This window comes from Ochotona princeps, chromosome 7, assembly GCF_030435755.1.
Source record: "Ochotona princeps isolate mOchPri1 chromosome 7, mOchPri1.hap1, whole genome shotgun sequence".
In the NCBI taxonomy this organism is placed as follows: Eukaryota; Metazoa; Chordata; class Mammalia; order Lagomorpha; family Ochotonidae; genus Ochotona; species Ochotona princeps.
Window position 1 is genome coordinate 56890738 of NC_080838.1, and position 144179 is coordinate 57034916.

The following is a 144179-nucleotide window of genomic DNA, read 5'->3' on the forward strand; positions in this document are numbered from 1 at the left end:
TTGATATTTGAAACCTGTAGTACTTTACTATTAAAGATGAACACATTTGATTTTAACTGATTTTCTCTTACCAAAATTTTCCTACCAAATCTTTTGTCAATTGACTACTGGAACCTTAATTTTATGAAATTATTGTAATTTCAGTTTATTAGTGATATTTTTGTTCCCAAAATAAATATCATCAAATGCAGGAAATAATTCTCAAAATGACTTGTAATGACAAAAAGGAAGAAGAGATCATTGTTGGTTCAAATATTAAAGGATGCCACCTAGTGGGAAAATTTGCTTTGACTTATCTCTGCAGATTAAAGGTTCCCAAATTTTAGCATCCCAAACTGCTACTTGCATAATCAAGTTCCTCTTCTGCCTGGTGACTGGGGACGGGCTGTGTGTGCATGTGTTAGTCCATGAATTACGTTTTGGTGATACCCTTATTGGAAACTATGAAAATTCCGTTCCAGTTCATTGTCAATTTAACAACCCAGAGGTACATTGTGTTTTCCGTTTTCCTCAGATTTTCACCATGTTTACCAACTTTGTTTCTGATAGCGTTCTTTAAATGTGGGCTAACCATTTCATTTGTATTGTTGGATTTAATTTGCTCAGAACTAAAACATAGACACTATCACTATCCCCTTTCGCAGGTGAGAAGATTGAGAAGAGTTAACTTCCCCAAAGTCACATAGTTAATGTTGTCATTGAGCCTGGAACCTATCAAGCAGTTATGGTATGTGTACCCAAGCCTTGGTGACAGGGTGACAGCAGAAGTCATAGACACTTGCATAGCAAAACAGGACTGACATTTGTCTGTAAGACCAATTTCAGCCCTGCAATCTATACTGTCACCTCCTATTAGTCTAGTATAGAACATGAAGGAATGAGTCATACTCCTTAGCCAAGCAGGCTGATTAGGAGGATATTTTGCAATGATACTTTGCAACCTAATAGGCACATAGTTTGAACTATTCCAGTCACACATTCAGTGTTCCTTACATGTTAGTTGTTGATTTCCGGTGTTATAAATTCAAGAATGTCTTCAACTCTTTGCTGGTTTTTTTTTCTTCCCCCAAATACAAAGTAATCTGCCTGAAAGCTTCTACCTGGAACTAATTTATTTAGAAGTGTTAGAAAATCCAGTTGATAGGGATCAATCAAGCAGGGTAAGGCTAAGAAAATTCGCATAAAACCTGGGTGCCTGATCCTACCCCACCAAGCCAACCCAGTATCTGCAGAAGTGAAAACCTACTTCACTCTGCCTGTAACATAACCTGTAGTTCACCTTCTCCCCTAGGGCCAAAGGATCAGGTAACTTCAAATAAAAAATTAATTCTTGCTACTTCTCTACCAGGAAATAGAGTGTAAGTAAGGTAGAAAGATGCCTAACAACCACTCCATTCTCTAGTTCATTAGGAACTCTGATGTCCTGAATGGGAAAGATTTCTCTGTGGCAGAGGGAGGGCTTGGCAACCAGGGGCTTTCATTATCTCTTAGTGATTCACCTGCCCAGAGAAGTCTCCTGTTCTTTTAAACAGGATGAACAAACAATACAAACACTTTTACCTTGCTGAGGAGGAGAAAACTGAAAGCACAAGTTTGTATTTGTACCTGCATATCCCTCACGGTCTCTTCTATTCCCCGGAAATGGAAGATATGAGATGATTTTTTTTTTTAAAGTCAATATCCAGAAAAACAATAGGGAAAAAAATCCATGAAGTTGGGAAGAACAGATGAAACGAAAATAACAGTTGGTAACATTAATTTGTACACTTTTTAAAATGCCGTTTACATGATACTATCACATGTAATTTCTACCTTGAGGGGAATTCACAAAAGAGTTAGAATTATTAATCTTGCCCATACAAAAGGAAATTGATCAGCTTAGCTACCAGCATGAAATATCCAGGTAGCAAACTGTGCACATGGAACCGAGCTGTGGGTGCCAGGAGACCGAGTTGCCATCCATCGCACTATCAGGACACACTTCACTTCTTTGGAGAGCTATAGGAGGTCAAACTGCGATCAAAAAGGCTAACCAGCATTTGCCTGACCACAGTTAGGTTCCTTGTGACCATCAACATCACTTACAGAAGTAGGCTTTATATTTTTAAGAAACTGAGTTCACCACAATTGCATCACCCAGAGTAGCTCAAAAGTCTTTCGTTCTGACTCATTTTTATTTCAAAGCCCTGAAACTTCCAAAGCCCCTGATGCTTTCAAAGTTGTTTTCCCTCACATTCCAAGCCAGAGATGTAATCCGTGGCCTCCCTGAACTAGTCCAAACCATACCACAAAGTGACACCTGCCCACAGATGACTCAGGAGGTGGTCAATTTTAGAGGTCAGGCCTCCATACCAGGAGGAACCTTTCATACCATAAAAAGCTATCTACATAACAGCCTGCTTCCAAGTCGTGCAAGCACACGCTTATACCTCTCTCTCTGTGTAACCACAAAATGTCCCCTCTTGCATGGTCCTTCCCCACCCAGATCAGATGTACCTGCTTCCTGGTGCTTGAGGAGAACACGACTCCCTGGGATCTCCTTTGCTGCCAATAGCAGTTCCTCTGCATGAATCCTCCGCAGGTGGAGCTTCTGATTTCCAGTCCAAGAGGTGAACCCACTTTGCATGAAGTAGCAACTGGTCCCAGTATATGAAACTGAATGTCTTGGAGGGTGAGGGTCCTGAGTATTTGTTTTCAGGTTTTTTAAAAATTAATTAATTGGTGAATTTTCCACTCTGTCAATCCTCCAATGCCAATAGACAGAATTGGGTCAGGTTGAAGCCTAGAGCCTGGAGCTCTCTCCTACTGTCCATGTGCGTGGCCAGGACTCAAATACTTGTGCTACAATCTCCTGCCTTTCAGGGTATGCATTAGCAGGAAACTCGAATTAGAAAATGGGGAGGGTCTTAAGCCGGAACCCTCAAACTCCAGCCCTCCCCCTGTTGTGGGCTAAGGAGTTGGTTAGCACTCGCTAAGCTGAGCACTACAGGCAATGGGCTTGGGGCTGAAAGCACCTGGTCTAATGGAACTCAGCTGTATCCAATATTGACAGTGTGGGCTAAAGGGTAAACAAGAACTAGGTGAGAGGTCAAGAGTGGAGGCAATAAAAGCAGGCCTCGAGAGAGGCCGGAGGGAGACATTTCCACCATCTCTGGTCTCCATGTCGGTGCCTCATCCCCAGATCCTTCGCCGTGCCCACGTTACTGACCCAGCCGGCCACAACAAATGGTGCCATTTTAAAAATTGGAATGGCAGATCAGATTTTACAGAGCGGAGAGACAGAAAGAAAGATCTTCCATCTAGTGAGCTGATCCAAAGCCAGGAGCTTCTTCCGGGTCTCCCACATGGGTAAAGGGTCCCAAGGCTTTGGACCATCCTCTACTGCTTTCCCACGCTGCAAGCTGGATGGGAAGTGGAACAGCCCAGACAAGAACTGGCACCCATATGGAATCCTGGCGTTAGAAGACAGGGTGGGACTAGCCAATGGAGCCATTGTGGCAGGCCCAGGCTTTCTATTTTTCTTAATAATAAAGGGGGGGGGGGAGAGAAAGAGAGAGGGTTCAGGAGAACCAAACAGGTCACAGAAGTCATGTAAAGTGAAAGATTTGCATGCAATCAATAAACTGTTGACACACCCAACGTGAATGTGTCTGAAACCTCAGATTCAGATAAAGTCCCAGTTTAAAAGCGTGTAACCCTGGGAACTCACCACTAGCTTCCTTGGAGAGAACACAACCTTTCTGAAGCACACTTCCTAGGCCCAGCACCATATGCCTCGAGAACCAGGTGGCGCTCCAGAGTGGACCCGGAACCAAAGCGCCGGCCTCCGCGGGTTCCGCGGGCAGCATTTGCTCGCGCGCCGGAGGCGGGAGCCTGGTCGCCGGGGCCTGAGGCCCGAGGACTCGCCGAGTCACACCATGCTGAGCGCGACTCGGGGCAGGCTGGCTTCCGCGCTGTGGGCGTCCCGGCTCACCCGCAGGTGCCTGCACGCGACACGGCCGCGGTCCTCGGCGGGTCAGGGCGGGAGGACCGGGCAGCCGCCCAGCGCCTTCGACCCGGCGCTGCTGGACTTCCTGGTGTGTCCGCTGTCCAAGAAGCCGCTGAGGTGAGGGTCGCCGCCGCGGGAGACCGTGCGGGTCAGCCCGCGTTCTCTGCTGCCATTTTCTGCCCCCGAGTCCCGCACCTGCCAGGTCGGGGTGGCCGGCCCCGCAGGCGGATCGCGGGCGGGCCAGCACGGCTTGGCTGGGGACCAGGCCTGGACGCAGGTCCCCTGGACAAGGTCGAGGCGATGGAAAGTATGGTGAAAGGGCCGCGGACCGCCGCCTGCCAGTCCTAGCCCTGGGTGTGCGGGCTGCCCACCGCACTAGCCGTGGGCCAGCTGGTGTTTGCAAAGCCTGCTTATTCTTTAACCGTTTGGGGCAACAGCTTTACGGCTCCTGAATGTTAGGACGGAATATTAACGGCAACATGTGACAGAGTAAACCCTGCAGTCAGTGCGGCTGGGGGCGTTGGTGCAGCGCTGAGGCCCCAGCCCATATTGGAAGTTCTGGTTTAATGAGTGCCAAGTTCAAGTTCTGTCTACCCGGATTCCTACTTCCTGCTAACGTGCTAACTTGGGAGGACAAAGATGAAGGAGAGCCGGACGGAGCTCGGCTCCTGGCTTCAGCCCTGCCTAGTTCTGGTGGGTGGGACGTCCAAGCAGTGACTGGCATTAAAAAAAAAAAAAAAAATTAAAGTCATAACTTGAGAGTAAAGTAAAAAGTGAATTGACTAAAAAGGGCACAACTATAGGGGTCTAAGAATTTTCTAAGAGAGATGCTTGAATTGGCTGTTGCTGCTCAGGATTGCTCTGGGATGAATGCTTTTTTTAAAAAAAAGTTTTATTTTATTTTTTTTTATTACAAAGTCAGGTATACTGAGAGGAGGAGAGACAGAGAGGAAGTGGAGCTGCCAGGATTAGAACCAGCAGCCATATGGGATCAAGGCGAAGACTTTAGCCACTAGGCCACACTGCCGAGCCCGGGATGAATGCTTTTCTAAGAATTGGGTAATTCATGTTACTTACTGAGCACCAAGCTCTCCCAGATCCCACTTTTCACAGTTCATCTTGTTCTCTTTCCTCCCTCAGATATGAAGCATCAACGAATGAATTGATTAATGAAGAATTGGGAATAGCTTATCCAATCATTGATGGGATTCCTAACATGATTCCACAGGCAGCAAGGATGACACATCAAAATAAGAAGCCAGGAGAAACAAAGCAGCAGTAGAAGAACATTTTTATAAACCACAGTGGCCACATGCTCTTGAATAGTACATCCCTTTTAAAACCTGGTGGCAGGTAGTCAGTGGGAGGAGAGAATGTTCCTTTCTCTTCCTACGCTCACCGTCCTCATCCCGCTGATTTCTCTGGCCGGACTTTTCTACTCGGCCTCAGTGGAGGAAGACTTTCCGCAGGGCTGCACCAGCACAAGCAGCCTCTGCTTCTACAGCCTGCTCCTGCCCATCACCATCCCGGTGTACGTATTCTTCCACCTTTGGACCTGGATGGGGATTAAACTCTTCAGGCACAACTAGGGCCACCAGAGCCATGCTGCATTCTGGGTGCTCGTCTCTCAAAGTTCAGCTAGGTGCAGATGCTGGAGACCCATTTTCTCGGCAGCCAAGCTGCCTCTCCCTTCTCAGGATGGAGCCTGCCAGAGACTGAAGCTGCAGAAGCTGCTTCTGTGGTCCTAGAGCTGAGGGGCCTAACTGGGTGTCAGAAGGAGCATCACCTCGTCATCATCTCCTGATCGGTTCTCCCTGCATTTATCTGAAAGTCATTTGCAATTTTGTTTGTTTAGCTTCAGGGTTGCTGGGAAAGTCATGTGGTAGGCATGACTGAAATAATCCCAAAGGACCTGTGTTGGTTATAGAGAAAGGTATTTGAACTAAAACTGTGTAATAAACTGGAAATTTCATGTACTGAACAAAAATTCTGAGCTTGTAAATTTCTTTGGTACCAAATGCTTATATAATTACTAATAAAATAAGATGATAATTTACCATTAAACAGTTTGCAGGATTTCTTAAGGGAGAGAAAATGAACATTCTCTAAATATTTACTGTCCTCAGAGGCACTTAATACACCAAAAAGACTTATTTTCTGCAAAAGTAGGCAGGGGTGGAGTAGGAGCTCTTGGCAAATAGCTGATTGTGTCTTGTTGAGTGTAGATCCATGTTTTGAGCCACATTTTTTTCCCTAAAGATTTATTTATTTTACTTGAAAGAGTTACAGAGAGGGAGAGAGATCTTCGATTAGCTGGTTTACTCCTCAAATGGCTGCAATGGCCAGAGTTAGGCTGAACCAAAGCCAGGAGACTCCTCTGAGTTACCCAAGTGAGTGCAAGGGCCCAAAGGTCTCTGACCATGCTCCACTGCTTTTCCAGGCCACTAGCAGGGAGCTGGGCCAGAAGTGGAGCAGTCAGGACTCAAACCGGCACTCATGGGGATGCCAGCGCCACAGGTGGAAGACAAGCTTACTGAGATTACATTGACTTTTTTTCTGTCATAGAAGGTATTACTGAAATATTTATGCTATAGTTCTGAAATACTGTACCATGTTCAATTATTTTGGAAGTTCTGGAATATCAGGATCTGTGAATATTAAATGCTATTACCTTGGGAATGCTAACAGACTTCCCTAAGCTAACCTAAAATAAATATTAATTGATTCCTGTTAGAATCTTAAGAGTTATTTGGGAGAGGTTTTAGACAGCAATTCTAACTCATTAAAAGGAAATGTGATATTAATACATTTCTGTGGAATTATAACTATCATTGGGTTTGTAATATGTAATAATAGCATAGAAAGTATAAAAGATATATAAAAGAAATGTTTCAGTACCTCACTGGCACACTTATGAACATGCAGTTTTAGATCTCGTAGGTCCTGCTGAGAATATAAAATGCTGAAACTTCTTCGGGAAACAGCTGACAATCCCTGAAAGATTAAAATAGAGTTACCACGTGACACCACAATTGCACCTCTAGGTATATACACCCAAGAGAACTGAAAACACACGTACACAAAAACTGAGATGCGAACATTCACAGAAGCATCAGCCATAGCAGCAAAAAAATGTTGATGGAAAGTGGGAACAATACAGATGTTTGTTCACTGATGTGAATTAGATAAAATGTTATATGAACACCAATGAAATGTGGCAAAAAAAAAGGAAAGGAGGGAGTGTTTATATATGCTGAATACAGATGAAATTTGGTGTTAGGCAAAGAAAGAAGCTGGCTTTCAAAGATTATGTATTGTTTGACTTCATTTACATAGAATGTCCATGATAAGCAAATTTAACAGAATTGATAGCACATCAGTGGCTACCCAGGGCATGAGAATAGTTACGGCTGAAAGGTACAGAGTTCTGGGTGATGTGAATACTCTAAAACTGATTGTAGTGATGATCGTGTAATTCTGTGCATATACTAACACCTGTCCAGTTGTACAATGTGCTTGGCTGAGTGACAGTAACCTCCCCCTCCTGTGGGACACATATTCCAAAACCCCTGGTGGATGCCTGAAACCATGGAGGGGACCTGCAACCGGATAGATCAGGTCTGACTGTGTCGTAGGAGCTTGGTTCCCAGGGTGGCAATGAGGTGGAGCTATGGAGAAATGGGGCCCCTTGTGAAGTCACTGGGGGCACTGCCCTTGGAAGAAATGGAAGTGGCTCTCATGGCACCCTGGTTAGACCTGAGAAGGCTGTTAGGAAAGAGACCCTTCCCCTTCTCTGACTCTGGCAATGTCACTCTACTTGCTTCACAATCCATGCCACTGTGATGCTATCTGAGCTGCGCCAATGCTTATGCAGTGCTCTCCAACCTCAGAAACAGGCTTAGTTGGTATGATGGCTCAATGGCTAAATCCTCACCTTGCCAGTGTCAGGATCCCATCTATGTGCCAGTTTGTGTACCGGCTGCTCCACTTCCCATCCAGCTCACTGCTTGTGGCCTGGGAAAGCAGTAGAGGATGACCCAAAACCTTGGGGCACTGCACCTGTGTGGGAGACCCAGAATAAGCTCCTGGCTTTGGAATGGCTCAACTCTGGCAGTTGTGGCCACTTTGGGAGTGAACCAGCAGATGGAAGATGGTTTTTCTTAAACAAACAAAAAGCCTGGTAGTGTATAAGTCCCTTTCCTTTACACATTTCCAGCATTAGGTATTTAGGTGTCACAACAGAAAACTAAGATTGTACTAATGCCCTACATACACTGTTTTTTTCTACACATACTTTGATGAAGTTTAATGACTATGCCTAAGTCATAGTCAGAGATAAGCAACAGGAATAAAAAAAGATGATAAAATATATTATAATGAGAGTTATATGAGCATAATCTATCTTGAAAGAGTCAAGACAAATACATTTTTGGTCTGAATTGACTGTGAGTGACTGAAACAGCAGATAGTAAAACCAAGAATAGAGGAAGGCTACTGTATATGCATGTGAATTACAACTCACTAAAGCTGCTCCCCAAACCCAACCCAACTGCAACAAAGGCAATATGGGATGGTCCAGGCTAAGTTTAAAGTGCTGCTGAAAGAGGAGTGCTGGTCTTAACCCTATCTACCCCAGGGCGCTGCTTCTGTTAGTGACCCATTTCATGGGAATTCTGAAACAGGTTCCCAGCATTTATCTCTCAGATTTTTCACTAGAAAATCATCCAGAATTCCTATCTGTTCACTGGTATTCTGCCTTTCCAGCTTCCTCCTACAGAGCTCATGCTACATGCCACACCACTGACCCCAGCCCCCTCCAGCAACTACGTTTATAACCCACCATGATGAACTTTCTTCCTACCAAGTGGAACTCCTTCTGATGCCTCAGTAATCACTTCATCGGTGTCAGGGTCCTGCTTGCTTCCGTACAGTCTTACAGGATCACCTTCCTAAGTGTCCTCCACGGCATCACCCACAGGGATCGCTCGCACCAGCTCTTTGATAAGACTGTTCCAGAAGGGGTCTGTTACGCTCAGTTCTGCAGAGGGCTGCTTCAAGAGACTCCTCTAAACTTCAGACCCTGCATCTCCAAGATAAAAGAAATGATGAGCTACCTGCAGAACCTGAGGGAGGTTTTGTTTGCTTGTTTGTTAATGGTGTAGTTTCCAAGAATTTATTCCATCATACTTTCAGGAGGCTCTAAACACCTGAGTTTTCAAGGAGGACCCCAAATTATTCTAGAGTTTGATTATATTTTGAGAATGCAGTTTTATCCCTCATTGTGTGTCAGATTACCTTAATCAAACTAAACTGTAAGTCATACACTTGAACAATCTTTCTATTAACAGGTATCCAAGTGGTTTTTTTTAAATTTATTTTATTTTATTTTAATTGAAGTCAGATATACAGAGAGGAGGAGAGACAGAAAGATCTTCCATTTGCTGATTCACTCCCTAAGTGACTGCAATGGCCAGAGCTGTGTTGATCCGAAGCCATAAACCAGAAGCTTCTTCCGGGTTTCTCACGTGGGCACAGGGTCCCAAGGCTTTGGGCCATCCTCGACTACTTTCCCAGGCCACAAGCAGGGAGTTGGATGGGAAGTGGGGCTGCCGGGACAAGAACTGGTGCCCATATGGGTTCCTGGCACGTGCAAGGCGAGAACTTTCGCTACTAGGCTACTGTGCCGGGCCTATTTATATTTATATTTATATTTATATTTATATTCTTACATGTATTGTATATATATAATATATATACTCCTATATGTATATACTCTCATACACACACACATATATATAATTGCATTCATAAAGATGAGTATGTTAAGCCAAAAACACAACCAGGAGGAACATGAGCAGCAAATCCAATTACAAAGAAAGTTATTCCTCAGAATTCACATGTTGTATTGTATAAACCCATCCATCCTTTAGCTCCCTTTTTGTCATCTCTCTATACCACTAGATGGTACTTTTTACTTACATTGTTGTCATTGCTAATCCCTGTGTAGCACGGAGAAATTTCTCCATGTTCCCAAACACAACCTAGCATGTCGCTGTCCAGGTGAGAGTTTAACAGCTGTAGAAAATATGAAATTGGCTAGCACAGCCCAGAGCCATGTGGCCCGTCACTAGCATGTGCAGTGCAGAAGCCTTTCCTAGTACCCATCTCAGGGAATGCTCCCTTTGAAGGCCACTGTTGTTCTCTCTTCAGGCCACTAGATGGCAATTTGCACTAACATATGGGACACAGGCAGCCACCAGCTCAGAATCACAAACTAAGGACTGCTCTTAGGAAATGCTGAATGTGTTAGCCATATGCCCATCTGTTTAGCATCAGAATCCTTATCAACACTGTACACAGAGCATCAGGGAGGTAAGGCTGGGGCTGCACAGGGGGCATATCTCATTAGGTCTTGTTACTGGGTTCATCTGCCCAGAACAACAACAAAAAACACAAAACAATAACAAAACCCCAGAAACCCTCCAAACCATGTACACAATTACCAAAATACTACCTGATTGGTGCAACAGGTTCTCATATTTGCAATCTGGTAGCCATTGTGACATGTAGAGGCAGAGAGTCCTGGAAGCATGGCTTGCGTGAACAAGAAAATGAAGTTAAAATATGTGTACTTTAAAAAAAATACTGTTTTTATTTGAAAGGCAGAACTATAGAGTGAAAGAGAGACATAAAGAGGTCTTTCATCCACTAGTTCACTCCTCATGCAGCTGCAATGGCTGGAGCTGAGCTAATTGAAGTCGGGAGTCCAGAGTTTCTTCTGGTCCCTCACATGGGTACAGCGGCCCAAGGCCTTGAGGCATCTTCCACTGGTTTCCCAGGCCATTAACAGAAAGTTGGATCTGGAGTGGAACAACCGGACACAAACCAGTGCCCACATGGAATGCCAGCACCGTAGGCATAGGATTAGCTTACTACTCCAGCCCCTGAATTTAAGATGTCTTTAAGAAGCTACCTATTAGACACCAACGTTGTAGACTCATTCATAGGTGCCATAAAAACTTCCTCTCTTTAAAAATTCTCTGAAGAACTTTGAAGTCTTGCCCTGGGGGGTGGCGGGGGGCAGGTTAGCAGATGGGGTAGGAGCAGGGGATTCCAGCCTCTCACAGTGATATCGGACAGTATTAGTCAGATGCGAGGCTACTGTGGTAATGGAAGAGAAGATAAAAGCTTGGACTAAGGCATGGGCAGTGTGATAGAGAGCAATCAAGAAACAGAATCATCAGGAGTTGATTGATCATGAAAGAAGAGACAGATGAAGAAGAGAGAAGAATAGAAGATGGCTCTACTTGGAGTTGCTGAAGTACTCCTCCAAGCTGTGGAATACAGACAAAAACATATTGAGAGTAAGGAGCACGTATGTGTGGACAGAAAAACGGCTCTGGTTCAGGTGAATATACCAGTTGTTGTGGGTTGGATTATAAACCCAAGTCGCACCTGTATGACATGGTAACTAAGTCCTGTGATTACTAAGGAAGTCGTGTAGATACACAGGACAGAAATCTAGCATTTTAATTTGGGAGTGTAAAAAAAGGATAAATAGAAATGGAAAAGAAGAGAACATTTTAGCAGTTCAAGACAGTTTGAAGGGAAGAAGCAGAAGTAGTCAATAGTTGAAAACTCAGGAGAGTTTTTTCTTAAGATGGAAATACAAAAATTTCCATCAAAATTTACAACAAAAATGTCATCAGTGGCTTTTAGCAGAGCAGTGGAGTGGGAACAATGAGGGGGCCGGAGGGCAGAACACAGGGTTAAGGAAGGAAGAAAGCAGGAGGTAGGGACAGCAACTGAAGACTTTTATAGAAAAATATAGGAACAAGGGAAAGGACAATGCAAAGGACTCTACATCAACATAAAAAAATTTTGGGGGGGAGCCTGGTGCGGTGGCCTAGCGGCTAAAGTCCTCGCCTTGAACACGCCGGGATCCCATAGGGACCCCGGTTCTAATCCCGATGGCTGCATTTCCCATCCAGCTCCATGCTTGTGGCCTGGGAAAGCAGTTGAGGACGGCCTAAAGCCTTGCGACCCTGCACCCGCATGGGAGACCTGGAGGAAGTTCCTGGCTCCTGGCTTCGGATCGGCACAGCACTGCCCATTATGGTCACTTGGGGAGTGAATCATCAGATGGAAGATCTTCCTGTCTCTCCTCCTCTCTGTATATCTGACTTTGTAATAATAAATAAATAAATCTTAAAAAAAATTTTTGGCATAGAGGCTGGCATTGTGGCATAGTGGTTAAGATGCTGCCTGTAATGCTGGCATCCCATAAAAGCACCAGGTTGAGTCCCAGATGCTCCACTTTTGATCCAGCTTCCTGCTAATGTGCAGCAGCAGATGGCCCATGTGCCTGGGCCCTTGCACTCACATGGGAAACCTAGAAAAAGTTTCTGTCTGCTGGCTTTAGATCTGCCCAGTTCCAGCCATTGCAGCCATCTGGGGAGTGAAGATCTCTGTCTCTTTCTGTAATTCTGCCTTTCAAAAAAAAGATAATAAGTGTAAAAAATACAGTATATAAAAATATTCAAAATTTAAATAAGCATAAAATATTCTATTATATGAGGTTCTCCAAAAAGCTTATGCAAAATGGAATTAAGAGATAAATACATTTTTATATGAAAATGTTTTCAAAGATTCATTAACTTGAGAGTTGGTGAAAGAGAGAGATCGTGCATCCACTGCTTTGTTCCACATATGGGCAGAAATATGGGTTATGTAAGAGCCTGTGGAGAAGCAATGGAGGTTGAGAAGACACAGGGAAGACCAGCGAAATGACCAGGCAAGATGCAGGAGGAGGCAGAATCAGAAGAATCAGAAGAATCAGAAGAAAATGGAGCACAAAGTAAATGGAGCACAAAGACACTGGGAGCAAAAAGCAAAGGATGGCAGAAGCAGTTTGTAGATCGTGATCACGCAGGAAATCCCAGAGATGGACCTTACTCGGTTACCAAGGTAGAATTTATGGGTGAACATCACACCAGGTTTAGGAAGTCTGTTTGAAAGAACTACAGAAACAGGGAAAGACAGAGAATGATCTTTCATCCTCCAGTTCACTCCTTATACAGTTGCAACCACCAGGGTTGGGTCAGGCTGAATCCAGGCATGTGGAACTTAATCCTGGTTTCCACAAGGGTACTGAAGCCCAGCTACATGGACCATGTTTTTCTGCTTTCCTGGGCTCATTAGCATGGGGCTGGATTGGAAGTGGAGCAGCAAGGATTCCAACTGGTTCCCATATGAGATACAGGTGCTGTAGGCGGCAGCTTTGCTTGCAATACCAGGATGCTCCCTGCCCTCCCTCTCCCAACACCAGAAGTTTATTGTTCTCGCTAATGTAATAATCATGATTCTGAACACCTTTTAAAAATACAATAGTGGGTAGGCATTTGGCACAGTGGCTAAGTTACCATTTTGGATGCCCAAATCCCCTTGGAGTACCTGGTTCAAGCCCCTACTACTTCACTTTGGATCCAGCTTCCTGCAATTGTGCACCTTTGTGGGCAGCAGAAAATGGCTCATGTCTCTGCAAACCATATGGGAGACTTAGGTTGAATTCTGAGCTCCTGGCTTTGGCATGGCTCAGCCCTGCTTGTTGTAGACATTCAAGCAGTAAACCAGTGGATGTAAGATCTGTTTCTGTCACTCTGTCCTCCGTCTTTTGAATAAAAGGAAAACAAATTTTTAGTAGAAATATACATATTATATATGTATGTGTGTGTGTGTGTGTGTGTGTGTGTGTGTGTGTAAGCCTGTGTTCCCTCATTATCCTGGAGGCTGGTGATTTAAGCCTTCCAGAAGACAATGCCTTTCTCAGAATTGCTCTAGCTCCCATTTCGGCACAGCCTTTGGTATCGACAAGCATCAGATGCTCTCATATCCTGATAGCTTCAGGGGCGTCAGGATCTCTGATCTCACAGACCAGAGCCAGTGGGTGTGTGCCCTAGCCTCAACATATACATTTCCAGTGGTATTTCTCTATGGGCCTGTGTCCACCCACCCATGCCCGGAGCCCTGCCCACTCCCCCAGGGAGGGCCTGGAGCCCAGGTGTGGTAGTTCAGAAACTCACCTGTCAGTACAAGTCACTTGGAAAGCTGCTTAAAATGCAGATTCTTGGCCTGGGCCCCACAGGAGACATTGTGGTCTTCTTGCAAGGCCAGAGCATCTTTGTCTCCTGGACCACTGTGCTTTCATTGACATGTTCAGGATCTGCACCTGCTCCTGTTGTTCATGACACAATGGCCAGAGTGCCCAAGAGGCTGTGCAGGTAGTGGAATCTGTCAGCCATTGTATAGACAAAACTTGATTTGTGTAAGATGTCTCATGGAGGGTGGCTCACAGAAGGCACGGTGGGAAACAATTAGACTCTGGTCAAGCCTGCCCATGTTCTCAGCTCCGATTCCTTACTGGATGGTATACTTCTTAATGTAGGCAACATGTGTTTCACAGTCTCCACTTGAGGATTCCAGATCTTTCATATAGCACTACCATCTGTCACAGGTTCGCAGTAACCAGGCCACCAGTCGGACACCTTATTCATCCTCCTGCTCATCCCTCTCAAGGACCACTTGGTTTACCTGATACTGCAGAGGCATAGCCTGCTGCCTTGGCCACCTCCAAGATGAAAAGGATCATCATGGGTGTAATGTCACGTACTCCACCTTGGCCACTGGAATTCTGGAAACTAAAAGACAGGACCTGGTCAATGAGAAAAGCATTGGCAATGTGATGTACCACATGGCAGATCTGCTTGTCTGGTGGCAGGTGCCACAGTCCATGCTGTTCAGAGTCAGAGAGATGTTTGCTCGCATAGGAAGTGTTGGGTATGCCTACATGACCACCTCCAAGACCACGCAGAGCGTTGTCATGAGCCTCTTCTTTTTCCCTGGTGTTGGCTCCTTTGTGGCCTCAGGGATATTGGCTTGTGTGTTCATCAGGGCCAATGGGTAGATAATGCAGATTATCTGATGCAGTCACAAGAACTTTAGCAGCACCAATCACTGCCACTTGAACCATTATTTCTTCCTGCTGGATGCTATCCAGGGGTCAACCCTCCTGATCTTATAATTTCTGAGCAGTTTGACAGCCAGTGAGCCAGAGCCAATAATGTGACTGCCAGTGCCAGGGACTGACTTGGCTGGGACCCCCACAATGGCCAACTGGACTGGCTGGGGTGTCAGTTACAGTATGGAGGGTGCCTTGAGTGCAGACAAGTGTAGTTCCAAGTTGCTGTCAATGACCAACATCCTAAGAGTCACATGAAGAAAAAAAAAAGCAGAGAAAGCAACTGCATGAATGGTGTCAAGAGAGCAGAGATTTTTCTTGATAGAAGATAGGAGCCAAGGTGTTAAAAAGGGTAGAAGAACCTGTGCTCCATGTTGTATAAGCAGAAACTTTGCTATAAGAATCAACAGAAGACAGAGACAGGGGTGTATGGGGGATGGGGGAGAGGGAAGGGAGAGAGGAAGACAATGTCATTGTGTTCTTAGGATTGTGTTTAATTAAAATAAGAATGTCTATAACAAACACTGTCAGTGATGAGACTATTGATACTATATAATTCACATGTTTGGTATAAAATACTTTACTGTAATTGTTGTTTTAAACTAATACATTTGTATTCTGTAATATAGCACAAACAGAAGTATCAAAGAGTAGATATCTATTGAAAAAATACAAGAACACATCCAAGCAAAGGAAAGCATTTGCTCAATGCTGTGGAATGGCTTTGTTTTAATAACTGGGCTCCTGGATTCTTAGCAATCTACTGTCTTCTATCACAGTTTCAATACAGTGTTCTGCTGTTTTTTTTTTTTTTAAGATTTTTTTTATTGCAAAGTCAGATATACAGAGAGGAGGAGAGACAGAGAAGAAGATCTTCTGTCCGATGACTCACTCCCAAAGCAGCCTCAATGGCTGGTCCTGTGCTGATCCGAAGTCAGGAACTTCCTCCAGGTCTCCCATGCGGGTGCAGGGTCGCAAGGCTTTGGGCCATCCTGGACTGCTTTCCCAGGCCATAAGCAGGGAGCTGGATGGGAAATGCAGCCATCAGGATTAGAACCGGGGTCCCTATGGGATCCCGGCGTGTTCAAGGCAAGGACTTTAGCCGCTAGGCCACGCCGCTGGGCCCACTATGATAACCTTTTCTGTAATAATTTATTTTATTTTTGATGTTTACATAGTTGAGAGTGATGCATATCCATGAAGACAACCAATTAGGGTGGTAAGGGTCAAGGAATGGGGGATAGTGGATGATAATTGCTTCTAATCTTCCTTTCTATTCTTCCTGTATCTGTGGGAAGCAGGGAGAGAAGAGCAGAAGTCTGCTCCCAGCAGCCTAACCACACTGGTACCCAAGGATGTAGGATGGATACTAGATGTCAACCTGGGATTCCCAATGTGGAACATGTTCCGAGAGTACTGTTTTAAGTGGTTTTGATTGATGATGTTCATTTTGTTGCTCCAAGGTTGAGGAGAATCCTCCAAAGTCAACTGGATGACACAGTACACCTCACAGTCCAAACTTGCCCAGATACCTGCTGTCAAAGCTCGGCCAAGAGTGTTGTCCATTTTGTTCTGCCCTCCATGGTATCACCTTTCTTCTGCGGGTCTCAACAATCTGTCATGTCCCCTATGTGCATCTGGGAATGCTGTCTGCTGCACAGGCTTCAGCAACTGAGGAGGCCCAGTTCTGACACATGCACTCCAGTCAGACCACACATCCTGTGAGTTTCTCCATGGTTGGCATTGAGTCCAGCAGTCCAGTTGGGAGGGTCTCCAAAGAAACCTTGCCTGAGGTGACCCCAGATCTGACTCCTGTGTGTGGAAGTCAGTTCAGGGTTTGGCTCAGTCTGTCCCTTACATTAGCCTACACATACAATGGTGGTTAGTATCACTTGGTCAGTTCTGTACCCAGCCCCATCTCTTACATAAACCAATGGATTCTGTGGCCCAGCCCAACCTTGCCCACCACACACTTGGCATTCATGCACACCAGTGGAACTGCAGACTAGTTGGTGTGATCCTCAATAATCTCCACTAGGCCTACCTCCAGCCCTGGTTCCTATTCATGCCAGTATGTGCAACTGACTGGTCTGGTCTGTCTTGCATCCCATTCAGCTTTCATCAATGGATGCTGCAGCATAGCTCAACCCAACCAACCCCATTATCCTATCCAGCCATTGGGTTCTACTGCCTGTCCAGCCAGGCCTGTCCTCAGTCCTGGTTCTCATGTTCACTGGTGGGAGCTTTCACTGATCAGAGGAGTGCAAGGTTTCTCTACTATGCCCACCCTGAGCCCTGCATCTCTCTTTCCAGGTTGTACTATGGTCCAGCCTGACAGGACTTGCCCACAGACCCAGCATTTGCCCAATCAGCTGTGGCAAAGCCCAATCAGCCTGCATTTACTCTGGCTTATGCATGCACTAGAGGATGCCTGGCAGTTCCCGCCTAACCCAGCTCACAGGCAGGCCAACAAGTATTGTAGCCCCAGACTGAGCCACCCAAAGCCCCAGCTCTCATACTCATCAGTGGGAGCAGTGGCCCAGCAGGGGAGCCCCTGCAGCTCCCCTGTTGGACTCACCTTCCCCTCAGGGTCTTGTCAGTGCTGGTAGTTGCTGCATCCCAGTCTGGCATGGCCCACCTCACCTTGGCATTCAACATTCAGGTGCTGCAACCTGGCGTGGCCTGGTCTGCCCCCAGTTTCAGCTCATGCTGGCACAGACTAGCACAGCCCAGCCAGCCTCCAGTCCCAGTCCTAATGTAAACTAGCTAATGCTGCGGCCCAATCCAACCTGTCCTGCACCCTGTTGTGGTTCTCACATCTGCCAGCGGGTGCTATGAACTGGTCCAGCCAGACTCGTCCCCAGACTGAATGGACATGTAATAGCAGTGGGTGCTATAACCTGGTATGGTCTGGGCTGTTCCCAGCCCAGTTCTTGTGCTCATCAGCAAGGACTATTCTGTCCTTACAGGGGATTTCCCCAAGCTCCTCTATCAGGTCACCTCCCAGGTACAGATCTTGTGCACACTGGTACACACTCGGCTCAGACTGAACAGTGGCATTATTCTAGCTCTGTTGGGTGTTACAGTCCAGCCCTGGCTCGCCCACCCCCAGACCATGTGTGGTGCAGCAGGTACCAAGACCTAACCCAGCTCATCTTACCCAGCTCTCATTAACACCAGCAAATGCTAGACCCTACCCAACTTTGGCACACCACAGACCCAGTGCACACCCATGCCAAGGGATACTGCAACCATATTCAGCCCAAACTGTCACCCCCATTCAGGCTTTCACGCTCACGAGTGGGAGCTGAAACCCAGTCAAGGCACCCTCTTAAATTTCTGACCAGGTCCACTCCCAACCACAGATCTTGTGCATGCCAGTGGTTGTTCCAATCCAGCCTGGCATGGCTTAACCCTTTGCCATTGGATGCTGCAGCCTAGGCTTGCCCAACCTGTCCCTATCCCAGCTGTTACATAAACTGTAAGTGTGACAGCCTAACACAGCATGGCCTGCACCCCAACCTGCTTCCTGTGCATGCCAGTGTGTTGTGGCTTGGCCTGACCCTGCCAGGTCTCCCATCCTCCACTCTGAGTCAAACCACACACTGGTTGACAAGTGGGGTAGCGTTCCCTGGCCTGGCCTGGCCCACACCCAGCCCTGACTCATGTGCTCACTAGCTTGAGCTACAGCCCACCAGGAGAGTTCCCTAAGTTCCCAAACCAGCCCCACTTCAAGACCCGGATTTTACATGTGTCAGTGGGTGCCAAGCATAGCACCTGGCATAGTCCACCCCACACATACCTTCCAGTGTCAGCCTTCGTTGTGTGCTGGTGGATGTTGCTGCCCAGCCTGCCTGCACACCCAATTCTTGGGTGGATCTGTAATTACTGCAGCCTGAACCAGCCGTTTTTCCCCAACCCATTCCCATGAATGTTGGGGGGGGTTCCTTGGTCATGCCTAGTTTGGCCCATCACCACCCTCAGCTGTGACACAAACCAAGCAGCATCGCAGTCCCACAGGGGTGAGCCCACATATGCTCAACAGAATCTGCCACCAGACCTGGTTCTCTTGCATGCTGGTTAGTATCTTGTCCCAGCCTAATGTGACCCCTCTTCTGTTTTGACACCCACTTGTGGGTACTGTGGTCTTACCCTGTCATGCAGGCCCTCTGGCCCTACTTTAGTGTGCTCCAGTCCGTGGTGATCAGTGGTTGTTAATGCTAACTAGCCCAGCTTAGGTTTCCCATGTGGTGGGTGCATCAGCCTGATCCAGAAAGGTCCTTCAGTCTCCCTTCTCCAAACCATTTGGTCTCAGCCCCCTCAACTACTTGAAAGTACAGTGGTCTTGTTGGTGGAAATTCCCCAGAATTCATTCATCACCTGCAACATACTCCCTCAGTGATTCTCCTTCCAACACAACCCCACACCCTTTTCTCTAAGCGATCCAGTCTCTGCGCCTGGGAATGCATGGGTTCCCCAGTCAGGCCTTCCTGTGTAGTAGCCTGGAGCTCTGCTGGCCCACCAGGAACCCAAGCTCATGCATGGGTCCTCAGGCACATATGATGGCCTGGAGCCATGCATGTGAGTTCCCAGGCCAAGTCCACCAGCACATCACACCAACATAGGGCCTTTCCCTCCCTCTTCTCCACCTGGCCTCAGGACCCAAATATGTGCATGAGACCCCAGGTCCCGGAGCCTGTAGAAGCAAGCTGCCAGTGGCTCCGTGGGCAAAATGAAACCCTACTAATTTCTGTGATAGCTCAGTGTTAAGAGATTTCTTTAGGTATTTCAACAGAAATATCTAATTTAGGGAAACATGCTTACACAATCTTTGGAACAGCTATGCACAAAGACATTAAGAAGGCTGTCACAGAATTAAAGGTTCAACATTACCTCAGATGCCAGAAGCTGTTGTTTCCACTGCTAGCACCGCCACCAGTCACAGCTACAGAAAACCCACATGTTGCCTGCACTCACATCTGCTGCCTCTTCAGCTGTCCTCAGCCCACCTCCATAGTCATCTTCTAGCCCACTCCAAGTATTTTGCCAACACAATGAATGCCGTCCTGTTGAAACAATCTAATCCACATACCGATTAAGGGGATCATAGTTTTTCTCTCCTCTAACCTCTAACAAAAAGGTGAAGGTTAGAATACCCTCCAAAAATGTAGCTCAAAAGTGATTTTGAGACAATTTTCACTGTTCCTATTCTTCACCTGAATCAATTCTTCGGAAATTGTCATACTGACATACATAGATAAAATGATTTACTCTACAAACATATCAAAGTGCCTTTGAGTTGAGAATGTTCTTACACTCATGACCAGCAGCTAAGCTTAAAGGCCCATCATGACTTTTCACAGAGGACACCATTGTTCCTGCTGGCTATAGCAGCAGTCTTGCAGTGCAGATCATTCATAAAATCTACCCTTGCCCTTCAACATGACCTTATGTTCTTTGCTCTAGTGGGTTTCTCGAACCTTCAGCTTTTGGCCTTCTGTCACCTTCAGTTCCTCCTTCCCATTATACTTCATTTAAAAAAAAAAAAAGATTTCTATTTGAAAGGCAGAACTATAAAGAGGAAGAGAATATCTTTATTTTTTAAGACTTATTTTTATTGGAACGGAAGATTTAGAGAAAGAAGGAGAGACACAAAAACCTGTTCACTGCTTTATTCCTCCAGATGACTGCAATGACTGGAGCTGAGCACAAATGAAACCAGGAGCCAAGAGCTTCTTCCGGGTCTCTCACATGGGCACAAGGACCCAATACTTTGAGCCATTGTCTGCTGTTTTCCGAGGCCATAAGCAAGGAGTTGGATCAGAACTAGAGCACCTGGGATATGAACTGGTGACCATTGAGGTAGAGGATTAGTCAATTGTGTCAAAGTGCCAGGCCCATGATAAAATATCTTCCATCTGCTGTTTCACCCCCAAATGGTCACAGTAGTCTTAGCTGGGCTGGTTTAAAGCCAGTTGGTGCAGAGGCTGGAGAGCTTGGGACATCCTACATTGATTGCTTTCTCAGGCTACCAGCAGAGAGCTAGATCAAAAGAGCAGCCGGGACTGAAACCCATGCCCAAATGGGATGCTGGTGTCACAGGCGGAAGATTGCTGGTCCCTGTATTTCCACTTTAGTTCACTGTATTTGTATCAGTAAGAAATGTACTTGATTATAACAGACTTTCCTATAGGAACATAAAAACTGTTTTCCCTCCTATGGTAAGATGTTCAGATGCAGCCAGTGTCTTAGAATGAACTTAAAAATTTTGGAGACAAAGTACTTGACTTCTTGGACTTTTCCTAATGGGTCTGAAGACACACATGCTTAAGTTTTGGCTCTCAAGCCTGTATCCCAGGAAAAGAGAATGCAGAGAGCAGTGGTGTCTGCCCAAGGCCAGGGTCTCACTTTCAGAAGGTTCTTCCAGAGACGTTCATAAACCATTACCATCCATCCCTTCCATAAAGGAGGGTTGAAAAAATGTTTTAAATGAGGTACAATGCTACTCCCACCATTTATGGATATATACCTCAAGATCAGAAGCAGATATTAAGCAATTTTAAAAAATTATAACCAAGCTGAGGATTCTCCTTCAGGCCACATCAAATAGGTGTGTTAGAGAGCCTCACTGGTTTCATACTGTCTCACACGCAATAACAGCAATTCCAAATGAATTAGTACAGAGGCATCTGTTCGATTCTGCAATTTGAACTTTATTTAGAATAATATTTCCTCTACGAGGTAAAGATAGCAGTACAGTATCAGCCAAACCCTCTGTTGTTGCTGATGGCAAACTGCAGCGCTTCCTCCACTCGTTCCATGGTGGAGTACTTAGGGAGGTAGAGAAAACAGAAAGATGTCTGCGCTTGCATGGGGTCTTTCTCATTCAAATGTTCAGGACAGAGAAATGTTATTTGCACGTTCTTCAAATTTTTTATTTGTGTTCTATCAGTTCCTGTAAGAAACACTAACAAGAAGAAATATCTTTAATAGCAAGCAAAATCTGCCTATCAAAAAAACTTCACTGGATGGTTACTCTAGTTTTAATTATAATTTCATATAACATAAGATTCAATTATAAATTTATGTTTAATATTGTAAATGGAATTTGTACTTTGGAAATAACCACATGAAAATTGCATAAAATTGAACTGTTAAATTTGTATTCACTCTGACAATGAAAACTTTTAACATTGAAAAAAATCCACCAAAACACAAAAAAGTCTCTGAGAGTGAAGGTAGAGTTCTACATCAGTGTAGCGGGGATTGTATGAAGATACAATTGCCGCAGAGCTGCTGCCTGTGCCAGCAGTCTGCGTGGGAATGTGATGGATACCCTGGATAAACGGCACATGTGCCAGGACCCCTAGAGGATGACAAAAGCTCTGGAAAGGTACCAAACCCAATACATACCATGTTTTTTAAGTTTTTAAAAAATTTATATGAAAGGCAGTTACCGACTGAGACAAGAAAGAGAGAGAGAGAGAGAGAGAGAGAGAGAGAGAGAGAGAGAGAGAAACTCAGACTTCCATTGATCAGTTCAAACCCAAATGGCCAAACAGCTGGACGTGGCCAGGTCAAAGCCAGGTGCCAAGAGTTTCTTCTGGTTCCCAAACATGGGTGTCTGGGCCCAAACATAACAGGGAGTGGGACTGGAAGTGAACTACTGGGTCTTGAACTGGTGCCCATATGGAATGCTGGCACTATAGGCGGCAGTTTAAACTGAAGCATTGGACCCTGCGTTTTTTTCTTATACACACATATTTATGACATACTTTTATCTTTTCATTTAAAGGAAGCAACTTAAAAGGTGAAAGAAAGAGAAAGAGAGGGAGTCAGAGTGCATTTCCATCCCTTAGTTTATTCCCTAAAATGGTCACAACAGCCAGGTACGGGTTAGGTTAAGCCAAGAGCTAGGACTCCATCTTGGACTTCCACATGGGTGTCAGTGCCCAAAATACTTGTGACATTTTTTGCTGCCCTCTCACATGCGTTAGCAGGGAACCTGGACAAAGTGATGTCACACTCCAAGTGAGACAGAGCAGAAGAGTGAAAGTTTGTATCATTCAGAATGGCATGCAGTTTCAAACTGATGAATCGTTTAGTTTCTAGAATTTTCCATGTAATACACATATAACAACTGCGTGAGCTAAGCCAGGTCAAAGCCAAGAATTAGGAATCTGCCCCAGGTCTCCCAAGTGGGTGGCACAAACACAACTTGGGCCATTATCTGTTGCCTCCCAGGCATATGAGCAGGAAACTAGACTGGATGTGGAGCTGAGGGAGTTGAACCGACATTCTGCCATGGGATGAGGGTTTCTGAAGTGGTAGCTTCCACACACACAAAAAGAAGAAAATACTAAAAGGAATAAGCAAGGGTGAAGTCACAGGGGAAGATCACCTTTATGAACTTTCATGACACGCAGATGGACTAGCAGTGGCTTAGTGTAATTTGTTTCACATGGCACCTTTCACAAACGAGATGCTTATGCTGTAAAAAAAGATGCACATGTAAAGATCCACCCTTTGTTCTAAGACTTACCAAGGAATTTCTTCTTTTCTTCTGGAGATAATTTGTGTAAAGCCTCCCAAAACATCACAATGGTGGGGTGTGAACTGCTGTACCCTTGTTCATAACGTGCATTCTACAGAAAACACAAAAAGAAAAGTCACTCATGGAACGGTGGGGGGAGGGAAACTGAACTGATTCAACTTAGCCTTTATGAGGTACCTTTTCAAATGTTTCCCAGTCAAAGTCTGTATTTCCAACGATGGCATCCTTCAGTTCTCCAGGACGAAAACACTGAATAATCTCCTTGTTGCACACTTTATAAAATCCCCTCTGAAATTCATTATATACTTCCTTTACAGAGATGTTGAAGATGTAATTGACACACTTAGAAATATAATCACTCCTTTAATGAAACAGAAAATTATTGCCACTTGATGACAGAACCTGATCAAAATTAACACATTAAAACAGAGTGCTTACTATGTGCAATGACTATGATTATCACTTTATGTTACCTGCTTTATATAACAACTATATGAAGACAACTTGTATTTTTTTAAAAAGACATCCACTCAAAAGTCAGAGAAAGTACATGTGTGAGAGAGACAGGAAGAGGGAGAGAGAGAGAGATCTCCTATCTGTTCATTCATTCCATACAAACACCCACAACAGACAGGGATACTCAGGCCAAAGGCAAGAGCCAGAAACTGCACCCACATCTCCTACATGGGTGGCAGGAATCCAGTACTTGGGCCATCATTTCCTGCCTCCCAGGTGCATTAGCAGGACACTGAATCAGAAGCATGAAGTAGATATAGATTTGAACTTCACACTCCCATATGGGATCTGGGTTTCCCAAATAGTGGCTTAACCTGATCGTATCACAACACTTATCCTGAAGACTTGATATTATAAAACAGAGAGTGAAGTGACTGTCTAAGACGACAGGGTTAGGAAAATCAACTGACAACAGCAAAAGTAAATACTAAAAACAACGTTAAAAATTATTAATCTTTGGAGAGATAATGGAGTTTGGGAGATCACACAAAATCCATATTATATTCATGAATTTTCTGCATTTGTCACAAGGAACAACAAATACTTATAGCTAACCAAAAAGCAAAGAGGGATTTCTACATCTGCACCTCATGGTAGAAAAATATTCTGAGAGGCACTAGAAAAGCCAAACAAAACAAAATACCTCTGGCTCCAGTATCTCAGACACAGGTGAAGACTCAAGAGGCCAACACTGCAGAGAAGGGAAGCTCACTAGGGGAGCCCAATTTGCTTGCTTGTGAGGTTCTGGTTAATTATTATAAAAATGGCAAAAAACAGAGAGGATTACAGAAAGCTTTCATCAACTGGTTCACTTCCCAAATGGCCCCAAAAGTCTAGTATGGGCCAGACACAAGTCAGGGTACAGGAACTCTGTCTGGGTCTCCTATGTGAGAGGCAGGGATCAAAATAGTTGGGCCATAGGCCAGGTTCATTAGCACGGGGCTGGATCAGAAGCAGAGCTGGTGGGACCTAAACTGGCACTCTGTGCTGCCTCAGTCTGATGTACCACAATGCCTTTCCCAAGACTTAATATTTAAAGGCATCAACTATCTTCAAATTGATACAGAAATTCAATTCAATCACGATTCAAATTCAACCATGCCAGCATGGTTTTCTGTTTCTGTTTTTTTTTTTTTTTTTTTTTTTTTTTTTTGAAACCGGGAAGCTGATAGCAAAATTTATGTGGAAATGAAAAGAAATCAAGGTCAAGATAATCTAAAAGAACAAGGCTGGAAGACTTAACTAAATTTCAAAATGATTGTACCTATACATTGCGATACATGGAACAAATAGCCTGATGAAATATATATAAAGCACTGTAAGAAAGAATATGATTTCAGTAAAAAAAGAAATGGTGGGAAACCATCAGGAAGGGTTGAGGTACCTTGAATAAACGATGCTGGATCAGCTCAAGAACTTTGATCTTACATCGTACTAAGAAGTAAATTAAAGGTGCATTTTAGATCTAACTGTGACATGTAACCCAGTAACTTCTAGAAAATAAGAGAATAAATTCACAAGTTCGGGGTATGGAAGGATTTTCAAAACAGGACACAGAAAACACTGAGAACTAGGGAAAATACTGATAAAGTGGGCTATGACATAATCAAAAATTTTAGCTCATCATGGGGAAAAAGACAAGCTACAAGAGAAGGTATCTGCAGTATACTTGTAATATTAAAAAATCACTTGTACCTAGAACTACAAACCAGTAAGAAAAAGAATTGAAACAAAAGAAGATATCCAAATGGCCAATAAGCATAAAAAGTTGCTCGGTATTCATCATCACAGAGGCATAAATTAAAGCTATAACAAATTGCTCCTATAACAATCACTACAATGCCTGATTTTAAAGAGTAACAATCCTGAGGACACAGGGCAATTAGGATCTCACTCCCTGCTGAGGTGAGTCTGCTTCCAGTTTCCAAATCCCACTATTTGCCAACAGCTTTCAGATTCTACTCCTCCCTTCATCCCCACATCTGCACACTACAGGATAAAGAGTCGAAGTTTGCTCTCTGTTTTGGCAGCACTGGGGAAGTCTAAATGGCAAGTTTTAGACTGCAGGAAAACTCATCCTCAGCCTAAGCTTAAAGCTCCTGCCTCTTCCTTCAAACAGAATAGCTTGGTTTCCTGTCTGGCTTTCTCCAGTAAGCTTCCTTTGCATGAATAATACTTTCATACTCCCTGGTATATGTATGGTATCATCAGTATTAATACACAGCCTTATTTTAGAGTGAAATGACTGATTTTGTCATGAATAAAACAATCGCAAGACAACTAACAATTCTCCCAGTTACATACCAATGGAAATGCACACACATCAGCAATAACAACAAAAATATGTAAGAGAATGTGCACAGGAACACCATAATAAAACTGATAAAAATACATTTAACGGTTAGAAATGTTCCATCTTAGGCCTGGTTGGTAAAGTACACAGGTATGTTAATTTACTTTAATAAAATTCACTGGGCTGTACCCTTAGGATATGTGCAATTTTCTGCATGTATATTATACGTCAATACAAAGATTATTTTAGGAAAAAACCCAATATTATTTTTAAAAATCTGTTACAGGGCAAATCTCTGCATATTTCTTTTGTACTTTGATCAACAATCAGGAGGTCATCCTAGGCTCCTGAACTGTTTTTTTTTTCTTTCTTTTTAAAAAAGTTTTATTTATTTTTATTGGAAAGACATATATATCGAGAAGGAGGTACAGAGAAAGAGCTTTTGTTGGCTGATTCACTCCTGAAACAGCCGCAATGGCTGGAGCTAAGGCAATCTGAAGCCAAGAGCCAGGAACTTCCTCTCGGTCTCCCACATGAGGTGCAGGGTCCCAAGGCTTTGAGCCATCCTCTACTGCTTTCCCAGGCCACAAGCAGGGAGCTGAATGGAAAGTGGAGCAGCTGGGACACAAACAGTGCCCATATTGGTTCCTGGCGCATGCAAGATGAGGATTTTAGTTACTAGGCTATCATGCCAGACCATGAACTCTATGGTTTTAAATGCATCCAATAGGTGTTGGGAAGATGAAATAATACAGGAAGTTCTTTGACAAACAGTTCTAACGTGTCTGTTATGAACCAAACACTGCTGTAGTTAACTCTACACAGGAGATAAAAGAGGTGAAGAATGCAGTGCCAGGTTCTTACAGCTTACATTACCGGAGGTAACGAAAATAGGCAAGTGCTATCCACCAAGTTCAAAGAATTTTTATTATGAAGAAAGCTACGGATGAACTTTAAATGTTTATGAATCAAAATAAACTTATTTTTAAATTCTATTTTTCATTAATTTTTCTAAATCCTAAAGGTATGTAATGTGTTGTATGGAAAAGAAAAGTAAAGCGGAGTAAGTGGATAGAGGGGGTAGACAATTTAGACAGGAGGGAAAAGGAGGGCCTAGGAGCCATCTGATAAATTCTATGATGTCTATGTTTCCACATATATATACCACATATATATACCAATTTCTGGAACTCAGTTGGGGGAAAAAGGTGCATATATAAACCAAACATATCATTTTATACCTACTTGTTAGTCTGGTTGACAATTATACAACTTCCATTAGGAATCAAGTCTACGTCATTGCTGTCCCAATGTATCTGTAACCACAATTGAACTCAGGTTTACATGCAAAATAACTGAACAATCTTTTATCCACAAAAACTTTTCCTAAAGAACTTAAGACATCTTTTTCACAAAATCTTTCAAGAAATGTGTAAAAATTACTGTCCTGTCACGCATGGTAAAAAGTAAATTTTTTGCAAATCTTGAACTATTCTAACTGATCATATTAAACAAACTAGAAAATTGCCCCATAATAATATTCACTTTACACAGTACTGACCCAGTGTGGTTATATTTGTAAATAGCCAAATTCCTCCTTGTTTTCATATTCTCTTTGTCACTTGACTTTGCAATGCTGCCCATCAAAAGGGGAAGGAGTCTGTCTCTTCAGCCCAAGAACCTGGGTGTGGCCACATGGACTGCTTTGGCCAATGGCATCTGGTACAAGTACCAGCCTATGTTCTGGAACTTCCCCCTCTCTTCCTACTCCTTGTGAGAGCACCTTTGTGAAGAAGCCACAGCTAGCCTGGTGGTGACTGGAGTTCCCACTAACATCCTATAAACCAACTGGCTCATCAACCACTAAGCATATAATGTGCACGGGAGGCCATTGTAGATCATGTGGCCCAGGAACCTACACAACTGTGTTTGATGCTTGCAGTTACTACATTTGGAGTTGGTTGTTGCAGGAAACCTATTTTTCTGCCAAGGGCTAGGTAGATATTTATAATATCATTCACGGGTCATGCAGTATTAGCAAATTAAAAATTAGCTTGTCATACATTTATGGAATTTCAAATTCTGCCTGTAATTGCCGTGCTACAGCCAGAGTAAATGATTTCATAGGACTTCAATGGCCATGGGCAGGATGTTCCCCATCACAGGGCTGATGTACCAGCTCATAAAAAGCTGAGCAGAAAACCTTTTCTACTAGTTCAGAAGTGTGTTGTTTCATTTTACCCTGTTTTAAGTAAAGGGTTAGCTGGACTAAAATGCATCTTCTATCTGTTTATTGTTACTCACATTAAAATGGATATAAAATATTTCTTCAAAGTCACTGCTTTCATTATCCAGAAGGAACTGCAAACTCCTGAAAAACAGATATTTTCATTTTTTAGGAGGCTAATAATTAATTAACAGATACATCACCTAAAATAAATCTTAACTGCACAGGTAGCTATTCTGCAAGCAAACTCAGGCAGAGTTCACAGAGACCTCAACTCAAGAGTGAGATTTAGGATACCTATTTGATTTACCCTGGTTTCCATCAGAAAATGAATGGGGCAGGCTTCAGTAGTTCAGACAACTGTTATGACACCCACACCTCCCACATCAGATTACTTGGATTGGATTATTATTCCAGCTTCCTGCCACTGCAGAAGCAGTGGCAATGGCTCAAGTAACTGGCTTCCTTCCACTCAGGCTGGAGACCTGGACTGACCTCCCAGATTCCTGAGCCCCATTAGGGAGCTGTTGCAGGTACTTGCACAGAGAACCAGTTAGGGACTCTGTCTTCTGAACTCTATATTTCCAACAATGAAAAGGGACTGACGGCATATTTACTGACACTGGCGTTACATTTATTGAAAATTGTTAACTTTATTTATAAAACAAACAGGTGACTTATTAAATAGCAGGTATCCCATGGGAAATTTGAGGAATGGTTGGGTCACTGGACATTTTCTATACCTCTTGCCCCAATCCATGCTATCAAGCTCCAGAAAGATCTGAAATTTAACAACCTTGTTTTAAGGCATCTATGAGAATAGAAGTTTTATCAAATACACAGTAGCCACTTTTTATTTTCCTTTTCTGTCCTAAGACACTTTACACTCTTTAAAGCAGTATCACATTGTATTGTTTGATCCTTCATGCATTTGTTCATTCAATAAACATAAGCAACTCCTAATGTAGCAGGTATAGAGGACACGAATTTGCGATTAATACATTACAAATGACGAACCCTCACAGTGGTAGGCAATATACGCTGATCCATGTCTTACCTACAGTACAGTCAGATGTGCAGCCTGAAAGCTGCAAATGCTACTATAGGTACAGACTGTAAGAACTTGGTTAACACTTTGCATAGAGATATATGTCACTGGCAAAGGACTTTGGGAGAAGATGAAATCTAAGTGGAATTTTTGCCAACTGACATACAATGCTATACTGTGATATAACAGATCATGTTTATACATTTTTTGGGGAGGGAAATAAAATGCTCTCCAGTTGCAACCCTGTGAAATTAATTGAGCTACATGTTTCCAAAACACAACGCTGGGAAACGGGTTTAAAAGAAGGAGGGTGGGGCCCGGCACGATAGCCTTGCACGCACTGGGATCCCATATGGGTGCTGGTTCTAATCCCAGCAGCCCTGCTTCCCATCCAGCTCCCTGCTTGTGGCCTGGGAAAGCAGTTGAGGACGGCCCAAAGCTTTGGGACCCTGCAGCCGTGTGGGAGATCCGGAAGAGCTCCTGGGTCCTGGCTTCGGATTGGCTCAGCTCCAGCCATTGCGGTCACTTGGGGAGTGAAACATCGGACGGAAGATCTTCCTCTCTGTCTCTCCTCTCTGTATATCCGCCTTTCCAATAAAAATAAATAAATCTCAAAAAAAAAAAAAAAAAAAAAGAAGGAGGGTGCCACTTAAGTAAAAAACAAAATAGGAGGTGGGCCTGGTGCAATGGCTCAATTGATTAATTCCCCTTCAAGTGCTGGGATTCTGTATGAGTGCAGGTTCATGTCACAGTTGCTCCACTTCCCATCCAGCTCCCTGCTTGTGGCCTGGGAAAGCAGCAGAACACGGCCCAAAGCCTTGGGACCCTACACTCATATAGGAGAACCAGAGGAAGCTCCTGGCTCTTGGCTTCAGCTCATTTCCAGCCACTGTGGCCACTTGTGAATAAGCAGCTGGAAGAGCTTTTGGTCTCTCCTTCTCTCTGAAAATCTTTCAGATAGATAGATAAATAAATAAATAAATAAATAAATAAATAAATAAAATGCAAGGCAAACATTTAAATTTTAAGGATTGAGAATAATCTGTTACTCAATATCCAACTCTGTGCAGACACACCAGGGCTGGGGCCCTGCACCCATGGCTTTGCTGAGCACAGCCCACATCCCAGCTCTCACTGGTTGCAGCTACATGCCTGTGACTAAGGCTAGAGCTGCACCCTGGGTTCTTATGAGCAGCTCTCTCCTTTGGCAGCTCTCTCCCTGGTCCCCAAAGGCTCTACATCGCAGTTTTTAACATCTAGGTGAGAGCAGCCGGGCCCCAAGTTCATTTACTCTGCACACCAGCAGAGATGGCACTACCTGCATGCTGCTAAAGTCGGGGGGTGGGGGGAGTCCAGGCCCACTCCCAGGGTGTCCAAGGAGGATGGCAACAGAGCATGCTCCTCAGAAGCAGAAAAGAGGCAGCACTGAACATCAGTGGTGCCATTTCACAGGGGTCCAAGGCTCTTGTGACATAAAGCCCTCCCCTAGGCACTGGCACTTGACTTGTGAGAGGAGGAGCAGTCCCAGTCTCTGAAAGGCCTCTGAGGTCGCCCATCCAGCGTCCTGATAAACAGCACCAGATCCCAGCTGTCCTGTCTCTATCGCAGGCTGCTTGGCTGCACTCTGAGTTTTGGTATGAATACTGTGTTTCATTCTTCCCAGCAAGGTCAGGCTGAGAACTGCCCCAAACCTTTAAACTGACTTTCCATCTTGATGATAAGTTCAATCCCGAAATGACTGCAGTGGCTGCAGATGACCACGCTGAAGACAACAGGACAGAAGTCCATCTGGGCGTCTGTATGGGTGGCAGGGGTCTAAGGACTTGGGATATCTTCTGCTGCCTTCCCAGCCACACTATCAGGGATCTGGACTGGAAGAAGGACAGCTACAACTCACACTGGGCTTACTGGCATGCTTGCACCATGATGGGCAGCTGTTTACCCCGCAGTGTCACATAACCAGCCTTAAACTTATCCTGCGATACCATGTTTATACTTTCTGAAACATGCTTGTATAACGTGTGCTCTAGTCATGACTCATGACTATTTCCACACAGAAAAAAAAGTTCATAGCTTAATATAAGTATTCAGGACTAGTCACGGGAACAATCAACTCTTCTTTGAGTGTGAGAAAATGAAATCATTATTCAGTGATTTTTGTCAAGTTGAAAATGGCTTAAATTACTTAAAATATTACTACTGAATGTGAACATACTATTAGAGTGTTTGCTTTTAGTATTTCCACAAAATATAACTTGTAATCCTAAAAAGGCTACTATATTTACTTACTTTCCTAAAACAGGACTGAGTTCCTTCAAGTCTTCCAATGATGGATTTTGGCCCAGAAGTTTCTTAAACAGTGCTAGTGGGAAAGGGAGGTTGGCGACATTGCAATTGAAGAGAGAGAGTCCACAGAGCATTCCAAAGAAGTAGTACCTCTTTTCCTCAAACTTAGGCTGGAAATGGGAAAACAGAGTAGAGCTTTTTGAATTTTTATCAGAACAAACACTAGTAACACTTTCCTCCCTCTTCACAAAATCAAATCTCAAATTAAAACCAGTGAAGTCCATGAGGATTTAGACTCTACATTAGTCATTAACCCAATGTGAAACTCAGCCTTGTTTAGTTATTAAAGGTATGATAGGCATACAAATGGATTAGTCTCAGTAATCCTTAAAACTTCGATTTTCACAATCTTTTCCCATGACCTAAGTTCATCGGGAAACTAAACTGAAACAAAAATATATTGCAGAGACAGGAAGAGTTCATTTTTGTCTCTATTTTCTAAACGAACGGTCTAAGAGTACACTGCTTGAGTTCTGTGTGGGCAAAGAAGGCAACCCAAGCAAAGAGGGCCCATCTTGGAGAAAAATCACCAGTTTGTCCAATTCAAAGATCAATTCTACGATTGTTAGTGAGCTCCTCTCTCCTTCTAAGAAGATGCTCTAAACCCAATTTTCCATGGTGTCTAATCAGCTTTATTTTCTGTCATAAAAATGGCTCCAGTGAAATGCAAAGAACTCACCTTGACAGGAAACCACATGCAGGAAGCCTCTTCAGGGTAGGTGAATAGCCCATAGTCTGGCTGGGTCATCTCTTCAAACAGACAGTAGAAAAACTCTGTCATGACTCCTCTAAAGCCAAACCCAATCTCTCCAGTAAAGGAAACCTGAGTAAACAGCAAACAAGGCCTCATTCCGGGGCTCCAAGTGGCCAAGTATTCACTAATTACCAACCCTGGTGGGTACTAACTGGTGACCCAAGTATTTTGTCACTAAGGGATGTGTTTTCCTTGTATTAGTACTCCAGCAATGAGTAGTAAGCCTTCAAGCAGTTAAGTATCTTTTTCGTGTTTATTCAACAGTGAGGTATTACAACCTGACTGAACTGTTTGACCTCAAAGCCTGTCTGAAGTCTAACTGCACTGACCACAATTGGAATCACTATTATATTTACCAGGTTCATTCATTATAATGAAAATAAACAAAAGGAAATAAAAATATTAGGACGTTCCTCAAATACGAAAAAGCTGAGTATGCATCAAGTATTGTTGCTGTGGCTAGTCTGACTCCTGTACAGACAGCACCAGCTCCTTTCACTCTGGCAGCAAACTTGTGAGAGCGCATACCAAGTTTCAAACCTATGTGCCCACTCCTCCTGAGATTCTCTTCCAAGAAGAACAAGTTGTGAATCCCCACTTCTGGGGGTGTTTTCCTACTGCACCTTCCTGATTCCTTAACTTACTCCACACTCCTGACTCAGTCCCCTTTTTCTTGGTACTCTTTTCTCCTTTGCTTTCTCTTACAAAATATGCCTCAGGCTTGTATTTCTGCCTTTTCTGTTTCCTGCATTCCAACCTGGCACTCATAACCCCACTCCTTATTTTTTCCCTGGATATTCCATCCCTTATAAGCATTCAGCCCTTCAACTCATTGTATTCTCCCTCCTGGTTGACAGATGCTCATTTCACAGCCTTCCAACACTTAAATCTGCACGTTTCACCAGCACCCCCAAAAGCTATTCTTACCAGCTTCTTCTTTGGATGATGCCTCCTACATTCCCCAGATAAGCAAGTTTTAAACCTCAGGGAAATATTTCACATCTTTCTGTTAAACCCATTGTCAAATTCATATGCTTCTCCTTCCTGTGGTAAGATACCTGATCTTGCAAAACCTCAGCTTTCCCACAAGATTATCAGCAAGAAGAAATGTGACATAAGGCCTCATGCAGTCATGTAAATGGGAAATGCTCTATGAGTCAGACTTCAGTTTTTAAAAAATGAATAGATTTAGAGCTAAAGTAACAGTGAATGGCTTGGAGAGCACACGTTGCAGTCATATAGTGAATTAATTAGGTATAAAATAACGTGTGTGCAAAAAATGTGGAAATGCTAATTATAATTTCATATTCCAGTGAAACCATACTCTTCAAATAGTATTTGGTGCTTGACTACAGTCAGTCTTATTCTGAAGTAGAAAGTTTAGTGCCTGACGTTTGGGCCCCAGTTCTGGCTTGGATAGTCCATGGTTGTTTCCTAAGGCTAAGTTACCCAATAGTTCTGTGTCTTACCTAATATGTAACATAAGAGAAAAACAGAACCTACCACATACCATCACTGAAAGAGTTACATAAGTGTAAAACACAAAGCAGTCGATAAATCTACTAGTCAATACAATCCTATAATAAATACCTGTCAGGTAAGACAAGTCATATGGCAACTATATAAAAAACTTAGAAATGCCCAGAGCAGTTTAATCTACAATTAACCACCAGAACAGAACAATCTCCACCAGAACAACTGTGTAGTCAATAAACTGAATACCCTTTCTTCTGCAAAGCAACCAGAGTTCCTGCATGACAGCAAAAGCAGCCTTGATTGCTCTCTGATGCCAAGCCTGACTTGCTGACCCACACAAGATGGTGACTAACCATGCTAAGGAAAATCTTAGAAGGGACTGGACCTGCTCCTTGAGTAGGGCAGGAGAATCGCCACTGACTCTAGGGCTCCTTAGTTCAAATCCGCTGACGGCCTATAACATCAAACTCCAGGTGACCAGGGACAGAGCAGGCCTTGAGCCTAACCTGCATTCCACATGCCTGAATTCAATCTCTAGGTCCAGATCCTGAGGCTAGTTTTCTGCCAAGCAGTCCCTGGCAGGCAATGGTGCTGGTGGAAGTAACTGGGCTCCTGTCAGCCAAACGAGAAACCTGGACTGCATTCCTAGTTCCAGACTCTGCTCTGGCCCTAACAAGCTCAGGCCATTTGGGAAGTGTGGAAGTGAGGATACACATGGGAGCTCCCAGGATCTCTCAAATAAAATTACTTTTTGGTTTAGAATTAAAACATTTTATTTTGGTGCAACATAATTTTTAAATCCATGTGTTGTTTTTCAATAGTAGTAGTAGTATTTTACAAAGTGGTCTCATAGGCTCTGGGGATTTTTATTTATTTATTTATTTGAAAGTTAGAGCTACACAAAGAGAGGGAGGCACAAGAGAAATTTCAATCCACTGGTTCTTCCCAGATCCAGGAGCCTCGCCTAGGCCTCCCAAGAGGGTGGCAGGGCCCAAGCACTTGGGCCATCTTCTGCTGCTTTCCCCAAGCCTATGCAGAGCCAGATTGGAACTGAAAAGCCAGGACCTGAAACTGATGCCTACATAAGTTGCCTTGTGGACAGTGGCTTTATCCATTATACCGCAATGCTGGCCCCCTATGTTATTATTATTATTTTTTTTTTTAGGAAAAAAAGCTAGTTAGGAAATTAGGGAAACTCCTGAGCAGACGCCTCTGGGACAGAGAGAGATGACTTCCTTTCCATGAAACTCTGCTACGTTTTTTTAAGATTTCTTTTTATTGGAAAAGCTGATTTTTATAGAGGAGAGACTGAGAAAAAGATCTTCCATTTGCTATTTTACTCCCTACATGCTTGTAATGGCTAAAGCCGAGCCAATCTGATGCCAGAAGCCAAGAGCTTCTTTTGGGTCTCCCAAGTGGATGGATGGTTCCAAGGCTATGGGCCATCCTGTACTGCTTTCCCACAAGCAGGCATAAGCATTAGAAGTGGAGCAGCCTGGATAAGAGCCATCGCCCATGTGGAATTTTGACACTTGCAGGGGGAGGATTAGCCAATTGAGCCATTGTGACAGGCCCTCTACTGTCACATTTTTTTTTCTTCCTCAGCAGTGAAACAGGAAATGAGACATATACTTTACCCACAACTCCCTCCTTAAGTCTTCATTCTCAAACTGAGTGAGCTGATTCAAAACATCCTCAATCAAGTGATTCCTTCTGACGGTTAGGTTAAAGGTGGGCACGAAAGCCAGCTCCGACTCCTCCCCTTCCATAAAGCCCGCCAACCGTATGCACGCTTGGATTCTCTTTTCCTAAAAAACAGAAATGTGTCCCTTATTTCTCAGTTTTTGCTTCCCAGTAGAAACCTGGTAGATCAGAGTGATCCAGCTCCATTTCTAAGAACATGTCACACAAGGGCAGACTCTTAGGAGTGACTGTCTTGTTGGCACTGACTATGAGCACAGGCCGAGAGGCGGGACCTATGGACTGGAACATAGTGTATGGCTGCCTGGATGGGCAGCAAAGGATTCCCAGATCCCTGTCTCAGAAACAACCATGCCTCAGTAAGCAAACACAATTATCATCAACAGCTTAAGACACAGATTAAAATCCTCAGGTTTTCTTTGTTAACTATTTTGTAGGTGCATTTAGAATTATAAATGCATCTTCTATTTTGTTTTGGACTGGTGAGTGCACTATGTGAACTATGTACTTTAGGGATATGCATATGGATATTACGCACAGGAAAACACTAATCTGCATGTATCAAAGTGGTGAGCTCAGACAACACTTTGGTACTTCTGCATAAAGACTATTCCAAATGCTTCTCCTCATCAATATGTTTAACCCTAATAAATATCAATGAGATAGGGATTATCAGATATAGCTTCCTAGACATTTTTCAGTTGTCCCATGTTAAGATCAAAACCACTTGCCAGACACACTGAATCCCTGAGCTGGTCATAGTAGTGACAGGGACTCGAGGTCCCTGGAAAGGAAAGAAAAAATACATTATGTATAGAGTAACCTGATGTTGTTAAATCTGAAGAATGGACCTCACTGAGTACTCTGTATACTTCTACACAAAATAGTCTACTCCATCGTCAGTTCCCTGACTGGTTCATGAAGCATACCTCAGTAGCTAACACTTTTAGTTCCCTGAGTGGCTGTTATTCAGGCCTCCTGATTAGTTGTTATCTCTGCCCTGTTATTGGTTGCTACTGACATCTCTTTGACTGATTTAATCTGTACTTACTTCTCAGATAGGGGGCTCACACAGGCTGGAGCAACTCCGTGTACTAAACAGGCAACATAGGTGAGCTCCTCTGGGAATTGCTTTCTTGGAGTTTTCCTGACTACTGTGACAGGGGGTTTCTTGCTTTCAATAAACTTTGCTTACTGTTTGTATCGGTGTGGAAAATTCTCTGACATGAGGCAAGAACTGAAATCACCTTTATTGTGTTGCAACAGCAGTACACTGAAGAGGGCGACATTTAATTATGGCACCACCACAGAGCACCAGACATTGACTGTGGTCCTAACTTCAAGAATCCTCTGTCACCTTTATCCACTATGCTCTATCTTTTCATTTGACGGCACCTGCATAAATAACGGCCTTGTCCTAATCAAGTCTGAGTTTATTATTCCTCCCTAGTTACACTACTCAGAAGTTGGGAGGCTGCTGTTGACAAACCTCAAGCACTAATCCTAGTTTTCAGCCTGCTGCCCGAGCTCCAGCCTGCACAACTCCAGCCCACTACGCCTCCAGTCTCACCAACAGTACCAACCCCCACAGGGACATCCACTTGGCCCACACTAAAGTCTAAATTCATAAATTCCATAATCACTGGTTTCCCAAGTGGACAGCTCCCTTATCACCCCCAAATGCTGCATGTGTACAAAGGTACTTATCATTCATGCTAATGAATGTAAGAGTTATACATACCTGAATTTTCAAAAGTGAGTCTGCATACAGTAGTTTAATTTTTGTTAAAGTATTAAAGAGAAATGAAAAGTTGCTGAATGAGACAGGATTCTGTTCCTCTGCTGAAGCTTCCTAAAAATGGAAATGACAACTCTAATAAATTAAAAGGCAGAGAAATCTTACATCTTACCTCACAGCCTTAAATCCCCGGTAGTTTAAGCACTTAGTACTTCCAGATAAAGCAATCTAAAATGCTGGTCAGCAATACTAGTAATATAACATATGTTTAGTAAGTATAAGGTATATAAACCCATATAAACAAGGCTTCTGCTACCCCAGGCCCGTTTCCTGGTGCTGTGTCCTCTGCTGCTGGATCCGGGCAAGCTACACTGCCTCCTAGTGTCACCAGGGGTGCATGAGAGTTCATGTTCATCTGAGCTGTCTCAGTGTTACCAGTCTTTCTCTGATGACAGTGTGCACAGAACTCTGCCCTTTGCTTTTCATGCATTTCTTACATTCCCTTAGCACTCTCCATGAGCTGCTTTCCTGGTTGATCCCTGGCTAACAATCACATTTTGCCAGAACTCTGACTACAAAATCACACACGTTTAAGGAGTCTTGCTTTTCCCACATGCCCTATTTCTGTTAAGCAATTCTGAACAGTGCAAGGATTTTCAGATACCCGTATTAATTCCTGAACTATCTATTTCTCTAGGTAAATGCAATGTTTACCATGTCTGCTTTCCTGCAGTGCTGTCTATAGGCTTCTCCATAAAAGTTGAGCCAGTCCAAGAGTTCATCCACCACAAACTCTTCTTCAGGCACTTGGCACGTAGTCTGATTTACCTAAAGCAAAACAGGACTTGTGATAAAGTTTCATATTTAAAGAAAATTTTGTTCAATGGCTATTAGATTATCAGAGCAAGCAGTATATTGAACACTTTTTAAATGACCAGAATAAAATCCTATACAATGCCTCCATCACTCAAACCCCAAATTTTCATGGATGTAAACAGTATCTAAAATTTCATAAGAGAGACTGATGATACAATGATAAACGTCTGACATTTTCGATTCACATGAAAACTTCAAGGAATGCCCTGTGTTGTCTATGTAGTAAGAGAGAGAAAAATATTAGCATGTGTTAGGATTGATAGGAAAAATCATTACAGAAAATTCAACAGGTAAATCACCAACTATGACCTGAGAATTTGGTGAAACTGTTGGATAAACAACTCAGTATTTCAAAACCAACACATGGGCCTAGCAGGATGGTTCAGTAGCTAAATCCTTGCCTTGCATGGTCTAGGATCCCATGTGGGTGCCAGTTTGTGTCCTGGCTGCCCCACTTTCCATTCAGCTCCCTACTTGTGGCCTAGGAAAGCAGTAGAGGACAGCCCTAAGCCTTGGGACCTTGCATCCGCATAGGGCACCCCGAGGAGGTTCCTAACTTTTAGCTTCGGATCGGCTCAGCTACGGTCACTGTGGCCACTTGGGGAGTAAATCAATGGAGATAAGATCTTTCTCTCTGTAAATTTTCCCTTCCAATAAAAATAAAATAAATCTTTAAAAAAATCTTTTTCTTTTTGTAAAGACTTTATTTTACTGGAGTGGCCAGGGTAAAGCCAGGATCCAGGATCTTCCTCCAGGGAAGATCTTCCTTTCCATGTGAATGCAGTGTCCCAAGGACTTGGGCTGTCCTTTGGTATTTTCCCATGCCATAATCAGAGCCCTAAACACAAAGTGGAGCAACAGGGGCAAGAACCAGCGCCCATATGGGATGCTGGCACCATAGGGCAGAGGATTAGCATTCTGTCCAAGGTGCAAGCCTTCAATAACATGATTTTTAAAATACCATTTACAATAACCTAAAAATGTGAAATATCTTGGGATAAGTCTGACTAAATTTATATAAGACTTCTACAGTAAAGTAACAAAACCTTGTGAAAACCTAACAAATGGAGACACAGTCATTTTAAATTCACAACTGTCAAGATGTCAGTTCCCCCAAAAGTGAAATTCAGATTCAATGCAATTCCAATCAAACTCCTTGTGTGCATGTGTCTGTGAGTGCATATATGTGTAACTTGAAAAACATTCTGGTATTTATTGAGACAAGCCAAATGCCCAAATCAGCCAGGACACATTTAAAAAGCAAGATGTATACTTTTCTTCCCAGACAAAACAATAAACCTAGAGCTGCCCATGAGACCAGTGCACAGAAGACAGTCCACAAATAGCTCTAGCCACTGGAACCTGACTTAGGAGATTCACACTGCCTATGGTGAGGAAATGCAGTGTGTCAGTTATTGGTACAAGGGTCACTTCTTCACATGAAAGATAAATTTCTCATTAGATTAAATACCAGCTTGTGAAATAAAAGCTTAAATTTTCCACCAGCACTACAACTTACTTCACAGTCATAGCTGTGGCTCTCCTCCACAACGTCCTTCCCTTTGTCCCAGGACCCTGTCACTAGCAGAACAAAGAACCCTATAAGACTAGCCTCTGAACACTCAAGATCCCGAGCTTCCTTAGCAAATTCTCCAGCTTCCATAATTTGGTAGCACTTCATATTGAAAACACTTGTAGAATTTCAAATCAGACACAGAATAGCAGAAATTCCCATCATCTTCCAGAGGGGACTATATCTGTCCCAGCCACTTTGGAAGAGAGACCGGCACACAACAAGGAACACACACACACATAGCCTCAACCTAAAATTACAGAACTGGGTCTCAAAACCAAAACCCGAGGACCAGCCATGTTGTATGGTGGGTTGGGTCACCTTGCAACATCAACATCAAATGTGAAGAGTGCTGATTTGCATCCTGGCTGCTCTGCTTTCAATACAGCTCCCTGTTCAGGCTCTGGGGAAGGTAGCAGAAGATGGCTCAATTGCCTGGGCTCCTAGCACTCACATGGGGGAGCCAGAGGGCGTCCCAGGCGCCTGGCCTTGGATTGGCCCAGACCTGGCTGTTACAAATATTCAAGAAGTCAACCAGCAGACATATTTGTGTCTCTCACACTCCGTTTTTTTAATCAAGCAGAAAACCATCTGTGATACTGGCACCCCATACTGGTGCCAACTTGTGTCACGTCTGATCCACTTTCAGGCCAGCTCACTACTGATGGCCTGAGAAAAGCAGTGGAAGACATACAATGTTTGAGCCCTTGTATCCACATGGGAGACCTAGATAAAGCTCCTGGCTCTTGGCTTTGGCATGGCTGGCCACTGTAGCCATTTGAGAAGTGAACCAGCAGATGAAAAGTCTCTATCTCTCCCTCTCTGTAACTCTTTTCAAACTAGCAAATAAAATGATAACGTAAACTTCTGTAGTTTCTCTAAGTCTACCGTCAGAAATTGAGGGATGTTTATTGCCAAATACCAAGATGCAGAGGTTGCTGGATGCACTCTTACCCTGTGCAGCTTTTTCAGCACCTCCAGAAGAACTTTGACCTGATGGTTACTCTCAGTACTCTCAGTCCAGTAACGCAGGCGAGAGGCAACGGCGCTTCTGACCATCTGCACTACCCGGCTGAAAGCAGCTTCTGGCAGAGTTGTCCAATACTCCTCTGGGAAAGATCATAAGATAAATTTAACTTTGCACTTTAGTCTTGGAATATTAAAGGTAAAAAATGGTTAATATTTCCCCCATGCACTACAGCACACTGCAATATTTATCACTAATGCAAAACACATAATAACCCTTTCAGTGAATAAATACAATTGTAATAAAAAGTTTAGATTTTAACCACCTGTAAAAATTCCTTGTCAGTAACAGAACCAGCTGTGACCTAATTCATCGGTGGAAATCAGACAAAATCAAATTTATCCACATTCCTTCCCTGAATAAAACAGTATAATGTGTTAAAAATTATGTTAAGATTGCTTGTGATTGTATAATTCAGTTTTTAACTTTTAAAAAAAAGATGCATTTATTTATTTGAAATGCAGAGTGATACAGACAGAAAAGGAAGAAGAAAAGGAGTTGGGAAGAGAGATCTTCTACCCGCTGGTTTACTCTGCAAGTGACCACAATGGCCAAGGCTGGGCTGCACCGAGGTCAGGAGCCTGAAACTCCATCCAGGTCTCCCACGTGGGTAGCAGGAATTCAAGCACAGTGGTCATCATCCACTGCTTCTCAGGTGCATTAACAGGGTGCTAGAAGGATATGCAGCAGCCAGAACCTGGACCTGCATTCACATGGGATTCCAATGCTGCAGGGAGTGGCTTAACCTGTTGCTACAACAAGGGCCCTAGGTTTTTAACTCTTTTTAAAAGAAAGTAACTTTCATCATTAAAAAGAAAAAAAATCTAACTGGGGGTAAACACTAAACCAAGCAGGAAAGATCCACATATTGGAATGCCTGGATTGGATTCCAGACTCCAGCTCATGACTCTAACTTTCTGCTAAGGCAGACCCTGGGAGGCATCAGTGATGGTCAGTAACCGGGCTCCTGCCACCTACAAGGGAGACTTGGACTGCTATCCTAGCTCTTGGCTCTGCTCCCATTTTGCCTCACATATTTTGAGAGTAAACTAGTGGATGGAGACTTTCTCTGCTTCTCAAATGAGTAATAATTTAAAGAAACTTTAGGGTAGCATTACATCCTTTACAAAGTTGTCTAGATTTCATAAAACAAAAAATGGACTTCCCTGGGTTTAATAAAATATTAATGTTAAAAATCCCATCAAAATCTATTCATATCCTTATAATTTGTAGCAGACTGTAAATATAGAGGAAAAAATAATCTGGATGTGGGATAACCTATAACATATTTACCTGAATACTTTAAAAAAAGAAGGGGGTGGGGTGGAGCATTTAAACCCTGGTGGCTAAATGATCACCCTCTCAGAATGCGTGGGCTTAATTCCTGGCCCTAGTTTGTAACTGTTTCCCATCAGTGTAGACCCTGAAAGCTATGGCTCAGATAAACGGGTTCCTGCCACCCATTTGGGAGGTGTGGTTTTGCCACTGTGGGGATTTGAGGAATGCATCAATGTACAATTTTTCACTGCTTCTCAAATTAAAAATAAGTCCTTTTAATTTGTAAAAATATGTATTTTAGAAAAAGTAGAGAAATTAGAATACGGTTTCAACATTAGATTATGGACTTCTGACTAATCTTAAATATGGAATATGCTATATTCTAAGGTGAGAGACCAAACACTATGAGTGGAATGTTATGTCCTTAACTCACTTTCAAGTAATTCATAAGAGTGAAACAAAATTCACACATAAAGAAAGCATGAAAAGTCTATTCATGGTGTAAAGAGAACATGGATAATTGTACTGTTCTTTCAACTTCTGTGTGAAACTTTTCATAATAAGAAACTGGAGACAAAGGATCTCATGGCCAACATTCTGAGAACTCTAAATAACATACTAGAATAATGTAATTTACATTATCACAGTAAATATCACAGCATCTCTGGAGCAGGCTAAAATTGCAAGTATAATAGAATACATTCATACTTATATCAACATTACTGTAACTCTGCTAGATGCACCTTTCCATTGATTAGATGGGTACAATCCTTCCAAATGTGAATCCTCAACCTTACCTAGAACCATTGATGACTGGTCACTCAATTTATAAATAGCATCTGCAAATGGAATCACCAGGCTCTCCCAGTTGTTACAAGCATGCATCACAGGGCATTCTGGGAGAATTAAGAAAATTTCTAGGGCTTCTTTGTGTGGAGAATGAACTGGAAGGTTCTTGAGCAAATTATCGCGGAGACAGGTGATAATCTGTGGTGAGGAAGGATCAGAGACAGGCATTTGAAATTCAGCTGGAAATGGGTGCAACAAGGCACAGAACCAAGTGTTTCATCCTACTACGAAATCAGAAGCACCATTTTTTCAAAAAACCCATGGTGACATCTCATCTGACCTCTTAAATACTGGAGATGTAGACATGTGATAATTCAGTTCCACTGTTAAGACCGAGAAGGAATCCATGTGCAAGAATCACACTGGATGACAGATACAGAATAGGCAGTCCTCTTCATTAAATAAATGCTATACTCTATCCTCCAGGCCATATTAGCACCACATTTTTTATACCAATAATATGTCACAACCCCTCAAAAGCCAAAAAAAGTAAAAACAAAAAAAAACAAAACAAAAAAAACCAACCAAAAAAGCAATAACCCCAGTAACAACACAATGTGGTTTCCTGAGATCCTCTCATAGAGGGCCACCTGTTTCCACACCAAATTGTCATTTCTAGTCCTTCTAATCTTGTAGTTTCCCAATCCATAAACAAGTATTCAGGTAAAGTTCCAACTGAATTCTGAATTTTGGTAATGCCTGTTCAGATATCAGTAACCAATGTGTTTAAAAATCCACTATGAAGATAAGCTGGTATTTATAGAGTACTTAGTATTTACCAGATAATGCGCTAGATGATTTACAGGTATTGCAAATGTTATTAACAATCTAATTTTGGGAAAATCAAGATGGCGGAATAGGGTAAGGACACATTTAAACAGACGGAAAAACATTTAATCAGGATGAAGCAGAGAGGACATATTCCAGGAAATAGGAAAGGACAGAACAGCAGAGGGGTACCTGGAGATTGACAGACACAGGAAAGCAGCGGACACAACGGTGTGGTGGTGCAGTGACTGATACTCCAGCAGCATTCAGCGAACAATGATCTGAACTCCACCAGCAACCAGGTGGGAAGGGACTTTCACTGGGAGCTTGGGAGGTAAACCCGGACAAAGAACTGTTTGTCCTGCTGGTCTGTTTGATTTGACCCAGAGCAGAGATAGAGCAGATCCCAGAGGGGCAGTGCTAGAACAGGGTGGATTTCACAGCCCAGTCAGCCCCCTAGAGCTGAATTGGGCCCCATTTTGCGTAAGGAGGCAAAGGCAAGGGAAAGGACTGAGCATATGTTGAGCTGGGAGTGAACTTATTTCTGACTCAGTGAACTGTAGCGACGTGACACTCTACAGGTTCCACCCAAGACAGGTCTGGGTAGCCCTCAGACCTGATGACCAGCAGATCAAGAACTATAGTAGTGGTCTGTCAGGCGCCATTTTGCACACTGTGGCAATAGCTTTAGGACTGCAGGGGATAACAATGAACTATGCATGTGCTGATCTCGTAATAACCCACTGAATTCAGTGAATTGCACTGGTCCCACAGGAAAATAATACCAACTGTGGCATCGTACGGGTCAAAATAGGTCTGTGTGGCACCCAGACCTAACGTCCAACAGGTTCCGAAAAGATCAGTGCCACCAACAACCTAACTATATAGGACACCTGGTGTCTCTCTAATCCTGGGACCTGCTCCAACCGGGAGTGGGAGAAAGGTTGTAGAGACAACGGTGCAGCCTCAGCACGGTATCACAGGAGGAGGAGAATGGTGAGCCAAGAGCTGGGGCTATGGAGACCACAGTGGAAATCTGACATAAGAACCCAGACCTGGAACTCGCTGGACGTTGTGGCACAAGTGGCTGCAAGCAGAAAGTTGTGTACCAACGGCAATAAGTAAAACTGCGTTGTAGACCTGTGGGTGACACAGCTTAGAAACCTGCCCCAAGGAGAAGACTCTGCTAACCAGAAGTGCAATGATCAAGAGCAAAAGAAGAGACAAACACACAATGAATAATACTGAACACTCCCCTGCAAAGGAGCAAAACCCTACGCCAACCTCAGAGTTAACTGAGGAAGACATCGAGAAAATGGGGCATACAGAATTCATAAAACTCATTTTAAAGCTTCTGATCAAAAATGAGAAACACAACAGTTCAAAGAATTTAAAGAAGCAATAAAGCAAATCAAAGCTGATATATCAGAAATGAAGAACACAGTAGAGCAAATTAAAAGTACAACGGAGAATCTCCAAACTAGAATGAAGCAAGCAGAAGAAAGAATCTCAGAATTGGAAGATATTTTCTGTCATCGGGGGAAGCAAACAAAAAGCTGGAAGCAGAGCTGGATCAGGCCAAAAAAAGTATTTAAGAATTGAAAGACACTATTAAGAGGCCAAATATAAGAGTTATGGGAGTCCCAGAAGGTGCAGAAAGAGAAGTTGAGTTTACAGATATATTTAATGAAATAATAAAGGAAAATTTCCCTAATCTGGAGAAAGAATTGGCAAACAAGATCCAGGAGGGGCACAGAACTCCCAACAGGCTTGATCAAAAGCGATCTTCACCAAGACACATGATCATCAAGTTCTCTTCAATTGAACATAAAGAAAAGATCCTTAATGTACACGTGAAAAAAGTCAATTGACATATAAAGGAATGCCAAATTAAGCTCACAGGAGATCTCTCACAGGAAACTCTACAGGCAAAAAGAGAATGGACTGACATATTCCAGATTCTAAAAGAAAAAAATTGTCGACCTAGGATAACATATCCAGCAAAGCTTTCTTTTGTCTTTGAAAATGAAATAAAATTCTTCCACAGTAAAGAAAAGTTCAAAGAATTTGCCTCTTCCAAACCTGCCCTACAAATGATACTTCAAGATGTTCTCGACAGAGAAGAGGAATAGCACCTACCAAAACCAAAGGCAAACGGGAAGAACATCCCAGTAAAATGACAACAGAAGACTAAACCAATGAACAACCCATTCCTAAAATGACGGGACCAAAGTACCATCCAAAGTACATATTCAACTCTAATGTAAATAGCTTAAGCTCAATCAAACGTCATAGAGGAGTAGACTGGATTAAAAATAAAACCCATCTATTTATTGTGTAGAAGAGACACACTTCACCAACAAAAATCAGCAAAAACTTTATCACATGGGTTTTGTTGTTTTCTGTTAGTTTCATCTCTTCAAAACATTTTCTACTGATTAAATGATTCAATGACTCGTAGATCATGCAGTGGCATCATTTTCTTCAAAAAGGTTCTTGCTTTTCATTTCTTCAGCTATATGTTAGTTGTTTAACAGCATGTTATTTAACTTCATGGTCTTGTTAATTTCTTTTTTCTCCCTAATGTTGATTTTGTTTTGTGGCTTTTCACTTAAGGGGACGTATAATAGCTGTGTAATGGAGACTGTCATTTCTAGTAACATGTCATCTAACTTCATGGCATTGTAAATTTCTATTTTTCTATTGTTGATTTTGTATTATGACTTCATTTGAGGAGATGTACAGTAGCTGTGAAATGGAGACTAACATATCCAGATGTGAAGATATAATGTAGTATGCATTTCTACTTCCAGACAAAGATGGACTTACAATGAAACTGCTTACTATATCTTGACAATAGGATGCTGGACTCTCTGCAATTGTCCAGGCCCACAATGATGGACATATGACTGTGTATGAAGAACTATATGTTAGTAATGATATAGAGGAACTAGGCAGGGGGGGGGGAGGAAATTGGAGAGGGGATAAGGGAAATGCCAGGAGCCTGTGGAACTGTATCATAAAATGATAATAATAATAAAATGTAAAATAAATAAATAAAAGACATCTTAGAAAGGGAAAAAAAAATCTAATTTTATAGATAAAAATCTGATCTTCTGAGAAATTAACTTGCTCAGGGTCACACAACTAACTGGTGATCTCTTCTGGATGACTATTAAATCATGACGCCAGCCTCCTCCCATGAGGTTCTTTCCAGAGTTACCCACCACCCTGACAACACTACTTAGTAAACACCACGGGCCACATCCTGAACCCCACCCCAGTCACTACAAACCCCTCATCAAGAGAGCTGTTCTCCCTGTACTTTCCTGGCCCCAGGGAATGTCCCTCCACTGCTGGCAGCTGGTGGACTTCAGTTGGCTGTTTCATTGCCCTAATGGCAACAATTCATGTAAGGCCACTTGCTGTGCACTCGGTGCATGCCAAGCTCAACATGAAGGGACACAGTGGGGGCTGAAACACACAGGTCTTTTCACTTACACCTGCACATCTGTGTCTGCACCCAAATAATTCATGAATTTCCGAAGGACAGGGGGCACAACTGTCACCTCTAGTCCTCATTTCAGGACCCACAAGGCACGTGCTGAAATGTTTGCCAAATAAATGAACAAGTACGGAGTACACACCATGGACTCAGGAGAGAAACAGCACAGGTCTGACCATGCAAAGCAGCAGAGGGGAAGCAAGGAAGGAGTGCCCCGTGGCTCCATCGGCTGTACACCATGGACTGTTTTTCTGATCCAACTAAGGTATAATTAACCAACAGCAGGGCCTGTAGTGATGAACTGATTCTTGCCCTTCCCTTCACAGATTTCAAAATGGCTGTCTATTTCGGGTGACCACCCCATGGCTGTATTCACAACAGCAATGAATGTGAGTTTTACACAGAGCTAAACTCCTCAATGGAGGGATTTTAAAGGAAAATAAGCAGGAACAAATGTTGATGGGAGAGTACACAGCACAGGTCATTGCCTAGCATTCCTCAATGTTCCAAAATGTGTCACAAACACATCAGTAGGGAGCAACTTTGTTCTGGGACCCTTCAATTGGCTACAACTCTGCCAGAGTTAGCAGAATTTCCCTCTCCCTTAAAGAGAAAAATGCATGAGAGAGAGAGAGAGAGAGAGAGAGAGAATACTGGAGTGAATATAAAGAATGCTGACTGTAGCAGAGCAACCCTGCAGGCTAAGAAGCCAAGAAGAGGAGGAGAGAGGGTAAGAGTACAGGAGAGGAACAGGGGGTGAAACAGATGACGGGGGAGCACGGTGCAAGAAGAGGGAAGATGAAAGAAGGAACCAAAGAGAAAAGAACTACAAGAAGAACTCAGCCAAGTACTGCCATCCCTAGACAAGCCAGCACATGAGAACAGGGAAGTTTTAACTAGTAAAGGCTGAGTCAAGAAGGCTGAAGTGATAAAGAAGGTATCTTGGGGGTATCTGCAAGTGTGGAAAACCTAAAGACTAACAAATAATTAAAACAGGAAGGAACAGTCCCATAAAGAATATTCTAAACCCAGAGCAGAGAAAGATGCCTGACAGAACAGAGAGGAAAAATGCAGTTTGTCCTAGCTGAAGGGAATGCTCACATCCTCATTTTTTAATTATATTTAACCACACATGAAGTGTTCTTATTTCAGATCCATAACCATCTCCCAAAGCTCTAAGTTGAATATATATCCCCCTCCAGAAATACATATGCATATTAGTGTGTTTTTATGTACAGACCTACTACTTGGACATTTGCAACCAGTGTTATCACTATACCAATTTTTTCACTCTAATCTGGCATACCCTTGAACGTTATGTTTAACCTAACCTAGTTACAACAGTCTCAAATTCCCTTAAAACAAAATATTTCTTCTGAAATTTTGGTTCTTGTAAGAAACATTCTGGTGTATTTTCTTCTTCAAATAGCAATCTGAGGGCTACCACCGTGTTAGTGATCCAGTCCTTTTGGGTTAGCTCCTTAAAGGCACTTCTTGCTATATTTAAGTCCAAGTGAACAGACGTGGGTTCTACAGCTAGTCTGTAAAATAGAGAGAAATAAAATGGGTAAGTAAACTCAAAAAGACACTTGAAAGTGAAGTACCTAACTGTATTATCTACCTAGATACAACTTTTTTTCTAGTGCCAGCCCCATTTCAATAAAAGTGCCTTGCTCCAACTTTCTAAGTCTGGGCCAGCCCCAGCTATTGTAGGTAGCTGGGAAATGAGCTAGTGGTCAGAAGATCTCTGGATGGCTGGCTGGCTGTCCATTTTAGAGTTAAAAACTTTAAAAATTAGTTGTGATAGTTCGTTTGACTACAAATACAGCCGAAGATGGAGGAGGAAACATACAGTTATATCTTAAGATGTCAAAAACTATGCAGGCTGCACCAACTACAACACCGTAATATTTTTATTCAGATTTTTTAAATCTAAAATGGACAATCATTAAGTATCTATTTTCCTGCAGAGAAAACATTCACAGAAAAATTATAAAAGTTTATTTTGTTTCTGAAAGAATATGACTGTTTCTTTCAGTTACATAAACTAAAAAAGTGGAGACCAAAAAAGGACTTCAGAATGGTAAATTCTTAGCTCTTCAACAGAGAATTATTAGTGATACAGGTAAGTATCTTCACGCATGAATGACATTTATGCTGAGATTAATACATTCACTGTATATCTTTATAAAATAATACTACTTAAAAATAGGAAGAAATGCTTTAAGGAAATATACAAATATTTAAGTAGGATGAAATCAGCTTTTAGCTAATAAAAATGTTAACAACTGTGTTACTTAGCATTAACCGAGTAACTAAATTGTGCTGCGGGAGCAAGCCTTTGTTCAGCCCAGCAGTTAAGATGCCCTTACCCCACACCAGTGAGCCTGGGTCCACCTCTGGCTCCGACTCCTGACTCCAGCTTTCTGCTACAGCAGACCCTGGGAGGCAGCAAAAATGGCTCAAGTTACTGGGTACCTTCTACCCATACGGAGACCCAGGCTAGCTCCCACCTCTCGACCCACTGAAGCTAGTTCGTGGTCATCTAAGAAGTGAATTGGTCCATGGGAGGTATTTCCTCTCCTCCTCTCAAACAAAAGCGTTAAAAACTAACAGACAGCACAGTGGCACATTAGGTTGCTCTGCCTCAAGTGCCAGCATCCCATATGGGAAGCGGGTTAAGCCCTGGCTGTCCAACTTCCAATCCAGCTCCGTGCTAATGGCCTGGGAAAGCAGCAAAGGATGGTTCAAGGCCTTGGGCCCCTACACCCATGTAGGAGATGTGGAAGAAGCTCTTGAAGCCCAGTTTTGGAATGGCCCAATTCTGACCGTTGCTGTCATTTGGGGAGTGAACCAGCAGATGAAAGACCTCTGTCTCCTCTTTCAAGTAAAATGAATAAACCTTTTAAAAAATAATAAAAATGACCTTGCCATGGACTGCCTTTGCTATTAAAACGATGTTGCAGAAATATTTGAATATAAGATACTGACAAAATAGAAAATAGCGTAAACAACACTTAAAACAATAAGATCATTCTTTGGTAAAAGAATGCAGAGAAAAACAATACATACTCAAGTGGTTTACTGGGGTCATATCATTTTTGTTTCGTTTATGTCTGTAGCTTTGACAGAAATTTTCTACGGAAATTACATATTTGCTTTTGTTAAAATACTAATTTCAAAAAGATTAAGCACTTATTCTGCCCTCGAAATTTTTGTTGCACTCTTTCATAGTATGTGCCATAGACTTTATTATGTATTTTACCTTTGTCTTAAAAAACTTCCAGTCAGGCAAGCAGAAGATGTAAATATCTCTCGAATTTCCCTACATTAGGAATAAGACAGTGGTTAAACCTACTCATATACTTTAACTCTTTACAGCATGAGATATGATAATAAAACACGTTAAACTTGCCCTCAAAATTGTGCCTTCTGTTTCTTTGCACTAGCTTCTCATCTAAGGTTGCTATATTTGTCAAATTACTAAATTCTAGTGTCAAACCTGAGAAGTAAAAAGACATATGCTGAGAGAAGCCTCAGTGAAATAGGAAAATTCTTGGTCTAGGATATTTTCTTGAACAATCAAAATGTTTTCATGCCACCAACAGTCCCATGCCTTATTTATTTCTGTTCCACTGAAGTAGAAACAAAAATAAATTATCAGAAATTAAATGGGGGATATGTTCAGCTTTATAACTGCATATTACACACGCAACTGTTTTGTACAACTGTTTTTCCAAGTTAGAGGTCCCTTGTACACATCTGGGAGACCTGGATGAAGTTGCTGGCTCCAAGTTTCAGATCACTCTAGCTCTAGCCATTATTGCCATGTGGGGAGTGAACCAGTGACTGAAAGTGCATTCTCTATCTCTCTGTTAATCACTGTCTCTATAAATCAGCTGTTCAAATAAAAAAATTTTTAAAGAAAATTTGTCTGAAGGATGTTGCTTGTATGAACAGATTATTTATATAGGGTAGAAACCACATGGCTTAAAGTACAGATGATCCAAAAAAAAAAAAAAAGTAGGGATGGTCCACCTGTTCGACTGTCAACAGGAAGGACACAAACATGCTGCTCCAGGTCAAACAGGACTGGGAGATGCTGCAGACCACGATTTACCTACACATACTAAAGGCGAAGGGAAGTCTGGCAGTCAAGAACACTGTCCTCATGGAGTCTGCATACCAGCTGTGACAGATAAATTTCACATGTCAACACGGCTGGGCCACAGTACCCCACATTTGGCCTAACACTAGTAAAGGTGTTTTTGTGCAGCTCTTCTTTCAGACTTAACAATGAGAACAGTAGAGGCTGAATCAGGCATACAACCCTCTATTCAGGGTTGACTGGGCCACATCCAACCAGTTGAAGGCCTTATGGGGAAAAAGTCAGTTGCCCAAGAAATGCTACTGTGCATGTAAGCACTCTTCCACCCTGCTGGCCAGTCCTGCACACTTCAGACTTGCCAACAACCACATCCCTGGAACCAAGGCATTAGAATAAACAATGTCTCCATCAACTGATCTTTTAATTGATTGGCAGGCAGAAACATACACTTCCTGTTCATTTTCTTTCTCTAAAAAATCTTAACAATGGGTGAACATTTGGACACAAAAATCTCCCAGCTCTGTTCTGTGCAGAATTAGTTTCTGGAAACATTTAAGCACTGTCAGACAAGTGGGATTCACGTACCTTTTTGTATTCTGCCACTGCTTAGTCCCCACATCAGCAATCCATCTCTTTATTGTACTTTCATTCACTGTAGGAATTTTCCTTCTCAAATTAACATAGGAATTCTACGAACAAACACAAAGTAAAAAACAGTATTTTAGACACATAAAAATGGATATCCAGTCAGAAAAGGTATCCTTCAAAAGCAAATCACAGACATTACCAATTAAAAGCCGAATTTGGGCCGGCGCCGTGGCCCAAAGGCCAAAGTCCTCACCTTGGATGCGCCGGGATACCATGTGGGAGCTGGTTCTGGTCCCAGCTGCTCTTCTTCCCATTCAGTTCCCTGCTTGTGGCCTGGGAAGGCAGTCGAGGATGGCCCGAAGCCTTGGGACCCTGCACCCATGTGGGAGACCCGGATGAGCTCCTGGCTCCTGCATAGTGGCGCAGCGCCGGCCTTTGCAGTCATTTGGGGAGTGAATCATTGGATGGAGGATCTTCCTGTCTGTCTCTCCTCCTCTCTGTGTGTCTGACTTTGCAATAAAAATAGGGTAAGTCTTAAAAAAAAAAGCTGAATTTATCACCATGAGATATTATCTACAAGATGTGCCAAGAAATTTTTCAAACTGAAGAGATGCTGATAAGTAAAAAAGGAAATACCAGAAGGTACGGATCTCACTGAGCAGAGAGCTGAGAAGTAAACTCACACATCAGCTGCCAAATGATATTTGACAAAAGTGCTAAGAACACACTCTGGAGAAACGATAGTCTCCTCAATAACTGGTGGTGGCAGCAAATTTTGATATTCACATGTCAAGCAATGAAACAGGGCCCCTATCTTTACATATATATATATATATATATAAAGTTCAAAATGGATTAAAGACCAAAATGTGTAGAAACAAAGGGGAAGCACTTCAGGCTACTGCACTGGACAAGAAAACTACAGTAAGACTAAAGCATAAGAAACAAAACCAAAAATAGGCACCTGGGACTTCATCAAACTAAAAAGGTTTAGCTCAGGAAAGAAACCAAATAAACATAACCAGACAACCCAGACAATGGAGGAAAATATTCACAAACTACACAGCAATTGTTAATAACCAGGCTACTTAAGAAATTTAACTCATTAGTACAGGAACAAAGAACCCAATTAACAAATGGCCAATAGATCTCTACAGACCAGCAGGTACACGAAAAGCCACTCAAAATCACCCATCATCAGGGACTTCTAGTTCAAGGCCACAGTGAGCATGGATGCGCTCCAGTTGTTAACCAAGTGAGTCATACATTCACCAGGAACAAGTCTACTGATTCTGGAGTGAAATACGTAGTTTTGATAATAAAGGGTTAATAATGCCTAGTTAATCCAAAAAAGTCAGGCTGGTGACCTGATTTTGGAATTGGATTCTAGAATCCTTTCGCCTAACATTTAAAATGCTGGTTTTGCGTTGGCTTGATGCCCTCCAATTCCTAACTCCTGCAGATTGCATTTGCAAACCTGGGAGGAGAAAGGAAGTCTGGGGAGACTCCTGCCACCCTGTGCGAGACCTGACTGAATTCTTCACTCCTGGGTTTGGTACAGCCCAGTCCCCATCCTTGTGTGCATTTGGGGAGGTAAACCAGTACACAGAAACTCTCCTTCTCTCTCAAATATGACAATATCATATTACAGAAAATCCAGATATCTAGATTTACCTTTTTGTCCATCCAGAGCAAAATGCTTTGATTCCCTCCAGCAATCATTATTAATTCCTTTTCTGAGGTTCTACTTTCTGAAAGAGAAGAATGAAAGTTTAGAAAGCCATTTGGCACAAGCACACACTCTGTTTAAACTTCAAGATCCTCTTAAACAGCCATTTCATATTTTTTAGAACAAACAGATTCAGCAAATTTCCCACCAATAAAACACAACCATATATACTTCATTGTGAAGTTTACATGGAAAACACAGGTGGCTGATAAAGTTGACATGTGACATCAGCTTAATTCACATAGTTAACATCAATGCCTGCATAGAAAGTACACATACTTAACTGGCTAACTCTTGTTTAGTTTAATTTGGCCTCCATCACTAAAAATCGTTAATAAAAAGATTTATTCCATGACTATTGGCCATAAAAATGTAAACGAGTACTTCAAATCCATGTAACTTGTGATAAGAACTTAAAGAATAATATATGAACTGCTTAAGGAAATGATTTCTACTGTTGCTTTCTCCAGAAGTGAAACAATTGTTAGGGTCACTACAATGCTTTCAGAAACATTCAATGAAAACACCCCACTGCACTTTCACAGCAGTATTTGAAGGCCTCCAGGCTGAGGTTTCATGGGGCACAGCCAAGGGGCTGGCACTGTAGCACACTAAGTCAGCTTGTTTCCTGTGATGGAGGCATCACTTATAGGTGCCGGCTTGGGTCCTAGCTGCTCCTCTTCTGCCCCAAGTTACTTGGGCTGCTGCAAACACACGGGAGACCTAGCAGAAGCTCCTGGCTCTTGGCTTATGCCTGGCCCAGTGCTGGCCATTGTAGCCATGTGGGGAGTGAGCCAGCAGATGAAAGATTTTTCTCTCTGCTGTTCCTTCTCCCTTTCTGTAACGGTGCCTTTAAAACAAATAAATCAATCTTTAAACTACATCCCTGTCTCTCTGGCTCGACTGCATATCCCAAAACTGGAACAAAGATAGGTAAGAAAACACAGTAAGTGCTGAATAGTTACAGGGCCTGATATGCGTCAGCTGCCCTTCATTCTAAGAATTTTACACACCACGGACCAGTCTTATCCACAGAAAACCAGTCACCATGGAATTACTGAATTCCCTGCAAACTGCAATCAAAGCTGTTCGTGCTTCTGAACCCACAGTCTATTTTGTTGCCATTCAAACACACAATAATTCTGTTCTGAAGGAGTAACACCGAACTAATGGTTACTTTGACTTGAGAGGCTATCTCCAATCTTTTACACTGTTTACAGGATGTTTAGACAAGCTCCCTTCAGTCATCAAGGCTTTCCTCTACAGATTACATGTAATTGCTTTCTCTAACAAGGTGTTATGTCAAATCCTTTGTGCCTATGAAAATTACCAAATTTGAGTTCTCCATTGGGTGACAATTTCATGGGGCGTGGTATCAGCTGATTCTGTGTCCCACGGCTTCCCAGTTGTCCTTCTTTTCCAGAACCAAAGGAAAAGACCTTTCCCAAACCAGCAGCATAGGCAAGTGTGTGCCATCTATGAAATACAAGCACATGTAGTCGTTTACTAATTATCTTTGGTGGGGAAAGTAGATGGGAACGCCCAGTAAGAATGAACCTTGTGATCCAGCTCTCATCTATAGGCTGCTTACCATCTGGAAAACCAAGATGCCACTGTGTGGCTGCAAGATTTTCGAACCCCCCTCCCTTCCCCAAGTCTACTGCAGATCCCGAAGACACACCTTAACAGTGTCCCATCTGTTGAGAGCAAACACCTCCACTTGGCTCCCACTGCTTTCTCAAACGTCACCTCCTCTTGACTGTCATGAAGTCAGTCCATCACTCACTTCCCCTCTCCTTCTGCACTGGTGTGCAGCAGGGAAACTTGCCTTGTCCAAACAGAAGTCTGGCCTTTAGCCCCAGGAACTGGATAGTTACTGCCAAACCCTTGGAATTTCCCAAGTGCCATAGGAGCTCTTGACAACTCACCTCCCACATACTATCTGGGTCACTCTCTTCCCAACAAGCTCAGTCACCAATCGGGGTTTTAGTTCATTCCGCTTTGAGTTGTGACCAAGTTGTCCACATTTTCCAGCACCAAAAGTAAATAGCTTCCCATCCTAAGGAGAGGGAACTTCATGTCAGATGCTGAAGAAATCCAAATCCAGGGACCGACATGATGGCTCAGCTGGCTAATCCTCAAAAAGTGCCAGCATCCCCTATGGGTGCCAGTTTGTGGCCCACTGCTCCACCATCCATCTCCCTGCTTATGGCCTGTGAAGGCAATGGAGGATGGCCCAAGTTATTGGGCCCCTAAACCCACGTGAGAGACCTGAAGAAGCTCCTGATTTCGGACTGGCTCAGCTCCAGCCGTTGAGGCCATTTAGGGAGTGAACCAGTGGAGGCAAGAACTTTCTATTTCTCCTTCTCCCTGTAAATCTGCCTTTCCAATAAAAATAAATAAATCTTAAAAGAAAAAGAAATCCAATCCAAGGCTCTGTGTCAGCTACTAACAGTTTCAAGCAAGAGCCAAGTGTAGAACTCCGACTGCCAGGGGTCAGCACTCCGTGGGTAAGGGATGGCCTTTCTCTCCCGGGAAGCACAAACTGCCCGCCCATACCAGGTGTTCTCACAGAAGCAGGGTCACACAGAGCTAAGAATACACCCACCTGTGTGAGCAGGGCAGTGTGGGAACCTCCACAAGCCACAAACTCAATTTTCTGGTTGTCCAGTGCTTCAATGAGGCAAGGGGAATCTTCATCTATACAAGGGAAAAAACAGCTGCAGTGACAGTTCTGTCTCAGGGAGACTTGAAAAGCTCAAGGACTTCAGGCCCAACTTGTAGGCCAAAAGGCGGGCATGTGGTGGCAACCAAGCGGGTCACATTGAGGGGCATCCCCTGTGAAAATCCTAGGCTGTTTCACAGAGCCTGGGCTTCTCTTTCCAACCTGGCCTGACATTACATTAAATGCACCTCCCCTGCTATACCCAATTCCAGCTGGAATGAGAGCTAATCAACACAGTTTCTTTCCTTTTAAACACCACAGTATCCTTTCTTCACACTTATTTTTTATGATTACTTTCCAGTCCAAGCCCTTTCACTTTTCCCTCCTCAGAATATTTTTCTAACACTGAGTTACGGGTTATCCCGCGTAATCAACATGGGTCCATGTCAAGGAGACATGCAGGGTTGGGTCAGTGACCCAGGGTGACACAGACTGAGTTATCACAGCTGGAGAAAAGCAGCAGAGGGGGCTGTACCTATGAACCCTTGTATACTGCCTGGGGCCATGAGAAATGCTGCTATCTGCTCTGAGGTGGTGGAGTTCAATAATGGGAACCACAAGTCAATGTGTGTTACAGATAAACTAACACTTTGGAGAAAAGGATCAGGATAGGTGAGATTTCTAAGTAAGAATGGTTTATGCTCCTTTTGTAAGAACAAAATTACAACAATATGCTTTAAATGCAAAGACACTTGGAGGTCACCTCATCCAAACTTGTCACTTTACAAAACAAGAAACTATGGTATAGGAACAATTTAAGAGACTGGCAGGGGCCTGAAGTTATTTAACTGCGAAATGTGAAATGGGAGCCAACATTCTGACATAACAAGCTGAACTGCTACTTGTGATACTAGCATTCCATACTGGAGACCTGGTTCAAGTTCCAGTTGCTTCACTTCAGATAAAGCTCCTTGTTAGTGCAGGTAGGAAGACAGTGTATGCTAGCCGGAAAGCCTGGGCCCCTGCCACCCACATGGGAAATCTAGATGGAATTCCTGGCCCCTGGCTTCAGCTTGACCCAGACCTGGCTGGGGAGTGAACCAACAGAAGCAAAATATCTCTATCCATCTCTGCTACTCTGTCTTCCAATTAAATCAACCTTAAAAACAAACAAAGAAAACCAAAAACCAAAACAAAACAAAAAACCAGAAAGTGGGTGTCAGCAGCCAGGTATTGTGATGCTTTCCCACCTTCTGCACTGTCTTGAAACAGGTCTCACCCAACAACATCCACACTGCCCTAGGCCCTGGACCAACTGCTCCGAGCACAGACATGATCAGGAACAGCAGTGACTATCCAGGGAAGACGGAACCATTTTTCCCTTTGACAAGGAGGTCTATTATTAAATCATTTCTTATTGAACAAACATATTTGCTGAGAAATCAAATTTAAAAACATGTTCCATACTCTGAGTGTGGCCCAGGCCTAGTTGCCCCATATCATTTTTTCCCCAGGAGTAGGTAATTCCGGCCATGGATAAGGCCATGCTGTGGGCTTCTCCCGCAGAGATCTGAAGCAGGGGGACTCCAGAAAGGTGCTCCACAATCTGTGGGACAGGGACCGAGGGACACATCTCTCCGATTCCGAGCTGGCCATGCAAGTTCTGTCCCCAGGCAAAAAGCTCCCCACCTTGACATAAAGAAAGAAAATACTGCATTAGTCACTGTAAACGGCAACAGACATTACCCAGGGCATGCTGCACTAGACCCAGCAGAATGCTACAGCATCTCACAAGCTCGTCAACGACACTCTCGGATCCCACTTATTTTGTTTGTTTGGCTCAAAAAATACACAGAATCTGTGCTGTAGCTACAAGTTTTTATTTTCTGATCTTTCACCTCAAGAAGTAGAACAAAGCTACTTAAACATTTCAAAGTCAGGAAATTCTCACCTTACGAAATCCACAGCAGAGTCTATGCAAAACAGAAACTTCTTGAAAAACAAAACCTAAAAGTATATGCCTGAAGATCCCAACTAAACACCTTACAATTCACTTGGGGGAATTGAACTTTCTGACATTTAAATGTTATCATGATATGGTAAGTATGGCAAATGTAGAAAACCTAGTATTTATCTTTTTCCCTCTTTCCAATAAACTTGAGGTTAACAGTAAAATAAATTCACTTGGGGGGCAGCTATTGTGGGTCCCTGTCACCCTCAAGAAAGACCTGAATTGAATTCCTGGTCCCCAGCTTAGGTGAGCCTCATCCCTAGAGGCTGCCAGGAAGTGTCCCAGCTGCTAAGAGGTCTCTGTTGCTGTTTTTTCAAAATAAAAACAAAAAAATACAAAAACCATTAAAGCACAATTGGGAGATTTTGAGCTACTACCATAGGAGTGAGAAGTATGCTAGGCAAAAGGGGAAATGTTCTGTGAAAGCGCTGGCAGAGGCCTGGACCAAACAGAAGAACTGCTTTAATATTCCAGGGAAATCTGTTTATCTCCTATTTGCAAGATAAAAACATGGAATGAAACACAGAAATGATGGTTTTGGAAAACTAAAGATTTCACAGATCCAAAAACTTTCTCCCTCATTTTGTGTCACCTATGAACTGTGTGCTCTGACCACATCAAATTCCATACAGTATTTCTATCCAGTTACAAGTGAAGTACATATATTCCTACTGTTCTACACATGTATATGCTTACCACATTTTAAAGGCAATTAATATAGCAGAAAAGTACCTTTTGACAGTGCAAGAGAATGATAATCTCCACATGTGATCTGAATTATAATTTTTTCTTGTAAAATACCTTGAAACCTGATAAAACAAAATATATTTTATCTCAATCACCATAATGAAAGCCACAATACAGATGCCAGAATCACTAACTGCATTTAATTAGGAATGGACCTCAAGAAAAAGCTTCAAGTGTGTTGTTCACCTTCAATGCATCTAGAAGTATAAAAATACTGCAATACTCTGAATAACGAGCATAACATAATTGTAATAAGATGCCTCTGAAATATTCTTACACAATTTCACAGTACAGGAATAAATACAAGGCTAAAATAAGCTCTAACTCACATGCTCTACAGGGTAAAAAAAAGTCTTACAAACGGTTCCATGACAATGCATTTTCTTTTCTAGGTTGAAATTTTTCATTTCTGGAACTTCACTCTTCAGGATCACTGTGAGGAACAAGCAAGTTATTGATGTGCAAGTCTAATTTGGAGCTCGGAGGATCACTGAAGGATTTTTTTCAAACGCCAAAATAACACACATGATACCTTCCCTAAGGGACACAATGGTTTGTGGCACACTGTTGGACTTCACTGGTCAGTTCTAAATTCAGCATTAGCAAAGATGCTAACTGTACTGTATTAACCGTGAGGCAAGAACCAAACAGAGTAGCATTTTCCTACAAAAGTTACTCCTATTCTTTGTGTGAAATCACAACCATTTTTAAGCAGAGAAAAAGTAATTCCCTACCTTGCATGTTCTATGCTGTAGTTGTACTCAAATGGCTTTCCATCTGAGGATAGAATCAGCAGGTGCTCAGCGCCTTGGTCCATGGAATGGATCTTCATTTTTCTTCCTAACTTAATGCACTCTGTGGAGCAAATCCAACCAGGAACCATTATCCATTTACTGATCACCCCCTATTATTAGTGGCTTTGTTAGAACACTAGATACCATCTACAAGCAGACAACCTTTGACTTAACACAAACTTCCCTTCTAAGAAATTCAAACATGCAAAGCAAACAGGGAATGACATTTGTCTTGCCAATAAATATTCTTTTTACATTTGAAAGGCACAGATTCATACTTTGATATAAAGGCAACACTCTTGAAATAACCAGATACACATCTATTTTTGGCTTCTGTTTAGTGAGTTTAGTGAGTTTTTGGCTTCTGTTTAGTGAGTTAAGAAATGAAAGGTCTATAGGATCTCCAAAGGTAAGTGAGGCTTTAGGACAACTAATCATTTCAAAACACACTGGATATATCTGAGACACCTTCTCTCCAAACACAAACCAAACAAACAAAAAACAGCAACAAACATCTTCCAACTGCTCCCTACAGAAGCCAAAGGCTATCTTCTTAACAGGAAATATTGTGCTTAGGGATGCTGTTCAAAGAACTGTTGTTGGCATTAGTGCCTATTTAACCCTTCCTACAAATTAAGAAGGGGAAACAAAAACAGCCTGGTAATGCTAAATGGTCACACAAACTGATGCTTTTTGAAATACTATTTCATAGCGGTTGCAAATATGAGTAACTCGAGAAATGATATTGGGACACCTAGCTAGCACCTTGGGAAAAACAAATCTAAATCCACTCGTCTCCTTAAACCGGAGTGAGCTCCAGACACGCCCCAAATCCCAAGTTCAAAAAATAAAACCTTTAAATTATCATAGAAGATCTCTCCCTCTCTCTCTGCCTCTCTTTTTAGATGACTTTTTAAAAGGATATTACTGTCTTTACAAATTAACATGAAGAAAAAGTCACGGAGTGTAGATGGTTTAACCTAACAACAGCAACAACAAAACCCAACACTCCTGAAAGTAAAAATTTGATAGACTACATAAAGAAGGCTTAAATTACGCACAACAAAAAATTACACCCATGAAAGGCAAGTTGAGAGAAAAAATGACAACACACACGACGGGCAAGGGCAATTGTTATTCTACATTCAAATACCTCTTCCAAACACGGAAAAGATGAACCGCTCACACTTTACAAAGCTAAGCAGAACGAAGAACAGGCAGTTTACCACACAGTCCAAAGAGCCACCAGAAAAGTGCAAAGACCTCCGACTTCACTCCAGTTAAACGCCAACCATGAAATACCCACTTCTGTGCCCCTCAGGCAACATTACAAAGATGTATGAATGTACCGTGGACTCCCCTTCGTAAAATCCTCCCCGCAGATCCTAAGTGCATGCCGAGATTCGCTTCTGGAAAGTGAACCCCAAGGCCAACCAAGCTGGGAGGAAGGGACAAGAACCAGAGTAGCCCACTCAACTCGGGACACCGTCGGGGGAGGGGGGATGCCACACCTCGCCCACCGGAGAACCCCGTGCGGGCCGGACCAGGACGCTGACAAAGGGGCGCTCAGGTGCATGGCCTCGCGAAATTACCCGAGCCCGGAGCTCCCCAGCCCATGGGGACCACCGCCCGGGCCCCGCTCCCCGAGAGCCCCCCGGGGCTCCTCTGCCTGTGTGGACCAACGCTAGGAACCTCGCGTCCAGCTCGTCCAGGTCCACGCCCCGAGTGGCCCTCGGAGCTCTCCCCTGCCGCTGCGGACTGCCGCCCTGCCAGTGGGACCACCGCCCGGTCCCCGGTGCCGAGTCCAGGGCTAGCGCCCTGAGGAGCCGTCGGCGCTCTCCCCTGCCCGTGGGGACCACCGCCCGGGCCCCGCTGCCCGCCGAGTCCAGGGTTATCTCCCTGAGGAGCCGTCGGGTTCTCCCCTGCCCGCGGGGACCACCGCCCGGGCCCCGGTGCCCGGCCGCGTCCAGCGCCCGCGCGGACCCCACCCCGCTCGCCTCACGGGGGCCCTACTCACTGGGCTTCCTGGCGCCGTCGCTGTCCGCAGGCAACGGGTGGACCTCGACGCCGGTCCCGCCGCGCTCCAGCACCGCCAGGCGCCCCAGCCTGCAGCACACCTGGCGCGTCGTCTCCAGCCTCCGGAGCAGCGCGCTGCGGAGGCCCACGGAGCCAGGGAAGAGCCAGAGCGGCCAACCCGACGACTCTTTGAAGCGGGACTCGGCGGGTCGGGCCGGACCAGGCGACGAGCGCCCGCGGCCCCGCGACTTTCTCGAAGGCTTCGGCTCCATGGCCGCCGGGACTAGAGGCGACGAGAAAACGTCCGACGCCCTGAAGCGCTGCGTGGCGAAACCCGAGCGCGCCAAGCGCGGCGGCGTCGAGGAACCGCAGTTTGCGCTCCTCCGCCCCTGCACACCACGCCGGGGCTCCCCGCGTGCCGCTCGAGGGGCGGGGCCGGCGGGTCCCCTGACAAGCGAAACTGGGGGGGGAGGGAAGACACAGAAAGGTCTCGGGGAGGGAAAGAGAGTCTCGGAGGATGAGGGAGCGACGTGGAGGGCGGTCCGGCGAGCCGCGGAGGAGGCCGCGGGTGGCCGGCGAAACTGGCGGTCGCTGGCGGCGTTTTGAGGAAAAGCGGCGTTTCCGCTAGGTGGCGCGCGGACGCGGGGCGACGGCGGGAGATTTCTAGGGAACCCCGGGATGGGAACTTGGAATCCGACGTGTGCGTGCGCAGCGTTCCGTGGCGGGCTGGAGACTCGGGCCACGGAGAAAGTGAGGAGATCCCGCAGGGTCCTCCCCTGCGACCCCGCTGCCTCCGCCGCACGCCCGCCTGAGTGCCCGAGAGACGGTGCTGCTCAGCGCCGTCCTCGTACCTCGGCCTTTTCTAGAATTTCTACCTCCATAGCCTCCTTCCCCGCCCTCCACACACACCTTAGCATAGAGCTTTGAGGTTTTTCTGCCGATGTTCCCTGTTAGTGTTCCATTGTATGCATCCGCCACAGTTGATTGCTCTTTTCACCAGTTTGTGGGCGTTGTTTGTCCTCTCCGGAGGCTTTTGGCTACCAAGAATAAAGCTGCTGTGAAAATTAATTCCTGTGTCCTGGACAAGAGAATGTTTTTGTTTGCCCATGGAAGTGGAATTGCTGGGTCTGGGAGAAGTGCGTCAGTACCTTTATCGGAAACTGCCAAGCGTTTCCAAAGTGCTGTTCCTCCTTGCATTCCCTCCAGTCAGGTAGAAGAGTTTGGGTCACTCACTGTTTTTCTGAGCACGGTTGCCTTTGTCTGGCTTTTTTTTTTTTTTTTTTTTTAGTTTATCGATTCTAGTAGTGGTATTATTTAGATTTTAACTTATTCTTTTTATGACTAATGATGTTTAGAATTTTTGTAAAATGTGCATATTGGCAGTATCTCGACGAGTGTCTGGTTGGTATCGGCCTGTTAATTTGATGGCTTGACTTACTATGTAGTGGTTTATTACCTGTTTTAGGGTTATTTGTTCTATATCATGTCCTTTATTAGAGATATGATTTTTTCTGAAGATCACAGACTTGTACATTTATTTTGAACGTCAGAGTTACAGAGAGAGGGGAAGAGACAGTCTTCCATGTGCTTTTTCAGTCCGCAGGTGGCTGGACTGTCAGGCAGCAGCCAGGAGCCAGGAGCTTCTTTCAGCTCTCCCATGTGGGTGCGCGGCCCAGGTACTAAGGCCATCTTCTGCTGCTTTCCCAGGGACATTAGCAGGGAGCTGGATTAGAAGTGGAGCAGCCAGGGCACAATTTGGTGTCTATACGGGGTTGTCAGAGTCCCAGGCAGCAGTGTTGCCTGCTATGCCACAACATGGGCCCTTAGATATTAAAAGTCTGTGGCTTGCTTTTTCATCTTACGTGCCTTTGGAGAACCAGAAGTTTTAGTTTTGCTACAGTGAATGCATTTTTGCGTGTGTGTGAAGCTCTTGCCTTTATGTCTTAGCCCTATTTTAAAATCTTCCCTGAAGATGAGGTTACACAATTTTTTTTGTTTAGAAATTTCATAGTTTTAGGACTTTGTTGTGTTTCAATTGAATTATTCTTCCTAGTGTGAGGTAGGTGTAGAGGTTCATATTTTCTTCCCTGTTGGATTTCCGGTGGTTCCTGGTTGCTTTTATTCATTGAATTGCCTTGGTGCCTGTCAAAATTCAGTTGCATACACGCTTGGATTTCTTTATGGATTTTTGCTTCTGTCCATTTATTTATGTCTATTTTTTACCTGAATACCACACTGTTTTATCTCATGTAGATTCAAAGCCAGTCCCCAAAATCAGTTCCTGCAGTTATTCTAACATTTTTTTAAACAGTATTGCTTGGGTTATTCTTGATCCTTTGCATCTGTTTGTATATGTTTGGATCATTTCTTGATTTCCACAAAAAGGACTGCTGATATTTTGTTTGAGATTGCATTCAATTAGGTCAGCTTAAGAAGAAATTACTTTTTGTCCATGAGCATGGTATATTAATTTAAAGCTTATTTAGTTTCTTCCAGCACTGTAAGTTTCTTCCCCTGTAAGAATGGGACCTGGGGCAGGCATTTGGAGCAGCAGTTTGTGTGTTGCTTGGGGTTTCTGCAGCAGAGTGCCCACTTGTGCATGCCCTGGGAAGCAGCACATCTCCGTGTGGGAGATCTGGATTGAGCTGGAATCATTGTCTCAACCTGGTGCACCTCTGGCTTTTATGGGCACTAAGAGGTGAACCAGTAGATGGAATCAGTCGATCAATATGTCTCCTCCTTTGGCTAACCGAGACCTCAACCTGGCCTGTGCACTTGGCATGAAGCAAGAGCAGTGGGCTGCACTACCAGCCTGTCTTTCTCTGTCCTTGGATGAGTTGTGCTGGAACTTCCTTGATAAGCAACTCTAAGAAGTCAAATGCAACCTACAGCCTATTTGCCAGCCACACGTAGTGAATGTAATGTGAGGTATAGCTTCCAGCCTGAATGTGACCTGTGTGTGGAATGTGACCTGTGACTTGGTCGGAGGATCAAGAGAGATCGACATACCTCTTAGCCAGTTCCAGTGTCATTGTTGGGTAGGAGGACTGTGTGGGACCGCCCTTCAGCCTTCCCCTTTTCTAGTCTATATAAGATATGCTTGCTTAACAATAAACAGATATACTTAATTAGACTGTCCTAGTGGTTCTTGCAGCCAAAGAACACTGTCACCATACCCCGTTGGTGGTCTCAGGGGCCTGTCCACAGGAAAAACCCCTGAGATTCCTTAACTTTAGTATGATGCATCCATTTCATTTTTGTTTTAAAAAGTAACAGTGGATGAAAGATCATAACCCAAAAGTCATGCCCCAAGATTTATGGATTACATGTCCCTTTATAAAATTCCACTAGAATAAATGCTGCCCTTTATTTCATTTATTGTGGGAACCAGACAGATCCAAAACAACTCTGAAGATTTACAGGGGGCATCCCTTCTCCCAGCCACCTCAGACCCAGCATCCCTGCTGCTTTCCCTCTGCATTCTGCCTCTGGTCGGTAGCAACTGCCCTCTTTCCACATCAGTGCCCCCATGTGGACTTCACATTCTAGTCTTCCATCTCCCAGAGGATCACTAACACAGGGGCAGGGGGCTGGGATCAGAACTCACAGCTTCTTTTGGATGGTTAAAAAATAAGCAGATGATCAAAGAGCCATTTCATGCAGCCCACGATTTATTGCCACACAGTTCAATGATAGATTTTTTTTTCAATGCTTAAGGAAGGGAGAATTATAAGAGCAAATTCACAGGGGAGACATTTGATGGAAGAGGTACACTAACCACAGACAGAGCAAGGGATGGTTACCCAGGATGGAAGCAAGCCTCTGTGGTACTATTAAAATTAGAGGGGTCCCTTTCTTCAAGAAAGACTGGCTTGGTCACCCAGTGGAGATCAGGGCTGGCTGGAAAGACCGGAACCTACAGCCTAGGCTCTCAGTGCAGCTGTCTGAGTATTTTGGTGTCCAGCAGTTGAAGGCAATGGCTTACACAGTCTTGTCTGAGAAGGCACAATAGGACATACTCACTGGCAGGAGCGTTACACTCCCAAGCTCTTATCACAGGAAAATACTTTACTCACATAGCTAATCATGTGATGTATTAAAGCTGTATGTACTGTTAACATAAAAAGTGGTCCACAAAGTCAGTTGCAATTTCCCACTGTATTTACATCTCTCCATTAGTTCACTCCATTCGGCACAGGGACATAGTTCGTCCTCCTCAACATCTCCGTTTTGGGGAGTAAGCCAACATATGGAAGATCTTTCTATCTTTTAATTTTTTTCAGATTCCAGTTTACTTTTCAGTTTCACTGTTCATGAGCTATATATTTTTTAAAATGTCAGATTTTACTAATCAGTTTTTTTTGTGATATTTATTCTTCAGGAAGTAATTTAGTAAAATGAAGGGTTGTGTGTATAGCAAATGTTGTTTTGCATAACCTTGCTTCATGAAAACTAGTCTGGATTCACCACATTGTTTCTCCCCATTTTTGAATCCTAATGAAAGCCATCCAACCCTTGTGCTGAATAGATAGCAGAAAACAGAATCCCAGGGAGAGAAGGCTTGGACATCTGAGGGGCCCTGGCGGAGGTGACTGCAGTGTGATCTCAGTTGTTTGTCGCGGCTAGCTGAGCCGGCATAGTAGGCATGGCGAATGTCCGAGCGAAAAGCACCGACACACACGGAGACCAGGATGATGTTACAAGTGCTGGGAGCCGTCTCTCTCCGAGCCGTCCTCCACAAGCCTCTTTATTACCATATTATCTCCTCTTTCCCCCAAGCCCATCAACAGGACAACAGGACGCCAATGAGTCTGCAAAGGCTAGGTGCTACTGCCTTAGGCCTGATTCCTGAGTGCTCAGCTCAAGGAGTGTGAATCAGCTCCACAGCCCACAACAGTTGTTGATGAACCCATGGCGGTACTTGATGGCGACTTGGAGTGCCTCCTCCATCCTCTCCATTGTCTTGTATTTAGGGAGGATCAGCATGCTCCGACATGTCACTGCTCTCAGGTTGTCTGTTTCACTCAGAGTTTCAGAATAGCAGAATACTATCCCCATTTTCTGTAGGTCCTTTACGTGAAATCTATCACATGCTGTAAGGAAAACTAGAAAGGACAAATTTTGATTAAGAAATTCCCATGAAAAGAGAAAAACTGACACCAAAAAGGAAGACGTGAAGGACTGTATCCTAGAAGTGTTTTGCGAGTGTTGTATTGAGAGACAACTAGCTACAGAGGCTATGCAGAGCATAGAAAACTCATGGTAGACAGTCTGGCCTCCATGAGGTCATTGTCTAGCTGGGAGAAAATTATATACATCAAAAAATAGTAGTAAGGTGCACAGAAGCTTAATTTAGGTTCAGCTGGGAAGTGTGAAGGTCAGAGTTTAATGGAGGGATAGATCCTGGAGGCAGGAAGAGAGACACCAGGCTGGGGTGGTCGGGCGGATGACACAAGGAAAGGGGCTGGGGAGTTTGGAAGGTACTGGGAAAATCCCAAGAAAAAGTCAGAGGTGGGAAGCGGTGCATGGACTCCACAGACACACAGGCAATGCTGGGCTGAAACAAGAGTTTTCTATCAAGATAGATCAGAAAGGTTGAGTTTGTAGAGAAGTTGGAATTGCCCTCCAATAAGCAATGAAAATAGCAAAAAGAAAGATGTGTATGTCAATCAGGAAAAGGAGTTGAGGAGAGAGAATGAATCGAACAAAGTCTGTCCAGAGAAACTGTAGGGTTCCCACCAACAGCAACCTCGGGGTCACAGAGCTTAGCTGTCCACACGTGGATAAACCTCGTAACTGCCCCTATCCTTTTTGCTTCATTTCTCCAAAAGGAAGAAAAATAACAGTACCATCTTACGGGGCTGCTATTAGGGCAATCGGATATAACAGAAATAAACTGAGCAGTGCACTGGCTGACACACAATAAGCACACAATAAATGCCATTGCTATTATTATCATCATTGGTGGTCACTGTTATTATTGTTTCTAAAAGGGCATATGAATACAAAATAGGGTCACTTTACAACATCTTCATTTCATAGGAATCGGACAATAAAATGGTTACAGCAATATAAGACAGAAGACTGAAGAACCAGCTGAAGTAAGGAAAGAACATAATCTAAAAGGCAGAGGTGGGATTAGAGCCTCTAGAAAAGTTAGTAAAATCTGGAATAACTTGTGGTGCAAAGGGCTAAACTGCAGCTTGGGGAGGCCACATCTCACAGCAGGGAGCCCAGCTCTGGTCCCAGCTATTCTATTTCTTATCCTGATTTCCTGCTAGTGTGCTTGGGATGAAGGATGTGACGTCTGTGTGCACCAACCACTGCCACCCACATGGGAGACCCAGGTGGAGGTCTAGGCTCTTGACGCAGACTAGGTGTTTATCTCTTTCTCTTTCTCCCTGTCTGTGTGATATCACTCTCTGTTTTGCTCTGCCTTTCAAATAAATAAAAATAAATGGTGGTGTTTTTTGTTTCTTGTTGTTGCTTTTTTTTTTTTTTAAAAAAAAGGTAGTGCCCCCAGAAAAGGTGGGGGGGAGGATAGGCTTGTAACAGAATACTGGGTTTAAAGGCAGGGATCCTGGCATCTAATCCTTGCGCTATCGTTTATACCTACCATTAAGAAGAAATTCACTGAAATCAAGTTATTTAACTGTGTGTTAGATATACAAGTGCCTCAATACTTACAGAGGAATTTTTTCTTTTCATCCAATGTCAGTTTGTGGAATGCCTTCCAAAACATCACTATGGTGTGATGTGATTTGTGGTATCCATCAAAATACAGCGAATTCTTGAGAGAAAAAATAAAAAAAACTTTTTTTTGGTGGGAGGACGGAAGGGGAAAGGAATATTTAGAAATTGTTTAGAAAAATTGAGGACACTTTATTTACCCCCTACCTCTTCAAATTGTTCCCAGTCATAATCAGGATTTCCAGTCATTGCCATCATGAGTTCTTCAGGGTGGAATTTCTCGATGAGCTCCCTGTCACAGACTTTATAAAATCCTAGCTGAAATTTCTCATACACTTCCTTTACAGAGACATTGAAGACATAGTCGACACATCGAGAGACATAATCTTTCCTTTTGGAGAAAGAAAAAATTGCCTATCACATACTTAACCAGCGACTACAATAGTTTCTACCTTGTTCTTTTCTGTTGAGAAAGAAAACAGAATCACATCCACACAGCACACAAGCCTGCACCAAAGAACACAAGAGCCTGGCCCAGGGCCCGGTGCAATAGCCTAACAGCTAAAGTCCCTGCCTCACAAGTGCCAAGATCCCATATGGGCGCTGTTTCTAATCTTGGCAGCCCTGCTTCCCAACCAGTTCCATGCTTGTGGCCTGGGAAAGCAGTCGAGGATGGCCCGACGCCTTGGGACCCTGCACCTGTGTGGGAGACCTGGAAGAGGCTCCTGGCTCCTGGCTTCAGATTGGCCAGCTCCAGCTGTTGCGGCAGCTTGGGAAGTGAATTAACGGATGGAGGATGCCCCTGGATGTACAATGGTGATTATAACTTCATAAACTTATCTCATATTGAAAACGTGCATGACGTGGTGAGCATGCCAGCCCAGCCACACAGCACTCTGTAGGCTGCAGGGTGCAGGGTCTTTCTCCTGGTGACTGTGGGGGCAGACGAGCAGCTGTGGCTGTTGTGGCTGCTGCTGCCCAGTGTAACAAGAAAGGATTCTACTATCAAGCACAAGCCCCGGGAAAGGCCAAAGAAGCAGAGTGCAGGTCACACGTGGCTTTCATCCCATTGAAAAGTCAAAAAATTAGGCCAGCCACACCCCAGGTCAAAAATTATGTTTGTCATTCTCCTGCTTAAAATCTTGCACAGGCTTCGTGTTGTCTGGAGGGCAAATTGCAAACCTCCTGGGCTGGAATCAAAAAGCAATCCAGGGCTTGGAGTACTGACCTAGCAGCTAAAGTCCTCTCCTTGAATATGCTGGGATCCCATTTGGGTGCCAGTTCTAATCCCGGAGGCCCTGCTTCCCATCCAGCTCCCTGCTTGTGGCCTGGGAAAACAGCTGAGCATGGCCCAAAGCCTTGGGATCCTGCACCGTGTGGGAGATCTGGAAGAGGCTCCAGGTTCCTGGCTTCAGACTGGCTCAGCTTCAGCCATTACGGCCGCTTGGGGAGTGAATCATTGGACTGTATATCTTCCTCTCTGTCTCTCCTCCTCTCTGTATCTGACTTTGCAATAAAAATAAATAAATCTTTAAAAAAAAAAGGAATCCAACATATGACTCCTGGGAGTCTTTTTCCACTACTGTTTTCATTTTGGCCCCACAGCCTTCCGCTCAGCTGCTCTGCCATTTCTCTTTTATAAGCAGCCATGGGGCACAGTGCTCCCTCTTCACCTGGCAACTTGAGATACTCCTCAGTAAGAACATGATAATCTCAGGATTGGTCCTCCTGTCTCTGTCCCTCACTCAGTAAGGTTTGCACATGGTTTAAAAGGCTCCCCAAACAAGGAAAGCTTAGAATCAGACAGGATACGGTCAGCGGGGCTTCACTCATACCTCACTAGGTGGGACACAAAGATTAGTTACTCCTCACTGGGGTACTGAGGATTTCTCTGCACACCCCTCCTAAAAATGTTCTGCACCTAAACTGTTGACACATGTCTTGTTAGAGTTATAAGCCAGTTCAGACCACTCGAAAAACAACCAGGCTCAGCAAAATCATGCTTCAACCCTATAAACTGCTAAATACTGAAATGAAAACAGACACGAGACAGCTGAATAGTAATCTATATGTGGTTAAGAACCTGCATTTTTTAAACATATTGGTTACTCAATACCATGTCAATTAATTTCATAATGTTGTAAACTGTTGCTGATGTTATGTTGGGGGCTTTTAATTGATCAGGTTGATACTCTGCCGGCTCTACCTTCAGACCAGAGATGGTCTCCCCAAGAAACAGATGAACTTATCTGGACAAGAAGATGCTGGACTTTATGCTTGGTAAATACTCCCAATGAAAGAATCTCAACTGAATTTGAACTGTGGTAATGTAACAAGGTGGAGGAATCCACCATTGGGGGAGGTTTTGGGGAGGGGTGGGGGAAATCCTAGTGCCTATAAAACTGTGTCACATAATGCAATGTAATTAATAAAATAAAGAAAAAAAATTTTTATTTGAAAGGCAGAGTTGCAGAGAAAAGGAGGGACACAAAGAGATCTTCCATAAAAAAAATGGCTCCCCAAGACTTCATGTGTGGAAAATTAATCCTCATTGAGAGATAATTGTGGCCACTTTGGAGACAACCAGCAGATGGAAGATCCTTCTCTATGTCTCTACTCTGTAAAATCTGACTTTCCAATAAAAATAAATAAATCTTTTTTAGAAAAAGACTTACTTATTGGTTTGGTTCAGAGGTATGGAGATCCCATTTGGAATTAAGTCAACATCATTTTGGTCCCAGTGTATCTGTAAGCAGAATATATTCAGTTACCAAATGTGAAGATCAGCCACCCATAATATCACTATTGCCAGTATATTTTTCCCTGTTGAATTTAAAATAACTGGATATCTGATATTTTTATTTCTCAATCTTTAACATACACAGGACAATTAAAAACCCACCCTAGTACATGTTATATGTAGCTTTCATGCACAAAATCATTGGTTGTTTACAGTAGTGGATTAATAATTTTACTTTCAACTTTGAGGATACATGTACAAATTGCCCAACAAGGAGCGGGAGTGGGAGGGAGGAAATTCTTGCAGTACAGTGGAAAATATCTTTAAAAATGGGATCATGTGACCGGGATTGTGTTACAGCAGGGAAAGCTGCCACCTGCGATGCTGGCATTCTGTATGAGCACTGGTTTGTGTCCCATCTGCTCCACTTCTAATCCAGCTCCCTATGAATGCCTGAGAAAGCAGGAGAAGATGGTCCAATGCTTATACTCCTGCCACCCATGTGGGAGATCCAGATGAAGCTTTTGGATTTGACCTGCCCCAGCACTGGCCTTTGCCACATTCTGGAGATTGAATCAGCAAATGGAAGAGCTTTCTCTGTTTCTCCACTCCCCCCAACTCTGACTTTCTATTTTGACCATTTTTTTTAAAGGTGGTATTTCTTCTTTAACATACTTTAATAAAAGTATTCTTTAAAACCCAATTTAAAACGAACTATAATCTGGATTTTGTTAGTACTTACAGAAAAATACATGTTGAGTTCTTCGATGTCATCAGCTTCGCAGTTTAGAATGCGTTGCAAACTCCTAATGAAAATGTCAGTTTAAAAGTTATATTTGTTGGGCCTGGCGGCGTGGCCTAGCGGCTAAAGTCCTCACAGCAGCTCCACTTCCCATCCAGCTCCCTGCTTGTGGCCTGGGAAAGCAGTTCGAGGACGGCCCAAAGCTTTGGGACCCTGCACCCGTGTGGGAGACCCGGAAGAGGTTCCGGGTTCCCGGCTTCGGATCGGCGTGCACCGGCCCGTTGCAGCTCACTTGGGGAGTGAATCATCGGATGGAAGATCTTCCTGTCTCTCCTCCTCTCTCTGTATATCTGACTTTTCAATAAAAATAAATAAATCTTTAAAAAAAAGTTATATTTGTTGATCTTATTAAATTTCCAGGTCATACATTTTCAGTGGAAAAAATATAAAAATGTCCCCAGTGCAAGTGGTCTTTTCTCTACGTTTCACTCCATTGTAGGAGTAAGCATCTCTACTTATGACATGTACCGTGGCTACCCCAGACACTACTATCCTTGAGAAAAACACATGAAGGAGCTCATTTCTCTAGACTAGGGATTCTTAGTCAGGGGTACTGTCAGAATTAGAAGGTAAAGACCCTAAATACCCAGGCTAAACATCCAACACAGAATTAAACAGTCCTACATGTCACTATAGCCAAGGCTGGGAGAGGGAGGGCCTGCTCTTGTGTGCACATGTGACCAGTTTATGTTTGCAGTGATAACAGAAACCTTTTCCCAAACTGCCTGTCAATATTATAAGGCAAGCTTAATAGCTACTTAACAGTTATCAATCTGTAAGCAGGAAAACACTACCTTTACTTTCAGTTTCTCAATTACCAATAAAGTTATACATATTTTTGTTTTGTTGTGGTTGCTTCAAAAAGTTCATGGAAATTAAAAAGATGTTTATTTTGATGCAAAAAAATCTTGAAATCCATGCACATGGGGGATCATCATAAAGTTTATGGGAGGGGTAGGCATTGGGCAGCAGTTTAAAGGCTGACTGCTGCATTTCCCACACAGTTTCCTGTTAACATGCTTGGGAAGGCATAAGATGGCTCAAGTACTTGAGCACCTGCCACTGATGCAGGGGAGGATGGATACATCTCTGGCTCCAGGAGCACGTGACTCCTGGCTGTGGCCTGGCCCAGGCCTTCCTGTTATGGCCATTTGGGAAGGGAACCAATGTATCAGGCATCTCTCTCCTTCCCTACCCCCATTCTCTGTCACACACATTGCCTTTATACATATATATTAGATTCATGGAAAATTCACATCATATTTTCATTTTATTTTTCCATGAAATTTTTATATCAACTGGCATGTGTATGTGTGCTGAAATATACATTTTGTGTTATACAAAGTAATTCTTTTCTGGGTACAGTTAATAGCCTGGGTTGTAGCTGTGTTTATGACACTAAATAATTAGAGGAGCACTTTGCTCTTCTCCATTTTGAATTACATTCAGTTACCAGTCATGGTAAGATTAAAATTCACCAAATGAGTGTGCAGTATGGAGACTGAAGGCCTTATCTGTGTGTCTAGTGTGACATTATTTATGCCTAAACAATGGGGACTTACTAGGCACAGTCTTGAGAAAGCAATCGTATTTACTCACTTCCCCCAGACAGGACTGAGATCTTTTAAATCTTCCAATGTCGGCTTCTGGTTCAGAAGTTTCTTGTACAACGCCAGTGGGAAGGGAAGGTTAGCAATGTTAGAATGGAAGAGGGCCAGTCCACAGAGTAGTCCAAAGAGGAAGTAGTCCTTCTTAGGTCGAGGCTGGAACGGGAGGCATTACAAATGATCAACAAATGGAGGGTAGAGAAAAAAAAAACGTTGGTTCCTTTTTGTAAAAGTCAAAGTAGAAACAAAATAGGTGTTAAATAAAATTGGAGGTTTTTTTTCATAAATTTGGATATAATTTAAATCCCTTCCATAATGGTCAATAGAAATGAATGTTTCAGAATATTAAATAAATGAATTTATTGTCACTCACAGTCTATATGGAGTATAAACAGTGTGTTCGGATAACCTAACAAAGCTTTCACGGTTTAATTTTATAGTCTTTGCCTTCAGATTCATCTAGAAAAATGACACTGGGAGAGGAAGGGTACACTTTCTCAGGACTTGCAATGGCTATCAGGCCTGTCAGACCAGTGTCCATCAGCACTGTCCCCTCCCGTCATGCAGTCCATAGCCTGGGTGTGCTCAAAGGAAGGCAGGTGACTGATGCTGCCACCATACAGGTGCAGGGGAAGAAGTCCTGAAGTCCTGACAAAATGGGCTTTGTAGTCCTGGAGGAGAGAAGACCCCACCTCTCTCTGCCCAAGCTGTCACTGGAGCCCAGGAAGGAGAGGTCACAAGCCTGCAAATGCCAAGATTTTAATTTCAGTGCCAGCCTTGCTCTTTGTTAGCAGGTACATGACCTTGGGTCACTCAAAATACATTCTATGTCTGAATCTACTTTCCTCATTTATTTCTAAAACAGTAGTTAGTTGTAAGAAAAAGTAATATGAATTATTTTTATTTAATTTTTTTTATTGGACAAAAGTACACTAATCTCCAAATTCTCTCCCTTCATCTCATTGATCTCTTTTCCCATAATCTGTGCTGGCTGATTTTGCACCTTCACTAACCCACGTAGAAGTTAATTCAGGTTTTTCTGTTTAATATTTTGGTCTCTGTTTTCTATCTGGTAATAAAGCAAGGTTTAAGGATAAGGACTTAGGGGGTTGGCATTGTGGCACTGCATGTTAAGCTGCCACTTCCAATGCTGGCATACCGTATCAGTGCCAGATCAAGTGTCAGCTGCCCTACTTCTGATCAAGCTCCCTGTTAATGCACTTGGGAAAGCAGCAGAACATGGCCCAAGTCCCAGGGTCCTGGTACTCAAGTGGGAGACCTAGATGGAGTTCCAGAATCCTGGATTTGGCCTGGCCCAGCCCCAGCCCTGGTGGCTATTTGGGGACAGATGGAAGGTCCCTCTCACTGTTTTTTCAGTCACTCTGCCTTTTGAGTAATCCTAGTAATCCTACGAAGAAAGAAGAGGAGGAGGAGATGGAGAATATTGGCGTCAGACCTGAACTGATATCATAGCTCAGTTACTTGGTAAATATATCCTTGGACAATGCTTTTCTCTTTCTGGGACTCAAATTTTTAATTTGTAAAATATGTGTATAAACCATATACAGCATAATGTAAGACCCCATTTTCCATTTTTTTCTTTTTTTTCTATTTTTTAAATTTATGTTTTATATCATTTTATGACACAGTTTCATAGGCTCTGGTATTCCCTCAAGCCTTCCCCAAACCCTCCCCCATATTGCATTTCTCCATATTGTTACAGTAGTACAGTTCATAACCAGTCATGATTTCTTCATTGCAGGCATGGACCATGCGGGGAGTCCAGCATCTTATTGTTCAGATAAAATCAACAGTTTCATTGGGAGACCATCCTTGGTCTGAAAGTAGAGCTGGCAGAATATCATCCCCTCCAATGAGATGTCACTTCACAACTTCAACAATAAGAGGAAACATTGAAATTAACAATATCATGAAGTTAATTAACATGGTATTGAGTGACCAACATGTTAGAAAATGCAAGTTCTTAACCATATCCTGTAACTACTTCCTTGACATCTCAACTTTAGTATATACACAACAAGCTACTATAAACCCTTTTTTCTTTTCCCAAGCTAACATGTTTTTGAGTTTAACCTAAATCAGAGTGGCACAGAAACAGTGAAAGGATCAACATTAACATTCATCATGGGGCCTGGCACGGTGGCCTGTTGGCTAAAGTCCTCGCCTTGAATTTGTTGGGATCCCATATAGGTGCCGGTTCTAATCCTGGCAGCTTCACTTCCCATTCAGCTCCATGCTTGTGGCCTGGGAAAGCAATGGAGGACGGCCCAAAGCCTTGGGACCCTGCACCCGTGTGGGAGACCTGGAGGAAGTTCCTGGCTCCTGGCTCCGGATCGGCACAGCACTGACTGTTGCTCTCACTTGGGGAGTTAATCATCGGACGGAAGATCTTCTCTATCTCTCCTCCTCTCTGTATATCCGACTTTGTAATAAAAATAAATAAATATTTAAAAAACAACAAGAACAACCAAAAACCCATCATGTATAACAGCTGAGTACAAGCTTAACATCAAAGTTTCTATGCAGTTACATCTTGTTTAGCATTAACAGTCATAAATTGATAAAGTTTTTTGGGGAGAATTTTAAGCCACAATTTAAACTTTGCAGCCCATAATCGCTAAGCCTGTACTTACTGGTCAGGCTCCCTATTTACTTCTCCTGGACTTTACTAGGTAGGATGTAGAGTTAAATTTTCCCTTACTCACTCGGTTGTTGGGGGATTTCCCTGCTCAACTGCCTACAATTTTTCTTTTTTTGTTTTTAAGATTTATTTATTTTTATTACAAAGTCAGATATACAGAGAGGAGAGACAGAGAGGAAGATCTGCCGTCTGATGATTCACTCCCTAAGTGACTGCAGCAGCAGGTACTGCGCTGATCCGATGCCAGGAACCTGGAATCTCTTCCAGGTCTCCCATGCGGGTGCAGGGTCCCAAAGCTTTGGGTCATCCTCGACTGCCTTCCCAGGCTACAAGCAGGGAGCTGGATGGGAAGTGGAGCTGCTGGGATTAGAACCGGCGCCCATGTGGGATCCCGGTGTTCCAGGCGAGGACTTTAGCCGCTAGGCCTCCATGCCAGGCCTCTAAAATTTTTCTATTCTTCAATTGTTAAAATGCAAAGTTCTGTAAAATTGTGCTTAATCATTTTCTATTTTTTTAAAAAGATTTATTTGAAAAGCTGAGTTACAGAAAAAGAAAGGGAGAGTAAAAAGGTCTTTTGCCTGCTGGCTCACTCCCTAAAAACGGCTACACCAGCCTGGGCTGGGACAGCCGAAGTCAGGAAACAGGTCTCCCACATGGGTGGCAGGGATCCAGCTATTTGAACCATGTTCTACTACTTTTCCCAAGGCATTAGCCTGGAGCTGTATCAAAAGTAGAACAGTTGGGACTCAAATCGGTGTCTACATGCTTTGCTGATATTATAGGCAGCAGCTCAAACTGACATGTCACAATGCTGGCCCTCTTTTTAAGGTTTATTTATTTTTTTAATAATTGTTTTTTTTTTTTTGAAATGCAGACTGACATAAATGTCTCCTGTTTACTGCTTCACTTCCCCAAATGCCTACAATAGCAAGAGCTAGGTCAGGCCGGGTGAGAGAGAGAAAAAGGGAGAGGGAGAGCGATTGTCTGTCTGTTCCTTCATTCCCCAGATCGCTGCAGCAGTCAGCACTGGGCCAGGCCAAACCAGAGCCAGGAGCTTGTTTTGGTTTTCCTCATGGAGAGCAGGGGCCTAAATACTTGAGCTGGCTTCCACTGTTTTTCCCAAGCCATCAGCAGAGAGCAAGATGGAAAGAGAAGCATCATGTAAAGTAGAGCAGCTGGGACTTGAAATGGTACTCCTATAGGATACTAGCGTCACAGCAGCAGCTTTAGCCACTATGCCACAATACCAACCCCCCACTCATCTTTTGGGAGCTCATTTATTCTCCAAAAGCTACAAGCACCTTCAGTATACTTTTACAGCTTTTCATTTTAGTTTTTGTCTTCTCTGTCTTTTCTGGATTTCAAACTCCTGCCATGTCATTTGGAAGAACAACTTGAAAGCTGACGAAGTGGATCATTAAATGGGAGCTCAATGTGTGATTCCTTTTACAACTACTAGCCCCTATGTTTCTAACTCAAAAATAAAAGACAAATTTTATTGTCATTGCTACTCTGTTTTTGTTTTCCTTTAGGAAAATGTTTACACTTTGAGGAATGCGATGGCTAATTGTAGATGTCAACTTCACTAGACAGGAATACCTCAAAGCCTGAAAAGTGTTCCTTGGGGGAACTGTCTGTGAGGGTGTTTTCTCACTGAGACCAGCATGGGAGTCTTAAGTGGACAACGTGAGAAGATCTGGCCTAAACATAAGCAGGCACCAGCACAAATAAAGAAAGCAGCTAGTCTGTTCTGAGGGCTGGGACCTGCCCAGTTCCTGTCTCAGATGTAAGACCCCTCAGCTTGCTAGCCTGTGGCCTCCAGGACTTTGTCCCACAGTCTCCCTGGCTGGCACTCAGGCATTTGTAGTGAGAGTTATTCCCCTAGCTCCCCTGATTCTGAGACCCCCTAAACATGCACAGAGCCAGGCTATCAACATCTGGGGAGGGTCTCCAGCGTGCAGACCATGTGTTGTGGGACTTGTTCACTCCCATAATCCCTTGTGTACTCCTCAATGCCATAAATCATTCCAAGCTGTTCTCTGACCTGTCAGATCTGAATCTGCTAACCTTGGGCCCAAAGCCCCAGGCATACAATGAATCACCTGGCTCATGTTCTGATTCAGCAGGTTTAGGGTATAGCCTCAGATTCTACTTTCTAATAGTTCCCAGGTGGTAATACTGCAGATGCTACCCCTGGGCCATATAAAACATGGTTCTAAATGTGAGTAATAAGGCTCACTATAACCTAATTTGATATTATTTTCTGTGGTTTTCATGTGGCTCTAGATGTTATATATATATATATATATATATATATATATATTTTTTTTTTTTTTTTTTTTTTTCTGTTCTGAAAAACCTTAAGAAAGAAATAAAAGACTCACTGTGACAGGAAACCACATTAAGGAATCCTCTTCTGGGTACATGAACATTCCATATTCTGGCTTGGTCATCTCTTCAAACATACAATGGAAGAATTCGGAACGGACCCCTGCAGCTTCAGGACGAACTTCTTTGACAAATTCAACCTAAGAAAAAACAAGATATTCCTGGTCCAAATTCAAAATGTAGTGTTTCAGTCTTCATGGAAAACTGTTAGGCCTCTAATGTCCACTCCCGTATCACCAGTATTACCAGCTCACATATTGTCCTTCTTCCTTGCAATCTGTGCTCCTCCACTTTGCTCCTGATCAGAAGAGGCCATGAACCTACTTACACTGAGATTGCCAAAGAGTAAACGCATAAATCCTTCAGACTAACACAAGTGCCAAGGGAAAGTGGAGATGGGCATTCTCTACTCATGTTTACTAATATCTTTACATTTTTTTATTTTTTTTAATTTAAGAGAGAGCTATCCCCCATATACTGATTCATTCCTCAAACGCCTCAGAAACGTCACACAACAGAACCCTATCTGTTACAGACTTTTAAAGAGAAACTGGCTTCCTAAACTTACGCAGCTTTGAAACTCTGCTGTCTTAATGTGATCTCATTAAGGTATCTGAGAGGTGGGTATGGTAGAGGTCTTCAGGTCATTGGGGATGTGCTCATGGCGGTAGCTCTCTTGCTGGCGTTGGTTGTCTGGATTTGAAGATTAGCCTAACTATTTCCTGGTTCACCATGTGATCCTTCCTGCACACCTACTCCAACACAACCAGCCTCCACAAAACACCAAACTATGGTGCCACTTAGTTTAGGCTATGGTGCATCATTTTCAAAGCCCAAAGTAATTAATAGTTAAATGATAACCCACCATGAAATGAAACAGTCTGGACCTGCTGTGATGGCTCAATGGCTAAATCCTCACCTTGCAAGCATCGAGATCCCATATGGGTGCCCACTTGTGTTCCAGGTGATGGTCTGGAAAAAAAGTAGAGGATGACCCAAAGCTTTGGGACCTTGCACCTATGAAGGAGACCTGGAAAAAGCTCCTGGCTTTGGCTTCAGATTGGCTCAACTGGCCGGAGAGGACATTTGAGGAGTGAAACAACAGATGGAAGATCTTTCTCACTGTCTATCCTTCTTTCTGTAAATCTGATTTGCCTTTCCAATTAAAATAAATAAATCTTTTTTAAAAAGAAAGAGAACTGGAACTTCTGTTACCATTCATTTTAGGGTGAGAAGGGACTTCTGCAAACAAGAAGAGTGATGACCATAGCTTCAATGCAAGCTCTTTGAAAGAGCTTTTAGTGTGCTATAGAATGTTTCCATTTCACACCACTAAAAATGTTCAAAGACACTTTCTAACATACCACCAAATTTTTATGAAGTTCATGGCTTTCAGCTGCATATAACTGACGCAGAGCATCTTCAACCAAGTGAGTTCGTCTTACTGTAAGTTTAAAAAAAAAAGTGGGATTCCGGCGTGGGCTCATTTGAACCATCTAGAAAAAAGAAAGATTTTAGTTGGCTGTTTCTTTTGACCTCACTGGAACCCAGGGATTAATACTTCTACTAAACATACTTTGTATACAGGCATTTAATCCTCCCACTGCTAGATACACTCACTCATAAGGTAATTATACAAAAGAACATCATATCTATACTACAAATGATAAAGCAATCACAGGATCAGAATCAGACAAACCATGACACCTAGGAATTATGTATGGAGGATCAGTTACTGCAGGTGGGCAACCAAGTACTGAAAAGTTATCTCAGGTCACTTATAGTAATAAAAATGGGAAATATTGGTATTTAACATGCTGAAATATCCATCTGCCATCAGATTGAAGAAACAGAGTGTTGGTGCCATAATCCTAATAAGACAAAGGGAGCTCAGAAGCTCAGGGATATTGTGAACACAGGAAAAGGGCCAGAGGAAAAACAAAAGGTCACTTTTCTATCAGATTATCAGGATGCAGCCACTTGATCTTCAAACTGCATCAGAACCCTCTCAAAACAGACCCCCTGGTGACCTCATTTCATATCCAGCAATGCTTGTGTACATCCTGATACTGCTCTTTGGATTTTCTGATTTCTCAATATTCCCTCATACTTTAGTCCCTGATCTTGTTTCTCTGAAATTTTTTCAGATTAGAAATCTAGTACAGAACTTGGCTTCGCTTGCTTGGACCTTCAGCACTACTCCAGGGGTCTGATATATCACCAGGACAATAGACCTTTTATTACTCCTAAAGCAGTGTGGCACATTGGGAACCTGACAGGTAGTAGTTGCAGCAAGGCCAGTGAAATCTGGGATATTGGCCCAGATTTTTATGGTGGAGTATGTTTGTCCATGATAGTTATCTAATTTCCTCTGAAAGGTACATGTGATTCAGGACTTGAAAAACCTCTGTCCTGCATTTCTGCTACTTCTCTACACTGAGAAATGTGTAAATGAACCCATTTCCCTGGGTTTATCTTAAGGTGATTTCCTTCCTCCCTTTTTCCCTCTCTCGCTTCCAAAAGAAGCCCCAGGTTGACAGAAAAAGGAAACAGGTACTACCTCTGGTCTTTGGCGGTGCATCATCTCTGTGGCTTGGGAGTCTACATCTCTTGGATGTTTTGGCAAAATGGGGGTGCTTCAAAATGTTCACAGAAGATGGAATTTAAAGATAAGTTTATTTTGGGCCCAGTGAGGTAGCCTAATGACTGCAGTCCTTGCCTTGCACATACCAGGATCCCAATCTGTGCACCAATTCATGTCCTGGATGCTCCGCTTGCCATCCAGCTCCCTGCCTGTGGCCTGGGAGAGCAGTTGAGGAGGCCCAAGGCCTTGGGACCCTGCACCCACATGGAAGACCCAGAGGAAGCTACTGGCTCCTTGCTTCAAATTGGCTTAGCTCCCTCCGTTGTGGCCACTTGGGGAGTGACCCAGCAGATGGGGGGGGAGTCTTTCTCTCTGTATCTCCCTCTCTGTTCATCTGTCTTTCCAATAAAAATAAATCTTTTTGAAAAAAAAAATAAGTTTATTTTGATGCAAAACGAATCTGAATTCTTACACATGGGGTAGATGTTCAACCTGAGTAAGATGCTCACTGGAACACTGTAGCCCACAGCAGTGTGCCCGGGTTTGAAGCCTGACTTCTGAGTCCAGCCTCCTGCTAATGTATATCGTTGGACATAGCAATGATAGCTTGAGTAACTCAGGGTTTATATTAGCAGAAAGCCAGATCTGAACATCCTGATTTGGGATGTTGGTATGCCAAACTGCAGCTTAACCTGCTAGACAACAATGCCTAGTCTACATGGAGTTCAAATAATGTTTGCACCAAAGTCAGTTTATCTTTTAATTCCATTTTTTCTGTAATTTCTGACATACCATTCTACTGACTACCAAGCAGTATGTCCCCAAGGACTTGGCTGGCACATAGTGTTTAACAAAGTCCACCACTGACTATAATAGGAGAGATTTTCGTACCTTCTCTGTCCTAGCATAAGCTTGGTTGGAAAGCTGCTGTGTAGTATCTTATTCTGCTTCTCTACTCCTTTTGTCTATAAATTGGATTTTCCTTTCTACACTGACACATGTGCATTGGTAACCCAGTTTGGAGCTTATGATATTGAATATTCATCATCTCCTCTTGAGAGAACAAGATTTTGAAGTCATCTTTCCAATTTCACCCAGTTTCTTCCCCAGAGTTCCAGAATGTTCTACCTGGGTCCACTATTCATTCAGGCTTCAATTTCTTATTAACAGATGAGACAGGTTCAATAGAAAGAAACATTGTATGAAAGAACACAGGAGGGGTGGAAGGATTTAAGGGAAGCCTATGCGGCAATTAGGTTTGGGGAGGAAGGCTTAATCTATCTTCTCCACTTTCCAAGGAGGATAGGAAAATAAAAAGAGATGATTCAGAAACAAGAGATGATCTGACAAAAATCTACCTATAAACATACTGATACCAGCCACTCTTAACAATACCTAGAGGAACAGTCTTTATCTATTCAGGCTGTCAATGGGATTTATTTACCTTGTTTTTAAGTTGTTTACATAGAGTATGGTACACGGAAAATGTTTTATACACTCTGTAATTAATAGAGTATGAAAAGAAATGCTTCCTAATCAAAATGGTGCCTTTTGTGCATATGGAATCTTAGACTTCTCTGTTTCCTCCAGATGGCCTATGTCCTTTGAATAGCTAACAAAAGTCAGTGATGAGTAGGATTTCTGAGTCCTATCTTTAAAGAATACAATCCAAGCATCCTTGGTCAGTGAAATTGGCAGCATTTCAAAACTATCCAAACCACTTGCACAGAACCCTCGGAATATGTACACATTGGGACTCTGGGTTGATACAAGGTGGTGGCTCCTTTTTTTTTTTTTTTAAGTACAAAGTGACATATACAGAGAGGAGGAGAGACAGAGAGGAAGATCTTCCATCTGGTCTCCCATGCGGGTGCAGGGTCCAAGGCTTTGGACCATCCTCCACTGCTTTCCCAGGCCACAAGCAGGGAGCTGGATGGGAAGCGGGGCTGCCAGGGTTCGAACCGGCACCCAAATGGGATACCGGTACATTCAAGGCAAAGACTTTAGCCGCTAGGCCTCTACGCCGGGCCAAGGTGGTGGTTCCTCATCCCTGGGTACTGGGACGTGTGGAAAGTCATGAGTAGTTTTTCCCTTTATTTTTTGCTTTCCCCTAGGAACAACAAGAAGAAATAGCAAATTTGGAAGCAATGAATTCACCCAATTTTCCCTAAACCTTGATCCTTCCCACCTTGATCAACCATGTAATCATTATTTAAAAAAATAAATAAATACAATCATAGATTGATAAAATCCTTTACTGAGACATCACCAGAAAGCATGCCTCAGAGATCAAAAAAAAAATTGAAAATCTTTAGCACAACATCTGGAAGATGAACAGTATGTAAACCAGGGCATGAAGGCTGATGGGAAGAAACAAGATAGTATGGAAATGTCATGTGGGAACGAGACAACTACCAGAAAGGACTGGAAGGATGACAGCAGGTGGGAAACACAACTGAGTCGTTGACTAATAGGCATTATCTGGGAATCAAAACGTATCAGGTGGAGCTTATAAATCAAGCTACAAGAACCTTAAAGAGATTAAAATACAAAGACTGGCACTAAGAACAAAGTAGTGTCAATACTGAAATTGGTTAGAGGAGGAGAGGAAAGCAAAAAAGATCAGCTTACTAGTGTCAGCACTGTTCATAATAGGGTAACAATAGGTAGGCTCTAAAGAAAGGACAGTAATAAGAAGAAATGCAGAGTGAAATAAGCTGAGCAGCAGATCTCTGGCTTAATGCATAAGACACTAGCAAAATTGTTCACGTTGCATATAAGACTGTCAGGGTTCCATGCCTGCCTCAGGTTCTGATTCCAGCTTCCCACTTAGACACATCCTGGGAAACAGCAGCAATGACTCAAATAACTGAGTTCCTGCCACCTACATGGGAGACCTGCAATGAGTTTCTGGCTCCCAGCTCTCCCCAGCTAGAAGTCAGTTTGGCGCATTTGGGGAATGAAGCTGCAATTGAAGCTCTTTGTCTTTGTCTCTCCACCTCTCAGATAAATAAAAAGATTTTTTTTCCAGTTAAATTGAATTATGATTAACTCATCACATTGGAAAAGACCGCAAAGCTTGGTAACACCACATTGGTGGCAACATGTGGAAGAGGCATTTCATGCACTATGCTAAGAAAGTTAGCTAGTATATACTCTACCAGGCAATTTGACACAACTTACTAATTATAGGGAAAGTACTAACCACTATTAAAAAAAATTAGGACAAGCAAATATCCCAGACTGATGAGGAAAAGTTTCCAATTAATGACTTTGAAGAGAAAGATAAGATTAGAAACATCACTATATGGGTGGGGCTTCTTCCTTGATTCTCCCCTTATCCCAGATCTAGAAAAAAAATAAGAATAATATGGAAACAATGGTCTTACCCACTTTCCTGTAGTCCTTGACCCTTTGTGCCCTAACCAACTATGTAAAGATTATCAAAATAAAATAATAAAAAAAGAAACATCACTATAAGGCAAACTTAACAAAAAAAATGTACAAAATGATTAAATAAACACTTCTGTATGTATAAAAGTATGTAAAACTGACAGGAAGTATTGCAATGGAAGACTTCCTGTTGCCACCTGAATCCACTGATGAAATTGCATAAACAGGACTTAGACAACCAGAATGAAAGCACTGGAGCCAGAGAGGTGGAGAGAAATGGAGGCTGCCACTTGCTTTACAATGATCTAGCAAAAACAGTCACAATAAAATCAGCAGATGACGAAATCATGGCAAAATACCAAAGTGGTGTATCTTGCCGATGAATTTCATTAGACTACTTATCTGTATATTGTTTTGGTTTGAAATTTTTATATATGAAACAAAACAATCTCAGGAAACAGCTGATGGTTTGAGTGTGTATGTCCATTATCCAGTGTGGTGGTGCTGGGATGGTGAAACCTTTAAGAGGTGGTGGTCTGATGGGAGATGATTACATCATGGAAGTACTGGCCTCAGAAAGGATTGATGCTGGTCTGTAGGAATGAGTTGGTTTTCCTGAGAGGAGGTGACAAGGCTGGGCTGCCTCACATACTTGGCCTCTTCAGCACATGGCCTATTCCCTTTCTGCTCCACCACCCTGGGATGCAACAGGGTACAGACAGCGTCCTTGTCAGGATGCTGGCACCATGTTCAACATAGATCTCTGGAATCATACGTTAAATGCACCTCGTTGTTTTATAAAGTCCCTTACCCTGGGGATTTCATTATAACAATACAAAATATATGAATATAACATATAACAAACCTGCTTTTTGGCCAATGAATATGTTTGCAGTAATTTAATTTTGGAAAGCAAATCGAGGATAAACGGGAAATCTTGGAAAATGAAACTGGAAGTGTTTTCAGTTCCCTAAAAAAATAGAGAATTGTTTTTATAATGAAAAGAAAAACAATCATTCCCATATCACCTTGAATTTTGTAGAAAACAGATTAGAGATATAGGTGAAAGATCTTTTTAAGCTTTTAAGTATCATCTAATTTGGTGAATTCACCATTACAATAAAGAAATTTCCAAATTCCATTCATTAGAGGCTACTACTTACTAGTGATCTGCCCCACTTCCAAGACATTTTAATAAGCACAAATGTTATTCTAACCATGTAGTATTTGGGGAGCATCCATCTATTTTTCTGTGTATCAAGGAAGCTGGAGAGCTCCTGTATGTGGAAAGCATTTTCCGGCAGTCGACAGGCAGTTTTGTTTACCTAAAGAGAACAGAATCACAGGCATTCCATTTTATATCAATAAGTGATTTAAGCTAGTTATTGATATTATACAAATGATGGTTTCATCAATACCTAGAACAGATAATGACAGAGTTCTATATAATTTCCATTTTTTGCCTATAATTTTTCTAATTTTAATTAAAAAATATTGTCAAAGATATAAGATGTTGGCAGTGAGGATTAGTTAACTAATTCTTAGAGCTTGGGTTTACTGGAAACTTTTTCTAGAGCTTCAGTCTAAAAAACACCAAGAAAAGCCGACAAACTTTTGGCAAATTTAGCATTTTCTCCATTCGTTACTGCAAATAAACTTGGCATACACGATTTTGTTAGACATAGTACAAACTATCTCAACTTTTATTGCATATTAACATTAATATAAAGATACAGTAACTAGGATAGCGTTAAACTGGTACAAAAATAGGGGTTAGATTTGTGGTACAGTGGATTAAGCCACTGCTTGTAATCAGAGCACCAGTTTAAATCCTGGTTGCTCTACTTTTGATTCAGTTCCCCATAAATGTATCCGGGAAAGCAGCAGATGAAGACTGCATGCTTAGGCTCCTGCCATCTTCATGGAAGACGTAAATGAAGTTCCAGGCTCCTAACAAAAACCTGGCCCAACCTCTGCCATTGTAGTCACTTGGGAAGTAAGCCAGCTTTTTCTCTGTAACTCTTCCTTTCAAATAAATAACTAAATCTTTAGAAAAAAGAAAAAGAAACCCCACATTTGTAATGAAGCGGTGTATATACCGCTTTTCTTTGCCATAATTTCCTAAACAATACAATATAACAACTATTCACATGTAGTTTATATTGTAGCCTAAAGTTAATTTAAGGTGTTAAGGAGATGATCATAGGTTATATGTAAATATTATAAGGGGTTTAAACATCCATGGATTTTGGTTCTAGAATCAGTTCCCTGCATATATTGAGAGCTGATTACATTTTAAAGAATGTTTGCTCATGATTTTTTTTTTTTTTTTTTGGTTTCCTAAAACTGCAGTTAATGGGCTGCTGCTTATGATGGCCTTATACGGTTTTGGAATTCCAGTTTGAAACCCTGTTATTCCACTTTTGACCCAGCTCCTTGCTAGTGCACTTAGCAAAGCAGTCATTTTGTCCCTACTATGCACACAGGAGATCTGGATGAATTTCTGGGTTCCAGGAGTCAGCCTGGCCTAACCCCAGCCACTGGGGACATTTGGAGAGACAAGCAGTAGATAGAAAAATCTCTCTTTGCCTGTCTCTTTCTCCTCCTCCCTCCCTCTCTCCCTAACTCTGCCTTTCAAACAGATAAATATTTAAATAAGAAAGACTTCAGCTGAGACCAAGGAGATTGCAATTTAATAAAGCAGTATATACATTTCTTTAGATGAGCCCTTACCTTATGCACCTTTTTCATTGTTTCTAGAAGAGCTTTCAGATTTTTATCAGTTTTATGATGTTTAATGGATTTAATCTGAGAGACAACAGCTTTTTTAAGCATCTGGACCAGTGTGTTCAGAGAAGATTCTTGCAAGGCTCCCCAACACTTTTCTGAGAAGTAAATACAGTTGTGATAAATACAGTCCTCCCATGCCCCAGCCACTCCCATCTACCTGTCACTATCAGGTTCTTCAGTGTGAAAAATTAATAGCTTTTCCGCTTCTGATGTCACAATCCATAAAACAGCCTTTCTAGGGACTTCATTCTGGACAACACTTACTTCTCATAGATGTGAGGGAAATGTTTGACCTGGTTAACTGTTATCAGAAATGAAAGCTCAAATCCTGAATTGGATGAACTTTGTTCATGGGTTGAAATGTGAACTTTGTGATTTTAAAACAATATTATATGGTATCTGTAAAGCCTGAAAACGAACACAGAAAACTGCCAGTGGAACCAGTGGATGGAAGAGCTCTCTCTTCATGTCTGTTCCTCTGCATTTCCAATAACATGAAAGTAAATAAATACTTTATCTTAAAATGTGTAGGACCAATCAGAAACTGACCCAGAAAAAAAAGTAATGATCTGCAGCTTGATCAAAGACCTAAATGTAAAAAAAAAATGAAATAACAAAATTATAATAGATGCATGAGAATTCTTCAAAATTTCAGGGTGAGGTGAACTGCCATGATGGCTCAGTGACTAAATCCTTGCCTTATACATGCTGGGATCCGGTATGGATGTTGGTTCAGGTCCCAGCTGCTCTACTTCCTGTCAGATCTCTGCTTGTGGCCTGGGAAAGCAAGAGAGGATTGCTCAAAGCCTTGGTATCCTGCTCCCATGCAGGAGACATGGAAGAAGCTCCCCGCTTCTGGCTTCAGATTGGTTTGTTTTGGCCATTGTAATCACTTGGGTAATGAGCCAGTGGACAGATCTTTTTCTTTGTCATTCCTTCTCTCTGTAAATCTGCCTTTCTAATAAAAATAAATAAACTTTAGGGCCCAGCACAATAGCCTAGCGGCTAAAGTCCTCGCCTTGAAAGCCCCGGGATCCCATGTGGGCGCCGGTTCTGATCCCGGCAGCTCCACTTCCCATCCAGCTCCCTGCTTGAGGCCTGGGAAAGCAGTTGAGGATGGCCCAGTGCATTGGGACACTGCACCCGCGTGGGAGACCCGGGGGAGGTTCCAGGTTCCTGGCTTCGGATCGGCACAGTACCGGCCGTTGCAGCTCACTTGGGGAGTGAATCATCGGACGGAGGATCTTCCTCTCTGTCTCTCCTCCTCTGTGTATATCTGGCTGTAATAAAATGAATAAAATCTTTTTTAAAAAAATGACCTGAATGCTTTGGGCCTTGCACCTAGATGTGAGATCCAGAAGAAATTCCTAGATCCTGGCTTTGGCCTGGCCTGGCCCTGACAGTTGCCATATCATGTGCCCTTGGGTCAATTTCTAGGTCCACATCAATGGAACCAGTCGAAGGAAGATCTTTCTCTGTCATACTCTGTAATTCTGCCTTTCAAATAAATAAGCTTCTTTATAAACAACACATTTATGTAAGTTTCTATATAGTGAATATCTTTTTAAGTTTATGCAAGAAACCGGAATCTGTAACCACTCAGTACAGGAACTTGTTGCCTTATAATTTTACTGTACATGTCTTTTTTACCTTTTAAGCTTTGGATCTTCATCACTGGCTTAAAATAATAAAATGTAGTTCAGAGTACTGAATAAAGTAAATAATAATGTTTAATGTTTGTTTTTTATCGCCTGATTTAAACATCTAAAGTTTTAAAATAATGCAAGCAAAATTTTTAAAGTACACAGTGGTCTTCACTGAAAAGTGTATAGTTATTAAGCTGATGTCAAAGCCATGTCTAAGAACCTGCCATGTCCATCACACCTGCTCTGTGCAATAGTACTAATGGTTTTCATAGCATTCGGTTAATCCTTACAGTGTTTTTATACCATGTATACTTGGGTATGTGCATATTTGTGTACTTTTGGCATCGCATATATAGAATTTGTTACCCTTCTACTTCAGACTACAATCCTACAAAGATAATACGAGAGGGCCTGGTCCAGTAGCCTAGTAGCTGAAATCCTCGCCTTGAATGTGCCAGGATCCCATATGGGTGCTAGTTCTAATCCCAGTGGCCCACTTCCCATCCAGCTCCCTCTTGCGGCCTGGGAAAGTAGCTAAGGACGGCCAAAGTCTTGGGATCCTGTACCTGCGTAGGAGATCCGGAAGATGCTCTGTGCTCCTGGCTGTAGATTGGCTCAGCTCTAGCTGTTGCAACCGCTTGGGGAGTGAATCATTGGACAGATCTTCCTCTCTGTCTCTCCTCCTCTCTATATATCTGACTTTGCAATAAAAATAAATAAATTTTTTCTTAAAAAAACATAATATGACATGAAACTTACTCAGGATTTTTAAAGACCTGTCATTCATTTCACAAACTGCCTCTGCGAATGGAACCACCAGCTCATTTGAATTCTTAGGGTCCCACATCACAGGACACTCTGGGAGCAGAAGGAAAACTAACAAAGCTTCTTGGTGTGGAGAACGGCAAGGGAGAGCTCTGAGAAGATCTTCCTGAAGACATGTTGTTATCTGTCATGGGAACAGGATCCAGAAAAAAAATCCCACATGGAACATAGTCTGAGAAACAAGCTCTGAGACCACGGGTTTCACTTGACCACTTCCAAGCGAACTCATCAGTTGGTCTTTCTGAAACCTACTGGTGAAACGCCACACCTTCGTGCATCCCAGACGCCCAGAGCTGGTGTGTGAGAGCCACCCGTCCCATTGTACACCAGCGTGCATGGAGGCAAAAGAGTGAAATCACATGCACAAGGACCCCGTGAGTGAACCAGGGATAGGGTCCCAACTAACAGCGCTCTAACAGGGACAGTCCTGTAAACATGACCTGAGTACAAGGGAGCTCCCAAGAGATCATAGAAAACAAAATGAAAACACAAACTTGGGCAGGTATTTAGTATAGTGCTTAAGATGCCCGTATCTCATTTTAGAGTGTCCATGGTGCAGACACAATTCCTGACTCCAGCTTCATGCTAACACAGACTGGAGGCAGTGATGACGGCTTGAGTAGTTGAGAGCCTGGCACCCATGTGTGAGACACAATGTCTAGAACATAGAAACCTCATGATGAACACTAGACCCCCTCTTCTAGCCTGAGCAGAAGGACTACAGTAATGGCACCTCTCATAAAGAAGTTATTTTCTTTCTCATTATTGGCTATTTACCGTAGACGAAATCCATTTCTCTTTTGTTAACTTCTTGAAGATATTTCCTGCCATTTCTAGGTCCACATCAATGGAAATGGTTTCTTGCATTTCCCTTTGACAAGAAATGTAAAAAAAAATCATATAAACAGATGGAAGGGAATATTTATAAATGAAGTCATTTGTTGCTCTATTTTATTATATATAAGATGGAATTTCTAAAAGTTTGCTTCATTTCAAAATCATTAACTCACTTGACACAATAAAACTTATAAATTTTATATTCTCATGGTTAAGAGAGAACAATGTATTATCTCAGTATTAGTAAAATCAAGTTTGGGATGAAATATTAGCACAGTTGTATTTGCTAACTCTGATCATTGAAGAAGCCATCTACTCTTACACATGCCTGGTATACTAAGAATTGAAACTACCTACCAACCACATCCACCTATTTACATTGATCTAACTTTGTTTTCATTAGCATGACTTTATTCTTTCAGAAGCCCTTGTGCGTTCATTATATGAACTTTCTGAAAGATTCATTGACTGTTCAACAGATACAGCAATAGAGAGTTTGGGCCCAAAGATTCTTTGAATCCCATTCCTAAAGTCCTTATCTTGGTGTTTCCACCCATTCTGTAAATATTCTGCTGAATATTTACCCAAAACCCATCAAGTTCCCAGTTTCCCCCTCCCACAAGGCAACACCGCCTAGGTGTGGTGATCTCACTGAGTATCTTATCCACAGGCCGTTTTGAGTGATATTTAAAAAGTTCAATAATATTGGAAGTAATAGATCATCAAGAAAAAGTACTGGGGCTAAAATGTTTGTGCAGGTAGTCCAAGATTTGTAAGTTTCTCCTTAAAATGTATTCTTTACAGCTTTCGGCATCTTAAGAATTCATCACTCCTGGGAAACATGCATGAATACTTTGTCTGCTTTGAAACATAATATTATTTTTCAAATATTTGTTTATTTGAAAAACAGAGTTACAGAGAAACAGGGTGAGACAGAACTCTTTCATCCGCTGGTTCACTTTCCAAATGGTGGCTGGCAGGAGCCAGGAACTCCATTCTGGTCTCCCAAACATGTGTTAGGGCCCAAGCACTTGGGTCATCTTTGCTGCTTTCCCAGGCACTTTAGCAGGGAGCTGGATTGCAACTGGAGCACTACTGGATGGTGGCTTAACCTGTTGTGCCACAGTGCTGGACCACCAAATGTATAAAGTGTTCCCTGCTGTTGGCGTGGGGAAGAAATATAATCCATTGTTTAGAACTGTCTCCCCTTTCCAGTGTATGACAGTAACAAAGAGAGGACAGCAAATGGAAGATAAGAAGGACCCAAGAAGAGGCAAACAGTGTCCTGGTTTTGAAACCAGAGTTCCCTTTAACTGGGTTTCCTCTTGAAACCCCAGAAACCCAAAAACCTCCTGTTTCTGCCAACCTACTCTGGACTGTGCTTGAATAGGTTTCAGCCATAAAGGTCTGATGATACCTTACAAAGTTCCTATTTTAAACGGAGCCATTTGGGACATGGTTGTTCATGTGCAGAAGGACATGCGTACACACAGAAAACAAAACCAAAGAGACATAAGTAGGACCAGAACTTACATGTACAAGAGCCCTTTCAGAGCCAGGAGTCTGATGAATTAGGAAACCCTGTGCCTGAGCCTATCTTATTAAATTTTACCTTAAACGGCCTGATTCCAAGCCCAGCAGGTCAGAGCCTCCCTTGCCAGCATTTCTAACCAAATCCATGAAATTTCCCGTCAGACCACTATTGGGAGGCAGGCCACACCACTTGTCTCCTTTTGCTGGCCAGCAACGAAAGAGAAACCAAAGCCTGTGTCACCACTTGATTTTTGTGGCCATCAAATAGCTGACCTGCTTCTTTCAGTAACATATTTTCTTGTCTTTGGCTGGATCAACATAGATAAATAAGGATTCTATTTTGGATTCTATAAAGATAATATGTAAAGAAGCTGCTACTGAGAAGCTGTGGCAGTTAGCTTTCCTGGGCTTTTCAGATGAAGCTGTTAGGCCCCAACCATTCAGTCAGGCCCCCCAGCTGACTTGAACTGTCCCTGGATTAAGAACCAATTATACTAATGGAAGTTTTGTGGGCACAAGAGATGGGAGGATCAACTGAGTACCATTCAGTGGCCAGCAGGAAGCACAACATGCAGAACCTTTTAATGCCAAGTTAGCAGCAGTAAAATTATATTTTCCTCTATAGTAAAACAAGACCCATTCTCCTTATTGTTCTCACAGAAAAAACGATAGATAATGACGTTCACTGTTGGCATCTAAGTAACTAAAGCAATATCAGATTAAATGAATCCATTGTGAATACACAAATCCTGAAAATAATCATTCAGGACTTTGGGACATCTACATTGTGGTCCAAGGGGTTAAGCTGCCTTTCTGACACCAGGATCCCATATGAATGCTGGTTTGAGTCTTGACTATTCCAGTTCCCCAGCCACTTCCATCCAGTTCCCTGCTAAAGTACCTAGGAAAGCAGCAGAAGATGGACCAAGTGCTTATCCCTGCCCTTATGTGGGGTGGGGAGATCCAGATACAATTTCTGGTTCCTGGCTTTGGGTTGGTCTGCTCCCTCCTCTGCCATTAGAGGAGTAAATGCAGAGAATCTCTCTCCCTCCCTCCCCCTCTCACTATAGCTCTGCCTTTCAAATAAAATCATTTTTTAAAATGTCATTTGATCTAGTCAAATAATAGCAGAAGAGAGTTCAGAGGAAATACGAGATGTTTATTAGTAATCACAACTTGGGGTGGTCTCAGCAAATCCCATCATAAAATGATTATTAACAATCTCTAGGCTGGACTTTTTGCATATAGATAACAAAATTCACAAAAGTAACTAGAAACATTAAGAACTATCCATTTTAAATATCCCCATGATTTTAAACATAGGATAATTTCATATAAATCATACCTTTTCTTTAAAAAACTTGCAGTTAGACAAGCAGGTGATGAAAAGATCATTCTAATTTCCCTGAAAAAGTAATGACAATGGTTAAGTCAAAATTCTCTAAATCATGCCTTCTTTAATCTCATGTCTGAATAAATACTGTGGAAACATTATTAATGAAGAGAATTATTTCCTAAATAGTCTTCTAAATTCCAATTACACTTTGTACAAATAACTGCTCAATCTCACAAAAGCTCTTTATAAAGAAAATTCATAATTTTGGAGATCAGAACTCTCAAAACTTCAGAGAGCAAACTACAACAATATGAAAACAGCCCATATTACTGCAGTTTTGCGAGTTTTTATTCCCTCCAACTCCTCTCACTTTACTAAAGTACCTGTGCTATCATACGTATGCAATATATATTTTTATTTGTTAAATAAAAAGTGCACGGCTGCATACATCAACAATCTATTGAACCTAAGAGATGCTGGAAGAGAATCATGGTTAAAGTGCAAAGGCCCTTTTCTTAGTCTAGAGTAAAATGATCAAGGCTTCAGAAACAGATAAGAGGGATTTCAGATTGATCAGGGAGAGCCACCTTTTAGCCTCTTGTTCATCACTTCTTCTTTTCACTGCTGTCCATTTTCTTATCAGAGATTGATTAATTCGGCTTATTTCTGGAAGGTTTTTCCTGGGAACATTTGTGGAAGCAACATCCTTCAAGGAAGAAAAAAACAGAAATGACCACACACACACGCTGAGTAAGAGATGAAATGGCAAATCATTTGGTACTGCCACTCAGGTAGGTGTTTGCTGGAGGCAGCCTGGCATAGACAGCTTTTTGTTGTTCTACTTCCTGACCTGGGTTACACTGCTTAGTCTGAACCTCAGTTTATCATTAAAAAAACAAGGATAACACAAAAGAATTGAAATGGGGGCCTCAAAAGCTAGTTCTTGATCAATACTCATGAAAACATTATTTACAACAAGATGATGATGGGGCAGGCACTTGACACAGTAGTTAAGATGCTGCTCAGGACCCCTGAGTCCCATTGGTCTGATATCTGGTTTGAGTCTCCGCTGCACTTCTGATTCCAGCTCCTACTAAGCTTAGAAGCTTCCCAGAAGGAAGCTGATGATGGCTTAAGTACCTGGGTCCCTGTCATCCCCTGAGAGACCCAAATTGAGTTTCTGATTCCTGGCTCAGGCGTAAATTTTGTACAAATTTAGGGAGTAAATTAGAAGATGAAAAACCTCTCTCATCCTGCCACTCTCTTTCAAAAAATACAAATAAAGCTTTAAAAAAAGATGGAAACAATACAAGTGTTCTTTGACAGATGACTAGATTAACAAAGATGTAAATGCATAAAATCAATTACTCAGCCTTAAAATGAAGTGAAATTCTGGTACATGCTTCAATGTGGATGAACTGCAAAATCATTCTGAGTTTTGTAAGCTAGATGCAGTATAAAAAATATTGTATGATTCTACTCACATGAATTATCTAGAATAAACAAACTCCTAGACAGAAAGTAGATATAAGATTATCTAGGACTCAGGAAGAAGGGAATAAAGAGCTCTGATTTAATAGTTTCAAAGTCTGTTTTGGGTGATGAAAAAGTTTTGCCGATGGACGGCGGTGATGGTTGTACAACACAGTGAATATAACTGTCAATGGCAAACTTGCCTTCTTTACAACTGAATAGTAATACCAATTTGTCTGGCCTTCTATTAAGATTAAATCAAGCTTTTATCAGCATCAGAATCACCTGGTGGGTTTGTTAAAGCACATATTGTTAGGGGCAGTCTATTGCCCAAGCTTGGTGACAGCAGCTCCAGCGACACTCCAGGAGTTACTGTGCCAAGTGGCCAAAGTTAGGAGTTTTTAAGCTCTCATCCTCCAATCAGATTGAGAGCCACGCAGTACAAAGTTTTAGACAGGAAAGGAGTTACCAGAGCCCAAACTAATTAACCCAACCTAGCACAAAAGGAGGCAGAAAAGGCCAGACCCGTGGAGCCTCTGGAGCAATCTTCCCACAGTCAGCTATTCTGAATGGAACAGAAAGCAGCAGGGCAGCACACTTTTTCCACCTTCAATAACTTGAATGTGCGAGAAGAGGTAGGAAGGGCAGAGGTGGAAATTCTGTTTCTGTATCCTGTCTGCTGTTAATTAACCTGACAAGTGGGTGTGAGCCATCAATGGCTGTGCCTCATTACAATATTGCTAGGCCACAGTCTCACAGGTTCTGATCTAGTGGATCAGAGCAGAACTCACAAATTTGTAGCTAGGGGCCACCACTATGAGGTAGCAGGTAAAGCCACCACCTGTGGCACCTGCATCCCATTTGGGTGCAATTTGTGTCCCAGCTGCTGCACTTCAGATCCAGCTTCCTGCTAATGGCCTGGATGGGCAGTGGAAGATGGCTCAAATTCTTGGACCTCTTCACTCACATGTGAGACCCAGAGGAAGCTCCTAGCTCCTGATTTCCAACCAGCCCAGCTCCAGGAATTGTGGCCATTTAGGGAATGAATTAGCAAATGGAGGATCTCTCTCTCCACATGCTTCTCACCCTCTCTCTGTGACTCTTTCAAATAAAACATGCAAATCTTTTTTTTAAAAAAACTTTTAAAATAAATGAAAAAATTGTAGCTAGACCCCGGAGGATAGCAGTGAAGGCTCAAAGTAACTGGGTTCCCGCCTTCCATGTGGGAGACATGGAGTGGTTCCAGCTCCTGACTTCAACCCTGGTCCAGCTCTTGCCATGTAGGGATTAGGGGAATGAATGCAGATGGAATCTCTCTCTCTCCTCCCACCCTCACTGTGCCTCATCTCTACAGTTAAAAACAGTTTTAAAGTAGTAAAGAAAAAAGGAACTTGCATCCAGCAAATTGCTCAGTGATGTGGATGTTCCTGGCTTGGGGACCTGGCTTGAAGGTCCACGCTTCTATTCGCTACTCCAGTCAGAAGTGCCAAAACTCACTGGAAACTGGACAGTCAAAACTGAATGTCCTTCTTAAAGCCTTCCGGAGGTCTTCCTGCTCTGCTGTCAAGTATTCCCATGTCACTGCCACCACATTTTTAATGAGTTATGATGTCCTGTGTCACTTTTGTTCAATATACAAATAAAGACCTCTTGGGAAAAGTTCGTTTCCTTTTAGCTTCTTCATTTGCATCCTGAGTGTCCTCCATAGTTTAATTGGGAAGATTTTTTTTCCTCCCACTTGCTAGAAACCTTGGAACTATGAGGTGCTCCCTTTTGACATTTCCATACTGGTTTATTTTCTGCTTCAGCTCCTCCTCTACACACACACACACACACACACACACACATATCTAAAGTAAATAACATTATCCTGTGTTGTCCTCCCATTTTTTTGTAATCATGACACAATATCTAGGTCATTTCCCTTCATTCACTAAAAACTGTAGATAGCACGTCAGGGTTGGCATTGTGGTGCAGCAGGTAAAAGCTGTTCTGCAATGATGGCATCCCATATTGGCACCTGTCTGAGTCCTGCCTGCTCCACTTTCAATCCAGCTCCCTCTCATGGGCTGGGGAAGCACCAGAAGATGGCCCAAGTCCTTGGGCCCTTGGCACATTCATGAGAGACCATCATGGATTCTTGGTTCTGGGCTTCATTTTGATCCAGCCTTGGCTGATATGGCCATTTGGGGAGTGAAGTGGCACATGAAAGACCACACACACACACACACACACACACACTCTGCCTTTGAAGTAAAACAAGAAGAAAGAAAACTGTAGCACCTTCCTGTCTTCACCACCATTCATGCTGTCATATGCTCTTTCTTGGCAAAAAGCAATGGATGGAAACCACTCAGGGCTCATCCCCGGAGAGAACTGCACAGCTGTGCTGACTGGCATCATCTTAAGTTAAGGCACACAGATCTGAAACGGACCTCATTCTTTCTAAGAACATCTGCTTTCTCACTCCCATGCAGCTTTTTTTCACTCTTACTCCTGTTGCACTCCTCTGCCTCTGTGACACTCAGGTGGGGACCCTACCTCATGTTTCACCAAGAATATTCCAGCAATCTCCTCCCACCATCCACCCATCCTCAGAGGTGCTATTCCTCTGACCAGTGGGATGGAGATTTCTGATCAAAGCCATCAGTCCTGCACTGGAGTCTGCATCCTTGTGCCTTTCCAGGACACTGCTTCCTCCACTGCTCACTTTCTCAAGTACCATAAGAGACGCCCCCTCTGGTTCTCTATTTTCTATCCCTTCCCAGTTTCCAGAGTTGGCCCAGACATCCTTTCCACTCACGAGCTTCCTCTCTGTGCATCTCCCTCTTGTCTGCAAATCTTCCCCCTCTCTCCGCTAAAGCAACACAAGCTTAGTAAGACAGAAACCAACTCTCCATAATACCCTTGCCTGATTTCTCAATTGCATCTCATGTCTTCTGAACTTTCCGCCTTCTGGCAGGAGTAGGGAGCCTCTGTTTGCCCAAGAGCTGTTTGGATGCTGAAAACCTCATTTGCTGGCCACAGAGATTTAGCAAATTATAAGTCAGCCTGCTAGAGATTTATTGAATTTCAAGTCCCGCCTGCAAGTGCCATGGCAGAGTCAGACCCAATGATTCCACAGCCCTCACAGGGTCCATAGGCTGCATGCTCCCCACTCATTTCTTCTATCAACCTGATGAGCCAACCCTCCCTGAGTTACCCTCAAGGAGTTCCTTCATGGCTCCTTCTCTAGCATCTGACTTCTCATGCAGAAATCTGACAGGGTTTGATTTTGCCCCACCCTCTTCGCATATTTACCCTACTTAGCTTTAAGTACCTTGGCTGAAAATACCTACATAGCAAAGCCAATCTCCACCTTAGCTTCTGGATCGTCTCTCCAGGGACATTTCAACCTGGCCCCATCCCACATGGCTGGCCCAATCCAATTGAAATACTTTGGTGCCTGATACATGGTTATTGAAGTTAATGTTAATCATTGATGCTATTATCATCATTACTATTATTACTTACTAGAAAGATGCTAGTACAGAAGCAATGAATTTGCATTGGGTTCACATCTCAAGGAAGTTTAACAAATGAGGAAGCAGAAATTGCTCATACATTTTGAAAAGCATTGTAACAGAGTACCTTATTCTTTTTAGTAAAAAAAATCTAAATGCAGACAAAAAATATTTGAAATAATGCTCTGAAATTATAGAGAAATGCAGTTTTTAGAATAAACAGTATATTAAGTACCTGACAGGTTGTTACAAAATTAGCATATGTTCCAGCAAAAATGTGTTCGACTTGAACGTCCACCAGGTCTAAAAGAAAGTTACAAATCCAAGTTTAGAGTTTTTAGAAGTAAGAAATAAATGATTCATTACCAAGTCAGATTTGTTTATTGGCAATTTATATTCTCCTAACAAGAATTTTGGCTACAAATATCACAAAAGATTAATTTTTATCTGATCACGTCATATATTCATTTAATTGGAATCTCAGTTTTCCATAAAGTTGTATAATGAGGACAGCCTGACGTGCATTAGAAGAGGTTTGCTTAAATTTATGAGAGTATACATTGAGAGGGGCCTGGTACCGTGGCCTAGCGGCTAAGGTCCTCGCCTTGAACGCCCCGGGATCCCATATGGGTGCCGGTTCTAATCCCGGCAGCTCCACTTCCCATCCAGCTCCCTGCTTGTGGCCTGGGAAGGCAGCCGAGGACGGCCCAAGGCTTTGGGATCCTGCACCCACATGGGAGACCTGGAGGAGGTTCCAGGTTCCTGGCATCGGATTGGCGTGCACCGGCCGTTGCGGCTCACTTGGGGAGTGAGTCGTCGGACAGAGGATCTTCCTCTCTGTCTCTCTTCCTCTCTGTATATCTGACTCTGTAATAAAATAAATAAATCTTTAAAAAAAAAAAAAGAGTATACATTGAGAGGCAGGAATCTGGCTTAGCAGTGAAGACAAGGGTTAAAAGGCCAAGATCAGAGTACCTATGTTCAAACCCCAGCTCCAGCTCCTTATGCCAGCTTCCTGTTCTATTTATGATGAGGCATTGTAAGTGATGGCTAAAGAAACCAGGTTCCTCCCACACATGTAAAAGACTTGGACTGAGTTCCCAGCCATTGGCCATTCCTGGCCATTCCTGACACTAGGAGAATGAACTAGCAGAAAAAACTCCAAGTCTATCTTCTTTGTATGCCTTTCAAATTAAAAAAGAAAAGTTTTAAGTGAGTTATCATGGTGCTTAATCCAACATTTAAGATCTTCAGTATCACTTCAATCTTTACAAATGATTATCAAATACATCAGAAATAACTGCATATGAAAAAAAGGCAAGGTAGAAGTTGATAAAAAGGAAAGTCCTTGAAGGACTCTGGCTCTAGGTGCTCCTTTGAAAGGAAGTGAGTTGGGAGCAGGCATTTGAGAGAGGTTAGGATGCTACTTGGAACATGAGTGTCCCATGTTGAGTCCTGGCTCTGCTTTTGATTCAGCTTCCTAGGGCCAGGCTTTTGGGGAGTGGGCCAGTGGAGAAAAGATCTTGCTCCGCCTTTGTCTCTCTACTTTTCAAACACATAAACATTTAAAAATTAATTTTGTAACAAAGAAAGAAAGTAGATTAACGTTTCTTCTCCAACGACAACAAGGAACACAAAATCATGAAAAAGTGGGATGGCTCATACCATCAGCAGAAATCAGGCACCTAATACTAAAGTCTTCTGTTAGGTTCTCCGCAGGAGCTGGGTTGCTTGTGTCACTTGTTACACGACCAAAACAGACCACCTGTCTGCTGGTGTAGACAAATGCCAGAGTGTGATAACTACAGGAGAAAGGATATGCTATAATGAGACCAGGATACTCATAGGTTTTGAGAAAAACATTGTCACTTATCATCAAATGCTGCACATTTACTAAGAATCCAGTTACCCGTCACAGCATCAATATCAGAGGGCAAAAAATGATGTGGCTACACTGATGGTGAATGAATATAAACTCAGTTTTCATCTTAAAGACAGAACATTATTGGTAGGCTTTTTCATGGTTTCTATCATTTGCATTTTAGATCCAATATTTTTCCTAATGCATTGGATAAACACTCAAATAGTCCAAGTGTTCCCACAAACAGGTTACATAGCACTCTATGTAGGCAAATATCTAATGATCTTCCTCATGATGAGATTAACTTTGTCTTATCTACTCCAGCAGGGCAAGCATCATTATTTTTGTTACCAACAAACCCCCACTCTCCAGAATTTAGTAGGGTGATCTTTCAGCAATAGAGTTCCAAAAATTTCTCATAAAGTAAAGGTCAAGAAGAAAAACAGGAGGAAGTGAACTGTATATGAAAGAAGTAATTTTTTCAAAATAAAAAGAAAAGCCATGGGGCAAGTATTTAGCCTAGTGGTTAAGATGTCAGTTAAGAGAGAATCAAGATGGCAGAATAGGGTTAGGACACGTTTAAACAGACGGAAAAATATTAGCCAGGGTAAAGCAGAGAGGGCACATTCTGGGAAATAGGAGAGGACAGAACAACAGCAGAGGGGCACCTGGAGACTGACAGACACAGGAAGCAGTGGATACAACGGTGTGGTGGTTCAGTGACTGATCCCCCAGCGGTATTCAGCGAGTGGTGATGTGAACTCCACCAGCAGCCGGAACTCCACCAGCAACAAGATGGGAAGGGATGTTTACTGGGAGTTCCGAGGTGAATCCAGACAAAGAACTGCCTGTCCTGTTAGCCTGTTTGATTTGACCAGGAGCAGAGACAGAGCAGCAGAACCCAGATGGGTAGTGTGGGAACAGGGTGGATTTCACAGCCCAGTCCACCTCCTAGAGCCAAATTAGGTGCCATTTTGTTTCAGGAGGCAAAGGTATTGGGGCAGGACTGCATACTCACAGAGCTGGGAGTGAACTCATTTCTGACTCAGCAAACTGCAACAACAGGTTCCGCCCAAGAGAGGTCTGAGTAGCTCTCAGATCCAATGGCCAGCAGATCAAGAACTCTAGTAATGGCACATTAGGCACCATATTGTACAGTGTTGCAAAGAATTAAAGACTGCAAGGACAACAGTAAGCTGTGTGTGTGCTGAGCTCGGCGAAAACTCACTAAAGTCAGAGCATTGCACTGGTTCCACTGGAAAATACCGACTATGGCATCGTACGGGTCAAAATAGGTCCATATGGCCCTCAGACCTAATGCCCAACAGGTTCTGGCAAGATCAGCACCATCAACAACCTCGCTATATAGGGCACTTGGTGTCTCCCTAATACTGGGACCTCCTCCAACCAAAAGTGGGAGAAAGGTTGTACAGCCTCAGCACAGTATCACAGGAGGTGCAGAGTGGTGAGCCAGGAACTGGGGCTAAGGAGACCATGGTGGAAATCTAACATAAGGCCCCAGACTTGGAATTTGCTGGAGGGAGTGGTACACACAAAGAGCTGTGTACCAACTGCAATAAAATGGAACTGTAGACCTGTGGGTGACACAGCTTAGAAACCTGCCCCAAGGAGAAGAATCTGATAACCAGAAGTACAATGACCAAGAGCAAAGGAAGAGACAAAGGCACAATGAATCTTACTAAAGGGGATGTATAGTAACTGTGTAATGAAGACTATCATATCCAGATGTGAGGATACAATGCAGTATGTATCTCTACTCCCAGACAAAGATGGACTCCCAGTGAAATTGTTTATTATATCTTGACAATAGGATACTGGACTCTGCCATTGTCCATGCCCTCAATGACGGACATATGACTGTGTGTGGGAATTGTACTATGGTAATGATATAGAGGAACTCAGTGAGTGGAGAGGGAATTGGGGAGGGGATAAGGGAAATCCCAGGGCCTATGGAACTGCATCATAAAATAATAATAATAAAAAGAAGTAAAAAAAATGTCAGTTAAGATAGCCATACCTACACCAAAGTTCCTGAATCCAATTCCCATCCCATATTCTGGTCTTGGTTTCCTGCTGACACAGACCCAAAGTGACAGTAGTGATGGATCAAGTGATTGGGTTTCTGATATTTACAAGAGAGACCTGGATTGGATTCCTGGTTCCAATCTTTGGTCTAGACTAGCACTGATCATCACAGTTATTTTGGGGGAATGAACCATCAAAGGAAAGATATCTCTTTCTCTCATTCTCTCTCTCCCTCCCCCCTTTCCTCTTCTCCTCCCTTCCTTCCTTTTTTTCTCCATTTCTGTCTCTTTCATTGTTCCCATGTCCCTATGACTCTTAAATAATCAAAGAGATATCACATAATTTTTTTGGATTCTCAGGCTTGACTACTTTCTATATGAGTTGTTTTTAAGTAACAAAACATGTCACTTTTAAACCAGCTTCAGAAATAAATAAAGGCTGTTACCTTCCACAATCTATTTGTGAAACCTGCCCAGCGATTCCTTCCACGAATTGTGGACCCTTCTTCTCATTAGTGGAGCTGTATCCCAGCTGTCCAAAACTATTGTCTCCAAATGTGAATACTTTCCCATCCTGTTTTGAAAATAAGGAATCAAATTAATTTTTGTTTTAGAAAAGGCCACTGACGTTTGTATGTCAAATTTCATGTACTAGTTAATATTGGAGAAATAAATAAGATGATTCTTCATAATTTCTACTAGCAAATAAAGGGTTAACATATCAAACATGTAAAATCCTTGGTATTCCCTTTAAAAACCAGGGACTCTTGGGGTCAGCATTGTGGCATAGCGTGTAAAGCCACCATCTGCTATGCCAGCATCCCAAATGTGTGCTGGTTTGATACCCAGATGCTTGACTGCCAATCTGGCTTCCTGTTAATGAGCCTGGGGAAACAGCAAAAGATCATCCCAGAACTTTGGCCCCTGCATCCACACGAAGTTCCTGGCTTCAGCTTGGCCCAATTTCAGCTGTTGCATTCATTTATGGGAGTGAGCCAGTGATTGGAAGATCTCTCTGTCTCACTCCCTGTCTCTCCTTCTCTCTTTATAACTAAGCCTTACAACTAAAAATGTTAAAAATTAAAAAGAAAAAACCAGGAACTCTGAAGACATACTGTATAGCATGGTGAACTATGGATAATCATAATATTAATAACATTTGAAAACTGCTAAGAGTAGATCTTAAAGATTCTCACTACACATGAAGGGATAGCTAGGTGAGGTGATACAATGTTATCAGTTCACAATATGTTTGGGTGTGTGTGTAAACATCACAATAATACTATAAATACATACAATTTTGTATGTACCAATTATACCACAATAAAACTGGGGTTTGGGGAAGAACTTAGCAAATGTTTGGTGAGTGAATAGATGGAAAAATGAATTGATTCAAGGTAGCACCAATACTTATGGATAAAAGATGATTCAATGACTAAAAACAATTTTGTTTTCTCCCACCAACTGAAAACAATAAAATCCAGACAACTGCGGTTTTCCTAATTTAAAACATATTTTTAAAACATACAACAGAAGTGGAAGCATATATTTTCAAGTCAAACATTTCATCTACACAAGTGGTTCTTAAGTCTGTTTTTTAGGGTTATGTAGAGTTTATCCCATTGGAACATGGCAAGAAGGGTAAGAAAATATTAGGAATCCTAGTCATGATTATGCCAAGCAAGAAATGGAAGGAAGCATGTTCTAGTATCTAAAAATGGTTATCAAAAGATGCAAAAATGGTTTTGCTGCTTCTGTGATCATGTTTATCTGCAGAAGTATATTATCCATGAACTAAGAGCACTAGCTCCTACAGTCATCTCATTTAGAAGATAACTAAAACTATTACCAAAGCTGAAAGCAGCTTTGGTGATAAGATCTTGAAAACTCTCGTGATTTAAAATTTGGTTCATTTCTCCTCTTTAGATATTCACAAGATGAACTGATTTACATCTTATGCTTCGGTCTCAATGTTTATGCCCACCCAAAGTCCATATGGAAATCCTAGTCCTCAATGTGGTGACATCTGGAGATGAGGCAGTGTGAGTCCCAGAGAAACTCCTCACCCCTTCCTTAAGATGAGGACACAATCAAAAATACCGTGGTTTCTGAATCAGAAAGCTGAGTCTCACAGATACTGAATTTGCTCACAACCTGCCAGCCTCCACAACTGTGTGAAACACATTTTTACATTTACAGGTTACTGTTTGTAGCATGCTGGGTAAAACAGTCTGACCAGATGTCTTTCTTTTCACCATAATCGACACCTTAAGTACCTTGTCAACAATGTCTGGGATTCTAAAAAAAAAAAGCAACGCAGGCACATTACCTGAGTGAGCACTGCCGTATGCTCAGAACCACAACTGATGGAAACCACACCCAGCGTCTGCAGGGCACCAACTGAACGAGGCTTGGGGCTTTGTGCTGGCAGAAGAAAGCACAAGAACTGACTCAGACTTCATGTGTTTTTATACTTTTATACTTTTGATACAATTTTAGAGGGCATGATTGAAGGATAATACAGACAGAACACTGTGCTTTGAAGAAGATCAAAAGCAAGCACCCTTCAGCATCTATTTCTGGAAGTTCTTCTGGAGTGTTTTGGAACAGCTGAGGCTACTGACCTAGTAAATAAACTAAGCCTCAAGACCCTTAGCCCCCAGAGTACTGACACTGTGGTGTGTCTTTATTACGAAGTAGGATCTCTGAAAATAGGGAATAATAAGTGAGTCCACAGGAGAATCAACCTGTCCTTGAGAGGGGTTCAATGAAATAAGTACTCCAATAGGTACAGGAACATATTAGGTGCCAAATGCATGCTGGGTGAACATACACAATCAACCTGAGGAGGATGGGCTTTTTCTGGGAGACTGTCCCATGGTGAGTCTTGTCTTTAGAGGAACCAAGGTTAGCAGTGTTGTTCCTAAACTCTCCTGCACATTGGGATCACCTGTGAGATCCTGGCTATCCAATGATGCCTTCATCCCCAGACATTTTGGTTTAAGTGGCATGGAAACCAACCATCTGAGCTTTTATCGGATCCTGTGGTAGACACCATAATAGCCTCCCACTTCTTAACCCTGGAACCTATGCATGTGTTAGGGAACAGGGCAGAGGGGTAATAAAGAGGCATATGGAATAAAAATTACTAGCTAGTTGGCTTTAAAACAGAGAGATTAACCTGGCATAAACAGGCGGTCCAGTATAATCCCAAGGATCCCTTAAGTGAGGAAAAGGGAGTTGGAAGACTCAACATCAGACTAAGTTAATTCTTGAGCAAGACTTGAGCAAGATCAAGTCAGGAATCACTAGCTTTGAGGAAGGAAGGGCTGTGAATGAGGGAAATCTCCAGAAGTTGAAAAGGCAAGAAAACAAGAAGGAATTGGACTTGTTTCCTGACACTGAGTTTGGGAAAAGTTGTGCCAGCTAAAGGGACCCAGCCTAGCACCCCAGAATATTCTCGCATGCCATACAGCTTGGGAGCTACTATTTTATCTTGAAGATGGCCCTCTGCTGGGTTTGTGTTTCACTTGGAAAGAAATTATGATTGACTGCAAGAGTGAGGCCAACTCCTTACCAAGGACATGACTCCCGCTGAGGGCCAGCTGACCTGCATTATTGCTTCCCCAGCCAAATGAGGTCCCGGAGACAGATAGGGCAAAGCTGTGAGCACCTCCGGCTGCCACCTGAGCCACGGGGATCCCTTGCAGGGACTTCACCCTCTGCGGGCTGGCTTGCCAGAGGAGCTCCCTGTCCAGGCCCAGCTGCCCATCGCTGTTTTTCCCCCAGGAAAACACTTGACTATCTATAAAAAGGAAGAAGAGAATTTCAGAATTGCATACATATGTGAATGTCAAATTCAAGTTGAAACAACCACCCTAACTCCATGATTTTTTTTTTGTATGGCTATATTAAGGTATAATTGACAGAAATTTAAGGTATTTAATGTAAGGTTGTAAGATACATATGCATTGTGAAATGAAGGCCACAGTCAGCTAATCAACATATCTATTACCTTCCATAGTTATCTTGTGTGGTAAAATACTTAACCTCTACTCTCTCGGCAAATTTTGAGTATAGGCAGGGATAGCTGTGACAACACTGAAGTATCTTACATAACCAGAACTTGTTTGTCCTGTAACTGAAAGTCTGTCCCCTTATATCAACACCTTCCCATTACCCATACACCTCAGACCCTGGAAACCACCATTCTACGCTGTTTCTCTGAGCTGGGCTGTCTTACAGTCTATGATTAAGTGATATCATGCAGTGTTAATGTTTCTCTGTTTCACTTCTTTCACCTGTTTCTTCAAGGTCACATTTGTCTCAAATGACAGGATCTCCTACACATCTTTATTTGTATCTAATTCTACTCATCTTAAACAAAAATTAAAAGAGGGGCAAAGGCAGAACTGGGATGACTATTCTGAAGAAAGGCCAGGGGATTGGTAGGGTTATCTTCACACTATGTCCCCTCCTCTTTCCTCCAGCTGAGCACAAAGGTTCTTTCAGCTGCCAAGAATGAGAATCTGGGAGCCAGTCTTAACTCTTCTCTTTTACACACTGCCACCCAGCAAGGCCAAAACCTCTACCTTCAAAATTCAGAACCCTATCATTTCTCACCAGTGCACAGATGCCATCTTAGGCAAATCATCAGCTTTTTCTCTCCAGGAAAATGACAAAAGCCTGTGTCACTGGTCTTCCAGATTCTACCTTTGCACAAGAATTTCATTCTCCAAAGATCAGCCAGAGTGACCTTTTAGATAATTCAGGCCCAGGGATGATACAGTATGTTAAGCTACCACCTAAGATGCTTGGATTCCATATCTGAGCGCTGATTTCAGACCCAGCCACACTGCTTCCAATCCAGCTCCCTACTAAAATGCCTAGGATGACAGTAGTACTCAGGCTCCCGCCACCCACATGAGACCAGATGGAAATCCAGCCTGCTGGCTTCCAACTGCCCCAGCCCTGACCTTTGCCAGTTGGGGAATAAACCAGAGGCTAGATCTCTATCTGTCTGTCTCTCTTTCAGTCACCCTGTCTTTCAAACTAAAGTTGTAAAAAGTAAAACAATAAGTAAATAAAGATACAGTTCCCTCAATCAATGAAAGGACACTGGATTATTCTCACCACAGCTCATAAATCCCAAGCCCCATTACTCTGGTCTTTATTTCTGGATCTCTTTTCCTCCTAGTTCATGCCTCTCCAGATCTTACCCATCCCCAGAACACAATGCTGAGCTTGCCCCAAGCTCATGGGCTTTCTGCCTGTATTGTTCTCCCTTAATTAACATCAGGTCTCCCTCCCTCCCTTCCTTTGGCTCTATTCATGTGTTATCTCATATGAGTACTCCCACTATTTGCTGTAACTTCTATAGGTATGCATTTGTGCCTGCTCTCGCTCAACTTTCTCAACAGCTGGGGGCAGGTATTTGGCACAGTGATTGAGGATGCTGTTTGGAATGACTGCATCTCTTATCAGAGTGCCTGGCTTTAAATCCTGGTTCTGTTTCCAATTTTAGCTTCCTGTAATACACACACTGGAAAGCAGTAAGTGATACCAAAAATATTTGAGTCTCTGTCATCCATATGGGAGACCTAGACTGATCCAGGCTCCTGGCTTCAGCCTGGCCCAACCACAGCTGTTGCAGGCATTTGGGAAACGAACCCATAAATGGGAGATCTTTTCCTCTCTTTCCTGTCTCCTCTCTGTTTGTCTCTTTGTCTATAAAACAAATAAAGGAAAGATGGAAGGAAAGAAAACTAAGCAACCTAAAAGTCAGGCATTAATATCCTGCAAAGAGAAAAGACTCAGTGAAGTTTAGTTGTCAACAAATAGCTAGAAATGGGAAGTGGAAGGATTCATATGAGCCATGAGCCAAGCTAGTCATTTACCTAAGGTGTGAGAATCATGCTATGATTCTTATAGTCTGTGGGGTCTGGTGGTTAAACACTTAGGGTGGAACACAGCAAGAAAAGGCTCAAATTCTACTTCCTATTGCTTAGTGTATAAGCTTGGTCAAGTTGTTTTAAGTCTGAGTCCAAACTTTCTCATGTCTGAGATGAGTTTGCAAGTAATAGTTAGCTTCTGTCCTTGTTAGGCAATTATACAAAACAAATAAAACCACACAACAAACATCACACAGAAGAAGGTGGCCAGTAGATGTTGGCTCTCCATAACTCCTTTGCTTAACTACAATGATGCATAAGACATCACCTGTGGAATACACAAAAGTTTCATGTCCCTTGAAGAGGACCAAAGTATGTTACCCCTAATATGTCCCATTGTCATAAGGTTCTTGGTGAGCTGAAAGCAACTAAGAAACAGATGCAGGGAGAGGTCTCTGCACATCTCTTACTATCTTACCTCCTCTTCCCTTCCTTTGTGGAGGCATCCACTCTCTCAAATCAGAGAGAGGAGAATGTATCTTCCTGTGGGAAAGAGTCAGCACTGGGTTGAGTCTGCATAAACAACCCTAACTAAAACAACCTTCCCTTCCCTTGGTTTGCCTAAGTATTTCCTAGTCACTTCCTCCACAGCTCATCATCTCTTGAAGTCCAAATGTCCTTTCTTTGGTTAGAACAGAAGACCCCAAGTCAAACAACTTCTTTGAGTTTGATTTCTTTTTTACAACCTCCTATACTAAAAAACATTTCTAAAAATTGATTGCCTTTCTTCTGTTAGCTTGTCTGTCATGCATTTAATTTGAGCGTTCCATTCATTGCATAAGAGGGTGTATGGACTGTTGTTTCTTGCTGACATTCTTCACTGAGAAATGTGAATGAAGGATTTTAGCATTATATAAACAAATTGTAGAGTTATGAGCTTGACACTTTGATTTTACTTTCTTTGATTTAAATTTAAAAAGACAAATAAATAGTCCTTAATCTGTCTGGATTTGCCAGTTGTAGCCAAGTTATTCAGCATAAAGAACGGAAGGCCCGGATATAAAGCCACTACTAAGTTCAGAATGAACTGTCAGAAGTAGCTCCTTATGGGTGTATAATATGGATTAAGCTCTACTTATAGTATAATAACAAAAAAGGGATTTTAAAAATTAAGAACAATACATGTCATGAAATCTAGAGAGTTAAAAAGATCTAAACGCATTAAAATGAATTCTAACGTATCAGAAATCAATAGTTATCATTTATATTAAAAAACATTACTTCTTAATGATATTCCAAGATCCAAAATGTGTTCCTTACCTGCTGACAATGCCAGGGAATGGTGGTGTCCACAGGAAACTTGTATTATTTTTATTTCACTAAGAGCTTTTATTTTCCTACAATAAAAAGAATTTTAAAAGTTCATTAAGCCTTATTTAGGATAAGTCGCCAAACAGAACAGATATTTAAAAGAATCCTGGGAAAGGGTATCTGGTTTAAAGGTTAAGCGGTTAGCATTCCATATCAGAGAACCTGGGTTTGATACCTACCTCTGCCTCTGACTCTAGCTATTTGCTAATACAGACAACTGGAGTCAGTTGGTGATGACGTGAGTATTTGGGTCCCTGCCACCCATGTGGGAGACCTTGACTGAACTGCCCACTCCTAGCTTTGGTGTAACCCAGTCCCAGCACATTGGACATTTGGAGAGTAAAGCAGCAAGTAGAAATTCTCTCTCTCCTTCTCTTTTTTCTTCTCAAATAAATTAATTTAAAAACCAAAATATTCCAAATAACACATCTGGTATAGGAAAGCAATTTTATTCTCTTGTGTTTGTATAGTATCTTTATTCTAGGTCCTTCAAACTGCTTTAAACTTTGATATCGACATGCATTGCTATAAGGTGACATCTAGCAAATAACACAGAAGTAATTCTTACTGGATATTAAGATGTTATATAAAATACTGACTTTCATTTTTTATTTATTGGTCCAGAAGAAAAATAAAAATCTGGATAGCTACATATTACAAAGTTTTAGAATTCCTAGAACACCAATATCTTCATCACTTAATTTTAAGGTCTGTGAGATAAAAAAAAAGCATTAGGTTGAACAATACAATATTGCCCTTTTCATGAAGCAAAACCAGGCTAATCTGAGTTTGCTATAGCTGAACCCAGTGGAGCTCACAGATGTCAAACAGGTACCATGTTGCACAACCAGATTATAACCTTGGCCTTGGCATTTCAACTGCCATGCTCATGCTCCCAAGTCACCAAGATCTTTCATATGTACTAACCACCAGAAAGATAACAAGAGGTAACTTTCTAGGATTAAAAGTCCATTCAACATGAAGTAATTCATGACTGAATAATTCAGTGCTGACTGCTTCTCATCCCACTTGCCTTGGGTAGCTGTGGATGAGGAATTATGATGTGGTCCTCACTTTCACTAAGTGAAATATCAGGATCTGGTAACCTATAATAAGTCAGTGATGCTGAAAGGAAAATATTTCAAAAAATATTTGCTCTCCCAACCTGGGTCCCATGTTTAGTGGACTACAAACTAATGGCCACCAGACACAGTCCCAGGAAGAACAATTACGATTATTCACATGTACAACTCTGGCAGACTAGGCTAGTGTAAAGACTTATACAGAGGGTACTTTGAAAAGTTCATGGAAAATAGAATGCAAAGATGGTCATTTTGATGCACAATATATTTAAAGCCATGCATGTCTTCTTCATAATGTGCATATTCTATGAGCTCTTCTCACGATCTGTCTCACATCAATTTGCTAGGGAGTTTTGAAAATTTCACTGGCAGATTCTGGAAAGTTTTATTGGTCTTTCTGAAGTAAGAAATGGTCAATTGACTTGTAAGAGACCCCATAGAGGCTGGATTTTGTCAACTGTATTCTTGGGAGGCTCTGCTTTAGTCAGATACAAGAGGTCCAGTCAAGATTTCTTTTTATGTCTTCTGTCAATCCAGTGTTTCATCTACACATAAGCTTTCCAAGTGCCACAGTTGAACTCCCACGACTAACACTAAGCTTCCAGGGCCACACCATCTCATTTCACTATGCCCTCTCTTTCCAAGACTCCCATGAAATAGTAAATGGTGCACACATTCTCATGCCGTCTGCCCTCACCACCCCATAATCCTCAAGTTTAGGGAGTACACTTGTCATCGTCACTTTGTATCCCAGCATCCTCCATGGTGCCTGGTACCAGATACTCAAACACCATGCAGAAAGGAAGGAAGGAATGCAAATACTTACGACGGTATAAATACGGTTTCCTTCAATTCTCCAAGGCCCAGCTGTCCTTCAGAACCTGCTCCCCATGCGAAGACCCCTCCTTTGTGACAGACTGCCAGAGAGTGCTCCTTCCCACAGCTCACCGAATCAACGTGTAGAGTCTCCAATGCCTGGATTTGTTCTTTGCAAACAAAAGCAAAACAGAACAACATTCCCCACCCACTGCCACAGTAGATTGTTAATTTAGCTACAAGTTAGACAGTACTTTCCTTCCAAAACCTGAGTCACCCAGATTCCTTGTCTCCTCCAGGAAGCTTGTCAATTCAGGCCCAACAGTCAAGTCAAATTTCAGTATTTGGAAAAAGCACACGCATGTTACACTCTCTTCACTGGTAATCCAATCAGAAACTGCCAATTAGCTTCTAACTAGAGACTTTGTAATTGAACCTATCAAATAATCTCAACCTCTTGTGTCCTCAGGCATTTCATACAAGTTTTCCCTTTCCATCCTTTCTCCCCTTTTGGTGGAGGTCAGCTTGTAAGGTGTAGTGTGGCCCAATCAAGCCCTGCCAAGTGTGCTAATAAACTCTTTAGAATGTTCAAGTACTGGAGTTGACCTTGTACCAGCTGTGATTTAAAAGGACAGGCATCATGGAAGCAGGGCATCTCTATGGACTTAGAGGCTGGGCCACATGTTTCTTTATGCTGGTAGAAGCAAAATCCAGAGAAGGCAGTGTCCTTTGCTTGGGAGGAAGCTGGCACCATGTCTGCCTCACAGGTGTGACAGGCAGATGTCAGACGCTCTTATAAAGAGTGAAGAAGTATGCATTTTCAGGGTCAAGGAATGTGCCTGCACTATTTTTTATGGTTTTATAACACTTATAGACTCTGATTTTGGTTTGATTTTCATGGTTTTATCCTGTTTAGCTACTTACTTTCATGCAGTTTTAAAGGCAGACAGACCTTTCCTCTGTGGTTTATTCCCCAGATGCCTAGAGCATCCCGGGGCTGGGTCAAGTGGAAACCCAGAACCGAGGACTTCAACCAAGTCTCCCACATGGGTAGCAGGAGCCCAGGTTAGCTGAACCATCACCTGCTGTCTCTGAGAGGATGCTTAAGCAGAAAGCTGGGGTTGGAAGCAGAGGTAGTATTCAAACCCAGGCACTTCAAAATGGCACCCAGACATCCCTAGCAGGGTCTTAAGTGTTCCAAGCACCTGTTTGACTATTTCCCTTTAATCTATGCAATGTCAAAGTCTTCTTCAAAGGTCCCTACACTCCCAAGAGTAGAACCTGACACAGCCTTCCAGGAGAACAATCAGCAAGCAAATGTTTTGCTGTCATTTCCACATGGCAGGGATCAAGATATGCACCTGAAGACAGGCCACTTAGATATGGGGATTATTCTGAGCTCAAGACAATTGGGACTCAATGGGAGGAAGGGTTCTCTGTCCTGTAGCATCATCTTAAACTCAGGTTTTAATATCTCTTTGAGGAAGGTGCCTCCTCTTTTCTGTGTCAGGAAGAGAACATCTTTTGCCCAAGACAAGAAAGCAGCAGCAAGATGAGCTTACATAAACAACCCTTACAACACAACCTTTATATCTAGTAGGTTCTCCCATGGATTTCTTACTCATTTATCATCATCCCTGGATGCCTAGACCCCTCTTTCCTCTGTTAAACACTTACGCACCTGAATCTAAGCACCCCATTGGGTTTCACTCATTTGTTGTGAATTTCCAGTCTGGAAACCCCCTCCTTGTACCCAGCAAAACACTAATAAAACTGTGTGCTTTACTTTCTGTTCATCTATCTTTTATTGGTTGATTCACAGGCCTTAGACACAGAACCTAAGAAGAGTAGGTTCTTCTTCCACACACCTCGTGAAATTACTTTAAGTTAAATTTTTAAAATTAGCCAAATGTTTGCCTACATGAATGCACTTCAGTCTTATTTACAAAAGTCTCCAGTGAGGAATGACTTAATTTTCACAAATAGAAACACTATGATGCGTAGGTTAAGCTGCTGCTTTTAATGCTGACATCCCAGATCAGAGCCGTCAGTTCAAGTTTGGGCTATTCCACGTTACCCAGTTCCTTGCTAATGTGCTTGGGGAAGCAGGAGAGAACCGCCCAAGTATTTGGGTCCCAGTTCCCCATATGGCAGACAAGAATGGGATTCTGGGCTCTTGATCCGAGCTTTAGATCTTTGTGGCCATTTGGGCTCTAAGTCAGGAATGGCAAGATCATTCTAGCTCTATCCTCTGTCTCTGCCGCTCAGCCCTTTAAATATAATTTAAAATAACATAAAAAATTAAATTGTGCTGTTAGAGCCTGACATTTATATGAAAACTTAAAATACGTTTTTGCAAAAATTCCATTATAAAATAGCATGTCTGTGAAATTACATTTGCTGAGAATATAACTTGCTGCATGTACCAAACTGTTACGATGACACCACTGTCAAGTTTCAGTACAGAGGCAGGTTACAGTTAGAAAGACCTTCAACATCCAAAGACAACGTCCAAATGCTGGGCGTTGCTTCGATGCTGAAGGTAGGGGCTATTTCTGTCTTTCTCGTTCCTACAATAATCGGTGTTTGGGAAAAAAAAAATACTATATCTACGTGCGTTCAGAAAGATGACTACTGAGGTAGTCAGTCGCAGGTGCTCTGGCTCTGTCGGAGGAAGAGCTCGCCTCCTCCAGCTCGCCCTGCCGGCCGAAGGAGCCAGGTCCCAATCAGTTTACCTTCTCAGGGTAGCTTGAAGAGGAAACGGAAACCGAAACAAATATGTTATCAGAGTCGCTTTGAAGAGGAAACGGAAACCGAACAAAAAAAAAGTTCTCAGGGTCGCTTGAAGAGGAAACGGAAACCGAAACAAATACGAGGCACGGGCAGAAACGAAAGTGAAGACCTCACCCTCGCAGCTTGCTCGGAGCATCCTAGCCAAACTCCGCAGCGCCCCCGCACACCTGCGGTCCCAGCACTCTTCAGCTCCATCCATAGCGCCCTCGCCCCCAACACCCGAAGCCTGGGGGCTCACCTGGCTGCTTGGCGTGCTCGACACCTTTCCTGCCCAACTGGCCCCGGCCGTTGTCTCCGCAGGACCACACGGTGCCGTCGGTCAGCAGCAGCAAGGAGTGGCGCTCCCCACTGGCCGCCAGGCACAGCCTGGAGCCTCTCACCACTTGCCGCTGAGGCTGCTCTCCCGCGCCCCAGCAGAAGTACATCCCCGGCGCGCTCGCAGATGCCCGAGGATCCCGGTGCGCAGGTTTACTGGAAATCTGGAGGTTGCGTGCCGGGGAACTCTCTCTGGACTCCATCTAGCTTCTAACCAGCTCCAGAGCACAGAACCTCACCAGTCACTGGATGACCCTGCCCAGCTCTACGTGCTCAAATGCAGATAGGACTGGAGGGGCGGAGCGCCAGCGTTTCCATCCCCAACTAACCAAGTCACTCCGGAGCTGTGCCGCTTCGGGGGAAACAACCCAACAAATCAGTGGCTCAACTGCGTCTTGTATGAGAAATGGGTAACCGAACCTGGCCTTGGCTTAACCCATGCTGGCCACAGCATCCTATATCCCAAAGCTGGTAGGCATACCCGGCTGCACTTCAGATCCAGCTCCATGCTCCTGCCTCTGGGAAAGCAGCAGGAGGTAGGCCAAGAGACCAAAGAGATCTGGCTCTTTCTGCCTTTAGCCTGATTCAGCTCTGATCTTTCAGGCCATTTGGGAAGTGAACCAGCAGCTGCGGAAGCTCCCACTCCTTCTGCCTCCCCATCTCCCTCCCTTCCTCTTTGCTGTCTCCCTTTATTCTTCTACTCCTTTTCCCTCTCTCCCTCTTTCCTTTTCTCCAGCTCCTTCTCCCTGCTTCTCTTCCTCTCTCCTCCTTTCCCCCTCTCCTCTCTCTCTGCCTTTCAAATAAATCTTTAAAAAAAAAAGGGGGGGGTGTAACAGAGGAAGGAGGTCTCAGAAAAGCACTCTGATTAGAAAAAAGGCAAGAGAAATTGGGCAGTGAGACAGCAAATCAAATCAGTTAAAATGATTCAAACATTACTATTTAATGACTTAGAACAATGCCTATTAGGGCTAATAAAAGTCTCTGAGCATGAAACACGTAGGTTGAAAGAAAATCAAATCCTCACGATATATTTACTTCCTTCTGGAGTAGACAGAACATAAACAGATGAATATACAGTATTAATAGCAGATGGCAACAAGAAGAAAAAGTTTTAGAAAAACAGCTGTTAGAGGTAGAAGGATTTGATACCTTTGAGAAGCTGTCATGGAAGATTTCTCAGATGAAGTCATTTGAGCAGAGAGCTAGGGGAACACAGGAATCTCTAACAGCAATTTCACTTTATACTACCATAATGTTCTATTTCTGATTAATAATATTATCTATCAATTATTGATTGATTGATAAGGCCAAACACATAGGAAGAACTCCCATTCACTGCTTCACTCCCCAAATGGCTGGGTGGGGTTAGGACAGAGCTGGCAATTCAATCTTGGTCTCCCAGCCCAGGGACCTAGTCCTTGAGCCATCCCTGCTGCCTTCCGGGTTTGTATGGGCAGGAAGGCTGCATTCAGGACCCAGAGCCAGAGAGCAAACCAGGTACCACATGTGGCACAAAGACGTCTCAGCTGCTATGTCAAACACTTGATTACTTTGAATCAAGGGAACTCTGAGAGCAGCAGGTGCTAGAAGAGGCTTTCCTCTGACATCCCCTTATCCCCTTCAAGTCCAGTCCCCCAGGGAGGAACACAGTGACCTCTAGAGCTTTCCCTGACCTTCTGTGAACTGGGTGGGTTTTCTCTGCACACCATTGTCCTCAACTCCAGCGCCATAGAGCATCACTTACAAACCTCCCTGGGCATTCTGCAGGCTAAACAGACTCTGCCCCAGGCCACCCGCATAGTGCCCCTACAGGTTGTTCACTGTGCCCCTCAAAACTGTCTCTTTACCCCATTCCCCTTTGGCACCTCAGTAAATTTATGTGGCTTTTTCCAAATTTCATTTCCATCAGTTTCATCCAGGGAGCCTTCAGAGGGTGTGAGGGAAAGTTTCCCTTTGTCCTCCATCTACTGGCTCCTCTCAGGCTTGCTTTATTCATTTATTAAATATTTATTTATTTTCTTTTTTTTTATTACAAAGTCAGATATACAGAGAGGAGGAGAGACAGAGAGGAAGATCTTCCGTCCGATGATTCATTCCCCAAGTGAGCCGCAACGGCCGGTGCTGCGCCGATCCGAAGCCTCCATGTCTCCCACGTGGGGTGGCAGGGTCCCAAGGCATTGGGCCGTCCTCGACTGCTTTCCCAGGCCACAAGCAGGGAGCTGGATGGGAAGTGGAGCTGCCGGGATTAGAACCGGCACCCATATGGGATCCTGGGGTGTTCAAGGCGAGGACTTTAGCTGTTAGGCCATGGTGCCGGGCCCAATATTTATTTATTTTCAAGAGAGAGTTACAGAAAGAGACACAAAGAGAGTTTCCATGTGATGGTTCCCTCCCCAAGTAGCCACACAACAGGTGGGGGCTGGGCCAGGCTGAAGCCAGGAAACCAAGAGCTCATCCAGGTCTCCTACATGGATGGCAGGAGCCCAGACACTTAAGCACTCTTCTGTTGCTTCTCACAGGCACACTAGTAGGAAGCTCGATGGAAATTTGCAATTGGGACTTGAACTGGCACCCATAAGGCAATGCCGGTGTTGCAGGCAATGACTTAGCTTGCTATGCCACAATATCAGCCCCCTCCTCTGCTTTAATCGCCAGTGTTCTGAGGTCAAAGTGCACACTTTGTGTTCCCAGCCCTTTCATCAGGTGGGAAATAGAGCACAGCCCATTAATAAGTTTAATTTCTATTAGGCTCCCATTGCCAAGCCAGTCACCTTCAGCAGATGGCCAGGAAAATTCTCTCAGTGTTTCTTCACAAATGGGCAATATATTGGGATGGCCCAAGTACAATCTTTGGACCTTTCACTTACTCCTTAAAAGGAGAAATGGGAGGGCCCAGAGCGGAAGCCTGGCAGATGAAGTCCTCACCTTATACATGCCAAGATCTCATATGGGTGCTGGTTTGTGTCCCAGTGGCCCCTCTTCCCAGCCAGCCTGTGGCCTGGGAAAGCAGTCCAGGACGGCCCAAAGCCTTGGGGCCCTGCACCCGCGTGGGAGACCCGGAAGAGTCCCTGAGCTCCTGGCTTTGGGTCGGCACAGCTCTGGCCATTGTAGCCTCTTGGGGAGTGAATCAGCAGACGGAAGAGCTTCCTCTCTGCCTCTCCTCCTCTCTGTATATCTGACTTTGCAATAAATAAATAAATCTTTAAAAAAAAATTTTTTTTAAAGAAGTGGGAATTCTCAAATATACCTCTAGGTGGCACTGTAAGTCTATTTGAGCTCAACTGTAAAACCCATGTATTTTTTTTTTATTATTGATAGACTAATGGTTGATACTTTTAAAATATAGCTGTAATTATCTATATGATTTTTTTGCGACTTTATTCCCCATTTCCTTTGTGTTATCCTGAGATTTACTTAGCATCAATATAAAACACTACATTCATATGTTTTTCTCTTACCATATTGTTATTGTTAACACTGCATGTATCTGAGTTTGCCAGCAATCTCACAGTTCCAGAAAATAGACTTGAGTGGTAGCTGCTTGGCCTGGCAGGTAAAAGGCTCCCTGTGATGTCTGCCCCTCACCCAAGTGCCTGGCTGGAGTCCTGGCTGAGCTCCTGATATCAGCTTCCCCCTAAGGCATGCAGTAAGCAGTTGGGTGGGGGTGGCGGGCAGGGGAAGGCTCAATGGGTGGGTCCCATAGGAGACCTGGATTGAGTTCTTAGTTTCTGGGTTGAGGCTGACCCAGACCTGGATAAATTAGCAGATGGACACACCTTCTGTCACTGTATTTCTCAAATAAATAAATAAAAATTTATTTTAAAAAAAAATAAAGAAAATGGGCTTGAACATGAAGGAAAGGAAAAAAAAAAAAGGTTTCAGAGGAATCCCAGAAATGATTTCCACTTAAACCAGGGTCCTTTGAGATGCATCTATAAAACACTGTTTAACTTAACTAATTAACCTATGTTAGGGAATGGAATTTTCTGTGCATATGGAGGTTAGGTATACCTGCATAAAACAGACTGAAAATAACAATGCTATAACAAACTCCAGTTTATTTTACTCCAAGGTGAGCAGCCAAGAGCTTATTGGCATTTTTTTTTTCAGAGGCTTAAGTGTTTCCTTTCCTGGTCATTTGAGAGCCCAGTGCTCATCCTCCAGGGTTCCTGACAGTAGAGTAAAACTTGCCCAACTTTTCTCCCAGGAAGTGAAAGAAGGCATGAGACTACTGTCGCTGAAATCCTGTGCAGCTGCTCTGTACGCACCAGCGTCTCCAGACCTTCTGCATATGGCCACAGCAGCTGCAGATGTCAGAAAATGTTTTAGCTAAGAACATTACAATTCCAAATAAAATTGGATTTTTTATTGTCAAGGAAGGAGAAGGAAGGCGGGGGGAAATATTAGTGGCAATGGGCACTCACTCCACAACCTCCCAGCCAGCAATTTGAGAAAGTGTTTAGGGCCCGGTACAGTAACCTAGTGGCTGAAGTCCTCTCATATGGGCGCCGGTTCTAATCCTGGCAGCCCTGCTTCCCATCCAGCTCCCTGCTTGTGGCCTGGGAAAGTGGTCGAGGACAGCTCAAAGCCTTGGGACCCTGCACCCATGTGGGAGACCCAGAAGAAGCTCCTGGCCCCTGGCTTCGGACCAGCACAGCTCCAGCCATTGTGGTCTCTTGGGGAGTGAATTAGTGGATGGAAGATCTTCTTCTCTGTCTCTCCTCCTCTTTGTATATGTGACTTTGCAATAAAAATAAATAAATATTTAAAAAAAGAAAGAAAAGGTGTTTGGTCTAAACACATGTGGCAGGAAGGGTCAGCTCCACAGGGGTGCGGCCCGGTCAGCTGGGAGCATGGCACCCTTGTTCCAGTGCCCCCATCCATTTCCTGCTTGATTTAATGCTCCACTATGGCTGTGTTGAAAGTATTAATAATTTTATCCTTGAACCTGTGTCTTGTAAATGATGTCTGACAGAACACTAGCACATGCATGTGAATAGAGGAGACATGGTTTATCTGCTGGGAGAAGCTTGGTGGCAAGGCAGACTCTGGGATACAAGGGATGATGGCTCAGCAACTGGGTTTCGGCCACCCATGTGGGAGACTCTGAGTTCCCAGCATTCTGTTTTGGCCCAGTCCTGCTTGACCACTGTAGGCATTTGGGGAGTGAACCTTCTCCCTCTCTGCTGTCCTACTCTCTCTTCTCTCTGTTTCTCAAAGTAAAGAAAGAAAAAACAGGGTAACCATAACTCTTTTGTTTTAGTTTACTACTAAACTGAAAGCAGAGAGTCTTGGTAGAATCAGGCTATCAAAATGTGAAATAGGGACTTGGGGCAACATGTGGCATAGTGGGTAAAGCCAGGGCCTGATACCAGCATCCCATATGTGCCCTGGGGTTTGGGTCCTTATGGCTCCATTTCTGTTCCAGCTCCCAGTGTGCTGCCTGGAAGAGCAGCTGAGGATGGCTCTGATTGTTGGCAATCTGTATCCAAGTGGGAGGTCTGGATGAAGTTCCTGGATCCTGACAACAACCTGGGCCAGCCCCAGCTCTTCTAACCATTTGGGGAGGGAACTAGAAGATGGAAGATGTGTGTGTGTGTGTGTGTGTGTGTGTCTCCCATCTCTCTGACTGTAACTCTGCCTTTGAAATAAATAAATAAATAAATAAATAAATAAATAAATAAACAAATAAACAAATATTTTGAAAAATTGAAATAGGGACCGGTGCTTGGCCTAGTGGTCAAATGTTAACTAGTAAACGCATGTACTGTATGATAGTGTCTGGGTTTGATTCTCAGCTCCAGCTCTAACTTTAGTTTCCTGCTAGTGTAGATTAGAGAGGCAATTGTGATGGGTCAAATAATCGGGCTTCTGCTACCCACTCAAGAGACGTGACTTAAGTTCTCAGCTTCTGTATTTAGCCCAGCTCAGACCACTGTAGGCATTTTGAGAGTTAAGCAGGGAATGGGCACCATCTGTTGGTCTCTCTCTCTCTCCCTCTCTCTCCCCATACCTCTAAAATGAAAAAAATACATCTTTTAAAAAGGCTGGACATTTGATCTAGTGGCGGCAAAGACATCCACTAAGGTGCCTAGCTCTGATCCTGGCTAAGGCAGATCCTGAGAGGCCACAGTGACAGCTCTCACTTGGTTGTGTTATTGCCATCCTGGTGGAAGACCTGGATTCAGATTCCAACTCTTGGCTTCAGCCTGTTCCATCTTCAGCCATTCTGGCATTTAAGATAAAAAGCAGAGGGTGGAGTTCTTCTGTGTCTTTGCCTCTTAAATTGGGGGCTGGGGGTGGGATGGAGGAGGTGGGGGAGGAACAAAGTGCTACATATTTAAGAGATGAAACAGTTGAATGAGTTTTGTGGGCTGTTTCTTCCCACTGTTTTGATAATGAAATAGGCATGCACATAGGAGCTATTGAGTATGAGATACATTATTTCAACGACACCATATATGAATGAAATACTGTTATACTTGCACTTCAAACGCATGTAAAGGCTAGCGTGCTGGTGCATGGGGATAAGCTGCCAGAGTGCCAGTTCAAGTCCCAGCTATTCCACCTCCAATCCAGCTTCCTGCTAATGAACACAGGAAGGCAACCAAAGAAGGCTCAAGTACTTGGATCCCTGCCACCCTTGTAGGAGTGAAGTTTCTGACTCCTGGCTTTAGCTTGGCCAACATCTGGCTATTGTGCTGTTACCGTTATCATCTTTGTGTGTGTGTGTGTGTGTGTTTCCTTGTCTCTCTGTCATTGCCTTTCAAATAAATGCACCTTTAAAAACAACAACAATAGCAACTGGTGGAGGGGAGGGAAATTAGCTTTCTACCCTTCATGACTTGGCTAGGACTTTCTGCAAAAAGAGGTTAATGAGAGACAAACAGAAGTCTAATAACTTATGCTTCCTGAATACATAGGAAGTAGCCCATCAAACTGAGTAGATCTGAAACAGTTGTATTAGACTTCAGGCTTCAATACTAGGCTTTCTGAATTAAAAAAAAAAAAAAAGTGAGGAAGAGGGAAAGGCTTCCTTATGATGAGATGCCTAGAAAGGAAGATTTGCAATACAGAGTTAAGTAGATGGAGAGTCCCTGATGATGTAACTGTCCCTCACCTCTTGTTGCACAGGGAGTTCCCTTCAAAAATACACCCTTCCTTTCTAAGTTTCCTGTATAAGTTTCCCTCACAAAAGGGCAACCCCTGGCCTTGATTTCATAGATATTCTGTGACTACAGTTTGGTTAGATAACCAATTCAAAATACTCCTTTTGTCAGAGAGCCCTATCTAAAACCATGGATTCAGTCCTTTGCAGTCCTGTGTTGGAGTGGTGTGTCTGAGCCCTATCAATGGCATTGCACAATGTAAAGATGGTGAAAGTTGTTGCAATCAAAATGTCAACCTTATCACAAAGTAAATTAATATGTAAAGCTGGCAGGTTACAAAAGAAGGGTTCTTATACATGGTTGCCTCATTGTACTTGCATTAAGAATCTGCTGAAACAGCAGAGAGGCCACCACAAACGTATCCAGACAGAATTGCCTGGAATCATGGTGCCCTGCCTAATGTGGCCAAGGGTCGTTGTTTTCAAATACCTGATGTACTCTTCCATTTTGTCTTCAAAAACTTCTCTTCCCTTTGAACATGTCCATAGTTGACTTAGGCACATGAATTCCCATTGCAGTACTCTGCTATTCCTAAAGAAATATCAGTATTTGTGAGAGATTCTCTCTGATGGTTTTTGACAAGAGGAATAGTAAAATTCATAATAATTTTAAATTTAATTTTATTAGAGCAACATCAAGCAGCAAATAGGATACTATGACAAATTGATAAATTGCAGAAGAAAAGTAAAACACTTTTCATTTCAGTATCTTTAATTGTACTTTCCCTCTGCTTTTGGAACTAGATACAAACATCCTACTTTTCACAAGAAAGCCCAAGAGTTTATAGTTAAGTTAAACACATGGATAGCCTTGACTGCAATGAAACCTGGAAGACTGGCAGAGTCGTTTGATGGATACAAGCTCAAGTCATCACCAGAGCCATGTGCTTGGAGGAACAGTTACGGTGCCAGTTTATGGAAACTCACAAGAGTTTAATCTTTAGGATTCACTTAAATTAACTCAGATGATCAACTGTCTGGACTTTAGGATGCTCTGAAAGGGACACTGGACCCCAGAAGTCATTGCAAAGCCTTAAATTAAAACAAGATCTTAGTGTTCCAATTTTATTAAAGCTATTTTTTTCTTGGAACTTATTTTTTAAAAATATTTTTTATTTTTATTGGAAGATAAGATTTATAGAGAGGAAGATCTTCTGTCCACTGATTTACTCCCCAAATGATCACGATGGCCGGAGCTGAGCTGATCCAAAGCCAGGAGCTGGGAGCCTCCTTTGGGTCTCCCACATGGGTACAGGGTCTCAAGGCTGTCCTCAACTGCTTTCCTAGGCCACAAGCAGGAAGCTGGATGGGAAGTGATGCCACTGGGGTTAGAACCAGCACCCATATAGAATCCTGATGTGTGCAAGGTGAGGACTTTAGCTGTTAGGCCACCGTGCCAGGGCCTCTTGAAACTTATTTTAAACAATAAAGCACTGGGATGGTGTAAAATCTGTTCATAACATGGAGTCACTTTGGTTCAGGCTTGCATAAATTTGCTAGCCTGCTCTTTATGATTCTGTACAAGATGCTTTGTCAGTTTCCTGGTTTTTGGGCCAGATCACAAGGAGTAACATGTTCTGCCAGCAACCCTCTGTTCCAGGAACCAATATTGTACAATTTATTCACTCACAGTTCCTATGACTGCCTCTTGAGGCTGCTGGAGCTCACCCATTGTCTACCCATTGTTCCCATGGCAGCCTCCTGTGGTTGTCTATTTCACCTGGTTCCCATGCCTGTGTAACTCATTCTTTCTATAAAAACCCATCTAACTCTCACCTCAGGGTCACTCTCTGAAGGAAAGGAGAGCTGACTCTAGCCAGTTTGGGTCAATAAACTGCTGTTTAGTAGAACTGTCTGGGCTGCACTATTTGGGGAGAAGCTCAAGATGGATGCAATGGGTATTTGGAATAGCTGTTACGACACTGCTTGGGATCTCACACCCCATACTGGATGGTTTCAAGTGCCATCTCTTGTTGTGGGCTAAGGAGTAGATTAGCACTCGTGAAGCTGAGCACTACAGGGAATGGGCTTGGGGCTGAAAGCACCTGGTCTAATCCAACTCAGCTGTATCCAATATTCTGTTAATGAGGGTGTGGGGGAAAGAGTAAACAAGAAGTAGGTGAAAGGTCAAGAGAGGAGGCACTAAAGGCAGGCCTCCCAGAGAGGCTTGAGAGATTTCCACCATCACGGGTCTCCATGTCGGTGCTTCATCCCCAGATCCTCACTGTGTCCACCTTACTGGCTCAGCTGGCCGGAACAATCTCTGCTTTCTGCTAATGCACACTCTGGGAGGCCACAAGGGATGGTTCAAGTGTTTGGATCTCTACTACTTGTGTGAGATACCCAGATAGAGTTCCTGGCTATTGTTGGTATTTAGGGACTGAACCAGAAGATGGGAGATCTCTTTCCCTCCTCCTCTTTCCCTCCCTCCTTTCCTCTTTCTCTCTGCCTTTTAACCAAATGAAACAAACAACAAAAACAACATGGGGTCAGAATGGATGTGTATACCCATGATTTAAGAACAAAACAGTCTTTTAAGCTTATTGTCTGTGTTGAATTTATGGGACACACTCAGGAACCAGAGTTAGTATGAAGATCGATGACTCAGCAGACTTAGAGAGAGGCCTCAATGTTTTTTCCATTGTCTGACTAAAAGTAGATGATTCTCAGATTTGAGGACTACCATTGATTCCATCTTCTGGGCAAGATCCCTTTTATTAGAGACACCTGGGTTAAATCCACCAGGGACCTCCTCCCCAGGGGAGCTTTATCTCTGGGCATCAAGTAAACCTGACAAAAGATTAAAGAACACTTACACTTGTAAAACAAACATTATCTCTAATTTTGTTATCTTTGATTTGTTCTGGAGATCATTCCATTTGTCTTTCCTAAAGAAACTCATTTGTTTTTTCCATCTGAACCTTTTCTCTTTTTCTCTCTCCCACTAGATTAGATAGTCTAATCTCTCTCATCCACTAAAATAGACAGGTCTTTAAGTGAACCAGCTACTTTGGTTGAGTGCATACAATCACCCTTTTTTCTCCTTTTGAACTTCCTTTTGCCAATTAAATTTTCAAGCCTTCTGGCACTGAGTCTAAGAAGGTAGAAGAAAAATTGTTTTCTTCTTTCAACTATAACCAACTACAAAGTTATAGATACAAAATTAAGCTTAGAACTGTATTATTCTGTATAAAATAATATATTTCTAATGAAATATTTAACTGTAAGAAATTAGAAGCTGGTAATGGACACAAAGTAGGGCAGATGTTTACATATCATAATTACCACTAAAGGCATATTTAAATGACTCCCTCTGCCTTCATGTCTTCTGTTTCCTCCTTGTCACTGCCATTTCAACTGGATAAGTTATGTTGGAATTTGGTGGGTAGTTAGAAGATTGGGCACAAAATCCTAATCAGAATTGTTTTTCTTGGATTTTTTTTAAAATTATTTGTTGAGAGGCAGACAGATAAAGATAAATTGCCTAAAATTGGGATAAATACCCCAAACTGCCTGAAAGAGCTTGGGCTGAGCTAAGCTGAAGTGAGGATACTGGAACTCAATCCAGATCTCCCACGTGGTAGGGAGAGATCCAACTGCTATGCTCCAGAGTGCACACTAGCAGGAAGCTGGAATCAGGAGCAGAGGCAGGACTTCAACCCTGGTATTCTCCTGAGGAGTGGTTCAAATACCAGTCATGGAGACCGAGACCATCCCATCTTGGACCCAGCACTGCTTCCTGCTTCCCCTTTCCCACAGCTTGTGAAGTTGATGCAAGTCTGGATATCCACCCATCTGATGCAACCTGGTGCCTCACCTGAGAATCCCACTTCCTAATCTCTCCTGCTCCTCTCCCTAAGTCTCCACCCACCTACCTGTGGCTCAGATAATCTCAGTCACCACTCCCTGGTGCCAGCACACAGCCCACACAGCCCCTCCCTTCTCCTTCACCCATTCTCTTCCTTTCTCTTCTTAACTAGCTCTTCCCCAACCTCCTCCATCCCCTGCCCTGGCAGCCCTCAGCCTGCCACCATGGCAGGAGATGTATCCCTTCCAGTTTTCTCCCCCTCCATCCCTGCTCCCATTCCTACCCTGCTGGAATAAAGGATCTACTAAGCAACTTGCTGCATCTGGGATTTTGGCTTGCGGTAAACTAATCGTGAAAAGAGGACTTGGTGCGGTGGTGGCCTAGTGGCTAAAGTCCTCGCCTTGAATTTGTCAGGTTCCCATATGGGGATGCCAGTTCTAATCCCAGTGGTCCCACTTTTAATCCAGCTCCCTGACTGTGGCCTGGGAAAGCAGTCCAGGATGGGCCAAAGCCTTGCGACCCTGCACCCACGTGAGAGACCTGGAGGAAGTTCCTGGCTCCTGATTCAGATCAGCGCAGCACCAGCCATTGCAGTCACTTGGGGAATGAATCATCAGATGGAAGACCTTCCTCTCTGTCTCTCCTCCTCTCTGTATATCTGATTCTGTAATAAAAATAAATAAATCTTAAAAAAAATACACAGACTTTTTTAAAAAGGGGGACTTGGCTGTGGGAATTAGCTGTGCGTAACAACGCAAGCACTTTAAGAGCTTTAAGTGCATTTAAAACCTAACAATTTTGATATGGAACATGGGCATCCTGCTCAGTGTCTTAACTATGATGACTATTACCTGCCCCAGACAGCAATCTTTCCATGATCAATGCACTTTTGCTTTATATTTTTCCTTTTTAAATCCTTCTCTGCCTACAAAACCAATGTCCTCAACTCATTGGAAGACTTACCCAATTCTATGGAATGATGTATTATTTAATTCTAGAATAAAAACTTAAGTCAATTAAGAGCTTTCAATTCTTGTTATTTTTTACCTTTGATGGTTGTAAATGTAAAATACACACCAATTGCAGAGAAATTGAGGATTTGAAGAAGAGAAGGACTGTTGCTGAAATAAGCTTAGGCAGAGAAAAAACAGGGACACAGTAGAACTCAGCAGTCAACGGAGTGTCACTGTCAAAGGCAGTAGAAGTGCATTGTCAGTGGAGTCAGAAAAAGGAGTCTGAGCTTGCAGGGATGCTGCACTTTGGGTAAGTGTAGAGAAAGGGAAGAAGTTTCTAGAAGTGTGAGTGACAAGATCAAAAGCAGGTCAATACTGAGCCTGGTTTGTTAAGAGAACACTTGGGGAATCTGTGCTTCCACACATGGAGTGTGTGTCTGGGCTGGGGTGAGGGGAGAACAAGTTTCACTAAAGGCATGGGGCCTAAACATAAACAGGCTGCAAACTTGTCCTGGAAGTGACTCCCTGGAGTGCCTCACAACGGCCAGAGCAGCCACAGGTGGGATCTGGAGGTTCCCAGCCTGCAGGCCTCCTGCTTTTGTATAATCCATGAGCAGCGGAATGGTTTTATGTCAATAAATGATGAGAGGGGAAAGGTCTTAAAGAAGTGTACTATCTTCTGGCACCAGAAATGATATGAAACTCATATCTCAGTTTGTATAAAGTGTTGTTTTTTTTTTAAGCACAGCCACCCTTACTTGTTTTCTATGGCAGCTTCCATGCCATGCAGGCAGAGTTGTGACAAAAGTTGTCTAAGACATTCGCTCTCTGCCCTTTACCAAAACTGTTTATAGCACCCTGGTTTAGAGCAATGAGAAAGAAACAGGGAGGAGGCAGTTATACAAGCTAGAAGAAGGTGATTGGGGGACATACCTTGTGCATCAAGTTTAAAAAAAGAGAATAACCCCTGAAACTCAGTAATCAAATATTATTTTTCATATGGTATTTTTAAAAATCAAAATGAATGTAATAAAAGAATATCCATGAACAAAGTGAGAACATTTAAACAGGAGCTCATGAGCAGCAGTGCTCCACACCCTACGGGAGAGCACAGCAAAAGGAACATCCACGATTCTGGAAATCTCTTTGCTTCCTGCAATTCTGGTGAGAGGGAGAGTGTATCCCTTGCCTGATCCCAGGTTGTGCCAGGCTATTCTGTGAGTTTGTCACAAAGGTATACAGGAGGAAAAGCAATCATGGGGGGACGAAACTCTGCAGCAGAAGAAATGGAGACTTTGGAGTGGGTCTTACTTAGGTCTTAGATTGCAGCTATCTAAAGAAAAAATTCCACTCTCCTATCTTTTTTTTAAAAAAGATTTTATTTATTTTTATTAGAAAGTCAGATATACAGAGAGGAGGAGAGATGGAGAGGAAGATCTTCCGTCTGACGATTCACTCCCCAAGCGGCTGCAGTGGCTGGAGCTGAGCCAATCTGAAGCCAGGAACCAGGAGCTTCTTCTCGGTCTCCCACACGGGTGCAGAGTCCCAAAGCTTTGGGGCATCCTGGACTGCTTTCCCAGGTCACAAACAGGGAGCTGGATGGAAAGCAGGGCGGCTGGGATTAGAACCGGCGCCCATATGGGATCCCGGGAGTGTAAGGCAAGGACCTTAACCACTATGCTATCACACCAGGCCCCCACTCTCCTCTCAAAGCCACTTTGGCCTCCAGCCCCTGAACTCTGCAGCCCCATTCCTGAGTTTCATCTTCTTTCTTTTGTGTTTCCTGAGCAGCCTGGGCTCCTAAGATCCCTTCACAATGCCAGCCAGGCCTGCTTTACCAGAACCCATTATCTTGCCAGGTTCTCGCAGTCCCCGTTGCGGCCTGCACCTGCTTGGGCCTGGCCCACAATTCTGCTTCTAGAGTCTCTTCGGCTCATCCTGTTTTAGACTCTGCTCACCCTTATACCACCAGCACTTCCCCCCATGGTTTCTCCTAGCTTTTGAACAATAGCATATTTATCATGGATGCAGTTTCTCTTTCCAAGTTTTGTCTCTTTTGCTACTGTGGAATGCGGCAGGCTTGGTGCACACCAGGGCTCCATCGACACCTCACAGCAGACTGACTAGAAGTTAGCAGACCTTGTAGTGACAAAGCTACTAGGGGGACTGTCTCAGGCCAAGGCCCTGTGAGGCTCAAAGTCTCTATCTTGGTTAATTTCTGTTTTCTCCAACTAACTTTTCAGGTCTTTAGTCCAAGATGCAATTACAGCCCCTCTGGGGTGATCAAGACCCTGCTGTAAGGGTGGCACCCATGCAGATGGACGAAGAGTATTTGAAGGCACTCTGCTTCATTTTACTAAGCTCTCTTCCTTGGGAAGAGCTTAGGTCTTTCTGCCACAGCATAAAATATAAGTTGCCACATATTCCTGAACTGCACATACATGAACCTGTACCCAGCCCTCCATGCAACAAGAACCTTCCCCTCCTGCATGTTTAATTCCTGCTCTAATAAAAGATACTTCCTGGGCCCAGCGCAGTAGCTTAGTGGCTAAGGTCCTTACCTTGCATGCACCAGGATCCCAGTGGCCCTGCTTTCCATCCAGTTCCCTGCTTGTGGTCTGGGAAAGCAGCTGAGCACAGCCCAAGACCTTGGGACTCTGCACCTGCATGAAAGACCTGGAGGAGGCTCCTGGCTCCTGGTTTCAGATTGGCTCACTTCTGGCTGTTGCTTTCACTTGGGGACTGAACCAGCCAACGGAAGAGCTTTCTCTGTATCTCTCCTCTTCTCTGTATACCTGCCTTTCCAATAAAAATAAACCTTTAAAGATACTTCCCTTCTTCACAGAGTTGCAGCTTTAGAAATGACTCTTCCTCATACTTGCCTTGTTGGCTGCAAATAAGGGTTTCTGTGGAACAAGTTCTCAGAACTCAACAGGGCACATGCCTGCACTTCTGGGTGGGTGGCAGGATTCCTTCTGTTGACTGTGAGCAGATAAACCGCTCCCTGGAACAAAAAGTACAGAGAACAGAATGTTAAGTCTCACAGCTGCACCCTCAGACCCTTTGATGGATCTTTCTATGCACTCATTCTTTCTGCCTCTTGGAATTTCTAACTTCTAGTCCAACCCTATGTTAGTTGCTTTCTTTCACTGTGCAAGGACAGCCTGAATCACAGCATCAGCCCTATATACCTATCTACAGACGAGAAAAGTCAGTTGTGTTCAGCTTTAACATACATGGCATGTGGTTTTCCCCCACCCTGGGTTTTCCCTCCACTCCTTTATCATGAATGTATTCCTGATCAGGGCTGAGGTCATCCATCTGCAATTCTAATTCTTCTTACTGGGTTCTGCCAAGTATTAGTCATAAGCTCACTCGTGCTTTTTAACAGCTTCTTCTCATACTAAGCCTCCCTATCATCCTGCTTATTTTAGCCTGGTGTTCAAAGTAACAGCTGGTTGTCTGGCTGTCTCGAGGCAGCAACCAAAACTGAGGGAAGGATGGACACAGAGAAGGAAGGAACCTAGGCTGAGTTAGATGCTGAGGTCCCTACCTCAGGCTTATCCTGTGGGAAACCAATGTCTTTTTTTTTTTTCTGACTGCAACCTGTCCAAAGAACATATGTTTCCATCAGCCCACATATTACATCTATGCTGATGATAACTGAATCTGAATATCAAGGTTGTTTTTATGAGGTGGGAATAAATATTCAACAAGTGTAATTTTCTCAAACAGCCTTAAATATTTTCTAAATTCTTCAATTGTTGGTTTTATTTGTTTTAATTTCCACAACAACCTGACCTGTTGATTGCTCATCTGAAATGAGAGTCTTTTGAGACTGGGCTCTTGAACTGTAAGACTGGATGCCCTCATCAGGTAAATAGTTGCATTGATTTGGTGTCCACCAGGATGGGAAGAATCCCCCCAACACATACTGTCATAGAAATGTGCTGTGTTGAAAAATATTTTGTTTTCTTACCAGACATACACTAAAATTTGAGTTTCATGTACTTTTCTTGTGTTCCACCACCAATTTTTTCCTCTTTTGATTATTTTCAACCATTAAAAGAAAAGTAAAAATCCATTCTTAGCTCACAGGGCCTGGAAATAAGAAGGGACCAGGTCAGCTTTGGCTAATGGACCATTGTCTGCCAACTGTGTAAGCAAGGAAGTTCATTCTACAGAATCAAGGGCACCATGGGGTAAGGGTGCTGGTATTGGGATGTAGACTATAGGGCTGGCATTGTGGCATAGCAGGTAAAGGTTCTGTCTGCTATGGCAGCAGCACTGGTTCGTGTCCCAAGTGCTTCATTTTGCATTTAGCTCCCCACCAATGGCCTGGAAAAAAGTAGCAGAAGTTAGCCCAAGTGTTTGGGTCTCTGCCATTCACATGGGAGGAAGCTTCCAGCTCTTGGCTTCAGTCTGGCCCATCTGGGAAGTGAATCAGCAGGTAAAGATCTCTCTCTCTCTCTCTCTCTCTCTCTCTGTCTCTCTCTCAAGCTGACTTTTAAGCAAATAAATAAATCTTTTAAACAATGAAGGAAGAATGAATTAGATGGACACTGATAGTCTTGGAGAAATTTTCATGATCTGTTTAAATTCAAATTTATTTATTTGAAAGACAGAGAAGCACAATGAGAGAAAGAAGGAGAGGTGGACAGGGAGAAACTCTGTGTACTGGTTCACTCCTCCAAAAGCTTGAAACTGCTGGGACCTGACCAGGTGGTAGCCAAAAGCTCAGGATTCAGGCCAAGTTTCTTATATGGCTAAGTATCACTGGCTGGTCCCCAGGAACACACAAGCAGGAAGCCGGAGTTGGGCAGGAGTGGAGCTGGAGCTGGGACCCAGATTCTCTGGTATGGGATGTGGGCATCTCGAGGGCGTTTTAAACACTGCACCAAGTGCCTGACCCACCCATAATTTCTTTTTAAGTGAGAGGAGAAAATTAGGAACATGTATTATGCAATCTAATTGTTGTAAGATAAGCAGTAAGTGTCTTATACATTTTCCTACGTCATAATCTTGGGGTGTTAGAGAAGAGTAGAAAAGAGGAAAAGATATAACATTTCATGTAGATAAAATTATTGATGCCATCATACATGTGTGGTTGGATACAAAAGACACAAAATGGTGGCAATGAAAAAATATACAGTGATCCTTCCAGGTTGATAGAATTTGGGATGATATATATTTCCTCTATTATAATATATAGTGCTTGATTTTTTTTAATGCAAAGGTGCTACGGTTGAATATTTCTGTTTGCCTCCCACCAGATTCACCTATTTGAACCTGATAGTGCATGGAACGATAATAAGGAGAGAGGCCTTTATGCAATGATTAACTCATAGGAGCACAACCCCGAGGAGAAGATCAGTGCCCTCACAGGAGGCTCGGAGGAGCCTGTCCATCCCTGCTGCTTGTGAGTACAAGGCAGTAGTCACCATCCATGAGGAGCAAGCTCTCATTAAAGTGCTTGTGTTGACCTTGGATTTCCCAGCCCTCAGAACTGTGAGCAATAAATTTCGACTGCTTACAAAACACCCAGCCTAATGCATTTTGTTTAAGTAGCCCAATCAGACTGAGACGTCAAGCATGTATTACATATGTGCTTCGAAAGAAACAATAAGGCTACTTTTATTTCAAAATAAAGATCTAATTTAAAAATAGCCTAGCAGCTAAAAGTCCTCACCTAGCATGCACCAGGATCCCATATGTGAGCCGGTTCTAATCCTGGTGGCCCTTTTTCCCATCCAGCTTCCTGCTTCTGGACTGGGAAAGCAGTCGAGGATGCCCCAAAGCTTTGGGACTCTGCACCCGCATGGGAGACCTGGAAGAAGCTCCAGGCTCCTGGCTTCAGATTGGCTCAGTTCCAGTCATTGTGGCCACTTGGGAAGTGAATCAGTGAACTGAAAATCTTTCTGTCTCTCTTTCTCTCTGTATATATGACTGTCCAATCAAAATAAATCTTAAAAAAGATGTGTTTATTTTTAATTGAAAGGCAGATTTACAGAGAAAAGGAGAGACAGAGAGGGAGAGATCTCCCATCCACTGGTTCACTCTCCAAATAACCCACAATGGCTGGAGCTGAGTTGACCTGACGCCAGGAGACTCTTCTGGATCTCTAGTGTAGATGCAAGGTCTCAATGCCTTGGGCCATCCTTCACTGCTTTTCTAGGCCACAAGCAATCATCTGGTTCAGAAATGGAGCAGCTGGGACATAAACTGGTGCCCATAAGGAAAAACAGTTCTTGAAGATGGAGGATTAGCCTGCTGAGCAATGGGGCTGACCCTAACTTTAATGTTCATTGAAGTGCTATTTTCTATCATTAAAAAAACAAGGAAGCAATCTAAATATCTAATCATAGAGACAACACTCCATGTCTTGTGGTGCATTTATACAACAGAATACCAGTTGGCCTACAAAATCAGCATAATGCTATTTATGTGGGAAGATTCTTTTTTTCATTAAGAATAAGTGTATGGGTGGGCACTGTGGCACAGTGGATTAAGCTGCTGCTTGAGATGCCCACATCCCATATTGGAATGACAAAACAAGTACCAGATATTCCGCACTTCTGACCTAGCAATCTGCTAACATACTTAGGAGGCAACACATAATGGTCCAGGTACTTGGGTGCTGGCCACTCATGTGGGACAACTGGATGGAGTACCTAGCTCCTCGCTTTGGCCTTGTGCAACTCTGGTTTTCGTAGGTATTTGTAGAGTAATCTAGCAAGTGGGAAGATTCTCTCTCTCTCTCTCTTCCCCTCTCTCTGTCACTCTTTCAATTAGCAAATAAATCTTCTTTAAAAAATAAATACAAAAACATATAAGGAATATCTTTCATTGACAATGGCAAAGACCAACACTGAATACATTTTAGCTGTTATTACCACCACCATCATTATTATTATTTTACACTTGTGTATCACCATGAAGAAAGAGTTGATTAAAAGCCAGTAAACTAGAACCAGACCTGAAAAAGAGAATCGAAAGTACTAGGGCTAAACTTTGTCTGGTATCTCCTGATCAAGAAAGAAATTCCATGACTAAACTCTCCTGAGAAAATTCTTTAAATGTCTTGCATATTTAGGCATGCTCTTCTTTAAGGCTATGCCTTTAGAATCACACATTCATTAGAAAATGGTCCTCCTGGGGATGATGTACACTTGGAGAAGGGGATGAGCATTCACACCCAGGAGAAACTTCAGGGGAGGTCACTGTCAGATAGTGTCTTTAGGAAATCCCCATTCTCAGGTAAGCGCTGCTGGGAGGCAGAGGAGAGGGGCCACTGCAGACAGCATGCAAAGGTGTCCCACAGCCTCCCAACAGCTCTAAGTGCACAATGAGATGCATTTCTTTCACACACCTCTTCATTACCCAGCAAGATGGGATGAACCAAGGGTACAACTGTAGAGCAGAAAATCTGATGCAAACTGTTTTGCCCCACTCCCATGGACTTGGTCAAGTAGGAGAGGCAATAATATGATCACCCAAATAAACATAAGCATGTAACTGTGATAAGTGCCAAAGAAAGGAATGTGGTGCTATGAAACACAGCAATAGAAGGACTGGATCTGGACAAGAAGATCACAGGAGGCTTCCTGGAGGCAGAGATGTTAGTTCGTGATAAAAGGAATTGATGTTCAACAGAGTAAATAGCATGCATGAAGGTCTTGTGGTTGAAGGAAGAAAGACACCTTCAAGGAAAAAGAAAGACTGAAAATGCTAAGCTGTCCTAATAAGAGCTAGTATTTGATGAGTACCTACCAAGCAAATTCTAAGCACTTGACATTGATCCTCATGACAATTAACTGGAGGATACTATCAGAACTCCCATTTTACAGATGAAGAAAGTGAGGTATAGAGAGCTTAAGTAACATACTCATGGTCATGTAGCTAGCAAGTGGTAGGGCTTAAATAAATATTAACTTGAAGAAGTGTTAAAGGATCAGAATATGCAGGGATTCATAGGTTAGCTTAAACTATTTTTATGATAAAAGAAATAGACAATCACTGAAAAGTGATGAATAAAAAAATAGGTGTGTGTCTGGGTGTGAACAAGAACACAGTTGCTCTTTAAAAGGATCCCTCCAGAAGTGGCAGAGGACCAGTGGGACGGTTGGGAAGAGTGGACCCTGAGCAACAGGAGATAGTGGGTGTGGTCTGGGAGAAGGTGCTAGTCGTATGGGCCTGGGCGTCTTGAGCATTAGTCCAGATTCTTTCCCCACAGAGAGAAGAATGCAAAGCAGAGTTACCCATCCACAGTGCACAAGTGAGCAGGATTTATTTAATCGAGAAACAGAGCACACATACATGTGAGAGTGTGGGCCACCCCACTCACAGAGATTCTCATCATGAGTAAACCTGAGGGCTGTCTGCGGTGAGAGAAAAGAAGTCCCAAGCACTGTGAGAAACAAAAGGGACCACCTCCTCCATCATCATCCTCCTTTGTGAGGTAGGGTGATGCTTTCATTGAATAAACAAGTGGGGTAGAGTCTTAGCATGTGTGAAGTGTCCTGGGATTTTTATGGTGCTACCATGTGAAGTTGAACTTCCACATGGCCATCATGACTTCTCTTTCTGGTCCCAGTGAGACACTGGGGCATCCTAGGAAGGTAGGCATATCAGACTAGCAGGTGAAGGAATATAAGGTTATAATGCAGGATTGACAAAAGCTCCATCCCACTTAACTGCCCTTCTCTCTTCCCCATACCAGTGGTAGCAGGACCAGCAAGTTAACCTTAGAGATGGACAGAGTAGTTGAGTAGTTGTGCCTCAGATACAGTTTGCAGATAAAAATGGGTGTGGACAGAAGATAAGGAGGAGGATATCTCCCCAAACTGGATCTACTCCCCTAACATGTAGCAAGCCAATTGTTAACATCAGGATGGAGAAGAAAGTAGTTATTTGCAGAACCAGGAGTTGAGCAAATGTCAGTCAGTTCTCAGGCTTCCCAAGGTATTAGAGAGCTGGCGATGAGGAATCTGTGATAAGCTCCTGGTCAGTGTTAGGAGCCAGCTTGCTTCTAAGTTAAGGCAAAGTGGACTGTTCTCTGCGGTCTAAGGGTAGACTGAGAATTATGCTATTTGATCAAGACCTGCCGGTTTCTGGGGAACTCTCAGAATACAGCTGTGCACTGAGATGCTAATTCTGGGGCGATCTGAGTCTCTGTGATTCAGGAGCTCATGGCTCTGGCCTCGCCCATGTGCCACTCCCTTAATTCAGTGAGTTCTCAGAAGAAAGAGGAACTGAAAATTATGGGAGAGATCTGAGTCTGCATCAAAGGCCTTAGGGATAGGCACTCAGTTTCAGGATGTGTTGGGATGGTCCTTGGGCTTCTGGCTTGTGACAGTACATGAATGGTGAATGTCAGTGACGTCACTCCTTATGCACAAAGGAAGGGGGAACAAAACCGAGAACAAGAAGGAAGGTCATAAATCTAAAATGTTTGGAGACCTCTCCATTGGGAGACATCAAGAACACAGCTGTCTGCATCTGGAGCTCAGACAGGTCTGTGCTAGAGATTTAGATTTAGGAGTCATGTATGGTAAGTAGTAATTAGAGACGTGGAAACTGATGAGATTGCTTAATGAAAACGAAGAGTGAGAAGATTGCCCAACATAAAAAGGAAAGTACAAGCCTTCCCGAGTCTTGATTCGGTCCTTCCATGGACAGTGGCCCTAGGGTATTTGATAGAGTTTCCAAGATAAAGGGGATATAAACTCCACAGCTCTACCCAGAAATGGAAAGCTACTAGTGAAAATCTCTGGGAGCACAGACAACATTCAGAAAATTACACTTACAGGTGTGCTTCTGGGACTGGAGCCCCTATTGAAATTGCTCCCTTGCAAGCAGTTGGGCACAATCACCCTGTTATAGATGTAACCCTCAGATCCCAGTCTGTGTTGTAGAAAGAATCAGCTCCTATTGAACTGCTTGCTTCGTTGCAGTGCATTCAATAAATCTAGCTCCACACCATGTGCTCTGGTGAATTCCTTCACAACCTGTGATACCAGCCTCAACTGGTGGCTTCCCATGCTTTTAAAAACAAACAGAAAACTTACTGCTCCATACCACATACTTTGCAAAAGCAAACCAAATTGAAGTAGAAGTTACAAGAAAAAAATACGTAAAAAAACAACACAATAGGTTAACTCTGAGTGTTATGGGTAAATGTATCTCAGTCTTTATTCCAAGTTTCTGCTTCCACAGACATAAGAATTCAAAGCAGAAGCATACATGTAGTACACAAGGGACAGCAGGATTTATTTGAGAGAAAGAACATATTCACAGAAGAGTATATGCAGCCCTACCTGGAGAGATCCCACCATGGGTGGGCCAGAGAGTTACCTATGAGTAGAGAGCGAAGCAGAAGGTCAAAGAAGGTCACACAGACAAGGTGCAGAAGCCAATAATAAAAGGCTGCTCCCACATTAGCAGTCTCTTTTATCAGATAGTGGGTGGTGAAACATTGAACTCGTAAATGGGATCGAGCTTAGTGTAGGTGAGGCTTTCTGAGAATTTCATGGTGTCTCCACGTGCAGCTTAACTTCCACAAAGCCATCATGGTATCTCTCCTTCCTAGTCCATGATGAAACACAGGTGCATCATGGGAAAGCAGGTATACTGGTTGACAGGTAAAGGGGTAGAGTTGGATGCAGTGCTACCAATATTGTGAAAAAAAATCATCCAGCTGAACTACATCTACCTGATCTTCCATTCCATGAGGACTCCTTCAGTTTCCTTTTATCAAGTTTACAGCATTCCTTATAAAATCATGCAATGAACATAGCAATTCTGTTCTTCCCTGGTATCTCCTTTGTACCCAAAAATTTCCCTAGAAAAGGACAACTAAAACACCCTTAGAAAGTAACTTGTCAGGTAATGTTAACAAAGACTTGAAAGGATGACTTGGGAGTGTTTCAAAGTGATTATTTTCACATGAGGTAACTGGAGCAATCAGGTTCATTATTTTTCCTAGTTTTAAAAAATAATCAATTAATTTGCAGGGCAGGGTGGAGATGGTGAAGGGGGGCACTTCCACCCTCTAGTTAACTCCCCAAACTGTATGCAGTGCAGTGGCTGGGGCTTGGCCAAGGTGAAACCAGGAGCCCAGGACTTACCCATGTCTCACATGTGTGTGGCTGGATCACAATCACTTGACTTACCAGCACTGCTTCCCAAGGTCTGCACTAGCAGGAAGCTGGAATCAGGAGCCAGTGCTGGTTTCAAACCCAGGCACTCTCATACGGGATGTGGAATCTTCATTGTCAAGGCTAAATGCCCTTCTCTATTATTTCTAAAGTTATGACCACCAAAATTTTTACTTCATGATAGTTTGCTAAATGCTGAACATCCATCAAGAAATAACACATATCCAGCTTCTGTGATATGTATTTTTACTGCTACTTAAATGGACATTTAGCCTAGTGGGTGCCTATTACGTTGGCTGTGTCTCACACAGAAGTGCCTGGGTTTCAACGTGGTTCCAGCTCCTCATTCAACTTCCCACTGATACAGATCCTGTGGGCAGCGCAGACTGAGTTCCTGCCATCCACGTGGTTGCTCTGGACTGCATTTCCAGCTTCCAGTCTGGGCCTTGGCCCAGCCCCAGGTTGTTGTGGGTCTTTGAGGAATGAACTAGCACATAGGAGTTCTCACTCTCTTTGTTTTTTATGCCTCTGAATATATTTTTTTTAATTTAAATTTATCCATCATAACAAAGAGCAAGATGCTAAAAGAAGCTTCATTTCTGTTTTGAAGAACAGTTAAGAAAATGATACAACCTTCATTCAGTGAAATATTCTTCAGGTCCAAGACTAGCAAGTAATTATGAAGCAGTTAGGAAAATACATAGGATATTATGTTACATAAGAAGTAAGATTTGGGCCTGGCACAGTAGCCTAATGGCTAAAATCCTTTCCTTGCATGCACCGGGGATCCCATATGGGCACTGGTTCTAATCCCTGTGGCTCCATTTCCAAACCAGCTACCCGCTTGTGACCTGGGAAAGCAGTTGAAGACAGCCCAAAGCCTTGGGACCCTGTACCAGCATGGGAGACCATGAAGAGGCTCCTGGCTCCTGGCTTCAGATTGGCTCAGCTCCGGCCATGTGACCAGTTGGAGAGTGAATCAGCGAGTGGAAGATCTTCCTTTCTGTCTCTCCTCCTCTCTGTATATCTCACTTTCCAATTAAAAAAATAAGTAAGAATAAATTTAAAAAATTTTTAAAAGATTTGAAATTTAAATATACTTGCTTACGATTTTTAAAAACATGTGAGGAAAGATTAATAATTCTTCCAAAAAGTGATAAAACTTCCCTTGAATTTTCAAGATTTCTATAATGTGAAGTCAATTTCTATTCAAAGATTTTAATATATTAATTAAACTTTTCATTTATTTTAATTATACTTTGTCTATTAATAATGTTATATCATTTTAAAATGCAATGCAAGTTATATCACATGGAAGACTGAAAATTTTCCAAGACCTTAATATGAAGACTGTTGGATATATACATAATTAAAATTCATTAAACCACATACTTACAATTAATACAACTGTGTACATCCGTGCGTGTGTGTATGCACGCTTTCTATGCTTCTTTCAGACAGCAGTTTCAAGAAAGGACCTTGTCTCCATTCAAATTTCCAGGTTTTTGTGTTGCTTTTAAATTTGGGGTCATTACTGGTGAACGCATGTCTGTTGTTTCAGAGTATGGGTAGCAGCAACATGCTCCAAAGCCCACAGGACTGGAGGTATTTCTTGGTGAACAATTATGCCCTAATTAAGACCCAAGTACAACTGAGGTTTTACGACCTGGAACGGGGTACATAATGTGTTGAAGCTTGAGTGTCCTTGATCAGAATCTCCTTGACATTCCTGAAACTCAGAAGCCTCCTACCCTGTTTGTCCAGTCTTCTCCACCCTAGGCCTCCATAACAGGCTCCAGCCATAAAGGTCTGATGACACGTTTTAAAGCTCCTGTTTTCTTGAAAGGGCAGTTGCACACTTAGTCACCCAGCTATAGAGGAATATGAGTACCTACAGAAGGAATCCTAACCTGCAAAACCAAAGACATTGAACAGAACTGAAGCCTAGAGGCCCCAGAGCCCTGTCAGCAGCTCGTTCAGGGGCAGCAGTGACGGCTCAAGCAGTTGGGTTCCTGTCTGCCATGGTGGAGGCCTGGAGGTGTTCCAGGCTCCTGGCTTCAGCTTGACCCAGCCCTAATCATTTTGGACTTTCTGGGACTGAGTCAGCGGATACCAAATCTCTCTGTTTCTGTTTCTTCTGAAATAAGGTAATACTTTGGAAAAATCAGTTGAACCAGGGCCTGGTGTGATAGCCTAGCAGCTAAAGTCCTTACTTTCATGCACCAGAATCCCATATGGGCGCCAGTTCATGTCCCAGCAACCCCACTTCCCATTCAGTTCCCTGCTTGTGACCTGGAAAAGCAGCTGAGCATGGCCCAAAGCCTTGGGATCCTGCACCTGTGTGGGAGACCCGGAAGATGCTCTGGGCTCCTGGCTTCGGATTGGCTCAGCTCCAGCTGTTGAGGCCGTTTGGGGAGTGAATCAGCAGACGAAAGATATTCCTTTCTGTCTCTCCTCCTCTCTGTATATCTGACTGTCCAATTTAAAAAAATCTTTAAAAAAGTCAGTCGAACCATTTTCTGACTAGTCTTTTTTTTTTTAATTATTACATTTTATTTATTTGAGAGGCACAGAGAGACAGAAGCAGAAATTGCATCTCCTAGTTGGCTCCTCAATGCCCACACCACTTAGATAGAGCCAGGAATGGGATTACAATCCAGATCCTGCACATGCATGGCAGGAACTCAAATACTGCTGCCTTATGGGGTCTGTATTGGCAGGAAGCTGTAGTCAGTAGCCAAAGCTGGGAATTGAATCTTAGTTTGTGGGTGGGTGGAGTCTAAAACTCCCTATTTGAATATCTTACTCACTATTCCAACCTCCCAATTCCAACGAATTGAGCAAGAGCACTTTGAGGTGAGACATGGGCATCTTAACTGGCATCGAGATAAACTCCTACCCCTAAGGCCTTTGAAGCCTTGAAACCCTGTGCCAATGTGGGAGACCTGGAAGAAACTCCTGGCTCCTGGCTTAGGATTGGCTCATTGTGTGACCATTTGGGGAATGAATTAGAGAATGGAAGATCATCTTTCTTTCTGTCTCTTCTCTTTGCAGATCTGCCTTTCCAGTGTGTGGGGGGAAGGGTCTTTTTTTTTTTTTTTTTTAAAGAAGCAGAATCCTGAGTATGATTCAAGAGTCAGATACAATAAATGTTGGTGGCACCAAGAAAATGCATTGTTAAAACATCCCAGGAGAGTCTGATGTTTGCTGTTTTTGAGCTATCCTTTTCCAAACTCAAAACTATTTGGCTTCATGTGAAAGTCCTCCATCATTAATTAACCAGTCATCACCTGCAGACAGCAAGTAATCATTACACACGCAAACATACACTCACTGAGCAAAGGTCACACTAACGAAGTCGTAAGCATTGGTTTGAGCAGAAATCAGAGCATAGGTCAGATAATTCAGGCTGCTGAGCTGTTCGAGGCAAACATAGGGCACTTTTTTGGGCTACATGATGCCTTTGTCCATCAGCAAAGCTCTGGACAGAGGTGGGTGGGACTCTATTTGCAGATATTTTACTAAACAAGGAGCAGAGGTATGGCAGGATAAAAGATCAAGATCAAGATCAAGATCAAGGAGTAGAATTTTTGGAATTATGTCCAGATTTTCTGCAGCCTTCTTAAAGATGTAAAGGGAAAAGATAATTTTTCACTAACAGTATTATCACCATGCATTACTCTAATTATACAAGTATCTGCTTTGTGTAAATTTATAAGTTGAATGTGGGTGAATACACACACACACACACACACACACAGAGCTGCATGTGGGAGAGCAGGAGCAATGGTCATAAAGGGTGAGGAGGGCTAGAATAGGAACAATGCACAAGTGTGGGAGTCAGGGAAGTCTCCAGGAAAGATGACATCAAAAATATCCTCATCTATGTTAGCCGGGTCCTCTTTTCACACATAAAATACTATCAAGGCCATTCTGACAAAAGGATTTATTTCACTCCTGTGCACAGTCAGCACAGAAATCACAGTCAGCATTGGGTATGATGACTATTAACTTGAAAAACAAACAAACAAAAAAACCAATATCTTTACTTGGGAGGTAGAAGAGACAGAGGCCTCCTACTGGTTCAGTCCCCAAATGTATATGTAACAGCCAGGATTGAGTCAGAAAAAAAGCCAGGAAGCTGGAATTCAATGCTAGTCTCCCATGTGTGTGTAACAAGGACCCAAGCACTTGAGCCATCACCCGTTTCCTCCCTGAGTGTGCACTGGCAGGAAGCTGAATTAGAACTAGAGTTAGGACTCAAACCAGGCACTCCCATATGGGATTTGGGTATCTTGAGTAGGATATTTACTGCTATGGTAAATGCCCTCCCTGTCAAATTAATTCAAACTTAAAAAAGATGACTGATGGACATGTGTTTTGTTTAGCTTAGTCATTAAGATACTCTCTGGGATACCTACATCCCATACTGGAGCACCTGGGTTGAATCCCTGACTCCTGCTTCCTATTAATGTGGACTCTTGGGAGACAGTGGTGACAGCTTGGTTACTGCGTTTATGCCACTGATCCTGCAGACCTGGATTGAGTTCCTGATTCCTAGCTTCTATCTGGGGAGTGAACCAGGGGCACTGTCTGTCTATGTGTCTTGGCATCTCAAATAAACAAACACTTTTCAAGAAAGGATTGGTTGGCTCAATCTCTGAAGGTTCAAGGTGTAAATTACGACAAAGCTTAATCAAGCTCTCAAATCAGGACACTGTCTTTCTTTTCTAGCTCTGGGTTTCACTTTGGTCTTTGGGGGTTTCATTGTAAGACATACATATGCAATGGCTTCAAGCTACATAATTCCAGTTTAGCAACCCCAATGATGGATCCTGGGGCTTGAAGCAGGCCAAGACTACCTCCTTCCTTGCCAGCATGTTCACACTGCATAAAAACGGATGTAAGCGTGGTTGTAATAGTATTTGCCAACACACATGGTTCAGGCTTTGAAAAAAAAGCAAATCAGAAGAAATTCCAATAAGAACCACCTGTGATTTCACAATAGATAATATATAACCACCACATTTGATCTTTGGATATGATGTATCAGACAAACACCCCTACACTGAAAGACTTCCATGGCTTGGTCTCTTTTTCACCAGTCCCTCCCTTTAACAGGGGTCTTTTTGTTTCCTATAACAACAAAGCTTTACTGTTTCTCTTCTCATTATCTTGTCTTGTCTCACATATTTTCCTCATCTCTAGGACACCAACCAACACCCATCTCCCTAGCTTTCCTGCAACACCAACTGTGCCAGGATTTCTTCCTCTGCCTCAATGTGAGTTGTGTGCACATGCTGAATCAATCACCCTGGGCACGAGTATTTGCTATTCTTCTAGGGCAAGCCTGGATGGTATTCCTGCTCTACAAACCAAGGAGTAGATTTAACGCAATCTGAACTATATAGTAAAGGTTTGGAGGAGGGGCTGGTATTAGAGCAAAGTAGGTTAAGACAGCCACCTTGATACCAGTCAACTATGAGCATGCTAGCTCAAGTCCTGGCTATTCCATAAAATCTAGCCCAGCTAACACAACTAGGAAAATAGCAGAAGATACCCTGAGTACTTGTTAGTCACCAGGAGGAAGTTTCTGTGTCCTAGTTCAGTTGGGCCATTTGGGGAATGAACCAGAGATAGAAGTTCCTTCTCTGTCTCTGTTTTTCTCTTTCTCTGAACACTTCTCGTTTTAAATAAATGAATACATCTTAAAGGAAATGTTCACATAAATATGCACACAAAAGATGAGAATGCAAGGCAGATGAAATCTTTGAGATTTACAGCAAGAATTTACAGCAAGTGGAGCTTAGTTTCAGCTGGAAAGTATTAAGGAAGATTTGGCCAACACTAAAAGGTAAATAAGTCTCTTTAGAATCATATGAAAGAGCAATGCATTCTAAGTCAAGGTACCAATGTCAA

General features: G+C 42.9%; 4 protein-coding genes across 5 annotated transcripts; 2 read left to right on the plus strand and 2 right to left on the minus strand.

Moving 5' to 3' along the window:
- Positions 1-3837: 3837 nt before the first annotated feature.
- PYURF (PIGY upstream open reading frame) lies at positions 3838-5403 on the plus strand. The gene is made up of 2 exons (XM_004590630.2): positions 3838-4105; positions 5129-5403. Exons 1-2 carry the CDS (start codon positions 3918-3920, stop codon positions 5268-5270), a joined length of 330 nt encoding a protein of 109 aa, XP_004590687.2. The 5' UTR covers positions 3838-3917; the 3' UTR covers positions 5271-5403.
- On the plus strand, positions 5362-6052 carry PIGY (phosphatidylinositol glycan anchor biosynthesis class Y). The gene has a single exon (XM_012928533.3). It carries the CDS (start codon positions 5362-5364, stop codon positions 5575-5577), a length of 216 nt encoding a protein of 71 aa, XP_012783987.1. The 3' UTR covers positions 5578-6052.
- Positions 6053-21697: 15645 nt separating this feature from the next.
- HERC5 (HECT and RLD domain containing E3 ubiquitin protein ligase 5) lies at positions 21698-63004 on the minus strand. Of its 2 annotated transcripts, XM_058667052.1 has the most exons (23): positions 62194-63004; positions 60117-60237; positions 59368-59444; positions 58092-58313; positions 56568-56659; positions 55888-56018; positions 55290-55435; positions 53905-53981; positions 52228-52331; positions 50800-50859; positions 48982-49075; positions 43210-43399; positions 41062-41216; positions 38373-38486; positions 37662-37772; positions 35857-36027; positions 32669-32812; positions 31933-32099; positions 28673-28739; positions 27614-27684; positions 23737-23920; positions 23548-23650; positions 21698-21972 (listed from the first exon to the last, which is right to left on the minus strand). In XM_058667052.1, the coding sequence occupies exons 1-23, from the start codon at positions 62462-62464 to the stop codon at positions 21767-21769; spliced, it is 3078 nt and encodes a 1025-aa protein (XP_058523035.1). In that variant the 5' UTR covers positions 62465-63004; the 3' UTR covers positions 21698-21766. The 2 variants fall into 2 exon arrangements, with proteins under 2 accessions (XP_058523035.1, XP_058523037.1); XM_058667054.1 differs by lacking the exons at positions 27614-27684; positions 28673-28739.
- Positions 63005-65841: 2837 nt separating this feature from the next.
- HERC6 (HECT and RLD domain containing E3 ubiquitin protein ligase family member 6) lies at positions 65842-115408 on the minus strand. Its single transcript, XM_058666640.1, has 23 exons — positions 115099-115408; positions 112078-112237; positions 110119-110195; positions 106485-106712; positions 105237-105331; positions 103354-103481; positions 100667-100803; positions 99237-99304; positions 94613-94731; positions 94035-94094; positions 91097-91190; positions 90254-90443; positions 87792-87943; positions 86276-86383; positions 80446-80577; positions 79078-79221; positions 74024-74187; positions 72365-72428; positions 71558-71628; positions 69090-69273; positions 68880-68982; positions 67085-67297; positions 65842-66796 (listed from the first exon to the last, which is right to left on the minus strand). Exons 1-23 carry the CDS (start codon positions 115376-115378, stop codon positions 66687-66689), a joined length of 3081 nt encoding a protein of 1026 aa, XP_058522623.1. The 5' UTR covers positions 115379-115408; the 3' UTR covers positions 65842-66686.
- Positions 115409-144179: the final 28771 nt, after the last annotated feature.

Bases quoted from the DNA above. Each gene is read 5' to 3' on its own strand.
- PYURF (XM_004590630.2), top strand. From the start codon at position 3,918: ATGCTGAGCGCGACTCGGGGCAGGCTGGCTTCCGCGCTGTGGGCGTCC. The intron at 4,106-5,128 runs GTGAGGGTCGCC...TTCCTCCCTCAG, and splicing joins CTGTCCAAGAAGCCGCTGAG to ATATGAAGCATCAACGAATG.
- PIGY (XM_012928533.3), top strand. From the start codon at position 5,362: ATGTTCCTTTCTCTTCCTACGCTCACCGTCCTCATCCCGCTGATTTCT.
- HERC5 (XM_058667052.1), bottom strand. From the start codon at position 62,464: ATGGAGCCGAAGCCTTCGAGAAAGTCGCGGGGCCGCGGGCGCTCGTCG. The intron at 53,982-55,289 runs GTAATTTTCATA...CTTCTCTTTCAG, and splicing joins CAATGGAGAACTCAAATTTG to AAAGTAGAACCTCAGAAAAG. The intron at 32,100-32,668 runs GTGAGTTCTTTG...TCCCATTTCCAG, and splicing joins GCATGTGGTTTCCTGTCAAG to CCTAAGTTTGAGGAAAAGAG.
- HERC6 (XM_058666640.1), bottom strand. From the start codon at position 115,378: ATGGAGTCCAGAGAGAGTTCCCCGGCACGCAACCTCCAGATTTCCAGT. The intron at 94,095-94,612 runs GTGGCTCTCCCT...TTACTTTTTCAG, and splicing joins GATGAACAAGAGGCTAAAAG to GGAAATTAGAATGATCTTTT. The intron at 90,444-91,096 runs GTAAATAGCCAA...TTCCCATGACAG, and splicing joins AGAAATGGATTTCGTCTACG to ATAACAACATGTCTTCAGGA.